We start from the raw sequence: 143,464 nt of genomic DNA on the forward strand, positions 1-143,464 counted from the left end.
GTACTAACCTTATGGAGTGGTTGCAAAAATCAAATGAGATATATTTATAACTTGCTGAGAACAGTTGTAGGTATAGAGTGAAAGGTTGATAAATGCTGGCTATGTGCTTTCACGGGTGTGGGCAGGGATGGTGTAGGGCTGTGCCAGTGTTCTTTCTTCAGCTCTGGCCCCACGGGCAGCAAGGGCAGATTCTCCGGCTTTCCCTCCAGGAGGCACCTGGAGTGAGTGAAGACTGGCACTTCGCCATGACTGCCGTCCACAGCACGCTTTACCGCCCGTGGCGATGTCGTCAGAGGGCATTGCGTCCCGGGTGTGAGCTGCAACACCACTTCTCTGGCAGCCCACCCTAAAGAATCAGCAGCCGGATTTAGGTGTCCTTCATCCAGTTTAGGTTCCCTTTGGCCTAAACAAAGCTGCTGTTTGTCCTAGCTGCAAGGTGAACGTGGGCAAGCTTGTGGAGGATTGAGGACTATGACCCGAGGTAGCCCCCAAACAGGAACGAAGCCCAGTCTCACATGGTGAAACTGGACTCAAACTGTTTGACAGGACATTGAAAAGAAATGTGACCTTCCTTTGTATACCTTAGCTGGAGTGAGGTGGCTCCTAGCAGATATGTGTTTGTGTGTGTGTGTGTGTGTGTATACATATATATATATATACACACACACACACATATATATTTTGAGACAGGGTCTTGTCCTGTCACCCAGGCTACAGTGCAGTGGTATGATCACAGCTCAATGCAACCTAGAACTCCTGGGCTCAAGTGATCCTCCTGCCTCAGCCTCCTGAATAGCTGGGACTACAGACATGTGCCACAATGCCTGGCTGATTTTTCTATTTTTACTAGAGATGGGGTCTTGTTATGTTGCTCAGGCTGGTCTCGAACTCCTGACCTCAAGTGATCCTCCTGCCTCGGCCTCACAAAGTACTAGGATCACAGGTGTGAGCCACCATGCCCAACCCAGTTACTTTTAATTCCTCCTACTGTAGTGGTTCTCAAAGTGTGGTCCTAGACCAACAGCATTAGAATTACCTGGTCACCAGTTAGAAATGCTAAATCTCACACCCTACTTCAGACCCCCTAAATTAGAAATTCTGGGGTGCAGCAATCTCTGTTTTAATAAGCTCTTAGGGGTGATTTTGGTGCTCCTGAGAGTTGGAGAACTGTTGTTCTTTAGTACTCCTGCCAAATGGTTCTCTGTCCAACCTTTGCTTGTCCTCTTGTGATGGGGAGCTCACTACCTCTGAGAAGGCCCTTTAAACATGTCTTGACCAAATCAAATTCCTTGTCCTTTCCTCTCATTCGTTCCAATTCTACCATATAATTGAGTCACTTTGGGGAGTTTAAAAAAACAACCACTGAGTACCAGGTAACATACTTTGTCTACATTATATTTAGTTAATATTTGGATGTGCATTAAGTTGTGTTATTTGGATTCTATATTCCCACTGACATATAATCTGCATAATTTCTAGATCTTGAATAGTAGTGGAAGCAAATACTTTAAGGTTCCTCTATCCAGATTTTTTGTCAAATATTTATTGTTTAAAGAAATATTTATATATATATAGATAAATAAAATTATTATATTTAAAGAAAGCAAATTGTAATGTGAAAGGAGGCTTGGAATAGAGGGAAGAACTCTGATCTAGCAGTAATAAGACCTGAGTTCTGGTCCTAGATCTGGTATTGGTTAGCTCTGTGTTAACTGGGCTATTATTTGGGATTCCATGAGATTTACTTTGGGAGGCAACTTCTATGAATACATTTTCATGACGGATCTGTGTTGACTAGAAACAATACATAATGTTCATTAAGAAAATTTATACCAAAAAGCACAGGCCTGGTTCTTTAATTGGCAATTGTGTCCTACTTTAGAATCTGAGTCCTGATTTATTTATTTTTTGCTTTGGAAATGAACAAGGTAGGTTGGCAGAAGAGAGAACAGGTGCAGAGGGAGCTAACAGGGGCTTTGTTGAAACAACAGACTTGCTTTCCTGAAATAAGCTTCAGCCTTTAGCCAAATGCCTTGTGTAGATTTCCATAAATAAAAACCTGATGGTAAATATAGATTCTTTAAAGGATCCTAAAATAAGAGGGAGGCTGGGGCTGCAGGCTTGGGCAGGGGACACGATGCAACTTTCCTCTTCTACCTTTTCCTTCTTTGTCTTCACTCACCCATGAGCTTGTATCTGAAAAGCAGAGAGTAGAGGTGTCAGAATTCTTTGTTTACAAATACGTGATTGGCTAATTTAGTTCAAAAAATATTTATTTTTCAAGTGATGGAAATCTGGGCGTCAACAGATTTAAAAGAACAACTGAGTCCAGGGACCAGGCTGCCCTGACCTCAGCAGGGCACCTGGGGAGCTTTTCTGTGTGGTGCTGCTGTGGGATGGCCCAGCTCCAAGTACCCTCTGTATTCATGTCCCAGCTCAAAATTCAGAATTGCCAACCTGGGCACAGTGGCTCACACCTATAATCCTAGCACTCTGGAGGCTGAGGCGGGAGGATCACCTGAGGTCAGGAGTTCCAGACCAGCCTGAGGAAGAGTAAGACTCTCATCTCTACCAAAAGGAAAGAAAGAAAGAAAAAAAAAAAAAAAACTCAGCCGAGTGTTGCAGTGTGCACCTGTAGTCCCAGCTACCTAGGAGGCTGAGGCAGGAGGATCACTTGAGCCCAGGAGTTGGAGGTTGCTGTGAGCTACAGTGACCCCACTGCACTCTAGCCCGGGCAACAGAGGGAGACTGTCTCAACATCATATAAAATAAAAAAATTAAAAAAAATTCAAATTCCCCAAAAAGAGATTCTGGTGGCCCAGCTGAGGACCTATGTCCACCCTGTGGTCAGGGGAGTGGTCCTGTGATTAATAGCCTCACCAGAAGAACATGGGTTGAAATGAGGCAGATCCCTAAAAGTGTGTATGGTGGGTGTGGGGCTTAGTGGCTGCTACCAGAAGGAAAGGGCTGATGAGAAAACACCAGTGTCCAAGCCTCTAGAACTTCTCAGGGAGAGCTGCAAGCAACAGCTACATCAGATGCCAACAAGGTGCTTCCAGGGCACAACTAGGTGATCTCAGGAGCTTTGAGAGAAGGCTGACATCCAGTGGCTGGTTTATAGCATAAAGGTTGTAGCCAACTTTTCTCCTCCTTTTCCGTCTCCTTCCTTACCTTGTAAATGGTTGGCATTCAGTGATATTCACTGACTGACTGACTGAATGAGTGACACAGCTCTTACATGGGTTAAGGCAGGACTTCTGCTCTACATTAGCCTGAGCGGAATTAGTTTAGCAATTGTTTAATGATGATTGAAGCCCACTTGAGCTACCTTTAGCAAAAGATGGCCCTTGTTGGGGTACTGTTTTTGGCAGGCGGGGACAGACATGAACCGGGGCCTGAATGCCAGGGAGCTTCTGCCTCTTGCTTCCATTCCTTTCTGAATCTCTGCATTCTTCCTCCTACTGTAGTTTGACATTCTTTAATTTCCAGCCCACCTTGTCAGAAAACAGCTCTCTATGCTTTCTATGCCTCCAGGATTTGTGTCCCGTCTACTCAAGAGTCCAGAGTAACTGAGACTGAGTTACCCTCCTTCCCGTTCCAAATCCAGAGCAGGGACTATAGGGGTCTGCACTGGCTCAGTCAACCAAAATGGCCAAAATGGCACCTGGGGAGGGGGACACCACTGTTATCATAAGGATTTGGCTATAGGAGCAGTTCTTGGGAAAAATAGGGAGATTTGGGCAGAAAACCCAATTGGTATCTCCCACAGAAGCCAAATAATAACATACTATTTGCTTGGATTTGCATAGTACTTTAAGAACACTTGATATCCATGATCTCATTTGATTCTTGGCACAACCCTATGAAGTAGGCAAAGCAGGTATTAATATTCTTACTTCCATGTCTACTCTACTTCACTCTGCTATGGGGTCTATAGATATTTTTTAATTCCTATCTCTTCTGTTTGGCTTTACAGAAGGGCAGAGACTGTTATATTTTATCTATGCTCTGGGCTCTGTACATGGTGGGCATTTAGTTGATATTTCTTAAACTGAACTCCTGTTTTCTAGATGAGAAAACTTAGGTCCACAGTGCTCATAGTTCACTTCAGGACACACAACCAGAGGGACAAGAACCTGATGAGTTGCAACCCAGTCCTTTCCTCCGTGTATCCTGTAGATGGTTCTTTTTTTTTTTTTTTTTTTGAGACAGTCTCACTCTGTTGCCCGGGCTAGAGTGCCGTGGCTTCAGCCTAGCTCAGAGCAACCTCAAACTCCTGGGCTCAAGCGATCCTCCTGCCTCAGCCTCCTGAGTAGCTGGGACTACAGGCATGCGCCACCATGCCCGACTAATTTTTCTATATATTTTCAGTTGGCCAGATCATTTCTTTCTATTTTTAGTAGAGACAGGGTCTCGCTCTTGCTCAGGCTGGTCTCGAACTCCTGAGCTCAAACAATCCACCCGTCTCGGCCTCCCAGAGTGCTAGGATTACAGGTGTGAGCCACCGCGCCCGGCCTGTGAATGATTCTTAACCACACACACAGGCCTTTGGAGCCCCAGTTATAGGGTGGCTGATGCTAGGCTCTCAGCTGAAAGGGGAGGTCTCCAACAACTCGGAAAGTTCATGCTTTAAGGCATAGAGCCCAGGCTCCCACGTTAGAAGCCTGCAGTCTGGTGGCCTCCAGGAAAACAATCTCAGCTCTCCAAGAAGGGTCCTTGCCAGAGGAGGAAGGCAGGTTATTAAGACCTGACTTTTCTCAGGAGTCGACTCAGCTGTCTTAGCTGCCTGATGTTTGAGCCTGATGGGAGAGAAAGGAGAAAGAAGTTGCGGTAGATCCTGCCTTTGCAGGAATCTTCCCACTGCATGGCAGGAGGCAGTCGGGGACACCTGCCAGCTGGAGTTTATGGTCTTGGAATTGGGCTGGATCATCCAGTTCTGCCGCTGAATCCACTAACAGTCAAGGAGGCTTCTCTTCTTGTCTGTGGAGTCTCCAGCGCCCCACTCCCACCTGTACCCATTCTGTTTGTTTCCTCCCTGCCTCAGCTTCTTTCCTTTGTTCTTTCTTTTTTTTCAGAGACAGGTTTTGCCATGTTGCCCAGGCTGGTCTCAAACTCCTGGACTCAAGGGATCACCCTGCCTCTGCCTCCCATGAAGCTGGGATTACAGGCACGAGCCACCAATACCTGGTGAGCTTCTTTCCTTTTTATATGATAACTTGCTGCCAGGAAAGGACTTAAGACGTGAAGTATAAATAAATAATATCTCAAGTGTTCCTTGAAATGGGGATTTGAAACTTAAAAGGAACCAAAGAAAAGAAGCATCTTGACAGAGGAGAACAAGGAGAACTCTAGGAGAAGCAGCCCTGGGTGCTCTGTCCAGGGACCAGCTGCAGCTTCCCTGGCCACAGTGGGCAACACGGGGCTGCCAATCCAGCTACTGTGGTGCAGAGGACCACGCCAGGGCGTACTCAAGGTCTCTTTCTGGCTCTGAAGAAACAGAGGTGGAACCCACGCTACCAGCAAGCCAGGGAAGAGGAATCTTGAGAGCCTATGATTTCAAAGAGGCTTCTTGGTTGGTGCCTCTGAAATCAGCCTGCCAAGTGTGGCCTCTGCAGTGTGAACATAAAGAGTCCAACAAGGTCTGACCGTAGGGCCATCACCCTCAGCGCTTTCATAATCCCATCTCCTCATAGTCACCCTGTCATAATTCCACCACTTGCTACAAACGCTTCATCTGCCCGGTGATCTCCTACCTTTATGATCTAGCTCTGAACTTCCGCAACCTGGGGACCCTTTCCTGATTACCCTGAAGACACAGGGGAAGCTTCCTCCCTGGGCTCCCATAGGACTGACCCCCACTTAGATCCCTCCCTGCCCTCCCCTCCCTTGGCTGTCAGTCTTTGAGGAAAGGGACTTTGCCTTCTTCATCTTTGCCTGGCACAATGTTGTCTGTCCTACTTTGAATGGGGAGAGGTGATGATACATATATAAAGATATACCACTTACATTTTGTCATTTAGCCCTCACACAACCCTGAGAGGATGAACACAGAGAGGTGAAGTGACAGGAGGGACAGGGGAGTGGGCAAGCGAGGGGGCAATGCAGGGTGGAGAGGAAGGGGACCCTACAGGCAGACCCACCCAGCTGCAGCCCACGATCGGCACGGATTGCCCAGCCTGCCCATGAGATCCGTGGCAGGCGCCAGGAACAGAGGATCCCTGGTGAAGTAACAGGGGGCAGCAGGCAAGTGTGCCGACTGTGGGATAAAGAGGCACTAGGACATTGACAACAGGTGGCTTAAATTAAGGTCAGAACAGTCACACTTAGCCACATCCAAGCCCCCACAAAAGACACCTGAAGTGTGCAAAGTGAGCATCCCAAACCCAGCTCACCCAGTTTAGCAGGCATGCAGCCTTAGGTAGTAGTAGCAAGATCTCTGGAGCCTGCTCAACTGTGTGTGGCAATTCTGTTCCTGGGGTGCAGCAAAACTGAGTGCACTACTCCCTTGGAAGGAAGGAAGGAAGGAAGGAAGGAAGGAAGGAAGGAAGGAAGGAAGGAAGGAAGGAAGGAAGGAAGGAAGGGAAGGAGGGAGGAAGGGAGGGAGGAAGGGAGGGAGGGAGGAAGGGAGGGAGGGAGGGAGGGAGGGACGGGGGGAGGGAGAGAGAATGTGTCTGTGTGTGTGTATGAGAGAGAGAGAGAGATACCAGGTTGTTCATGTCTAAACCTAAGTTCAGCGACCTTCTCAGAGGTTTTGTATTCTCCCTCCCACGTCCAGCCTCATGTCTGAATAGGGAAATTGTTCCATTTAACTGTGAGAAACTACTTACTACATTCCGGAGGCGCAGAAGTGGAGCACGGAGATTTAAATGTCAAGAGGCCATGAATAGAGCGGTGTGGTGGCTCAGCCTGTAATCCTAGCATTCTGGGAGGCACAGGCAGGAGGATCGCTTGAGCTCAGGAGTTCCAGACCAGCCTGAGGAAGAGCGAGACCCCGTCTCTACCAAAAGTAGAAAAAATTAGCTGGGTGCAGTGGCACACACCTGTAGTCCCAGCCACTTGGGAGGCTGAGGCAGGAGGATCACTTGAGCCCAGGAGTTTGAGGTTCCTGTGAGCTATGAAGATGCCACTGCACTCTAACCCGGGCTACAGAGTGAGACTCTGTGGGAGTGTGTGGGGGGGGTGGTGGTGGCGGGGTGGGGAGGGGGGAGACAATGAATAAAAGCAGGCTTCCAACCCTGCCGCCGGAAGGTGGCGCGGAGGGCGAGGGCGCAGGTGTGGCCGTGTGGCACCGCTGATCCGAGCGTGGGGAGCTCCTCAGACCTGGCTTCCTCTGCAGCTGGGACGCTGGGACAGAACCTCCGCCCTGGGGATTCTCCAAGGCAGGAGTGTGGAGCGGGGGACCCGGAGCCGCCCAGCCTCTGAGTTCCGGAGGGAATGAGGGAAGGGGCGGCCTTCCCCAGGTGGCCCCACTGGGCCCCTCCCGGTTGGCCAGGGTAGTGCAGGGCGTCAGGCGATCTGCCTCCCCCATCCGTACCGTGAATTTTGCACGAGGCCAAGGTGCTCCTGGTGGAAGTCTTCCTGTGCGTAAACTAAACGGGGGGACCCTGATTGGAGAAAGCTGAGCCTGGATTCTGGCTCCAACACATACCACTCCTGTTACTTCATGCTCAGCGCCCCAGTCTTTATGCAAAGGAGTTATTAAAAGTACCCAACACGTAGGGTTTTGGTGCAGATTTAACGGGAAAGGCATGTGAAGCCCTTGGCACGGGCCTGGCACCCTGACTGGTGTGCCCAAAGAAGGTTAGTTATTTCTGCTGTTATTCCCTCCTGTCCCAGCGTGTCATTTCACAAAGACAAAGCCAGTGGATTCCAGGAGACCTCGTGAGAAAGTCTGGCTCCTTGAACGCAAAACCAGTATTCTCCGAGGAAATGGATCCTAAGTGGGGAAAGCTTTGGAGCCAGAAGCAGGTGTCCCGGATTGGTTGTGCTTCTGCTACTTACTACCATCCTAGCCACGTTGAATAACCTCTCTGAGCCTCAGTTTCTTTATTAGTAAAATCGGTTAAAAAGAATAAGTTTTACCTTATAGGACTTTTTGAGGGCCCAGAGAGGTGATGCAATCACTTCTGCCTTTAATGAAGGCTCACTATGTTCCAGGCAGTGTTCCTAGTGCTGCTAACGTATTACCTCACTTAATCCCTAAAACCACTTTAGGAGGTAGGTATGATTTTTTTTCTTTGTCTTCCTTTCTTTTCTTTTCCTTCGTTTCTTCATTCCTTCCTTCCTTCCTTTTTTTGAGACAGGGTTCTAGTCTGTTGCCTGTGCTAGAGTGCAGTGGTGCAATCACAGATCACTGAAGCCTCCAAATCCTGGGCTCAAGTGATCCTCCTGCCTCAGCCTCCCAAGTAGCTGGGACTACAGTCGTCAGCCACCATCCCCAGCTAATTTTTCTATTTTTTGTTGAGACAGGGTCTTGCTATGTTGCTCAGGCTGGTCTCAAACTTCTGGCCTCAAGCCATCCTTCTACCTCAGCTTCCCAATGTGCTAGGATTACAGGTGTGAGCTACGGTACTCAGCTAGTTATGATTTTCTAATCCCCATTTTGCACTTGAAGAAACTGAGGTTAACAGAGAGGTTAAGTAAATTGTCCTAGACCACATAGCAAGTCATCGGAGAACTGGGATTCAAACCCAGACAGTCTGGTTCTAGAGTGTCCACATCAGTACAACAGCACCTGTCTGTAAAAGTGCCTTCTGAACTCTAAAATACTATTTCAGTGTTGGTTGTTACTGTAATGAGTGGTACAGTTAGTAGGTTGGTGGCTTCGTCTTTATATACTAATTGAAGGTATGTGTTCAGCACCTAACCTACTGTCTGGTACTCAATAAGGTGTCAGTCACTCTGCCATCTCTTGCCCTTGTCCTGAAGAGACAGAGTGCTGGTGCAAAACAATGTCAATTCCATCCTGTACAGAGCTTTGGGTGGGGGTAAGGGCAGGTGATAAAATCATAGAGACAGATCATGCAGCCGCAAGCAATTGCACTGTGCATCAACAAAACCCAAGGAAGCAAAGAAGGGAAGTCTTCAGATTGGAATCTCCTTCACCTTTAGTAAGACACGAAGCATGAGAGAACTTTCCTGATATTCCACTGGCCCAACAGGCTGCCCTCTAGGGCTCCCACTGACTTCACAGGGCTCCATCCCAGTAACCCAGAGAACAGGCACACATCCTAAAACCAGCGCCAGGAGACTTCTGTCTCATGTCTGTGAGCAAGAGATTAACAACCTTCAACTAGGTGAGGCAGAGTCATTCAAGAAGGTTTCTTTGGACAGAAATCTGAAAACCTGTATGCTAAAATAGAAAGTATCTTATCCTTTCAGTCTGAATATTTTCTAATCATGATTGTACCCTTAGTCATTTTATGGGGTTGAGGTTTTCAACGACTAGACTGTTACTACTTAACAGTTCTTGGCTGAGCTCCAGACCTTATAATCAACTGTCTACCTGACATCTCTTGAGTATAAAACTTAGCATGTCTAACATTAAACTCCTGAGATTCTCTCCCAAACCAGCTTCTCCCCCAATCTCCACTAATGGCACTGCTAGGCTACCAGTTGCTGTAACCAAAAACCTTGGTGTCATCTTCGTTTCTTCTCTTTCTCTTACCCCTTTTCCTCAATTCTTTCAGGTCTTTATTCAAAAGTCACCTTGTCAAGGAGGCCTTCTTTGGCCCCTTTGAAATGTAACCCCTTCTAACATTTCATAGCCCCCTTCTCCATTTTTTTCTTCTTTGCATTTATACCTCTCTAATATATTATGTATTTTATTACTTATCCTGTTTCTCTGCCTTCCTATTAGAACATGAACTATAATGAGGGGATTTTTATCTATTTTGTTCACTACTTTGCCTCTAGTGCCTTGAGCAGTGCCTGACACAGAGCAGACGTGTGAATAACTGATTGAGTAGCATAAAAAATGAGGAACCCCAAATTAGCTGTGGACCCTTTAGCAAGTCATTTATCCTTGCTAGGCTTCAGTTTCCTTGGATGTGAAATTGAGTGTTTGCACTAGATAGCAGTTTGCACTAGTGTGCAGACATCCCTGCATTAACTCAAAAAGCTGGGAGCAGCTGTGGAGCGAGAAAGGGTCTGAAAATGTGGGTTCAAGTCCCAGTAATCTTACTTAGGTCTTAGTTTCCACACCCATAAATTGAAAGGGCTCCACCCAGTGACCGCTCAGGTTACTTCCAGCTCTTAAAAAGTAAACTAGAAAATAAGTAATTAAAAAAAGAAAAAAGGTGTCATACTTCTTAGTACCACACGGTGGCGGGGTTGCCCACCACTGACTCTAGGAGGGTATTGCTGTTCCGAGTCCATAAACAGCCCCGGGTTGCTGGGCAATAAATATGTTGTTCACACACAACTGTGATGGTTGCTCAATCCTCAGATCTTATTGGTTTGTTGAACAAATAACAAAAATCTTTAAATTGATATTGTTTCAGATAAGAAGGTGTACATCTCAAAACCAAAACAGTGAGCTGAAGTTTGAGCTCAGTCTTTGTTAGCAACATGAATTAAAAGCCCAGGTTTGAAAAGCGGAAGAGTCACAGGAAGAAGCCTGTGTCAGTGTCAGGTGAGTGAGGCCACAGCTTAATCCGTCCACACATCTGCCTGCAAATAACCGAGAACGTTCCCTCCGTGCGGTAGGCGGGATAGGGAACAAATGGGCTGCTTGGATTCCAGAACCTTTTTGTTTGCTTGGAAGAGCCGTGAAAGCCTCTGATAAGTAAAAAAGACTTATCATTATTAATTATTAGCAGCTATTATCATTATTGTTACTATTAGTGTCATCCTCAGGTTCTGAGTTTTCTCTCCTCTACCATCTTTCCAACTAACAATAATGCTTTCAGTTTGAAATTTGTATCATTATTACAAAAAATAAAAGTGCTTTTGTAGTTCTTTATTCCAATTACAAAAGTATTACATGATTATTTTAGCTATATGGTAAATAAAGTAAAATGAAGGCAATAGAAATTACCCGTGCTCTATCACTTAACTAAGAAATACCTCTTATGCTTTTGATACTGTCCCCCCCACCGCATTTGTGATCATATTGTATCAAGGATTTTTTTCACTGCTTTTTCATTTATCATTATATTGTTCACATTTCTACATCATTACAATCTTTTTATAATCGTCATTACTAATAACATACTTTTTTGGTGGCTTTTTATTTTTTTAATTGACAAATGAAAAGCGTATATATTTATGGTGTACTACATGATGTTTTGACATACGTATACATCGTGGAATGGTGAAATCAAGCTAATTAACATATGCTTTGCCTCACATATATTTTTTTTTTTGTGGTGAGAACACTTAAAATCTACTCTCAGTAATTTTAAAGTATGAAATATATTGTGATAAACTATATTCACCGTGATGTACAATAGATCTCTTGAACTTATTCCTTTTTTTCTAACTGGTAACCACTATTTTACTTTGTTTCTATGAGTGCAACTTTTTTAGATTCTACATGTAAGTGAGAACACGTGATATTTGTCTTTCTGTGGCTCACATATTTTTCTAATTAGAAAAATCAGTACATTTTAGTCATAGAAAAAACTACATAATATAGGAAAAACAAAAAAAAATCACTCCTAATCCCATCGTCTGGATTGAAGATAATTGCTGTCCACATTTTGACATATTTCTTTCAATGATATTAATGCATTTTTCATAAAATTAGGAATATATTATATATCTAGTTTTTCTCTTAATTTTTCAAATTTATTCAAAAATCATTTTAAAAGTATAACGGATAGATTTCCTTTTTTTTTCTCTTTATATGATCATTTTTACAATCATTACATGTTGTTCAAAAACCCCCAAAACCCCAATTGTAGGGATAATTTTATCATTAATGGAATCACTCTTCTTTTGACTGGACCTATTTGGGGCCCTTGGCTGAAAGGCTGAAATGTAGTCCTTGCAGACCCAACATGGTCATAAGCAGTGTAACTTCACAGAGAGCTGTCCCATGGGCTCACTCTGTGACCAGGCTGGATGAAGCAGACCTTCTATTTGACCTTCACTCCTTAATTAAAGGCTCTGGTCATGTTAAAATGCAAATAGCTCTAGAGATGTGATATTCTAATCAGCCCCCCATAACCTATTCCTTTTCTCAACTGAGGTTTTCAAAGGAGATAGAAGGGAGAAGAAGAAAGGAGGGAAGATTTCTTACCATTTTGATGTTTCAAGCTGAATGAACTCACAGAAGACACAAATTAAAATGCTATCCATTGCAATGACAACATTTACAATTAATATATTAAGCACCTATTATGTATTTAATATTAGGCACTGCCAGAAGGACCCTCACTTCATCTGACCCTCGAAACAACCTCATTTTACACAATCTCATTTTACCAATGATGAAACGGAGGTTCAGAGAGGCCAAGTGCCTCATCCAGAGTCGTGACTAGTTGATCAGGAACCTGAACTCGTCTGTTTGACTCCAAAGCTTCAGTTCCCTCAGCTCCAGCACACACCTTTCCCAACCAGTTGCTTAAAATCACATTTAATGCAAATGGAGTTTATGAATCAGGAACTTGGGCTCCTTTACTGAAAGCATGTAACAGGACAGGTGAGGGGGCGGGCTGGCTCCTTTAGAAAAGGTCAACAGCTGCTTGAGGAATTTTAGCATCAAAATACTAATTTGAAATATTTCCTAAAAGAACCAAGGAGAGGTTGACATTCATTTACTAAGTCATATTTTAGGCTCAAATAATAATAACAGTAACCACATGCTAGATTCTGTGCTAAGCACATTACAACATTGTGTCATTTAGTCATTCCAGGAGGCCAGGGAGATAGATATTATTACCCCTAATTTGTGGATGAGGGTCTAGAGCACACAGTAAGCATAGATTCAAATTCAGTCAGGGCCTAAGACCCCAGCTCTTCATTAATCTATGATACTTTACCTTTTCTTTCTTTACTTCCTTCCCTCCCCTCCCTGTTTTTCTGTTTCTCTTTCTTTCTTTTTCTTCCTCCTTCTTTTCCCTCCCTCTCTATCTTCCTTCCTTTCTTTCTACCTTCCTTTTTCCCCCCTTTTCCTCTCCTTTTTGTTCCTTTTTCCTTTCTTGCTTTTCTCTCTCTCTCGTCTCTCTCTTTTTTAAGGGAAAAACCCTAGATCCAACTTCCAATCAAGAGGCCTCTACCATTTTCTAGGGTGCAATTAAAGGGTGTTTCTGAGAGTAATGGGCAAATGAAAGAAGGAAATAAACATGTTGAATATTTACTGGGTGTGAGCAGCGTGCTAAGAGCTTTTGTATGTCTTGCCTCATGTAACCCTATAAACATCCATTAAAAATCAGGTTTTATCATTACGCCTCTTTAAAAATGAGGAAACTGAGGTTCAAACAGGTATCTTGCCCAAAGTGACATGGTTTTTAAAGGGCAGTGCGAGGATAAACTATGATCTGTTGATTTAAGTCTAATGCCAACTTGCATTACTGATTGCTGTTATTTTCTCCCTGCTGTATGCTATACTTTTCAGTGTGGTAGAGAAAATGTCCCCCCTTTTGGGTGACATTTGTCAACACCCTGCTCAAAACCTAATAGTGGCAAAATCTTGGTAATTCTACATGGCTTTCAAAGTCTTTTACAATCGTCCATCCTTTCATTTGGTCAATTTTATTTCCCATCACTCCCTTTTTGCACTCTCCCCTCTTCTCTGGTTGGGATTTTTATTATTGCTACCCATTACATTAATTTCTATTTCCATACCTTCTATTTTCTACTAATCAAGTTGCATACATCCTTCAATGCCCAGTGTAAGCATCTTCTCATCCATTCTTTATCCATTCTAGTTCTCCGTGAAGGAAATATTTGATCACCTTGCAGCCCTACTCAAAACCTTTCATTTATAAACCTTTTTATCTGCTAAACAAAACCGAGGCTTCTTAGCCTGGTATTCAAGTCAGCCATCCAGTTGCAAATATTTACTGAGAATCAATTATGTGCTAAGCACTCTCTAGGTGCTGGGAGAACCAGACAGACTGGTCTCCACCCTTATGGTGAACACATTGGACATTAAATAATTACAAATAATCAATTACATAATTACTAGTGTGAATCAAGAAATTACAAGCCCTCTACAATGTGGTCTCAACTTATCTTTTCAGAGTTCTTTCTCATCCTTCTATTCCATCCAAATGGGCCCACCTTTCCACGTTTTCCTACCTCTGTGGCTGTGCCCACCCTCTCCCTCCTTTTCTGAACAGACTCTTACCTGCTTTACCCACTACTCCTGCAGGGCCAGTTTTGGTTCACCTTCTTCCTTGACGCCCTTCCAGACAACTTTGCTCTGAAGGATCCCCTCATTTGAATTCCTAGCACTTATGCATTCAACAGATTCTTCCTGAGTGACTTGCTGAAATGTTTGATGAATGACTCTTCATGAGATCTTAAACATATGCTATGGTATTAAAGATTTAGTTTACAGAGAATTAGAGTTTTCCCACTGAGAGGGATCAAGGATTTCCCCCCACCACCTTTCCCTCTCCCAGGGAGGGGAGGGAATTCACAAAACTATATATAGTAGAACAACAAAATTACAGATAAGAAAATGACAATAAAAATTACCCACTTTCTCATAATCCTACTACATAAAGAGACCCACCACTGACATTTTTCTCTTTCTAGTATTTTTTCCTCTTTCTGTTTTTCTCTGTGTGTCTACACCCAGGTCATAAAACTTCCCCTCCCCACGTTAAAACATTCTCTCCTCTCTCTCTCTCTCTTTTTTTTTTTTCAAGACAAGGTCTTGCTCGGTTGCTCAGGCTAGAGTGCAGTGGTGCCATCATAGCTCACTGCAACCTCCACCTGCTGGGCTCAAGGGATCTCCTGTCTCAGCCTCCTGAGTAGCTGCGACTACAGACACACACCACCATGTGTAGCTAGTTTTTGTATTTTTTTGTAGAGACCAGGTCTTGCTCTTGAGCTAGTTTTTCTATTTTTTGTAGAGACTGGGTCTCGCTGGTCTAAAACTCCTGACCTCAAGTGAACCTCCCACTGTGGCCTCCCAGAGTGCTAGGATTACAGGCATGAGCCAGGATGCCCGACCATCTCCCCTCTCTTCTGTAAGACCTCAAATGTGTGGGATTCCTAGGTATACAGTGTATCTATATTTGTGTGCAAACCACAGAATGCGCAGGCTATGAGAACAGAGATCTTCCAGTTCACTGCCCTCATTTTAAGGATGAGCAGACTACAATACAGTGTTAAGCACTTTCCCAGGGGCATGCGGCTGTCTGGTAATTTTTCCAAATTGCCCCATCTGTCTTGAGTTTGTCTAATAATAAGCCCCAAAGTAAAATTAAGCAAAAGCACCAACTCTTGCTAAATAAATCATGTCTATTCCTACTACTGAAGGGGAAAGAATAACAAAGTTTGGTAGAGATTGGGATAGATCCATCAGCACTGGCTTGTTTTGAAATACCAGAGAACCTTTCTTACTGGAAGTCAACATTGCTATGATGGGATTACAGCACAGAAGAAACACGACAGGCCACCTATGTCATTCTTTCTTAGTGTGTAACAAAGGCGTGTAGAAGAGGTCGGCCGTTGCTCAAGAACTACAGCATCGTTTTGTATATATATTCTGTTTTGATTCTTCTTTATCTGATCTCTGTAGACGTCACCATGATCCGAAGTGCAATTCACAAGGCAAAAGAAACTCAAGGACTGTAGAAAAGTTGAGTCTTTTCAGAGACCAAGCCTATTTCAGGACAGCGCTCCCAGTCTCAGTTTGAAGCACCAATAAGGTGGTCCCTTCCCTTTCTAAATTCTAATAAAATGATGGCATTGGAATTTCTTCTTACAGAACCCAGGAAAGGGCGAGCTGTGTGCAGTCTTCAGAGGGGAGAACTGTGGTTTTCAGAGCTCTTCTAATGAACATTCTCGCGGTGAGCCCGAGTCTTACAGAGGCGGTGAACGGTTTCGGGGTGGGAGTGTGCGTGTGAGGAGCGGGCAGCGGAAGCTGATCCACCGGGTTGGCTGGGGCAGAGCCAGATCCTGGAGCGGGGAGAATCCAGCTGCAACCCGGAGCTGGGGAAGAAAGCGTTCCCAGGAGGTGCCACCCAGCTCGCTCCCCCTCTGCTCCCTTTCAGAAGCCCCTTTGGGATGAAGATCACGGGTGCTGCCCAGTTGAGCCCCTGCCCATCCGCGGCAAACAAAGGGAGAGGCCTCCGCTCCAGCCTTTTCAGGCAGAATGAAGGCTCGGCCTTACCTTTCAGGGACACCCTTCCCTCCCGACGCATCCAATGAGGCCCGAGCCTCCTCCTGCGAGGAGGTGTAGAACTGTCCGGGTAAACGGACAGGTACCGCGGACCAATGGCTGGAGCCGCGGCGGGCCAATGGGAGAGAGAAATGGGTCGAGCTGGGTTTGAGAATGAGGGAGCCCGCAAAGGGGGCGGTGCGCCGGAGGGGCGGTGGGCGGAGAGGGACCCGCGGGGTGGCCGCTGGGTGGCTGGCCCGGTGCTCCAACCGCGGCGAGGGGAACCTGTGCACGGGCCGGCCGCGGCCAATGGGAAGGCGGACTGCGCGGGGGGCGGGCGGGGCGCCGGGCGGCCGCGCCCCTTCGGGTCCGCGGGGCTGGGGCGGAGCCAGGCCCCCGTCAGGTGGCCCCGGCCGGCGGGCGGCGCTGGGGGCGGGGCGGCGCGGCGCGAGGCGGGGCGGGGAGCGGCGGCCGGCGGGCGGCGCGGGCACCGGCTGCGCGAGCAGGTACCGGAGGCGGAGGTGGCGAGGCCGCCCCGGGGGTGCGAGCGGGCAGGCGGGGACTCCGGCCCGCCGCGCCACTATGCTGCAGTGAGCGCTCGCGCTCGGCGCACTTGACGCCCCGCCAGCCCCGCGAGCCGCCTCTCGCAGCCCCGCCAGCCCGGGCCCTACCTGCGGCCACCGTCGCGGGAGGGGGGTCCTCCCAGCTCCGCGGAGCCGCATGAACAATAGGCAGCGGCGGCTCCTGCGGGCGGCGGCAGCCCCGCACCCTATGGATCGGCCGCTCCATGGAGCCCTCCAGAGCGCTTCTCGGCTGCCTGGCGAGTGCCGCCGCTGCCGCCCCGCCGGGGGAGGACGGAGCGGGCGCCGGGGCCGAGGAGGAGGAGGAAGAGGAGGAGGAGGCGGCGGCGGCGGTCCCCGGAGAGCTGGGCTCCGACGCGCAGCTGCCCTACTGGACGGCGGTGTTCGAGTACGAGGCGGCTGGAGAGGACGAGCTGACCCTGCGGCTGGGCGACGTGGTGGAAGTGCTGTCCAAGGACTCGCAGGTGTCCGGCGACGAGGGCTGGTGGACCGGGCAGCTGAACCAGCGAGTGGGCATCTTCCCCAGCAACTACGTGACCCCGCGCAGCGCCTTCTCCAGCCGCTGCCAGCCCGGCGGCGAGGACCCCAGTTGCTACCCGCCCATTCAGTGTAAGGCGAAGGCGGGGCCGGGAGCCTGGCGGGGAGGGGAAGGAGGGAGGCCTAGGGCTGGCCGGGAGGGAGGGGAGCCCTCGCCAGGGTTAGGTTAGGGGTCGGGGGCTGCGGTGGGGAGGTGCCTGACCTGGGTGTGGGTGGGTGCGCGCGCGCTGGGGCTGCAGGGGCTTTAGTTGGTGCAGTGGGTAAGCTAGAGGCGCCGCAGGCCCTGCCTGGAACCTCGGGCGACTGGGCTTCCTAACCTTCCTACGACTGCCTCAACAGCGGCTTCTGATTTTCACATCCTGAAGCCGGAGCAGGAGGATCTCCCCGTCTCCCACTCCCTTCATCTCCTCCCTGCCCCCTCCCAAGTCTGGAAGGATTTCTGGCAAGCTTGGTGGTTACTGTCCTAACCTTAGTCCTCAAATCGGGGACCTAGCCAACCTCTTCTATCACCTGTCTCCGCCCCTTAAAGGCATTGCTTTGAAAGAGGTGGGGGTGTCTCCTGCTGGGCTGGGCTGATCCTGAAGTCCGGGAAACGTGTGAACTCCAGGCTGAAGTGCCTTTGAAAGGTGTTGATTTCTTGGATCCTGAATCTGAGAAGTTGTGCTAAGAAGGGTGTATGTGTTGGGAGTGAGGGAAACAAGTGATGGATGGACACATGATTAAAGAGGGAAAAGTATGTCGTTCCCCCATGAGAGATCAGGAGTACAAGGTACGTTGGCGAAATCCCAGTCCCTTGCCGCCTGGCTGTTCAGGCAATACATTTTCTCCTTTCTTCTCACCCTAGATCCTTGCCTATATTTGGAACTGGCCAAATCTCAGGGGGTCCGTGCCCAGGGGTCCCTCCCAGGCCCTTTCTCCCAGTGTCCTCATTTTCCTCAGTTTCCCAGGAGGCCCCTATTCCACACCCTGTAATGAAATTTCTTTTGTTTTCTTCAAAGAAGTTAAATTGCCGTTAGATCCCTTAATCAATTTTACTAGGTCGTTTCAGAAGAAAGATGTAAATATCTACTAGTGCTGTTTACACTATTTTTTGTACTTGAGAATTTGCACTATTTTCCATGTTAAAAAGATATTGTTAATATATATTTATTAGTTTATGCCTTATTTTGTATACTTGGTATCTTAATTGATTCTTTTTAAAAAATTCGTTACTAAGGACCAACTTTAAATATTTAGTTTTTTAAAATTTCATTTTAACAGTTGTCTTTCTGGCCCTGTAACTTATTTTCATCTGAACAATTGTGTTACTTTAAGATGGTTTTTACGTACCAGCATTTCATATCAAAATCATAACCTCTTTAACTTGTTTTTCTGATCTTCTTTTTCTATTGGTGTTTTGACTGTCAAATTGATGTTCAAATCTTTAGTTCCCTTTTTTTCCTCCTTCTCATTCAATTTAAAACCTCACATTTCTGCATTTTGATCTTTATAATGCCTGGAGGTAACACATTATTTTAGATTGTTTCCAGGTACTCCATCATTTTGATGCTGGTTCTGGTGAGATGAAGGGTAAGGGTCCTGGCATAGTGTTTTGAAATAGTATTGAAAATGAACTTCGTCATATATTGGAAGAAATATGAATAGTCTGGCATGTTAGAAAACATTGTGCAGTTTTAAACATAAGTCTGATTTTGAGGTTGTTTGTGGGTGAAGTTTTGTGATTTTGTTTTTAGGGATAGCTGGTGTCAGAGTAGAAGAGCTATGTGAGGTTAGTGAACAGAAACTCAGTTTCTTTAATGTCTGTGCTCCTGCTGTCAGAGCAGTCAGGAGTGAATATGACTTAGGCTGAGAGAACCTATCTGCAGAGAGCCAGGCATGGCAACACCTTCTTCATTAGGTGGCTAGGACTTATCTGTATTGTAACAAAAGTTAACAAAAAGTTGAATAGAGTGGATTCCTAAATCTGGAACCCAGATGATGAGAAAGAAGGAAGTACCTTGTGCTTTTTGAAAGAATTGACTTGAAGAGTATGACATTTGAAAGCCTGGTAAGTTTTTTTATTTGGTCTCACCAGAAGTTCTGATCTTGACTGGAATGAATTCTTGATAATTCAGAAAATTTAATTCTGGTCAAAAACTAATTATTGAGTACCTAATGAATGATAAATACTGTACTGTGTTAAATACCAGGGGATAAAGAAGTGGTAAGATAAGGAGGTGCTCATAAGTCACATAAGGGAGATTGGTAATGTAAATATAAAATTTCAGTCCAGTGCTTTGATAAAGATGCACATAGGCAATGCTGACAGGTGCATCTCTGATCTGGATGCACTGTCTACCTGTTCAGTTAGTATCACTCAGAAAATAAAAGTGATTGACAAACCTGGTCTCCAGAGACTTGGAATAAAGTTGAACCACTGATAGCTCTTTCCCGGAGTTACCTTTTGAACTTCCCCTCTGGGCATGCATTGTGACACATTGTGGATCGTAAACAGAAGACACTAAGTTAAGCAATAGTGTTAAGTTTTAGTTTCATATTATTGCTTTTTGAAGTGAAAATTTTGTTTCAAAATTTATTCAAAACAGAAGGGGAAATTATTAAATTTTGTGACAAAGAAAACATGTCATAGTGGTATTATAAACCATCTTACATTTATATAGTGCTTTTGTCTCCTCCAATGTAGATATATATTAGAGTTTAGCTCTCTGTGGATGACAAATATAAATAACCCAGGGGCTCACTTGTCTCTTTATTTTAGCGAAAGATGAAAACTGTAGGTTCCAAATTTATCGCCTTGGGAGACATAATTCTAGATGTTAAAAAAAGTTTATCTTATAAGAGAGTTGTATCTGTTTTCAAACAGGGCATACATTAAGGTTATTATTAATTCATACTTCTCTTTCCTACATCTACTAGAAATAGAAGGATGTATTTTCAGATGTACATAAGATTTTTAAGTGAGTGAGATGTATACCATTCACTTGCCCCAAATCCACCAGAATGTGCTTATACATTCATTCAGTTTCCAAGCGTACAATTGGGAAAGAATCACATCTAGACTCCAAAAATACAAGGAATATGGTTTTGTTCCTGATATTTGTGGAAATATCCTTCCACAGAAACTGAAAAATGTGCTGAATGCAACTCGACCTGATTCTTACTTAAAACCAGGTCTTGACTGGAGCAGGGAAAGGGAGGAGAGCCGAACATACTGTGCTGCAACTGAAGGTCTAGTCTCCTAGTTTCTATCCAAAAGGACTTAGTAGAGAAGGAAAAAGAAATCCCCCTTCCCTCTTCTCTTCCTGAGTTTTATCTATTTGAAAGTTGTGTTCTATATGTTTCTTGGAGGCTAGTCATAGTATTTCTTTAACTAAATAGCAAGAACCTGAGATTTTATGTTCCACCCAGAGAGACGTTATTGCTTTCCCTTCCCCACGGAGGTTTTCTGTCTTCTGTGAAATAAATGCCCTGGAGGAGCTGTCCTTTCAGCACTCTAGCACTGAATTCTATCTTTTAAACACTCCTACATTTAAATAAATATTTAACACCTACTGTGTGTTCACCACTATGCTTTAGACCAGAGAGAAAAAGGGAAGAGTACAAGAGAAAATACAATAGTTAATTCTCTTAAGAACAATTTAAATACTCAGTTGAGGAAATAAGATAACAAATACAAATTTTTAAATAGTCGCCCATCTTTTCATCAATGTAAAAGCTGGTGGAAAAAAAACGACTGTTTCTTCCTTCCATAACCAAGGGGACTCTTCACTTATACATTTCTCTGAGAGGGTTATTCTAATTTTCATTTTTTTTTTTTTTTCTTTTGAGATGGGTCTCAATCTGTTGCTCAGGCTGGTCTTGAACTCCTGGCCTCAAATGATCCTCCTGTCTCAGCCTCCTGACTAGCGGCACTAAAGGCACATGCCACCATGGCCAGCCTCCAAGACAGTTTCTAATCTCTCTTTAACATAGACATATTTTTCTCATTCATACAGATGACATCAGGCAAAATTAGTAATCAGTCGGGATTCACTTTAGGACTCAGAAACACTCAAGCTATTTTAAGCAAGAAAGGGATTTAGCACAGGAAATTAGGTACTTACAGAGTCATTGGTGGGGCTGGGAGAAGGGGCTCTCAGCTGGACCTACACAGACAACTCCCAGAACATCAGAACTGGCCTACCAGCAAGCTGCTGCTTCCCTGATGGGGAATGTCCAGCATCAGGAGCTGCTGTTGAAGCTATTGGCTTCAAGAACACCCTATTGTATCTGCAGCCCAGAGATTAGGCAATCACTCGGCCATGAAACATTCTTCTCCACATCCACGGAGCTAGTGATTGGACACTGACATAGTGTTGTAGAAAAATCCCCCTCCTCTACAGCCTTGCTTGCCAGGAGAAGCATCAAAAAGACGGTTGTCATCTCACTTCTGCCTTTCAAATCTTGTGCATCTCATTGGCAGAACTTAATTTGCATTCGGAACTCTAGCTGTAAAGGAGGCTGGGAAATGTAGTTTCTAGCTTTCGGACCTCTGTAGTACTGAAAGACATGCTGGAGGGATTTTGGGATGGAGGCTGATTGCTAGTCTGCAATATCTGCCACACCACTTATTCTTCAGGAAGACTCCTAGATGAGACAATAACCTTTGAATGATTGGAACTTTTGGGGTCAAGATGAACTCTGCTTTTTGTATACCTAAAGAGTGACCACTTAACTTTTCCTAATAGTCTCCTTTGTGCAGACTGCCAGTTGCATAATGAAATACAAATGAATATTAACCCCATATAGGATAGAAGTGCTATAATTAAGCAAGGACAGATTTTTAGCACCACCAGCATCTGAGTGGAGAATGGAGGCGTCATGGGGCTGGCCAAGTAAGGAGGGAACAGCTAGCAGTGGGCAGTTCCTCTTTTGGTCTTGCCAAAAGTTCAGAAATATATCTTTGTTTTCTTAGTTTTTTAGTAAAGTGTGATCAGTCTCTATATTTGTTTCAGAAAGTCCAAAAGTCCAATTCAATTTTTTTTTCCAGATCTGAATTTGGTTTGTTTCCTACTGAGGTAGATTTTTTTCTTTTCATTTTATTTCAACAATCTATTGGTCCCCAAATGTTTGGCGTGGCTAGTACAGTGGTGAATAGGCAGAGGGAATCTCTGCCTTTGTGGATCGTGCAATCTAGCAGGACGACAGGCATTGAACAAGTAATTAATTATAACCTTGAGGAATCTTGCAAAATAGAAACTGCCACAGAAGTGTTTGAAGGGGACCTGAGCTCATTTGGTCTTGGGGTTAGGAAAAGTTCCTCTGTGAAATTGATATTCAAGTTGAGCCCTGAGGGGTGAGTATGAATTAGCCAGGTAAAGACAAAAGAGACTGAAAAGATAGGGAACAGGGTTTCAGGAGAGAAACTTAAAATTCACTTTGCTCGTATATGACTTAACACCAACCACATGTAGCCCCAGTTATGATCACTGGTAGCTACTATTATCTGTCCATGGAAGCCTTTCCACATAGAGCTAAATATATAATCAAGTGCCTTAGGTTCCAACGCTAGATTTGGGAAGGAGAATGAGTGGCTGAGTTCTCGATGTGATACTGAGAACATCAGCGATTGAACTGGGGTGCAGATGACTGCTGGAGTGAGATGTCTGCAAGAAGGCTTCTTTCCTGTATATCTCTGTCACCAGGTCCTGGTTGAATCAAGTTCTGAAAGTCTCCCAAGTTGACCCCCTACTCCCTGTATTTGTTGCTGCTGAGGTTTAGACTTCAATGCTGTAGTGGCCTCCTTTTGCTGCAAGCTTTCTGTCCTCCAGGTTATATTCTACATGGCTGCCAGTATTGGTTTCCTTTCTGAAATACAGGTCTGACAACACTCCCCTTCTGAAAGATGCATGCCTCCTATTGTTTACAATGTGAAGTTCAAGACCCTCAGAATGGCTTAAAAGATATTTCACGACCTGGCCACCCCCAACAAGGCTTTGGGCCTCGTCTCCTATCCTGATGCATATAACCCAGCTGCACTGGACTCCCTGGAGTTCCTAGTGTACCATACACTCTCATGCTCCATGTTCATGCTCTTTTTCTTCCCTCTGCCTGGATTGTCCTTTTTCTCCACCTTTGTTTCCTTTATTGCCTGATGAGATCCCTCCCCCCATTCTTTAGGGCTCATGTCAAATGCTGCCTTCCCTGAGAATCCTCTCCCTACTAACCCTCTCAGTCCTCTGTTCTGCTGTGGAGTTGGTGATTTTCCTAAGCCTCTGGTCATACTTCTGCAGAAGCTCTTCTCACGCTGTGGTTTGCTTGTCATGTGTCTGCCTTGGCACTGGACTGTGTGCTTTGCACGCTGAGTGCACAGTAAAGCTGAGTAAGTCTCACAAAAAGGATCTCCCCCAGTGTTCCCTTTAGTTAAAGTGGTTGGTCTTGGTCCAGGATTCTGCATGATTTTTCAAGTGGGATTTATTTAATGAATATTTATTGAATATTCTTAGTGATGATGTGCTAGTCACTAAGGAAAATGCAAATGAAAATAATTTAATCACAGTTCCTGCCCTTATGGAGTTTACCTTACAATGGGGAGACAGAAAGGCCCAGTGAACAGACAACTTGCTATGCTTACCATCCAGGTAAATGGGCGGTTCAGTTGTGTTGTCAGGATGTTTTTGACGTTCTTCTTTTTTTCTTTCCTTTCCCAGTGTTAGAGATTGATTTTGCGGAGCTAACCCTGGAAGAGATTATTGGCATTGGGGGCTTTGGGAAGGTCTATCGTGCTTTCTGGATAGGGGATGAGGTGGCCGTGAAAGCAGCTCGCCATGACCCCGATGAGGACATCAGCCAGACCATAGAGAATGTTCGCCAAGAGGCCAAGCTCTTCGCCATGCTGAAGCACCCCAACATCATTGCCCTCAGGGGGGTGTGTCTGAAGGAACCCAACCTCTGCTTGGTCATGGAGTTTGCTCGTGGAGGGCCTCTGAATAGAGTGTTATCTGGGAAAAGGATTCCCCCGGACATCCTGGTGAACTGGGCTGTGCAGATTGCCAGAGGGATGAACTACTTACACGATGAGGCCATTGTCCCCATCATCCACCGTGACCTTAAGTCCAGCAACAGTGAGTATGAAGAGACAGGCTAGAAGGGGCTAAGAGCAGGTGCAGACTCAGTCTGTGGCATCAGTGGGAGTGGATTCCTAGTGGAACCTTAGTGGGCAGTGAAACTCCTTGCTTAAGCACATTCCATCCTTGAGTTGAGATGTTGGGGGGTGAGGATGGGTGCCAGGAGAGATTTGTTTAGGAAGAGAGGAATGAGGTACCTGGGGGATTTGATGTACTTTTGAGTTCATATCAGCAAGTAAAATTGGCAATGTGTAATTCTGATATTCTGTGCAAAAAATGTATAGATTTATTTTTCCACTTGAGGGAAGTATATATGTAATCGTAAGAGGGATTTTCCTCTTTGTGGAACAACAGGTAAAGCAAACCTACACCACCTGTTTGAATTTCTCCCTAAACACCTCAATTTGAGATACCAGTCACAGAAGGGACTATAAGAGGAGGAGCATTGTTTGAACTATCAGCCAATTTGGTGGCAATGTCCATTTGGACACCATGAACTGGCTGGTAGCGTTACAGACCTCCTGGTAGCCCGGGGGTGGTATTAATTAATTACCATAACTACCTAATGTTTACTGGCAGTGAACTGAGAAGTAACTGTTTATTAAACATCCAGAACCCATAAACTGGACTGTGAAGCAAGTGTTAGATATAATTAAATGGTGAGCTGGTAGAAGCTACAGACTTTCACATTGGCTGAATCAGCAGGAGTAGGAATATGCTTCTCTTCTGGGACAGTGTGTGCTCACTCTTGCCTTAACTGAGTGGTAGAGAGGATGCCTAATGCTATGTGCTTACAATCACTTTGAGCATCCCGTCCCAGAGAGGAGGGCATTTGAGTTGAAGGGCTCTGGGGGTGGCAAGGGCCCCAGGGACTTCACTCTCTCTGCATCCTTCAGCTCTGAGGCTAGAAATCCTTCAGACTTTGTTTTTTTCCAAGCTATTCTGTGTGTGCCTTTTCTGTTGATGCTATTGTGAATCTGTTTACTTTAAAAAATAGATTTTAAAATTATGTAAGCAGTGCAGATAAAAAGAGAAAGTTAACCCATGTTTTCCCTTAGAACAACTATTACATTTGGCATATCCTTCTAGACATTTTTAAAGCATAGATGGTTTATAAATATATGAATATACTGTTCAATTTACTTTAAAATAGCCTTTATTATCTTTATCTGTTCTACTTGTGCCTTTCTCCCTCTTAATAATAGAAAAATTCCTCCTCACGAGAGTATGGAACATTAGATGCGTATTTTAGATGTGATGCATGTGAAGGATTTAAGTTACATAAAATAAAATCTGGTTTCACTTTTTCCCTTTGGCATTTTCCTATCTCTTTATCATATGGTTATTTTCATCCCTCCTCCAAAATTCTATTCTTTAAGTGTATTAAATAAATTAAAACTTTTGGTGATGTCATTTCAAATAATTTCTGCCTAGAGATTGCTTTGGATGATGGAGTAAAAAGCAAATGTGTTAGTGGAAAGTGTGAAAGAGATGCTGAATTTTCTTTATTTTATTTTTTCTTATATCGTATCATGCTGGGAGGCAAAGTGCTGTAATGTTATATAATCGAGCCCATTTAGAAAGTTGGGCTAGGATAATAGAATTGTAAAAGCTAACACTTCGTTGATGAAGTTTTGAATTTGAGTATAATCTCAAGCTACGCATACAAGGTTTTACCTCTTAGGAGATTTGTGTTTGGGAGTCTAAGCTCTTGTGAAGAAGGAAAACTACCTTGCCAAAGTTCTGCTGTTTGTAGGAGAGGGCAAGAGACCTGAATGTCATTCTGCAATCCAGGAGACAAAACTCTGGCCCTTTCTTTGTCCTTAAGTGAGTTGTAGGATTGCCAAGGGGGAGCCTTCAGGTGGGTTGCGGCAGGAGTTGGACTTACACATAGAGCAGTGTTTTAAAGGACCTTGTCAAGACAATTAATGCCCAGAAAATTGCATGATTGGTGCTGCTGTTGATGTTTGCTGTCAGTCTCACATGGGAGTTGGGGTAGCACCTTGAAATTTGTCTGCAGTTGGATGTTTGCCTGGGATCGTACATATCCAATAGGAGCCTTGGTGACACCATCGTTCTTATTCCATTATGGTGTGTGCATGACTTGAAAATCGTTTTAGAAACGTTATGCCACTTCTTTGGCCAATGCCTCCAGCCTGGGAGTCATAACTTCTTTGTGTTTTGTAGAATTAGGAACACTGGCCCGTTTCCCTTGTTTTATTAGGGGTTTCAGAGAATTGGATTTTGGTCATTGTCATGTGAGGGCAGAATACTAGGAATTATTTGTGTTAGTTGACTTTGAACCAAGAGAGAAGAGTTATATCTTTGTGGGAAAGAGAAAGTAGTTGATGGTAAACGTATTGCCGTTATAAAGGTTCAGTAAAAAGTGATTTATTAAAATGTTTTATTATCCTGGTCACCTACTTTAAAAAGTCTTTTGCAGTTCACTGGCAGTGAACTGTGTATGGCATATGGTATCCTATGTTGATACATAATCTGCGTTGAGTTTAGGTTTGACTGTATGTAACTTAAAAAACAACACAAAAGAACTGTCTAAACCAAGGTATGTATTTATTTGTCTTTGAAAATAAGTCTGGAGGATTTTAGGGCAGCTCTGCAGTGCCATCGGGACCCAGGCTCCTAGTTTTTACCCCATCATCCCAGACCATGGCTTGCGTCCTCAGGATGGCTGCTGGAGTCCCAGTTGTGTGGTCCAAGTCACAGGCCTGAAGGAGGAGGAGATGCAGAAGCACAGGGAAAGGGGCCCCACGTAGCTGAGTCGGCTCCCATTAATTTTCCAGAAGTCCAGCACAACACAAGTGCTTGCATTAATTGGCCACCACGTGGTCACCTGGCCGTGGCTAGCTGCATAGGAGTCTGAGTTTGAAATGGAGGCCTTTATGCTGGGTGACAGTGGGCCCGGCTGAAAATCAGGGTCTGTTACGGACGAGTCACACTGCTGTTGGGGGGAGCAGCTAGCAGTGTGACCAGGGACTCTTAATGCAGGACGAGCTCTGGGAAGAGCTGTTACCACAGGTATTTAGTGTCCTGCAGCCAAACAGGTTTACCCAGGCCCTGGGACTTGTGGCTCAGACCCCTGGTTTAACTGCTGGTTTATATTGCTTCACCACATCACATCATTAACTGAAGCATCACATCCTCAAACTACTTATTAAAAGCCTCTGGCTATAAAAATGGATTTATGTGTCTCTGCTCCATCACATCAGGGAAGACCGGTTCCTTGATTGTTAGCAAAGGCACTGGTGGAAGATGGTCTTTGGGTGGAAAGATTGTTCTTTTGGGGGTAGGTAGATGGATCTCAGGATTTTGTGTGACAGGTGGGTAGCTTGGCCTGAAGGCATTTGACAGAAGACTAGTTTAATAGTGGCCATTAGAAGTTAAATAAGTAAAAGATGAGGCATTATGAAAAAGCTTTGGAAAATGTAAAGATTTACCCAAAGTGAAGGTAGTCTTATTACTTTTATTTTATTATTAAATAACTTCTTTGCTTCCCTTAGAAAACACAGAAGTAAAGACAGTGTGTCTTTTTCCAGTTTTTCTGTGCATTTATACATGTTTGTTTTTATCCCTAGATAGTATCCTAATAAATATATTCATTGTAGCAGGATTTTCTCCCTCCTCTTGTCAGCATATTGTCAGCCTGTGTCCCTAATCAGTACGTTTTCACCTGCACGCTCCTGTTGGACAGCTGGGGTATTTCACCGTGTTATTTTGTGTGGCCCTGTAGTGCTTTAGTTTCATATAATTGGGAATAATGTCAGTCTGCTCACAGGGCCATAGCATCCACATTTCATTAAGCTTTGATTTTTCTCCTGCCTATACCTTCCTTAGGTTTTAAGCAACTCATTCTTAATTTTATGGCTGAAAGGGCAGAGGTGAGTGGTGCACTGTATTTGGTTTGGGACTAGCCACACCTGCCTTACTCTCTTCAGATGTCAGCTTAAAGCTCTTACGAGGTCTTTGCCACTTTATCTCCCTCTTCTCTTCTAGAGGCACTTTCCCCTCAAGCCAAGCTGGTCTCCCCTCTCCTCCAGGAATATACTCTGTACTTCCAAAGGCTCACGTCACACTCACCCTTGCTCCGGGGTTAACCTTGCTTGCAGGGGTGCCCTCGCCTCAGCTCTCTGCCTGTCCACTCCTTACCCAGTTTTCTGTACTCCACTCAAACGTGGCTGCCTTTCCTTCTGGTAACCCAGCACGTCCTTGCTGTGGTCAGTGCTAAGTAGTCACCTGCTAAACGTGCATTACCTGGTAGTACATAAAAGACTACTAGAGTGACAAGGGACTAGAGCTGCTAGTCCAGCGGTTGCAAGCTCAAATGCCTTCCAGCCAGGGTAAGGAAATTTGTGAAGCAGCTGGTAGGCGACCATAGGTCATAACAAGACAGAACACTGTGCTGGCCTGAAGGCCAAGCTAAGTTGCATTCTCTGGCCGCCTCTTTTGGTTGGCTGTGATTTCAGGAGCATCCCTTATGTCTCCAAGTAGATTTTGTGTCTTTAGCTCCCAGTGCAGTCCCAGATGCATAGTAGGGCCCTCAATAAATGTATAGATAGAAGGAATTAATGAATAAATGAGTGAATAAAGTATCACTTAAACTGGTTTACTTATAGGATCTCAAAACATAAAGCCTCCCTTCCTCTTATCCAAGGCCATCATACACACTTCACTTGCATGGAATTTGCTCTTTATCCTCATTAGAATCCCCTGGCCCTTGATCCATCCTAATCGTCTGAGTCCAACAACCTGTTTTGGATGACCAGGTGTGGCATTTTGATGATGCATTTGTTACCAACTTTGAACACCTCTGCCGCCTCCTCTCTCTGCACCCTTTTGGTCACAGTGCTGGCTAACTCTCTGGCTGATGTCTCTGCTGCGACTGTTGCCAGCTGCCAGAAGCTGCTGGAGCAGGCTGCTGCACCACGCTGCCTGGATCCACCCCAGTCTGTTCTGTGCAACCTCAGCACTCCTTTTGTTCCCATTTGGGCACTGCCCACCATGCTCCTCACAGTGCCCGTCCTGGTTTTGTTGACTTGTTTGATTGGCTGCTCCTTTTGCAACTGGAGGCCCGTGTAGCATCCGCTTTCTGAATTCTGTATCACACGTGCTTCACGTTATTCTCCAACCTGCTCTTGAAGTTTACAAGGCAGGACGCTGAAGGTGTGTGTTCATCAGTGTGAGGACAACAGAGCTTCCATCTTCCCCTGGGCCTCAGGCCGGCTGGCTCTGACATTATAAGCCCTGCAGTGTTCCTGGACCAGACACTGGCCAAAGTCCCTGGGTGAGATTTCTCATGGCTGAGAGTTTGCTGGCTGCCAGACTTGGGGTTCCCTGTGACCCGCCAGATTCACGGGGGGTCTTTTAGTGCTCTTGTTCCTGCACATGTGGTAAAGCACATTCCACCTCATGGATGATGCCACTAAGGTACAGGCACCCCAGCCAGGGACAATATGGCATGAGACTTGCCTAGAAAAGAATGAGGAATAGCCATAAAAGCAGATTTTCCTACAGGAGAATAAAATAAGAAACCATAAAACGTTCCCAGAGTGGATCTGGGTGGCAGGGAAGCATCAGCTGGAGAACCCAATTCCTGGTCCTTTTCGAGAGGTAAATAAATGACTCATGACTGCATCCACGAATGAGATATTTCCGGTGGTGCCTGGCTCAGGTCCTTCTGAATCTCTCTCCCCGTTATCCTCCTCATTGGGGTTCTTTGCTACAAGTTCCTTCTTTTAGAGAGTTGGAAGATGACGGATGTGTTTTGAGGATTTTTGCAGGCAAAAGTGTATAAATCAAGAATTGGATTTATCCTTTGGTTGCAGGAGGCTACACCTCAGGTTAGCTAGCAGCTGTCAGGCATGTTCCAGAGTATCATTTTCAGTTGACGGATAGCATTTTCTATGAACACAGAGACAAGTTCCGTAAGCCAAAATGCACACATAAGTGAATAAAGCAGAAATGAAGCCAATCACCAGCCACATGAACAGGACTCAGCGGAAGAAACCACCGTGGCCAGAGGGCTGACTTGCAAGTCTCGTTGCATCTCTTGGTTCTTGAACTTGGCCTGGGAACCTTGGACTTTTGTGGCTATCTCCTGAGCAAAGATGACTTTCTCTTATGGGCCATTCTGAGTGCTTGGTGTTAGAAATACAGCAGTCAGCAAAAACAGACACAGGCCCTGACCTCAAGGAGCTCCCTGTGGGGTCAGGGAGATGGACCTTGATCAAAATAAAGTAACAGAAAAATGTAAAGTCAAGACTGTGGTGAGTATCATGAAAATGACTAATAAAGAGACATGCCTGGACAGGGGTGTTGGAGGAGGGTTTCCTGAGGACGTTTTGTTTCAAGTGTGATCTGAAGGAGGGAAGAAGAGTTGATTAGACTGTGGAGGAGACAGGTGGGGTGAGAAGGTTCCAGGTAGTGAGACGGGCAGGCCCAAGTGCCCAGAAGAGCCTGGCCTCCCGGGAGGCAGAAGGCATCCTTGGCAATCCTTTTGGATTCTTTTACCTCCCTCCTTTCCAGTGGTTGGTGGAGCAGAGGGACCACTGAGGAGGCTTCATGGGGGACATTGGTCTTGTTGTGGGCTGTGTGCCTTCATTTCCCCAGGGTTTGCTCTGGAGTCCTGCCTCCCTTTGCTTCCTGTTTGTCACATCAGGGGCTTCTCTGCAGCTTACTGAGTGAGGCAGGAAGTAGCTCGGGACCCTGGGCAACACTTAGGCACGCACGGAGCTTGTGTTGGAGCCAGCGTGGAAGATGATGCCGCGTGGAGGGTCTTGGTCGGGATTTCTGGACAATGAGCTCTTAGTTGCAGAAACTGGCCTCGGCGAGGAGTTGAGCTCAGGGCAAGGTGGGCTTCAAAAGGTGTGTGGGCTCTGATTTCCCAAAGAATATTTAGCCTCTTTCCCTTTGCCTCTGTTTCCTCTGATTTGTGCCATTATTGCCTTGACAATTTAATAAATTGTTGCCTTCCCTTCTCCACATCCCTCCCCAAGCAAACGTGGTAGCAACTAAGTAGTGACCACCTCTTACAGGTGGCCTGTGGCACTGCCATTGCTCAGGGTCAAGAACTGCGCTTCTGGATCTTTAAGGAGATAAGAGTCTGCCCATCTCTCCTTTCCTCCACGTCTCTTGGCAAACTTTCCATTCCTTAACCTGGTGCTTCAGGTATGTAGGTAGCCAGGGTCACTTCTGGATAGGACACAAAGCAGTGATGTCAGTGGTCTGGTTGAGCCAAGAAAAAAACAGAGCTGCTTCCCCAGGTCCAAGGAGCCCAGCTCTTTACTGTGGAGTCCCTGTCACTACCCCTGACAGCCTGTCATAGAACCACGCTATGTTCCTCTTATAAAGTAAGGACTGTTAGCACAGGGCCTGTGAACCCCCTGGAACCTATGCAAAATGTGCTTAGGTTCATTCTGGGGGAAAAGGGTCATAGGGTTTTATTAAACCAAGGCTCAGAGAAGGTTGAACTTAACTGGGCATCTGTGTAAGAGGCGTTCTGGTGCAGTGGAAGGAATGTGGGCCCCAGGGCCGTCCTTGACACTGACTGGCTGGGTGGCCTTGGGCGCATCTTGTGATCTTTCTGGACTTCAAATTCCTCATCTGTAAAACGAGAGGTTTGGACGAAATGGTCTCTGAGGTCCTGCCTAGGACGTAAAGCGTGAATGTCTGTGTGTTCGGGAGCAGGTGCTGATTGCATGGTGTGTCTGCGTCTGCCTGTCCGGCTGCAGTGGGCTCACATTCCTCCGCTCTCGGCTGCTTCTGGCAAGGGCTGGATCTCCAGAATGGGTGTCTCCACCGCGTGGTTTAGTGGAGGAAACAGCTGACAGGAGCCCCCAGGTGCTCCCCTTCCCCGTTGCTGCCCAGGGCACAACAGATGGCCTTGCTGAGAGAAGATGCTCCGGTCACATGAATCACGTTGTGGCTTCACAGCAAACCGAGGACAGTCCTTGTCTGGAAGCAGGACGCAGTTAGGTGAATGCCCCTTCTGTCCTTGGAGCTGAGCAAGGGGTGTGATGGTGTCTCTGATCTTTGCTGCTGCTTTGGCTTACACTTGCTTCCTGCCCACTTTTCTGACATGACACAGGACTTTTCCAGACGGGGCTTGGGATTGTTCAGGTGGTTTTTGCTGTGTGCCTCTGTGTCCCCATCCACCAGCAGAATCACAGGAAGACCCTGTCCCCCGTGCAGTCCGCTTTGCTCGAAGTGTGAGACACAGAAATTAGACATATTAAAAGCGATGGACTGCACGTCCTTTCCCTCCTGACTTCCACAGGGTTTTTGCTCATTGTGGGAAGCTTGGCAGTTTTGATCTGAGAAGAAAGCATTCTTCCCCTTAAGGTTGACTTTGGGAACTGGTGTGATCTAGTGGGAGGAGCCCTGATTTGGGAGTCAGCCAGCCTCGGATTGAAGCCACTTCTCAAGGACCTGACGCTGGGCGTGTGGTTAGCCTCTTGGAGCTCCAGGAAGCTCATCTGTAAAGTGTGGACACTATAGAAAAGAGCAGTGTTGTTTTAAAATGGTACAAAATAATATGGGCTGGGTGCGGTGGCTCACGCCTGTAATCCTAGCACTCTGGGAGGCTGAGGCGGGCGGATTGTTTGAGCTCAGGAGTTCGAGACCAGCCTGAGCAAGAGCGAGACCCTGTCTCTACTAAAAATAGAAAGAAATTATATGGACAGCTGAAAATATATAGAGAAAAATTAGCCGGGCATGGTGGTGCATGCCTGTAGTCCCAGCTACTCGGGAGGCTGAGGCAGGAGGATCGCTTAAGCCCAGGAGTCTGAGGTTGCTATGAGCAAGGCTGACGCCACAGCACTCTAGCCCGGGCAACAGAGTGAGACTCTGTCTCAAAAAAAAAAAAAAATAATAATAATAATATGCGCCAAGCATCACGCAGGCACTGCACTCAGTGAATGGTGCTGTGCTTTTTCCCTCTTTCCACGGAGCAGGAGAAACTTCCTTCCATTCCTTGTTATGTAGTCGTACACAGGATAGGGCTGGATTTCCCTTCTTAGCGGCGTGAGGGTTTTAGGCAGCCCTGCACGGCCTTCGCAGCCAACCAGGCATCGTTTTACCCATCCCGCTGAAACGAGTGGATTTATTTCGGCTGAAGCCACTGAAAGGGATTAATCCCCAGTAGCCCTTCTAACTGTGCCAGCCTGTGCCTCTTGCTCCCTCTGGACCTGGCCTTAACTCGAAGTGCTCAGCCCCCTGGAAAATGCTGCCTTGTCCTGTCTGTTACCGCCTTTGGCCTGATTGAATGGGACAGCTGGCCAGCTTTATGGCTCTGCTGGACTCTCAGTTGATAATTAAAATGCTTTCGCCCCAGGAGGAAGGCAATGTATTTGTCTCCCTCACTTCTCTGCTGCATCGGTTCTGCTTTTTTCACATCCCCTCCTGACTTCCCCTCGTCAGCGTGGCATGTGTCTTTGAAGATGCTGAAATATTCAGGGCGGGCCAAAGAGATCTTATTTTGAGTTTTGTGGTCTTATTTTGGAAGGTGAATGGAGTGCATATGCCCCCCCCTTTCTATCTCTGTGTAACAGCTTTATTTCCTGCAGCTACTCCCCCAAATCTGGTTGTGCCCAGCACTTAGGAGGTTCTCAAGAAATGTTTGTGGTTCTGATCATCATGGATTCCAGCACTGTGTCTTCTCCTATGCATATCCCTTTTCCCTACAGACACTCTCCAAACAACACCAAACCTCTTCCCCTTTAGTGCCCACTTTTAATGATGTGAACCTTGCTTTCCATTGAGATGAGCTCACGGGAGCTGTGGGTGAGGCTGGGTTTGAGTCCTGCTTGGCCCTGTTACTTGCTAGCTGGGGACCTTGAGCAAATGACATACTCTCTGTGCCTTAGCTTCTGCAGATGTTAAGTGGGAATAATTATATCACCCGTCTTATCTTACAGGGTAAAAGTGAGGATTAAATAAAATAATCTAGGTGAAGTTCTTAGCAGGGGCTGGCACGTAATAAGCGCTCAATATATTCACCATTTTTGTTGTAATTCCAGCCGCTACCCTTGTTCCTTCAGTATTTAGATCACAATTTAAGAAAAGTCAGTCTCCTTCCCACCCTAAACCCCAAGCGTACTTCTTAGAAGCAAATGAAATTAAGTTTTTTTTTTGTTTCCTTTGATAACTTATTTTTGTGAAAACATGGAAATCCCAATAGGATTCTTGACAGCAGAGGTGTTACTGTTTTTCTTCCTTTCATCTTCCCCTGCTCCCGTGTCCCCCTCCCCTCTCCCCTCCTCCCTCATATCTTGCATAATACAGCAGTGCAGGTGTTCGGCACCAATTCCAATTTGCTAAGAAATCTTTCATTTTTCTGTCCCTAGTTCTTTTCTGGATGGACCGAAACTCCTTTACTGAATGAGGTGCATTTGCTCTCTTCAAGCCCTTGCCTTTATAGATCTATTTCACAAGCTTTTTCAGGCGCCTGGGTCCCTAGAGGAAGGTGTTCCTTGGAGTAGCTTGTGAAGCCAGAAGCCTGATGTTGGCCTCCGGAATTGTCCAGCTGGAGGCTCTGAGTATCCCTCCGTCCCTTGCAGCAGGGTTGGGGGTAGGGCCGTTGCAGCACCAGTGGGAGGGACAGCAGGGCCCTGGCAGTGACTGATCTCATAGCTAAGACCTTTCTTTGCAAATCCTTGTGACTGCAAGCGGTTGTACCTGATAAGAAGGTGATGTAACAGGCAAAAGTATCACTGAAAAAAGAAAAAAAAAAATCTCAGATTCAAGTGTGCAAACACAACTGTTTTCTTCTTTATATTTGGCTTTCCTATTCTTGTCTATATTCCTCATCTCTTCCTGCCATTTTAGTCATGGTGTATGTGATGTCTGGACACTTGCATTTTTTTTTTTGTTTCTGTATTCTTTTTTTTTTTTTTTTGGAGATAGAGTCTCACTCTGTCACCTGGACTAGAGTGCAGTGGCCTCATCATAGCTCCCTGCAACCTCAAACTCCTGGGTTCAAGTGATCTTCCTACCTTAGCCTCCTGAGTAGCTGGGACTACAGGTGCGCAACATCACACCCAGCTAATTTTTTTTTTCTGCTTTCTGTAGAGATGGGGTCTCGCTCGTGCTCAGGCTGGTGTTTCTGCATTCTGTTAACCTTCAGAATCCAAGAGGAATGAGGAAAGGACTATGGTCAGACAAAATTGTGGTAGTCTTTAATTTTCAGTCATTCTTAACTTTCTTTTGTGCTTATTGATGAGGTTTGCACTGACAGGTACCTACAGCTGTGACCCAGAGAAGTTGAGTGACTTGCCTAAGGCCATGCTGATGGCATTCCTGAGTCTGATGCTCTTTCTTTCAGCCACCCCATCCCCTGACAGTGGAGCCCCTTACTCCGCCGGGCTCTCCAGCTAGGTCCAGAGTATTGCGGGCAATCGTGGGATGAGCATCGGTGCTCCCTCTGAGGAATCGGGGGATGACTTGCTCATAAGGCCCCGAAGTCAAGGTTTGGGAGTGAAGTCTGAGTTTTGCTGGTTACTAATGTGAACACAGTCATCTTTATTGTGTTTTATAGAGAGATAACAGAGTTCCTTGTTCTTCTAGGTGGTATAATTTTCAGGAAGAAAGGAACAGTAAAAACATTTTTTATTTCTCAAGCACTGGACTCCTGGCTACTGGTGCTTAGGGACAGGAATCCCGAGGTGGGTCAATAATGATCTCTTTGCTGTTGGCACAGTTGTGCAGAGGGTTGTTTTCCCCTCTCCTCTGCCATGGGAGACTGACCCTTCCTAATTATTTGGATTAAGTTGATAATAAAATGGGCTTGCGTTTCCCAACTGCATGGCAGCCGGTGACAAGGAGAGATGCCTCATCAGATCCCATAGATGACAATGGGCAATCAACTAAGAACTTAAATTTTCTGCACATAAGCTTCTCTCATATGATTTAAAATTATTAGTATAATGTGATGTTATCCAGTTTTTTCCCCTTAGCTTATTACTCATGGTGACAATAATAAATGGTCCTCATTGCCCCCCAACCCAATAGAAATAGGATGAAGAATATAGCAGTTCCCCCCACCTTACCTTCAGTCTTGCTTTCCATGGTTTCAGTTACTCATGGTCAACTGTGGTCTGAAAATATTAAATGGAAAATTCTAGAGACAAACCATTCATAAGTGTTAAGTTATGCGCCATTCCGAGTAGCATCGTGAAATCACACACCTTCCTGCTCCATCCTGCCCAGGATGTGAGTCATCCCCTGCCCGGTGTAGCCATGCTGTATACACTACCCACCCGTTAGTCATCCACATCACCTGCTCCTGACACCTAGCCATCAACATTGTCATGGCTCGATGATCCAGGATCACCCCAAACAGGTGATCTGACTGTACGTCAGAAGGTCAACAGTACCTAACGCTATGTCACTACGTGACTGTGCCTGCATCATTCACTCATTTCATCTCATCCTGTAGGTATGTTACCATTTCACATCATCACAAGAAGGGTAAGTACAGTATAATAAGATATTTTGAGAGAGAGACCACATTCACATAACATTTATTATAGTTTATTATTATAATTGTTCTACTTTATTATTAGTTATTATTAATCTTTTACTGTGCATAATTTATAAGTTGAACTTTATCATAGTTATGCATGTATAGGAGAAAACATACTATATATAGGGTTCCATCTGCAGTTTTGGGCATTGCTGGGAGTCTTAGAACCTATCCCCTATGGATATGTTTTGTATTTGGTGGTTCAGAATTTTATTTGAAACTATCTATTTGAAGTACTCCAGGCAGAGTTGGTGATATCCCCATTTTATGGCAGAGGAAACTGAGGCTCAGAGAGGATTAGTGCATTGCCCAAGAACAAATAGCTAAGGAATGGGAGAGCCTGAACTTGAATTCCAAGCTCTCGAGTGCTTGTGTGGTGCTCTTTCTGCTTTGCTCTTTGGAAACAGACTGCAGTAGGAGACCCTCCTCTAGCCCCTTGTTCTGCAGGACAGACCTATTGGGTGCAGTAGAACTAGACCTGGCCATTAAACCTGGTCTTGGGGGCCTCAGAGTAGATCATCCTCACATCTGGAATTGCAGGTAGGGGATCCTTCACTGCTTCAACCTGGGGCCTCTGGCACCTCTAGACCGGATAACCCTAAAATGCACAAGATCTGGGAGCTAGTTTCTCATTTCCCTTTCCCCCAGGGCCCCTCCAAAAGCACCATGTGAACCTCAGCCATAGTTCTGTCACCTCAGCTTCGCTTCTTGTTAGCGTTTGTCCTGAACCAAAATTGTGCTTATGTATAACTGTCGAAAAGTTGGGCCATCACAGAAATTTCTACCTTATTAGGCTTTTGTTTTTACTTGTATCTGTGTTGTGGTTTTGTTTTTGTTTAAGCAAAAGAAGTATATGTAGATGTCAGGTACGTTCATAGATGATTGTTTATGGAATTTAAAAATTTTTAACCAGAAAAGTAATATAAACATTCAAAAAGGGTTCAGGGACATTTGTTAATGGCAGAGTCCTATGTGGTTGGTTATTCGGATGCCACAACATTCAACTCTGGGTCCTCTTGGAGTCCCCTCCTGGGGCACTGGCCTTTGCAGCTGAGTTTGTGGCCACATGGGCCGTGTCTGGCCAGCATGGCAATTCCAGTCCCCAGAGAGCTGGGCTTGCTTTGTGGTGCCCGCTTACATATTTAGATTAAACCAAGAGAGAGAAATTTGACTTCACTGTTCATTCCTTAGTGCTCCAATCTGGGTTGATGGCCTCCTATCTATTTCCTAGAGTGGAGCCTCCTGTCTATTTCCTCCTCCTGCCTCACAAAGAGAATTTTGACTTTGCTGCTACTGGAATTTTTGAACTTTATGGTGGGAGAAAAGGGGAGGGGCCAAAAGTTGGAAACCTTCAGACACTCTTTTAAAAAAGAGGAATTTTGAGCCTGAAATTTGGGCACTTCTTTGGAAGGACGGTGCATGGGATTAAAAAGGGGTTTGAAGAAGGGTTGCCATGGCCCATATGAATCCTCTGGATGCTGGAGAGAAGAGTTGGACTAATTTTAATTTACTTTGGGACATTATCTTCCTTCCTGCCTTCCCCTTAATTGGACACATTGCTGCCCTGGGATTCTAACATGTGAGTCTTTGGCTTTATATGCATAACTGTAGGTTGCATGGGCCAAGAGTCTGGCCAATTTTAGGTTTTTCATAAACTTTTTGATGTTTGATTTGCTATGTAGTATATTGGAGGAGAAGCTGATGGGAAGGGCATTGACAATGACCTTTAGGAAAAGTCGGAATATTCCTATCCACCCCAAAGGAGATATTCTAAGATCTTTTCTCACACGGGCATTCACCAAAGGCAGGGAATTGGCATTTGAGCAATTTCCCAGCAGTTTCTGGGGGTGCCTGTTTAGCCTGCCTGCCCAGGTAGCAGGGAAGGAAGGAAAAGACTGGCTTCCCCCTAGACACTGTGGTGTGGTGTCTCGGGAATTTGCAGTTTTGAGTCTGCCCAACCACAGTGAGATCCTCAGCTCTGTCCCACGGGGAGTTGGATTTGTAATCTTTGGAGGCTGGCTGGCAAGGTGCAGGCGCAGGCCTCATCTTCCCCATCCCAATGGACGTGGAGATGGGAGGAGGGAACCAGAAAAGGTGTCTGTAGCATAGACTGAAAGACAATGAGTCAGGGCAAAGCTAGTCTTGGCCTGAGGAGGGCGTTGAGGTTGGTCCCTCCCTGCTCTTAGATGGAGAGGTTGAGGAGTGATTCATAGGAAACTGTAATCTGTGTTTCGTAGGTTTCCAGGGCCATTAAGGGCTTGTGGTTCGACATGGCAGCTCACAGCGTTCTGGGCCTTTGTGATCGGGGCTTCCTTGCCGCAGGGGGTGGGGGGAAGGCGGTGTCTGTGGTGAGTGGTGCTGCTTCCTTCCCTGCCCTTGGACTCTTTTTCCTCTGTGATACCCTGGGTGAAATGTGGGTCACAGAGCCTGGAGTGCTTGCCTTGTGTGTGGATTATGATTCACAACCAATTTAGTCACCCAGCAGATCCTCCTGAGAAACTGATGTGCCTGCTCTTGTATGGATGCCGTGGGAAATACGATACATTGATTGTACACGTAAAATAGACGTCTCTTCCACTGCCTTTCTCCCATCCTCAGGAGCCATACTATGTAAACACACCCCAAACAACCATGACAGTGTGACGCAGGGTGAAATAGTGTGCCAAGGGGACATGAGGTGGGGTCTGGAGAAGACAGAATTCACCAGAAGGCCTTGATAGTGGAATTAGACCTTAAAGAATGGGTAGGATCAGGAGGAGTTGGTAATGGGGTGGGTAGGCCCCAGCTGTGACTGTCCAGGAAGGGGGCCTGCCCCAGCTCTGACAGCCAAGTGCTTGTCAGTGCTGTATCCCATCACCTGGGTTCTTCAGGCAATTCCCACACTTGGAATGTTGAACTAGAAAACCATGTTCCCAGTCTCCCACATAGAAATAGCTCCTCTCTCCAAGTAGCCAGAGTGCGTAGGCCAGTACAGTGTTGTGGGCTCTGAATCAGGCAGACCTGGCTTTGGGCAAAGTCCTTGACCTCTGAGCCCATTTCTTCTTCTGTAAAATGGGGATAATTCTAGTATTTACTCAAAAGCATTGCAATAAGGATTAATTGAAGTTATGCGTGTAAGCCCTTAGCATAACCAACCCACAAAGTAAATGGTCAGTAAAAGGTAGCTTTTCCTTTTTAAAAACTTCTCTTTCCAAGAGCAGCTGCTTATCTGGTAGCGCAGATATGAGACTAGACTCACAGAATGTCACCCACTATCTCCATTACTATTGGTTTGGAACAAACCACCCCAAACAAGAACCACCTTTTAAAAATTTATCTATCCATCTCTTTCTCTCTCTCTCTCTCTCTCTCTCTCTCTCTCTCTCTCTAGTAGAGATCGTCTCTCAATATGTTGCCCAGGCTGGTCATGAACTCCTGGCCTCAAATGATCCTCCCACCTCGGCCTCCCAAAGTGCTGGGATAGGCGTGAGCCACCGTGCCCAGCTAAGAACCATCTTATTCAGCTCATGGAGACTTTGGGTCAGGATTTTGTAAAGGGCCCAGTAGAGAAAGCTTGTCTCTGCTTCTCAATGTCTGGGGCCTCAGCTGGGAAGACTCAAAGGCTTAGGGTGAGGCCGCAGCTGGAGGCAGGAGTCATGTGAAGGTTGTTCAACCCCATATCCAGTGCCTGGGCCCAGAGGACTTGGAGGCTGGGACTGCTGATGGGTGCCCACGTGCATTCCCTCCCTGAGTGTGGCTGTCTCAGGGCTCTTGGCCCTAGTTGGTGGCTCAAGGCTTCAAGCACAAGTGATCCAGTGAACAAGGTGGAAGCTGTATCATCTTTTCTGATCTAGCTCAGAAGTCATGCAATGTCATTTCTATTCTGTTAGCTAACGTGAGTCTCAAGCGCACCCAGATACAAGCGGAGGGGACAGGGACCACCCCCTCCGTGGGAGAAGTGTCAGGATCACGCTGGGGAAAAGGACGGCAGCTGGGAGATGTTGTACCATTCTGAACATACAGTCTTCCCTGCCCGCCAAGGCAGCTCTGCCGGCACAGCTTGGGGACACAAGGCCTCGGAGAGCCTGTGTAGCCCATGGCCACATGCCAAGAAGGAACTGCTTTCTGTTGACAAAACTGTCGAGCATCTGATGTGCTTCCCCTTTTTTGATTATTTTTATCCAGTGTGTCGCTGGGTTTTTCTGAGGCATGACAGAGATCTGGCAGCTCTTCTCGGTCAGTTTGAGCTGGGATGGTGAGAAAATGCAGGGCCAGTAGGTTTTGAGGAGATGTTCTTTAGTAAGGAAAGTGGCTGCACAAAAGCTCTGCCTCTGGCTTTTCTGTTTCCTGCTGGTGACATCTGTGTCTGCACAAGCCCAGGGCTGGAGTCCCAGCTGTGTTATCTGGGCTTAATTTGCACAAGATAGCAGCCGCTGCAGGTGTCCAGGTTGACGCCTTTTGAAGTAGTCATATTTTAGGATGTTAGAGAGAGCAGGATGTCCTGCAAACACACGCTGGGAGGCTTGGTCAGGGAGATGGCAGCTGGTTTTCTGCTCTAATCACAAGAAGCTTTTACTCAGCAGCATGAGAGGTGTGGGAAGGAGGTATTGCTTCCAAGGAAGAGATGAAAGTGAAGTTCCCATGGCAAGCTGGGGCCAGTTAAAGAAGTTATTTTTCAAGGCTGATGAATTGTGCTGTGTCTGCTTGAGGCCTATAAATACATTAGTTCCCTATCATGTCCCCTTCTATCCTCCGGCCCAGCAAGGCCACAGAAATCCACACCGCATGCTGTTAAATCACGTGGCAGGCACAGGCGTGGGCACATTTTGAAGAAGCTTGGTGCTTCGAGGTGTGTTTCCAGCGCTGGTCCCCATGTATGCATCTGATTTTCCCCCTTATTCCTCAGGGCGTGCATCCACGACATGGCCAGCCAGAGTTGGGAGTGGCCTGGAACCCTGGACACTCTCTGGGCTTTGAACTGTGGCCACAGTATCCCAGTTCTGTTAACTAACAGCCTGTCTGAACACCGTATGTAAGGCCCAGGTCCTGTCTGAAGGCTGGTCTAGAGGGTGAGGCATTAGCCAGCCCTGGGAAGTTCATCTGTCAGTTCTTCAATTCTGTCCCCTCCAGCCTCATTCTTAGCCTTTGCCATTTCCTGAGCTCCCTGCTGCATGCTCTTGATGGACACTGTGAAGTGCAGTGCTCTAATGTTTGGGAGCCTGCCAGATGTTCCAGATGAATGCAGAACTGAGCTGCTTTGGCAAACAGTGTCTGTTCTCAGCATGCCAGAGCTATGGAGCTGCCTCTGGTCCAGCTAGTGGCAGTCAGTGAGTTGGTGAGTTGTGAGTTGGTGCCTACAACTGAAAATGAAGGAACCGTGTTCCTAGGTGGTTGTGAAGGGGCTGGAGGGGCATGAGGAGCTTCAGTCCCTGTTGGAAGGGAAGGGTGGGTGGGTGGATGTTAGCCCAGAGGTAGGGGGAGTGGGACCCCTAAAACCCCCTGAACTCACTAAATGCTAGTACCTTTCTCTAAGATTGGGGACATACAGACAGACACCCAGTGAGCACAAATAGGTGATGCGATGCCAGAGAGATTTTGCAGCACTTCTTGGCCACTCTTTCTCCCTATATGTGAAATTAATTACTCTGTCCAGTTGTCCCATCATCCCCAGCCCCAGTTCCTTAGTTTGGCCTTCACCGTCTTCCCCTGGACCATTGTAATGAGTTACTTACTGTGCCCTTGTTGGCAAGCTATCGCTTTTCCAGGTGAATTTGTCTTACTGCAACCATGGTTGCTTTGCTGAAATAAAATCTGGTCACACCACATCCCTGCTTGTGACTGTGACTCCAGGGTTGCCTGCAAGCTCCTCGGCAGGTCTGTAGCCTTCCAGTCCCGCCGCAGCCTTCACTTCAGCTCCTTCTCCCTTTCCTCTTCATGAAAGTTCTGCTCCGGCTACAAGGGACTGTTTCCTGCACATGTCAAGTCCCACCTGCCCTCTTCGGCCTGGAATCATGTTGTTCCCTCTGCTGAGAGTGGCTTCTCCTGATTCTCCCCCCTGGAACAAACCCTGTCCTTTCTTTATAGCCCAAAGAGCAGCTGTATGTTCTGTGAGCCCATTCCAAGGAGCTCCTTCCTCTACACATCTGTGGTTTCCAGCATCCTCCAGTAGGTGTTCGACAAGATGGGCAGGTGGGGTAGAGTCACTAGGAGCACGGCAGCTGAAGTCAGTGGTCTTTGCTTTACCATCCACTGGCTGTGTAGCTTAGAGGAATATCCTCACTTTGTTCAACCACAATTTCTTCATCTTAAATAGATTAAAACAGTACCTATCTCATGAGATTTTTACCTGAGACAATGCATATCAAATGTAAAATGCTTATTAGCACAGTGCCTGGCATGTAGTAAGTGCTCAGTAAATGCTAGCAATGATGATGATCGTGTTATAGGTACAGACTTATGGCCAGAATAAGTTGTGAGAATGAGGGATGCTCCATTCTGTTTCCCTTATAGGATCATCTATTCGTTCATCCCTCTCTCTTCCTCTCCTTTTGCCTATGTAGGTGACTGCTGACCTTTTCCAGTAACCAAAGCAGTTGGTATCTTTTACCAACTTTTGCCAAAGTCAGTAGATTCTCAGGCAGGGAAGAGTCTTAATTTCTTGGAGTAACAACCTGGGTATAATTCTGACCGTGGATGCTGATTGTATCAATATTTTAGAGGCTTTGGCTAAGCCCGGATCTCTTTCTACCCACGGTGGTTGTGCCCCCTCCCCAGGGAACCGGGTGGATGCTGCGTGAGTCAGGTGGGGCCCCGTGGTCCTGATGGGATCTCTTCATGGCCAGGCCTAGTATCTCAAAGGTTGACTTGCTGGGGCGTGTGACCCTCTGGCGACCAGCCAGTCCTTATGCTTCAGGACTCCACCCAGTATACCCTGACCACTTTTAGTGGAACCAGATTGGTCTGATAGGAGTGACTTTCTGAACCCCAGGCTGTGATGGAGTAAGGAGACCCTCCTTCTGTAAAATGACCTTTCCCTCTGTTTTTGAGTGTGAAGAATGTCCTTCCTGGGGTGAGTGAGCAATGAGTGACGTTTCTCCCGTGGGTGACCGTGGCTGTTGGTGTACAGTGGAGCGAGGTCCAGAGGTTTTAGGGTCAACACTTATTCTTTGCCTTTCTGATAGAGGAGCCTCAGCCTTGCTGACCCTCTCTAGAGGCCCTTTCTAATTTTCTGGGGATGAGTCCCTGGGTAGGGCACACATTTTAGAAAATAAAAAAGATAAGTGGATTGTGACTTGGTATGGATGGGGGCAGGAAGTGGAGATTCCCCTGAGCATTGGGCCAAGCAGCAGGGCTCTAGAGATGGGTAGAAAGTGGGAGACCAGTCAGTCCAGGAGTTTCATGGTTCCTACAGCCTGGTGTCTGAAGGGCTGAGGGGAGAGGACTCTGTAAACCCAAGTGGAGGTCCTGGATTGTGAATGCTGTGTTTTGGGGCCCACTGAACAGCTGTGTTGGGCCTACCTGCTACTGCTAGCACCAAATGCACACTTGTCTTGAGGGTGAGGCACTAGTGAAGACAACAGAGCTTCAGCGTCCTAGGGATTCCTCTCCTTTATTAGTTCTTTTCTTCACATGTTTGAACATTTACATTTTTGGTTCCTAGCTCTCCCAGTGACCTTACTAATGATTTTCTTGGATGCATAACATAGAGTGGATATAGGACATAGAGGATGTTACTTAAGGATGCTGAGTTTGCAGAGTCTAGCCTGTATTACTCAAAAATCCCCCTCAAAACTTCTAAAATGGTTTCAGACCTGGTGTGGGAGGATTTCTTGTCTTGCCCATCAGCACCCTCCTCCCCAAGCCCCAAGCTAATATATGTTCTCAGCCCTGTGCTTTAGCACGTATTTGGCCTAAATTATACCTCGGGAGATGCTACCTGCTAGCAAGCTCTTGCCACCACACCTTGCCAGAGCTGTCCCCGTTTGATCCTGAGTGTCTGTGAGCTTCCCAAATATTTACAGTCTTAACTTCCGAGGCACTCTCATTTATATATAAAAGGCTAGTTCCCTTCCTTAGAAGGATATGGAACAGTACTCAGGGGGGTTGGTTTTAGTCTAAGACCCCCCTGGGTTCTAGTGGAAAGGGCAGTTGACTTAGGGGTGGAATTAGGTTTGACTCCTCGCTTTGGTGGCCTCTCTGCCAGTTCTTCTTTGTTCTAAACACAGATTTCCTTCCTTGTCCCTGCCAGTGAGGAGTAGCTGTCAACTTGACAGTGCTGTGTAGAACACCACTCCTAGTGGTGGCTCTGTGTTCAGCAGTGGTGTGGGCATTGGTCCATTCAGGACATAGGATTAGGTGAGTTTCTTGCCAATTAATTTATAATATGAGACTGTCCCAAGCGAAATAAAATGAAGATGTGAGTCATAACTGTGGCATATGAGAGACCAATATTGTAGAGATGTAACTTCTCAACATCTGACCCCTAAGCAGCATGGTCTAATAGAAGCAGCATGAGCTTAGAAGCCAGAGTAGTATTCAAATCCTGACTCTTTCTCTTCCTAGATGTGGAAGAGTTACTTAATCTTTGAGCCCCAGCTTTCTCAGCTATAAAATGAGGATGCTACCCAACTTGCAGGGTTGCCATGAGAACTGAATGAGGTGATGGGTATGTGAAGTTCCTAGTATTGCCCCTGCACTTGGGACATGGTGGGCATGCAAGAAATAGTAGCCGCTGCTGCTGTTATTAGTATTATCAAATGACTTAATTTTTGATTGTAACAAAAATACATGTTTATTATAGATGACTTCAACAAATAGATGAGTGTAAAAAAAAAAAACTTGTCATCCATAATCCCATTACCCAGAGAGATAACCACTGTTGTTAGCATTTTGGTATATATCCTTCAGGTTATTTTTCTATGCAATTGAGAGCATATCCTTAAAATAAAGAAATGGGACCAAACTATGAATTTTTGCATACTGTTTCATTATAATATAGTCACATATATTATTAAACTGCCTACTATCTTTTTGATATAAATTTTTTGAAGCAACATGTGTATATAATCTTTTAAAAAGACAAAGTATTTTACAAGGCCTATAATAAATAACAAAAGTCTCCTGCTCTGTCCTTTCTTACTCTCTAACTCTTCTTCCTGGCTAGTTAGTGATCTTGAGGGGAGATATGGTTTAATTTATATAGTAGTTGAACACCCCGTGCTTGGCACAGTGCCTGTTACATATGGGCTTTCAGTACATGTGGGTTTTATGTTTTTGAAAGGTTTTAGTCAGCGCTTATTATATTAATAGAATGTGACATACTATTTAAAAAATATGCAGCTGAAACCCACCTTTTAGGTTGATTCATTTTGTAGCAGCTTGGAGAGGCTGTCCAAATCTTTGACTGTATATTGCACTGAGATTCTATTCCCTGGAATGTTGCTTTTGGTTTAGATTTGCAATTTTAGCATGTCTACTTCTGTCTTGCTGTAAAGCGATTTTGTAGTAGTGGAATTGAATTCTGGATTGGTTAGATTAGGTTATCCATGAGAAACAGCCCCCTGGGGTAACAGTGGCTGCAGTAAGAAAGAAGTCTGTTTCTCTTGCATGTAAACGTCTGGTGGGCGACAGCCTGTGGTTGGCGTGACATCTCTTTCCATGAGTCTTACGCTCCTTCCTGTCCACAGCCCTGCCAGCTTTCAGGGCATGGTCCTACCCTCATGGTCCAAGGTGGTAACTAGACCTCCAGTTATCACATTCCTTTTCCAGGCAGCACAATATGTAGGAAGGGGTGAAGAAGAACAAAGGCCAAAGGCCCTGAGCTGGGATCTTTTGAGACAGGTTGCAGGAAGCAGCCACGTGACACTTCTTAGTTACCTGGCTACACCTTGGAACAAGGAGACCAGGATATGTAGTTGATGTTATGAGTGGCCAGGTGCCCATCTTGAAATTGTGGATTCTATTTCCATGAGAAGAGGGGAGAATAAGCACTGAAGGGCGACTGGCAGTCTGGGTCACAGATTTCAGGCTCTTTTCCTATCATTAATCCCTTGTTAGCTCTTCCTATATGCTGCCAGGATTGCTAATGTAGCAATCCCTTTCTGCTGTGTTTTCAATTTGTTTTCTCTCTCTGCTGCTGACTGTGTCCTTCTGCTTTAACCCTTACTTGGAGATTTCTCTCCCCTTCACTCCTCTGGAGTTGTGGGCCTTGAGACACCCGCTAAGTTGTGAGATGGCAGCAGACAGAGGGATCCCTTCCTCGGGGCAATGACCTTCTGCTTTCTGCGTAACGTGCTTCTGGTTGCAGGATTAAATGCAGTGGTTCCCTTGGGAGGGGACTACTGAATGGTGTCTTTGAATCTAACAGTGTTTGCATAAAGTTTAAATTTTTAAACTTCTGTTTTTCAGATGTGCCTAGGTGCTGTTATGTTGATAGAATTCAGATTTACCTAAAAGCATTTTCTTACGGGGTGTTTAATATAGCATTGGGGTCTGGGTGGAGCCCTGACTGATTTCATTCAAACCTGGGTTTTGTCCTGGCTCTGCCTTTTAGCACCTTTGGACTAACCTGTCTGAATTTCAGTCTCCACATCTGAGAGTGGGTATAGTAATAGTATGTACCTTCCAGAATTGTTGAGAGGATTAAATAAGATTATGGATATAAATCACTCAGCCCAGTACCTGGCACATGCTAAGGATCCTATAAAACATTAGCTGTGGTTATTGTTTTCTTCTTAATCAACACACACTAAAAGTACAACTAGCATTCTAATGGCATTTTTTTAAGCTGGAAGAACATGTTTTGCAAGGTTGGAAATTGTTACTGTAGCTTCTCGGGGAAGTCTGATGTAGCTACCCTTTAAACAGGTATTTGGGGACCAGTGCTTAAACTGATATAATCAGAGACCTTTTGGGATGATTTGCATTCATTTCAGACAAATGGTTATTGAGCACCTATTATGCCTCTTCAGGTCACAGATGTAGAAAGGGAGGCCATTGCAGTTCGGCTTTGCTCTAGCTCTGGGACATGGGAAAAGGTCACTGCACTGAATGCTCTCTGACTTTGCCAAGAGTGCTCTGCACACATCTATTCACTTTGGTTTCCTCTTCCATACCAAGAGGGGGTGAATCCTAAATCCCCAAGGACCTGATTCTTTCTACTTTTCCATAGTTCTTTCAACAAGGGCTTCTGGCTGCCTTTGCCTGAGTGCCTGTTGGGAAACACGGCTTTGCTGGTTGTGCCGGTGGGACTTGGTGCAGCCCTGCTGACGATGCGGAAGCCGGCTGGGGCCTTGGCAACGGCTGGCATCTCCCTGCTGTCTCTAGGCAGCACCACACCTCTGCTGAGGCCGAGAGTCAGGGAGTCTAGGTGGTGAATCACTTGCCTTGGTAAGCAAGTCTGGCCTCTTTTGGCCTTGCCTGGAGGGACAGAGTGGGCAGAGGGCCAGGGGCTGGGAGAGGCAGGGGATGCACACTGTCCGAGCTCTTGCTGCCTGCCGGGTGGTAGTCCGTGAGTCAGGCTCTCTTCTGTGGCTCTTGCTGCGTCAGCACGACAGAGAGCCTGGTCTGTGCTGGGTCTGAGATCATCTTCCTTCCTCCATTGGAAGCATCGTGCTGTAGGAAGCAAAGGGCTCAAGTGCTGAGTGCCAACCCAGTGCCCTAAGGGCTGGCCGTGTCTAGTGCATGGGGCTTTTCTCTGGAGTGGAATCACCTTGCCTAACATCTCTTTGCCCCTGGGTTTAGCTGTTCCTCAGCTCAGATGGGTGATGGAGTTTGGCTGGCCCCAGGGAAAGACTGACACTGCTTTTAGGGAATTACAGACTCCCAGAATGTCAGAGTTGGGGAAATGGGGGTGTGGTGAAGATCATACAGTGGTGGAACCAGAACCTGGATGTCCTGGGTCTTCATCTGTTGCCTTTTTTTTTTTTCCTGCCTTGCTGCAGCTCAGAGATTGTTCCTGTTAAGGTGAGGGAGGATGCTGTGACATAGATCTGGTGTTTCAACTCTGGGCTTTGGCAGGAACAAGCAGGAGTGCACATGTGCCTTCCTCTATGACACTCTCCCAGGACAGAGTTTGCATATTGGGAGAGATGGAAGAACCGAGCTAAGGAAAGCTAGAAATCTGTGCAGGGTTCCTTTGGAAATTGAAGGCAGAGTTCCATGCTCGGGTGGCAGATTGAACACATCAGATGCCACGTGTACTTCTGTTCCCTCCTGAAACCTGCAAAAACTATAGCAAACCCATAAGGTGAACAGGAGAAGAGGCAATGGCAACTAAGTTTCAGAAGCTGGAAAACAGGTGGATGAGTGGTAACAGATTTAGGACATTTGAGAAAGATAATTCTAAGCTGACAGTAGGGAAAGCAACACAACCAATCACTTTGTACCACAGAATCCTAAGAAGAGTAGGAACTGGCAGTGCTGGGTGTCTCTGCAATTGGGGTGGCGAGGGGTGCTAAAATAGAGGATTGGGTGGAGATTGTATGAAATACAACTGGGTCCCCTGGATCTCCTTCTCCTCTGCTTTATGCAGCTACCTGACTGCCTTTTCTTCTGGAAGGGGTAAAACAAGTTTCTGGACTGGAGATACCAAGCACAGATAAAAAATACACCTTCTATGCATTCTTTCTAAGGAGCTCCTGGAGAATGCAAGCCGCCAAAGCAAGAGAGGAACCCACTCAAGAGGGGAAGTGGGGCACGAGACTCAGGAATTAACATAGGAGAGAGGCATGGGGAACCCCTGAGGACTGTGTGCCAGGCACAGAGGATGGGCAGCTCAGACCTGAGCAGTGTGACTCAGGCTGTCGTCATCAGCTTACCTGCTGTCCGTGTGCCATTGATTTAACTAGAGGACTGACAACCTGGGGAAGCCTGGTCCAGATCATTATCTGTACTTGGCTGCCTTGCTCCTGTGCTGATAAAGCTCCTGCCCGCCCCTCCTTGCCCTGCTGACCGGATAGACTCATTTCACCCTAACAGAAGTGTTTTCTTTGCCCAACCCTGAGCACTAGAAGTAGGCTAGAGTGAATTTAGAAGCCGTAAATACAGAGGAGCCCACTCCTCCAATCATATCACTGATGGATATCCAGTGTCTGCCCCCCTCCCCTATTACCAGATGCCCCCACTATGGTTTAACCTACCTGGTTTCCCAGGACTCATTCATGATCTTGCCTGCTGACTTTCCCAGAAGGGGCTCTTGTCAATTCTATGGGGCCATGGCTGGAGACTCTGTTTAGCTTATTCCCTTCTGGGAGGCTTCATCTAGCAAAGGCAATATCTTTACTGTGGGTAGAGTACTGTCCCTCCCTGCAGAAAATATGTTGAAGTCCTAACCTGTGAAATTTAGAGATGGGGTCTTTGCAGAGGTAGTCAAGCTAAAACGAGGTCACACTGGATTAGGATGAGTCCTAATTCAATAACTGGTGTCCTCGTAAGAAGACACAGGCAAACAGAGGAGAACGCTACGTGGAGATGCAGAGACAGACACATGGAGGGAAGATGACCAAGTGAAGATGGAGGCAGAGACTGGAGTTTTGCCAGACCAAGGGATGCCAGGAACTACTGGCAGCCAACAGAAACTAGAAGAGTCAAAGAACCTGGAACCTTTGGAGAGCATGGCCCTGCTGACACCTTGATTATGGCTTCTAGCCTCTAAAACTGTGAGGGAATCATTTCTGTCGTTTGAAGCCATGAAATTTGTGTTAATTTGTAGTGGCAGCCCTAGGAAAACTAGCACACACCGCTTCATTATTGCTTTCCACTCACTTTTTCAGAATTCGACATTATCTTATTTAGGGAGGTATACATAGGCGGTAAAATCATAAAGAGAAGTAAAGGCATGAATAACGAAGCCAAGACTGCAATGTCTGAGAGAAAGGGATGTGATAGAGACATAGAACTTCTAAAGGGACTGGATGGGGTTACATGGGTTTTCATCTTATTTTCTTTAAACCCTATATACATTTTTAATGTACTCTTCTACATGTATAATATACTTAACAACAAACTTTTTAAAAATAGATCAAACCAAATAAAACACAGCCCTAAAACGGAGTTAGACCAGTTGCTAAATCTAGTAGAGATGGCACTGAAACATCTAAGCCACGTGAAGGCCTGGGTACATGAGCATTTAGCAAATCGGAGCCCCTTGTGCTAATGGAGATGAATAATAAATAAGAATCTCAAAATGATAAATCATCAACCAAGGCTCTTTTTACCATTAGGACCTAATGGGAGAGTCTGCTGTTGTGCCAAGTTTTGAGAGCCCAGCCTCCAGCTAAATGATATTAGGTCAGACTCACAAAGCCCTTCCTGCCCTCCCTGTCCCCCAGCCGGTTTTTCCCTCTGATCCCCTAGGAGGGGATGGCCTTGAGGCTATTTTAAGTGGTCTGCATTAAATGACATTGAATCCCATAGAAGGTCATTCAACCTCTTTATATAGATAGAGGTTTAGTATTCATTTTGGTGCTACTTTGCCTTTAATTTCTCTCTAACACTTCTAGTCTTTCTAATGGAGAAAGCAGGTCTTAGGCTCAGAACTTAGACCAGGATCTACTAAAACTTTGCATTTCCTTTTGATTTCATTTTGTTCGTTTATACAGGCTACTTACTATTTGGCTTTCCAATTTATAATAGTGATGTAACATTTCTTCTTTCAGCAATTTAAAAAAATTTAAAGAAAAATATTAAGTAAATGGTATATAGATCATGTCCTGATCAGGAAACACTCAAGAATAATGTCCTTGGATTATGGATGTTTGGAGAGCTGTGATTGTCTTCATGATTCTAGCAAAATGTCAGCCCTTGTTAATGCACACTTTGTCTTGACCTCATAATCACTTTTGTCCTGTATCTTTCCTTATAGAGGAGGAAGCCGTTGAGGGCAGACTCTCCAGCTTACCCTTCCTTGTGTGTGCCACCCCCCCACCTGGCACCTGGTGGATGTGCTAGTCACTGGTGAGCCCCTGGCTGAGCCATTACTCTTTCTCGAGTGTCCCCCAAATGGTACCCCCCCCAACCCGTACCTGGCAGCAATAGGATGGGAAAGTAGATAGTTTGAGAGGAGGCACTGATATCCCTTCAGTCAAATAAGTGACTAGTGAGGCCAGAGTTCTCTCAGAGAGCCTGGTACTGTGCTTGCTTCCTGGAGAGGGCATGGCATGGGTTCCAGAAGAAAGAGAATGAGGTTTTTGCCCTCTAGGAGTCATATTCTACCACATTTTAGAGGAAACAATGAGAGATACATGTGTGCAGCAGTTGGGAATGATTAGAAGAAGTGTATGTGAGGTTAAATTGTGTGGTATGGGTCTTGGATGCTGAAGGAAGAATTCAGAAAGAGGGAGAGCAGTGAAGACTAGTTAATGATGGCTTTAGGGACCAGGCAGAAATGGAGGTAGGCCGTAAAGGCACGTAGGATTCCTTTCTGGCCTCTGTGTGGCCCGGCACAGAGGTGGATGACGTGACTCTGAAGTCAGAGAGGTCAGGATTCAGTTCCCATCCTCATCCCTCATTGACTGTGGGCAGCTGACTTAACCTGGCTGCATCTGGTTTGGAGGAAATAAAATGGGAGCAATAATTACGCCTACTTCATAGGGTTGATGTAAGGATTAGTGAAGGTGACGTAGGTAAGCAGCATCATGCCGCTACATAGTAAGTGATCAACAATGAGTAGCTATCATTATTAATCAACCATTCCATTTATACAGAAAAAAATTTATTGCATGGTTATTATGTGTCAGGGACTGCCAGGCTTTCCACATCAATACCTTGAGTTCCTTGATTTCCACTTATGTACAAGACACCTAATCATAATGATAATAGCTGTAGTGTTCTGAGTTTCTATTTATTTACACGCACTCCACTAGAAACTTTATTACTGCATTACTTTTCATCTTTATTCTCATTTTGTAGAAGTAGTAATTGACGTACAGAATTTAAGAAATTTGTCCCGGGTCACATAGAAAGTATCAAGTTTGGGATTGAAATTGCTCTTTTTTCTTGTTCCATAGAATGTACTTACAAAAACCTAGATGGTATAGCCTAGTATAGCCTACCACACACCTACGCTATATGGTATAGCCTATTGCTCCTAGGCTACAAACCTGTGCTGTAGTCACTGTACTGAATACTGCAGGCAGTTGTAATATGATGGTAAATATTTGTATATCTAAACATAGAAAAGAGACAGTCAAAACATGATATAAAAGATAAAAATGGTATACCTGCTGCATAGGGCACTTACCTTGACTGGAGCTTGCAGGACTGGAAGTTGCTCTGGGTGAGTCAGTGAGTGAGTGGTGAGTGAATGTGAAGGCCTAGGACATTACTATACACTGCTATAGAATTTACAAACACTGTACACTTAAGCTACACTAAATTTATTAAAACATTTTTCTTCAGTAATAAGTTAATTTTAGCTTACTATAACCTTTTTACTTTATAAACTTTTAAATTTTTTTAACTTCTTGACTCTTTGTAATAACATAGTTTAAAACACAAACATGTACAGCTATGCAAAAATATCTTTTTCTTGATATCCTTAAGCTTTTTTCTGTTTTTAGAATTTTTTTTTTTTATGTTTTAAAATTTTGTTGAAAACTAAGACACAAACACACACATTAGCCTAGGTTTATACAGGGTCAGGATCGTCAATATCACTGTCTTCCACCTCCCCATCTTGTCCCACTGGAAGGTCTTCAAGGGCAGTAACACACACGGAGCTATCATTTCCTGTGATAACAATGTCTTCTTCTTCACTTGACTAGTCTTAAAAACAAAAAAACAAATGCCTTCTCCTGTAATGCCTCCTGAAGGACCTGCCTGAGGCTGTTTTATAGTCAATTTTTTTTACAAGTAGGAGTACATTCTAAAATTATGATAAAAAGTATAGTATAATAAATATATAAACCAGTAACATAGTTGCTTATTATCATTATCAAGTATTATGTACCATACATAATCATATGTGCTATATTTTATACAACTGGCAGCACAATAGGTTTGTTTACACCAGCATCACGATCATATATGCAGCCCATTGTTGACTGAAATGTCATCATGCAGCACATGACTATTTTCTCCATTGCCCTGCACATGAGAGGTAAGGTTAATTCAATGCACTGTCAGGGACTTCACCAGATTTTGATAAAACATTCTTAAATTTTCTAAGATGTGAAAGCACAATAATTTATTGCCACAGCTGTTTGTAAGTGGTAGAAGATTACAGGGGGCTCACTGCAGTGGTACAAATACATAAGCTCCTGCGAGTATAACCTTTCTGTCCCACTCAGGAGAGCATGTTGAGAGAGAGCTGCATTCTGCTCTGTTTGTTTTAAAGCTTTCTTCATCAACAAATGGTGCTTGGACAACTGGATAGCCACATCCAAAAGAATGAAGTTAGACCCCTATCTCATACAACGTACGAAAGTCAAAATTGGATGAGTAACCTAAATGTAAGAGCTGAAACTATAAAATTCTTAGAAGGAAATATAGAGCTAAATCTTCATGAATTTGGGTTTGGCAATGGATTCTTAGATATTACGCCAAAAGCATGAGCAATAAAAGGAAAAATAGATAAAGTGGAATCCATCTAAACTAAAACCATTTATGTATCTAAGGAGTTTATCAAGTAAGTGAAGAAACAGCCTACAGAACGGGCAAAAATATTTGCAAATCATATATATCTGATAAGGGTCTAGTATCCAGAATATATAAAGAGTTTTTATAATTCAACAATAAAAAGATTAAACCACCCACTTAAAAAATGGGCAAAGAATTGAATAGACGTTTCTCCAAAGAAGATACATAAATGATCAACAAGTACATGAGAAGATGTTCAACGTCATTACTCATTAGGGAAATGCAAACTCAAACCACAGTGAGATACCACTTCAGATGCATTAGGTTGGCACTAATAATACTATAAATGAAAAGGAAGATAAGTGTTAGTGAGGATGCAAAGAAATTGGGACACTCATACTCTGCTGGCATAAATGTAAAATGGTTCAGCTGCTGTAGAGAACAGTTTGGTGGTTCCTCAAAAAATGAAACATAGAATTACCATATGACCTAGCAAATCCACTCCTAGGTATATAACCCCCAAATTGAAAACAGGTATACAAATATATGTCTGCACATGTTCATAGCAGGACTCTTCACAGTAGCCAAAAAGTAAAAACAACCCAAATGTCTGTCAATGGACAAATGGGTAAACACATTGTAGCATGGGCATACAATGGGATATTATTCAGCCATAAAAAAGAATGAAGTGCTGATATAAGCTATAATGTGGACCAACCTTGAAAACATTATGTTAGGTGAAATAAGCCAGATGTGTCACCTATTCCATTTATATGAAATACTAAGAATAGATAAATCCATAAAGACAAAGCAGATTGGTGGTTGCTAGGAGTTGGGAAGAGGAGAATGGGGAGTAATTGCTTAATGGGTACAAGATTTCCTTTTGGGGTGCTGAAATATTTTGGAACTAGATAGTGGTCGTGGTTGTACAACATTGTGAATGTACTAAAGACCACTGACTTGTTCACTGTAAAATGGTTAATTTTACATTATGTAGATTTCATCTTAATAAAAATAAAGTCTACCAAAAAAAAGAAAAAAGAAAAAGAGTAAAGTGCTAGGCGTGGCCCACACCTGTAATTCCAGCTATTTAGAAGGCTGAGACAGGAAGAGCGCTTGAGCCCCGGAGTTCTAGACCAGCCTGTGCAACATAGTGAGACCTTGTCTCTCTTAAAAAGAAATAAAAAAGCAAAGCGTTCACAAACTTTGGACTTTAATTATTACTAGTAATAGATGCTTGGTAGATACCAGGATTTCAGAACACTATTATTGTAGATCACCAGCTGGGACCACTGGCCAGGATGGCTAGGTGGTATCTGATTAGATGAGGGGAGGACCCCTGGCCAGGAATTCTTCAGTCAGATGTCTTTGGGGCTTGTCTGGGTAAATGTTTGAGGCCAGCAGGGTGGTGGGCAGGAGGGAGTGCTGGGGATTCGGTGGAACTGGGCTGTACCTGTGCGTTTAAAGTCATTCTCATTCAGGCAGATTGTCCCCGCACTGATTCTTACCCCATCCCCATCCTTCTGCCATCCCTTTAAGCCATCTGACAGACTATGATTATAAAATTTTATCCTCCTCTCTGTGGCACCCTATCCCGGCCACCTGGAGGTCTGGGGTGACAGGACTGAACCCCACTGAATATGTAAGGGGAAGGACTCACTCTGAATCTTCTCTTTATGAGCCGCTCAGAGAAATGGTCAGCAGCTGGCGGCCGCCTCGATGGAGGGAATGGTGGGTTTCCTTAGTGTCACTTGCCCAGCAATTTGAATGCCCATTTGTCTGTTGTCTCTGCCAGAGGAGAGGGGCAGCGAGGCACAGAAGAGTCTGGAAAGCTTTCTGTTAATAAATGAGATGGAGAAGGTTTTTTTATTTTTTAATCTGCCCGAGCATTCAGAGGCCTGTGCCTGCTCGGGAAGGAGGCGGGTGGGGAGAGGGAGTGGAGGAAGGAGGCCTGGTCCATTAGATATAGGGAGTGGCTGGTGCTGGTTTCTTTTGTGCCTCCAGCTCTATGCTGCTAATAATCCCTCTTTACTGCTGGTTTTCTGAGAAGCACACGGGACACAGAGATCTTTGGCTCACGTCCTTTCATTACGTAACAATTCAGTGGACATTTGTGGGGGGCAGGCAAAAAAGTATAGCTGTGTGGATTGAAGGACCTGCCCTAAAATGTCCACCTCCCAAAAGGAAGACCCTCTCGGTACCCAAAGTACCACCATCATAGATTCCTTCTTTAGATACTGGGAGAGTTTGAGCTCTCAGGAGAGTCTTCTGATGCTGTGGGGTACCGCAGTGCACACCGTGCTGAGAACCAATCTGCACATTTTCACTGTTTGCTGGAACCAAGTCAGCGTTTTTTCTAGTTGTCATTCTGTCTTTAGTAGATTCCTTTGCCTACACTCCCCAGTCGGACTTGAGTGGCAGGGATGAGGAGGGAATCTTTCTTCTCTGAACTCCTGCGTTCAAAGCTCTGAATTCCAAGTGACTCAGTGTCTGGCCCACAAGAGGTTGTGCTTGCATAGGGCCTTTGGAACCATCCCACTTGTGAAAATGGCGGCGTGGCTTCCACATATCCAGGGAACACCCTCGCTGCCCTCTCAGGCAGAGTTCCTTGGCTTTACTTACAGCACATTAGTTAGTGTTTTTGCTCTTTTTGGCAAGATTGGTTCCCACAGGGCACATTGATCTCTGGGACCATCATGGAGGTGAGGTGACTGCCTCAGCTGCTGCCCGAGAGGAGCCAGGGTGGCTCCCACACTGCAATGCTTTGAGTTAGAACTTGGGAGACAGGGCCACAGTGTAACTGCTCCAGTACACTAGTTTCTTCTTCCTGGGGCATGTTCAGAGAGAACATCATAGGCGTGAACGTGTATGTGCTCTCTGACCTCTCCACCTGGTCTGCCAGTTCTCATAGGTGGGGTGAGTTCCTGGATTAAGTGGAAATCTCGTTGCCCAAAAGACATCCTTCCTTAAGAGTTTAGGTAAAGTAACCTGGACAGGTTCATGCCGACTGTCCACACACTGCTTATAAAGTACGCGGCACAAAAGTGGGTGCCTTGTAGATATTTAAGAAATGATGGCTGTTGCTGTCAATCCATGGCAGCTGAACACCAGAGCCTGCAGGGGAAGCCAGGAAGATGGCAGGAGGGTTCTGTATTCAGTGGTTTCCCCGTGATTAATGCAGACTCTGGTTTCTTCTGTATTCCTTTCCTTGCCCAGTATTGATCCTCCAGAAGGTGGAGAATGGAGACCTGAGCAACAAGATTCTGAAGATCACTGATTTTGGCCTGGCTCGGGAATGGCACCGAACCACCAAGATGAGTGCGGCAGGGACGTATGCTTGGATGGCACCTGAGGTCATTCGTGCCTCCATGTTTTCCAAAGGCAGCGACGTGTGGAGGTAAGGTCCAGAGGGGCAGGGGCAGTGTTCCCCAGGTCTCTCTTGGCTGCACACATGCTTCAGGACTTGGAAGACTGAGGTTCCCAGACACCCCTAAGTAGGTCTAAGTGACCCCCTCAGAGCAATCTGTGCTAATTTCCACATTACGGGGGATAGTTTCATCTACCAAAAAATCCCTGCAGCGCTGTGGCAAGTACTACCTCTGTGCAGGTCCCTTTGTGTCAGCGACTGCTCCCTAGGAAAGGCTGGCAGATTCCAGGGGCATCTTCCATCTCTGACCTGTAGGGTGGTAAGGGCACCTTCCCCAGGATCAGCCTCGCTTGCTCAGCAACAGTGCTGGGATTGTGTGGCTGTGACTGCTGGACTTGGGATGGAGGTTAACCCAATGTCCTCACTGAAAGTTCCTGAGCCAATGAGTATTCTTTGCTGTCTCTTCTTTCTTGGTGGCCTAGAAACTATTCTTTCCAGTTACCTAGTTAATCTTTTAGTCAAGGCTTTGTTAGATGCTGATCTAGAAATGGGAAAAGATGGGTCCTAAGCATGCAGCAAGAAGTGCAGAGCCACAGACTAGAAATGACCAACTATCCTCCTAGTAAGTGTCATCCCAGGAGGTCACAAGGACATGGATCTAAAAAATCTTGTCCCCACTGAGCGAGGAGGAGCGACTATGGAGTATGCATCCTCATGGCTGTGTGTCAGTAACATCACCTTGGTATACAAAAGAAAGGGCTGTAGGTTATCACTGTGCGTCAGCCTATGAAGTTACTGCTTCCTGATGTGTTGTAAAGTGAGCTTCTGTGTCTATGTATGTGTGTGTATATATATTTTTTAAAAAATAACTTTATTGAGGTGTTACATACTATAACGTTTACCCTTTATATACTTTGAAGTATATAAATCAATGGTTTTAGTATATTTACAAAGTTGTTCATTGATCACCGTTGTCATTATTAATAGTTTTCTAAGGCTGTTATAACAATTTACCACAAACCTAGTGGCTTCAAACAACAGAAATGTATTCTTTCATAGTTTGGGAGGCCAGAAGTCTGAAATTAGTGTCAGCAAGGCCACACCCTCTGGAGACCCTAGGGGAAATTCTATTCCCAGTAAGGATTCTGGAAATTAGGGCATGAACATATATTTTTAGGGCCACCATTCAACCTGCTACAATGACTATCTACTTCCAGAATAGTTTTATCACCCAAAAAGGAAACCCCATACCTATTGGCAGTCATTTCCCAACCCCTCCTCCCCATATTCCCTCGCAACCAATAATTTGTTTTCTGTCTCTATGGATCTGCCTATTTTGGACATTTTATATAAATGGAATTGTATAATATGCCATCTTTTGTGAGTGTCTTCTTTCATTTAGTGTAATGTTTTCATGGTTCATTAATGTTGTAGCCTATATCAGAACTTCATTCCTTTTTATGGCTTAATATTCCCTTGTATGGATAGATCACATTTGTTTATCCATTCATCCATTGATGAACATTTGGGTTGTTTTCACTTTTTGGCTATTATGAGCAATGCTGCTGTGGACATTTGTGTACAGGCATTTGTGTAAAGAGGTGTTTTCAGCTCTCTTGGGTCTCTATCTGGGAGTAGAATTGCTGAGTCACATGGTAATTCTATGTTGAACTTTTTGAGGAACCACCAAACTTTCTCATTATGGTTACACCATTTTACATTCCCATTAGCAATGTATGAGGGTTTCAATTTCTTCATATCCTTTCAACACTTGTTATTGTCTGTTTTGTCTTTTTTTTTTTAAAAATTATAGCCATCCTAGCAGGTGTGAAGTGGTATCTCATTATGGTTTTCATTTGCACATTCCTAAATGACTGATGATGTTGAATGTCTTTTCATGTACTTATTGGCCATTTGTATATCTTCTCTAGAGAAATGTCTACTTAGATTCTTTGCCAATTTAAAAATGCGGTAAAAACTTTTTATTTTTATTGTTGAGTTGAAAGAGTTCTTTATATGTTTTGGATACAAGTCTCTTATCAGATATATGATTTGAAAATATTTTTTCCATTTCATAGATTATTTTTTCACATTCTTGATGGTGTTCTTTGAAACATAAATGATTTTCATTTTGATGAAGTCCAATTTATCTATTTTTTTCTTTTGTGGATTGTGCTTTTTTGGTCATATCTAAAAAACCATTGCCTAATGCAAGGTCATGAAGATTTACACCTATGTTTTCTTAAAGAGTTTTATAATCTGAGCTATTACATTTAGGTCTCTGATCCATTTTAGCTTAATTTTTGCATGTGGTATGACGTGGGGGTCCAACTTTATTCTTTCTCATGTGGCCATCAGTTATCTCAAAACCATTTATTGAAAAGACTAATTTTTCCCATTGCATTTGTCTTATCACCATCATCAAAAGTGCATTTACTAGAAATGTAAAGGTTTATTTCTGGATTCTCAGTTTTGCTCCATTCATCTATATGTCTGTCCTTATGCCAGTACCACTCTTAATTAGTATAGCTTTGTTGTGAGTTTTGACATTAGGAAGTATGAGTTCCCCAATTTTGTTCTTTTTGAAGATTATTTTGGCCATTGTGAGTCCCTTGCATTTCCTTATGAATCTTAGGATGATTTTGTTAATTTCTGCAAAATAGACAGCTGGGATTTTGATAGGAATTACATAAAATCAGTAGTTACTTTGCAGGCTATTGACATCTTTTTTTTTGTTGTTGTTGAGACAGAGTCTCACTTTGTTGCCCTGGCTAGAGTGAGTGCCGTGGCATCAGCCTAGCTCACAGCAACCTCAAACTCCTGGGCTTAAGCGATCCTACTGCCTCAGCCTCCTGAGTAGCTGGGACTACAGACATGCGCCACCATGCCCAGCTAATTTTTTTCTATATGTATATTTTAGTAGGCCAGATAATTTCTTTCTATTTTTTTAGTAGAGACGGGGTCTCGCTCTTGCTGAGGCTGGTCTCGAACTCCTGACCTCGAGCAATCCACCCGCCTCGGCCTCCCAGAGTGCTAGGATTACAGGCGTGAGCCACCGCGCCCGGCCCATTGACATCTTAATAAATCTTCCAATCCATGAATAGGGGCCATCTTTCCATTTATTTAGACCTCCTTTAATTTCTTTCAGTGATGGTTTGTAGCTTCTGTGTGTTGAATCTTATTTTATCACATATTAATTACAAGGTGAAATTAGCTAATGAGAAGAAATGAGTTTTGCTTTCCTTAGTATATATGACCTGATCCCATTATGTTGAAGTGTACTTATATACTGGTATTCAACTGTTTTTGATCTATAAAAACAGCAGTTTCATGTTTCAATTGAACACTTTCATTACTTTACCATATGCTTATGAGATTAATGAATATATTAATTAAGCTAAGCTGCTATTTCAAAGAAAGCTACAGATAAGGAGGCTTAAATGAGACAGAAGTGTATGTCTCTTTCAAAGAGTAGTCCGGACAGTCTGGGCTGGCAGGGCAGCAGAAATGCCCCATGAAATCATTCAGGAGCCCGGGTTCTTTCAGCCTCCCTCAGTGCACTGTCTTTGTCTGAATGGTGACATTTGAGTGACTGTTACTTTGGTATCACAGTCTTCAAAAAGGGGAAAGATAGCTTATCCATGGCAAGCAGTTTATCTTTAATTTGGAGACAAACCTGAAGTCGTGCACATCTCCATCTGCAAAAACCCCATTGCCTGCACTTGGCTATGTGAGTACATCTGGCTCCAAGGGAGGCAGAAAAAGTAGGCTCTGGCTGGACAACTGTGTGCCCAGCTAAAACTCTTACCATGGAGGAAGGGGAGAGTAGATTTGGGGGGCAGTGAGCCACTTGTCACATTCAACTTTCTCTTATCTTTCTTCATGGGACACTGTGACTTCTCGTTAACATGATTGTTTCCTGGTTCCAGTATTCCTGCTAGGTTTCTTCTCCCTGTTGGACCCTGAAATTACTCAGGTTTATTATGATGCACTCTAAGGGTTTCTGCTGGTGATGATTTGGACAGAGTTGTGTCAAGTATGCAGGCACATTGTTAATGGGAAGGGAAAGCACAGCTGCCTAACGTAGGGTCTTGTGGTGACAGAAATGGTAGGTAGGAAAGTACAAGACCCTTGCAGGGTTTTGTGCTCCATGGAAGGAACAAGGGCAGGACCTTTCAACTTTTACCCAGAGTATCTACCCTTGTTTTAAGACTAAGCTCCAGGTCTTGCCCTTCACCCACAGATCCTGAAAGTAGGTATGTAAGGGCCTCTGGTGAGAGGAATCTAATGAAATTGTTCTGTTCTCTAAAAAGGGTAGCTTGGAGATAAACCTCTAATCAATAGCACGTTCGGTGAAGTATCTTGGATGTTGTCATGTGATCTGCCAGTGGGTCTCTAGTGTAGAACTGTTTCCAGGACTTAAGCTGCCTGACAGTTTGGTTGACGCATGTGATTTGAAAACATCATTTACCCTGCTCCCTTCCAGCTTTCTTAGCTTCCCTGCTGCATGATTTCCTTCAAGACACAATTTATAACCCATTAAGTAGGTCTTTAATCCCTCACTCCTCAAGCCCCTAAGTGGCCCCAAATGATCTCTCACTTTTACCAGAGCAAACTGTGTACCCATTGCTATACGTATAGCAATACTTGTACACACTGGCAGCAATAATGTTACATGTAAGAATGCTAATGGGCTAGGCTCTATGCTAAATGCTGCACATCTTTTATCTCATTTATAATCCCCAAAGTAGGTATTGTTATTTCCATTTTATAGGTGCAGCTCAGACAGTTTGAGTCAAGTCATGTGCCTAAGTTCACCTAGGTGGTAGATGGGAAGTGGTGATTAGAGCTGGATATGTGTCTCAAGTCTTAAAAGTCTGTGCTTGTAGCCATGTTACCATCTATATGTTCTTGTTCCTCTTCCAGGGTGACTGACCCAACATGCCTAGGGCCTAGTAGGAGGTCCCATAGAGGGCCAAAGCATGCCTAGGAACTTGGTACGAAGCTGGTTCCCAAATGGATTTGTAATTCATTTACTCATCTAAGAAATATTTGTTCAATACTTACTCTGTGCTAGGTACCTGCTAAGTCTGAGGCCCCCTCCTCTCCTCCCCTCCTGGAACTCATGCAGGGCCCGGGCCTCTGCGCCTCTGCTACTGCCCGGTGCTCAGGGCAACTGAGTTTGTCTTTCATCCTGACCTTCGCGTGTGCTTATGAGGGTCTCCTCCACGTGCTGTGATGCAGGGTGAGGTGATAATGGTCCGGATCCTCAACTGTGTAAGTTTCCCATCTGCTTAGATTGGGGACTGCCTCCTCAAGAGTCCGGGCGGAAATCTTTCCCTGTGGCTGTGCTGTGCAGGGGGGGCCGTGGTCATGGTCAGAGGGCATCATCCCACAGGGACTCCTTGCCTCTTATATGTGGGATGAGGAGGAGGCATTTTCTTACTCATTTTAAGTTTTTAAAATTATAATAGTAAAACATGTTCCCTATAGAAAAAAATTAGAAAATAGAGATAAACAAAAAAGGAAAGAGAAGAAAAGAGAATCACCCTAAACCCACCTATATTAATAGAGATAATCTACTTAATATATTGATTTTTTGTGTGTTTACTCCTATTCATGGGCTCATCTACCTATCCTTTAAAATGGGATCAGTCTTCTGTTTTGTAAACTGCTTTTTGAATGTAATATAGCATGAACATACTACCACGTTAATGAATATGTTGTTATGGTTATGTCAAGGGTTATATTAATGTATATATTACATATATGTTAATAAATATAACCTCATTTTGAATGCGGGACCAGTTAACAACAACCAGAATAATTGTATGTTATTTTACAATTTGCAAAGTGTTTTCACACATATTAGGTCAGTTATCTTTGCCAAAGGTTATTAAGCAGTTCACGCGGTTCCTGGAATGTGGGGTCACAGATGATTTACCAAGTGCAAGAGATTCCCCGGCCCGGCCCAGCCAAGGGAGACCGAGCCTCTCCTTTCCGAGCATGGGTCCTGAGCTCCACAGCCTGAGAGACGGTGCAGGTTAATAAGAAAAAGAGCTCTGAGCGAATTCTCCGAGGGTTGGGTTAGGCAGCTCTGTGGGAGCTGGTGGTTCTGTGTTGGGGGAAGGACTCAGAGGCAGTGACTGTGCTGAGCTGGCCCTTCCAGGCTGCTTGTAATGGTCTTAAAGGGACCTCTTGACCTTTTCGTCCTGGGCGGGTGACAAAGTAGACTAAACCTGATATTAAGTCACTTTGCCTTCTACTGCCCACCTATCCCTGGGGCTCAGATTTGTGTAACTTATATTTCTCCCATTTCTTTCTTGGACTCTATTCCTGCCAAAGGAATACCAAGTCTTCATTTATGTCACCCACCTTCCATTGTAAAACATGAAGGTGGACAGAGGAAAACTGACTGGTTTAGTCAGCGCCAGAAAGGCTGCTGCTTTGAATGCTGGTGTCCCTCAGCAGGGCTCTCACCAGACGTTGTAGGCTTTGCGGAACCCTCTTCAGACATGTTCTTGTTTCAGGCCCTTTCTGAGGAGAAAGCACACGTGTTTACTACCCATAGGTGGTAATTTCTGGGTGGGTAGTAGCTGTGGGTGTTACAAGTAGCCTCTCCTTGTAGCTATTCCGAGAGGTAGGCATCGCTTTGTCGTATGGATGAGGAAACTGAGGTTTGGAGAGATGAACTTGCTTCCCCAAGGGCACGTAGCTGGTAAATGATAAAGTAGGCATTTGACTCAAGTCTATCTAAATCTTTCTTAGGTAGCATTCTTCCTACTTGATCAGCAGTTCTCACATTTCTCTTAGCTGTAGAAGCCTTGAAACGGGATAGGATGCAGATGAACAAAGAAACAAGCCAGGTAAGAGCAGAGGTGCCCTCACTGAAGCTAAGAAGGGTAGGTCCCGGGCTCCTCCCTCTTCCAGGTGGCCTGAGGCATCTCCACAGGACACAGAGTGCACAGAAGGGATGTAAGGACACAAACAGGACACGTTGGGATCCTTGAAACACTCTACTGTCTTTCCCAGTAGTTAGGGCTCAGACACCAATTGTCTTTGCCTGAGTGGAAGAAACGGTTCTGTGGGACCTTTGGTTTTTGTTTTCCAGGGTGGAGGTGGCATTAATGCCAAGAGCAGAGATGGCTTTAGCCCAGGAATCTGGTCGGCAGTGCTGAGGGTTCTTAGAGGTCACTTGGTAGCAGCTGCCCAGCATGACCAATGTCTAGATGGGTCATATTAAAGGTTTGTCAGGAAGTGCAATCGTGTAATTCTTGATGGTGTTCGAGGTTTACTCAGACACTTGCAGGATCATCTGACCATGCCCTCCCCCCCAGCTCACTCACTTATCTATGAGTGCCTACTGTGTACCAGAGCCTAGGCTGGGCCCTGAGGATGCAAACATTAAAAACTGCCGTCTCTGCTATTTAGGAGCCGTGGGCTGGTAAACAAACAGCTGAGATACGTAGCAGCCCAGACAAGGGCCGAGGACCATCTGGGGATGTCAGGGAAGGCTTCCTACAGTGTCCAACATTGTCCCCTTCAGCCTCTAACTAAAATCCAACTCCTTGGTCTAGACAAGTCAAGACCTGCAATTTTCTACTAGGCTTTTTTCCTGTCAAGACACATAAAGAAGATGATAGTATTTGGAGGCCTCACTAGGGTAAAGCCATCACCGAGGGAGACTGGCCAGGCTGTGCTGAGGGTCCCTCCGTAGCCCCCGCTGCACTGACACATTGGTTAGCACGTTGCTTTTCTCTGGAGCCGTGCCAGACCCCTGGGATTCTCTGCGGGCCAGTGCATGCTCTTGATCGCCTCTCTGCACATGCTGGTCCCTGCCTTTGGAGCGCTGACCTTCAGTTGGCCATCACAGTTTAGCTCAGGGGCTGTCTCCTGCTCCCTCCCTGGTCTGGCTCCGTGGCCTTCCTTTGTGCCCTTGTGGTATTCTGGTTGTCCGCTCTTCTCTCCCACTCACTCATCGCTTTGTGGATAAGATCTGCGTCTTTTATCCTGGATCCCAGGGCCTGGCATTGAGCTCGATGCAGAGTAAATATTTAGCCAATGTTTAAAATGAATGAATAAATGATGGGACGTTTGAGTTGGATCTTGAGAGTTGATTAGAGTTTATCAAGCTGAGAAATGGTAGAAAGTCATTCTAGAGAGAAAGACCTGAAAGTTGGTCCGGGATCCACCAGGATATGCTCCATGTACGCCCCTCACCTGTGCTACTAAACCTATCTAAATGTTACTTTCCTCACCTGCAAAATGGGGATAATACTTACCTCTCAGGCTTGTTATAGGGATTCGAGGTGATGTTCGGAAAATACCTGAGCACTCTACATGTACAAGGTATCATGATAAATAGATACTGGCTTTATTATTATTTTTAAATTAATAGACCTTTATTGCTGGTTGCAAACTATTGATGAATATCACAAGAAATTCGAGGTTGATGTTGAAAACCTCAGGAGAACCATTCTTCTGATTGTTCATAGCCTTACATTTTCTTGTCCTGACTTATTCTTGGAAGGATTGAATGCTGCATGATTTTGCCTGGTTCTAATTGTGAATTTGTAGAATAATTCTTCCACTAAGCTTTGTACTCTGCATTGTGTGACTCACAGGATGTGAGAAAAGAAATTCTTCATGTGCACTTGAAAGGTAGGGAGGGCACACCGAAGTTCTCCCAGCTGACACACTGCTCTGCCCCACCGATGCGGGCTACCCTTATGAAACTTTTCCCTTTGAGTTAGACAGAGGTCTCTGTTAAGGACCCACTCACGCTGATCCAAGGGCAGGAATCTATTCAGCCTAGTGGGCATTTAAAGAAATCTTTTACAGAAGCAAAATCTGTTTTGAGTGGTTGGCTCTCTGCTTTTGTAAAGCTAAAAAAAGTATCTGTGACAAAAGCCGAAGTTTTCTTAAAATGGAAAAGAAGTTAAGCTTGGGAGGCTGCCTCTTCTCCCAGTTTATTTCATTAACAGTCACAGAATAGCTGTGGCTATTGAGCACTTATTTAAACTCTGTAGTAACTCATTTAATTTCATGCCAGCCTCATGAGACTGGTAATGTTATTTGTACTTTACAGACGAGGAATCAGAGGCTTAGAGAGATATAGGAACTTGCACAAGGTTACATAGCTGGGCAATTATGGAACAAGACTTTGAAACCAAGTGTGCTTGGTTTTTTTTTTTTTGCTTTTAGCAAGTAGGCTTTATGGCTTCCCTTTTGTATTGCATTAGTATTTCTATTTCGTTAGTTTCTCTGTGTGTTGGGGAGAATGTGGGATGCTCAGAAAAGCTCCGTGAGCTATTTCAGTGAAGTTATACCTGTGGTTTATTAAATGGCTTCTGTCTCGTTCCTCTCCCTAGCTATGGGGTGCTGCTTTGGGAGCTGCTGACGGGCGAGGTGCCTTTCCGTGGCATCGATGGCTTAGCAGTAGCTTATGGAGTGGCCATGAACAAACTCGCCCTTCCTATTCCTTCTACATGCCCGGAACCTTTTGCCAAACTCATGGAAGGTAAGTCGCCCCTGGCCTGAACAAAATTGGAGACAGTTTACCTTCTTATAAGCACTTGGTAGATTTTGGCCAATTCTGTAAGATCAGTTACTAAAAGGGGAGATAAAGTATTAGTCACCCAAGGAGGCATCCTGTGGGCAGCTGGAAGAGCTACCTCAAGATGATGTCAGCATCCTACTGTCGCAGGTCCCTGCCCTCCATCTCCAGGGGCTGTAGAATTAACTTAGTAACTAAAGCCTGCTATCCAGTGCTTCAGCATGGTGTCACTTAATACAAAATAAGAAGGTATAGCAGCTTTTATTTCAGGACCTCTGAGTGTCTTACATACAGAAATGAAGAACATCTAAGAAGAAAGGAACTCTAAGTCATCTAGTCCAACCCCACAATTTTGTAAGTGAGACATCCAGAGCTGAGGGAGGTCGAGTGACCAGTGGCCGCTCCCTGCTGGGTAGCGGCTGGGCTGGGATTAGGTAGAATTCACTTTGCCTGACTCCCGCCCTGATGCTTTTTAACCTTGCCTCCCCATTCCATGGGGTGGGAGAAGAGTAGCTCCTTTATTTACGGGAAATTAAGGCCCAGGGTGTAGTTAACCGTTGTCCGGACTTGAGTCATATAGTAACATGGTAAATTGTGGTAGTGGTATTTTATTCAAGGAAATTCTTTGGGCTTGCTTTTAAAAAAAATACTTATTTAACAGAATGGGACGGGTACAGAACTGCTGCACTTTCTTTCCAGTTTCATTCTTTACGGATGTTATGGTGGGCAGCTTGTTTAACTTCCTGAGCCCCATGTGAGATTTCGTAAATTCCAATCTCTGTTTCCAGAAGGAGAAATGAGAGATAGTTTTCTGGTAAGTGAGGTCACGTCACATCCTCAGTCTTACGTTGGCCTCTTGTCTGTTCACGGTTTCTGTTTCCTCGCACGCCCCCCGCAGACTGCTGGAATCCCGACCCCCACTCACGACCGTCTTTCACCAACATCCTGGACCAGCTCACTACCATAGAGGAGTCTGGTTTCTTTGAAATGCCCAAGGACTCCTTCCACTGCCTGCAGGATGACTGGAAACATGAGATTCAGGAGATGTTTGACCAACTCAGGGCCAAAGAAAAGGTAAAATTTAAAAAATGAAGAGAGAAAAACGTCATGCATTGAATTAATGGACCTTCTCCACTGGGGCCTCTGGACTGAGTCTGACTGCCCACCCTGATTCTGACACAACCACCTGCCCGCTTGGTATCTACTTAGTTGTCCAAACCAGAGAAGTGCACAAGTGGGCCGTTACCCGCTGGGTTTCTCACCCTGCCAGCTGAAAATGTGAGAGGGCTCTGGAAAGGTTTCTTGATTGTACAGTGGACTTACAGAGGAAGGTTAACTTGATATAGGATATTGCAACATTGAGACTAGTCATCAGAACATCCTGCCAGTGTCTTTTGACATCAGAATCAGAAACAATATGGGCTAGGGATAGGGTCTGAAAGTGTGTGGCATTTTTCGTGTTTTCATTAAAAGTATTCCAAGCCCCTACCAACCAGGGAGTTCAGAGACTCCTTGCCTACTAGAGATCTGCCCTTCTGTTTCTGTGGCCATTCCCTAAATGGCCCTTCTCTGCTCCCTTGGTGTGTCACCAGCAGTCAGTGTGCACACGGGTGAAACCAGTTACACGCAGTTATGTTGCTTGTACTGTAGTGGCAGGACTGAACCTAAGTGGTATAGCTCAGGCAAAAGGGATGTTCATATAGACTTTGTTCATTTCTTTTTTCTTTTCTCACTTTGCACTATGGGAATTTGGGAAGATAATAGGAATATGATAATAATAGCAGGCAAAATTGTGTATGGCTTTAGGTTTCCCAGTTTTTTCACTTGAAAGGTTTGATGAGACCTTTTTATCTGTTTTGTCCAGGGGTCCTAGGGCCCCTGCCACCAGTGTGTAGGGCAGGTGTTATCATTTCCATCTCAGACCTGAGGGTCAGTGATTTGCCTGAAGTCACGGAGCTAGTATGTGGGGAAGCCGAACCTTGAACCTGGATCTTCTGATTCCCAAACCTACATTCTTCCTAATGTCATCGTTGTTCCCCTATACATGTTACTTAAAATAATTTCTGGAGCTGATTTGAAGAGATTAAACTCTTTTTATGGAACACAGCATTCCTAAACACAGTGCAACTGTTGAGTCCGTGAGCATTCTGTGGAAGAGTGGAGTGAGCTTCTGACGAATTTTTAGGGACCCTGGTGGGTGGACCCACACTGACTGTTGAACAGAATGATTATAAGAGCCTGTTCCTGTTCTGCCTGGAAGAACCTCCAGAGTTGCTGGCCTTTTGGTTTTTTTTTTTTTTTTTTTTGATTGCTGAATCACTGACTGTTTGTTACCTTTCTTTAGATTGATGGAATTATAAGGGTACCAGTCAGTAAGACAAATGAAAGTGGGATTTTGTCAGTAAGTAGTTGCTAGGAAATGTCAAATCCAGTCTCATAATAGCTAACGTTTGTAGAGCATGCACTATGTGCCATGCTTTCTTCTAGTTTTTATGAATTGTTTTATGTAATAAGATAATCATTGTCTTATGTCTATGGTGTCAGTGCTATTAATTCCCTATTACATGTGGTGCCCATGTCAACTTGCCCAAGGCCACACCATTAATGACAGTAAAGCTGGGACCTGAATTTCAGGCACCTTGTTCCAGAGTCCTTGCTCCTAACTACCATGCCATGAAGGCTCTCTGTTATGAGGCTTATTGTTTGGTAGATGAAAGTAAGATATATAAGGAGTTTTCCTTCTGGAGTGACTCTTTTTGTGTGGAAGATCCAATTTGCCTACTGTGCAACACAAATAGGTATTTCACAAATAGGGGATTTGCCATGTTTGAGGGTCTTTCAGGTGTTTGGTGTCGTAGGCATATACTCCACAAATACCCTGGTTTACCATACAATTCAGCTTATTCTTCAGATTGACTCAACCTACTGCTTCTAGGTATTATGAAGATGGATTGTCTCTAGTTTGAGATTTGAATTCCTTTAAAGGAAGGGGCTGAGACCCAAACCATCCCTTAGACAAGAGCATGCAGGAGACAAGCACTTAAAAGGTTGAAATTAGCTTGAACTTTTAAACTTTTCCATTTAGCAGCAAAATCAACCCAGCAGGAATAATCTTCTTGCATCTCTCATGTTATTTTGTTCTCCTGGTAGTGGGGCAGGAGAAACAAAGATTGGAGGGTGCACAACAGTCAGTTTGCGGCTGATTTCGTCAGAGAAGGAGAAGTTCAAAAGTTCAAGTTCAGCTCTCAGGAACTTATGGTGAATCTAGGTTCCCGTAAAGAAGGACGCATTTATAAAATTGTCTTTTATTTCCTTATTATTTCTCACTCATTTATTTATTGACTCCATAGTTACTCAACCACTGAGCACCTACCCTGCACAGAGACTTTTCAATGTGCTAATTCTCTTGTCTTTTCTCTCCTTTTTATCATTTTTTTTTGATCCCTGGTATTCCAATCCTTTCTATCATTTTTATGGCTACTTTGATATTATCTTGGGAGATGGAACACAAGTTGAACGACAAGTTTATAAAATCAGAGTATTTCATTCATATCTGGTCTCTGTCCTCTTTTCTGCTCTCTACCTGCTGCTCACTTCCCCAATATGTGTTGACATGCTTTTTTTCTAGCTCTAGATTCCCCAGATAGGTTTGCCTATTTAGTTTTAGTTCAGAATGGCTTCTTATAGTGGTGTATTTCATTGAGAAATCAAGTTTTGAGCGCGGAAGTATTGCTATGGCTGCTTTATTGAAGAAATGGCATGCTTTTTAGAGTGGTTCTCTTAGATTATTGACATTAAGACTTGCTAAATTTTAGTCTTTTCACTCCCAAGCACCCCACTTTAATCCCAGGCCCGGGGTAACCAGTGTTAACAGTTTAGATTCTAGATTTTAAAATGTTTATACATGGGCTTTGTTTTCATTCCTGTTTTCTCTCCGATTTCCTGATTCTCTGTTCCCCACCCTCTTCTCAGGAACTTAATGCTGGGCTCACTTATAAAGTCATGCAGAACAAAAAGGAGGAGCAAGGAAGAGATTTTGCTCACCTGATGTGGCTCCTACCTCTATTCTCAAAGGAGGACAAAAGGGACTGTTTTCGGGTCCCAAGATGGGATTCCAGATGGTACTTTGTCCCAGTTCTGCCCTCTAGCTTTCTGGCTCCAACTCTCCCCTTAGCAGTGAGACTGGCTGTCCTTGTCCTTGAGGTGCTGCAGAGGCACAGCCTGCACTGGGGTGACATCTTCTGTGCCCATTGAATGGTTACTTTCAGGGGTGTGTGATAGAACAGCGGGCGAGTTTGCTTCTAGAGTGAGTGCCTGGCAAAGACCTCAGGAAATGTTTTCTCTTCTCCTTGCTGTGCTTTTGTGATCCTTCCATAGCAAATTGTCCTTAAAGGTAAGGTGAGAGTTGAAACCGCACACCCCAGTGGATTCATTCACTAAGTGAACACAAAGATTTAGATGACATGTCTCATATACCTTTTGAACAGCCACCTTGGAAATATATTTCTTTTTATATGACTATTAGGTGATGCCTGGAGGATGATTCATTTACAATGGGTTCATTTTAAGCTAAATTACTGTAAGTTAGCTCTGGTTTTAAAAAAATATTTTTTGTAATAGGAAAAATTAAAATAGAATCAAGTGTCAAATTGAAATACATTATTATATTTTCTATCCACACTCCCATTTCTTTTTCAACCACGGGCAGTTTTGATCAAGAATGAAGGAGCAGGCCGGGCGCGGTGGCTCACGCCTGTAATCCTAGCACTCTGGGAGGCCGAAGCAGGTGGATTGCTCGAGGTCAGGAGTTCGAGACCAGCCTCAGCAAGAGTGAGACCCCGTCTCTACTAAAAATAGAAAGAAATTATCTGGCCAACTAAAATATATATATAGAAAAAATTAGCCGGGCATGGTGGCGCATGCCTGTAGTCCCAGCTACTGGGGAGGCTGAGGCAGCAGGATTGCTTAAGCCCAGGAGTTTGAGGTTGCTGTGAGCTAGGCTGACGCCACGGCACTCACTCTAGCCCAGGCAACACAGCGAGACTCTGTCTCAAAAAAAAAAAAAAAAAAGAATGAAGGAGCAACTAGAAACTCCCAGCCTTCACCTCTAGGGCTTGGCCCATGGCTTTAGCTTCTCTGGCTGTGTCCTCATGATGGCTGTTCCACCATTCAAGGTGGTCGGGTGTTCCTTTGCCAGCTGACTAGTGAGCCCCCTCTCCGCCAAGCATCATAGGAGAGTTCTCCAGGCTGCTGCAAACCCTCTGGGAGTTCTCAGGCCTCCCCCCAGAGCCCCTGTGCACTGAGTGCCCCACTCTTCTCTCTGATGGTTCTGCCCGTCCTGCAGGAGCTTCGTACCTGGGAGGAGGAGCTGACTCGGGCTGCGCTCCAGCAGAAGAACCAGGAGGAACTGCTGCGGCGTCGGGAGCAGGAGCTGGCCGAGCGGGAGATCGACATCCTGGAACGGGAGCTTAACATCATCATCCACCAGCTGTGCCAGGAGAAGCCCCGGGTGAAGAAACGCAAGGGCAAGTTCAGGAAGAGCCGGCTGAAGCTCAAGGATGGCAATCGCATCAGCCTCCCCTCTGGTCAGTGGCCAGGGACCTGCTGGGCAGCAAAGAGCTGGTATGGCAGAGGGTTTCAGGAGTTGGGGACTGAGCTTGGAAACACAAGGCCCCAGGCCTCAACGTGGAGGCTGTTTAAAATGGGCCGTTGTGTTTGGTGGAGAGACTGGCTTGCTGAAAATCTACCCCACTCCAGGGCAATTGTCGAGCGTGAGTGAGCACAGAATATGAAGTGAGGACAGACCGGTGAGGTCCAGGCTGCTAAATCCTGCCAGCTCACACAGGTGCATCGTACTTCAGGCAGGCCTGGAGAAGGAAGCGTGTAATTGGGGGAAAACAATTCCAGGGTGTGCATGTGTGAGACAAGAGAAATCTTTGGCTCTGCAAAATAATTCGTCTCAAGGTTTCTTTAAAGAATTCGTTCTCTGGGTACAGTCAAGAGTAGGTTAATAATGTATATAATGTATTATATAATAATTTACATGATAAGATTTACCCATAGCCTTTCAGAAACACGCATCAGCTGAATACAGGTACATTTATGATATTACAGCCTTGGGGAAAATGTAAAGAGATACGAAATTATGAATTAGAATCTTTGTGGTGTGTAGTGTACCCATGGAGGGAGGTGAGTGTCAAGTGTGTGTTTATGTAGATAAAAACGTTCATAGTGTTCTGAGTTGATAAGGCCCTGGGAAGCAGGCTTATTAGAAGTGTAAGGAACCAAGGAAAAATGGCATCATAGGAGCAGTACTGGATGATTTTAAGCACTAGGATGGTGGCTTAAGTACAGACGAGGGAATTCATTCAATGAAACGGAGTATTGAGTGTCTTCGTTGGACATGTTTACCGGTTTCCTGTTTGCACATTTTTCTTTTCTTTTTGGACCGCATGGAGTCTTTAAGCACCTCTCAAGCATTTAGGTGCCAGCGTCCTGTTGCGTGCTGGGGTTGCAGATATAAAAGCTATAGTTCCCACCTGTAGGGAGGTCACAGTCTAGTGGGAAGACCTAGGTGCAAGTGAGCAGTTATTTATTACACCTCTTTGATAGACTGAAGCTCAGGAATTCAGAGCTGCAAGCTTTACGTTCTTTGTGCTGTACACAACCGCCTTGGACTGTGTCAGAGTTGGAGCCATCTGCCCCATCCCCTACGTCCCTGATTCCCCCCAAGGGCTGGTTCTTAGCATCCTGCTCTGCCTGCCCGTAGTGAGAAGCATCAGTCTCCGTACTTTGGTCCCTGAGAAAAGAAGGCCAAATCTATCTAATAATAGATTATGTGAAACCAAGAATTTTGAGTTAAATTTCCTGCAATAATCAACACGATCTCATGAGCTAAAAGCTATTCTGAATATATAATTGTTCCACCCATATACATTATATAGACAGCCTTATGAAGACTGTCTAATGAAGTTCACTTGGATAGTGAATTTTTCATCTTTTCATACTTTTATCCTGCCCTGTCCCTTGGGAAAAATAGATGGTTCTGAAAGAGAACATTTCCCAGGTGAACAAAGAGCTTTTCAGGAAACTAGGGCCTGTCCCTCAGGCCTGCCAGGAAATGTCAGATTTATTATGTGAATTTGATTATGGGAAGATTTTAATGCATATGCATGTGTTTGTCTTTCCTCAAGCAGATTTCCAGCACAAGTTCACGGTGCAGGCCTCCCCCACCATGGATAAAAGGAAGAGTCTTATCAACAGCCGCTCCAGTCCTCCTGCAAGCCCCACCATCATCCCTCGCCTTCGCGCCATCCAGTGTGAGACTGTTTCCCAAACTAGTTGGGGCCAGAACACACCAAGGGCACCTGTCCCCTGCTCTGTCCAGCCACCAACTGGCCCAGGCTTGCTCCATCCATACCTTCTGCCACTCTTCTCGCCATGTGTATATACATGCACATATGTATGCACACCCTTGGCCTCCCCCTTGCTTCTCTCCATTAACTTTGCTGCTGCTTCCTCTCCCTTGTACTCTTAGTCAGATAGCAGCAGGGGGGTTTCTGGGTCCTGAAGGGGTCTAGGGAATTACAAAGCCATGGGGAAACTGGGGTGTGATATAGATACAGGATGGTACCTGGCCTGGGGACCTAGCACACTCTCTGCCATATTTGGGGCATCATTGTTTTTGTTTCGTCCATGCTTCCCAAGGAAGGATTTTTCTAAAGTATAGGTCCTAAGGAAACTTGCCAAATACTTTATAATTGGCCAAATCTGGACCAATTTTATTTTTGCTGCCATATTTGCTGAAAAAAAATGCACACGTGTGTGTGTGTGTGTATATATATGTGTGTGTGTATATATATATATATACACACACACGAATGAATTCATTTCCCTGTTTTAAAGATAGATCTCAGTTAAAAATCCTGAATTTCTGGATTACCTTAAAATTAAACCAGGGGGCTCCCTTTTCTATTGGCCACAGCTGGCTGGAACTAATAGCAAATCCATATGCTCCATGTTTTGCCACAGTCCCCTCGACTCCCTGATTTTTGGTAACTGGTCCACTTTGCTCATTTATGATGGAAGCCTGGTCCCTGGGGCATTTGGGTCTCCACCCTGCTCTGAGGTGTCAGTGTCAGGAGAATGCTCCTCTTCTACCTATGATCTTTCTCTAGGCCTGCTCCTTCCCCACTCCTACTCCTGACTTCCTTCTCCACAGTCTCGAGCTCCTCACGTTCCTCCCTTCCAGCCCTTTCCTCCCAGAATGTCTGCACTTCCATACCTTCCTCGCCCCTTGTCTCTTGGCTCCTTCCTGCCTCCTCATTCCCCCTCTATCTATTTCCACCCAACAAGATAAGTTCCTTAATTCAGATCTGTTTGGAACTCTGGCATCTGGCTGGCCTGAGCTCTAGCTTTCCGTCGGACTTGTGAAAATTTGGGAAGTTTTCCCAAAATTTAGTACTTTGAGAGAGCTGTCTGATTAGTGGCTGAGAGCCCCATTACCTTCCTGGAAGGGTCCACGTGGGCTCAGAGTTTTTGATGAGGTCCAACTTCCCTGCCACTCCAAATGTGTGTGTGTGTGTGTGTGTGTGTGTGTGTGTGTGTGTGTCTATAGCAGTGTAGAGGCTAGTTTTGGGGTGCTCTGTCTGTCCATTTTCTAGATCCTACCCAACCTTCATTATTCACAGTGACACCAGGCGAAAGCAGCAAAACCTGGGGCAGGAGCTCGGTCATCCCGAAGGAGGAGGCGGAGGAAGAGGAGAAGAGGGCCTCAAAGAAGAAGGGACGGACGTGGGGGCCAGGGACACTTGGTCAGAAGGAGCTTGCCTCGGGAGATGAAGGGTAAGAGCAAACTGAAGTGAAATTCTTTCTCTGTTAAAGACAGGTACACTGTTTTAAAACATGTGAAAGATCTTTTTTCCCTGTCGTATGTTTCATTGCTTTCTGAGAAATTATAAGCTTCTTGATCTTTACAATAGAATTTTTCACTCTCCTTGTTCCCCAGAACCTCCTAGGACAGGAATTGGCAAACCCTTCCCATAAGGCGCCAGATAATGAATATTTTGGGCTGTGTGATCCTTCTGGCTCTGTTGTAGCTGTTCAACTGCACCGCTGGGGCGCAGATGCTGCCGGGGACAACATTTAAATGAATGAGTGTGGCTGTGCTCTGCCAGACCTTTATAAAGAGTCAACCCACCACGTAGAATTTGCCGACCCCTGGGGGTGTCATACTCAGAGTAGCAAGCAGCCCAAGCGTTAACCAAATGTAAGAAGTTCTGTCAGAGTGTTCTACTTATACCTGGCTCTTCCCCCTTAAAACATCCATTGAGAAGAAAGAGAAGAGAGAGCAGAGGCTAACAGGACTCTCTAGACTAGAGGCCCACCCTGAGGCAGGGGCAGGCAGAATAACCCAGCCCTGGTAGTGCAGGTGGATATAACTCCAGGGCCACTGGCATTTCTTTCAGGCCTCACCCCGTAGCCGCACTGACATGTAGGAGGGCCTGCTTTAGGCAAAGCGCAAGGGGCCCAAGTGCCTTGAATGTGCTTCTGTTCTCACTTGTGGGGTCAAGGCCTAAGGGTCAGCTTCACTCCTGAGTCCTTAAGCTATTCACAGGCCAGGGCACTCGTAGTGTGGGAATGAAGAGCTTGGATTCTGGCACCAGACAGCCTGGGTGTGAATCCTGGCTCCACCACGCCACGCCTAGCTGTGTGGCCATAATGTTTTCTCATCTGTAAAATGAGGATAATATTAGCACCCATCTCTTGGAACTGATGTGAGGGTTAATTAAGTAAATTCATCTTTGTAAAGTGCGTAGAGCATTGGCTGCCTCGTGGTAAGCGTATGTAAGTATTAGCTACCAGGATTCTTCCTGGCTTCTCATGCAATTCTGTTTCATATTTGAAGAATGGACAGAACAATGTATACATATTCCTGGTGTTAGAATCTAGAATAGTGTTTTTTGATTTCCCTAAGTGCGAGCATAACCAGCAGTCCCCTTCACCTTTTTTAGAGACTTTCCAAAGAGCTTCTCAGGTTGAATATTGGCTTATAGGGGGCCAGAACCTATAACGGGCCTTGGTAATCCTTCAAATACTAAAATTTCATGTCTAAGATCTATTATTTCTCCATGTCAGATCTGAGGTAAAGGTGAAAATAACAGTTCATAAAAGAATGACTCTCTAAAGCTAGGCTTCAAAAGTCACTAGATACTTTTAAATAGAAAATCTAGATATGTAGGGCAAAGTAGCTAAGCTGTGTAAGAATTCAGCAATTGAATCCTTGCAGGGTGGTGAATTGCTCTCGTCTACCAAGTCCTGTAGGAGCAAGAGCTCTCCAGTTTGTCCTTTGAGCCCTGGGTTAGAGTAGGATTGAGCTGGGGCCAAGAAACTCAGTCACTCCGAGTCTTTTGATATTTCTTGACATTAATGTGATTCCAGGTAGAGTTTACCAGGCTTGCTATGGATTCCAGTAATTTCTATGATTCTGCTTCATTTAGAGATATTTTTTGTCTTGGTAGTAAATTAACATTTATTTCACATTACAAAATATTAGCTTTGGGATTTTCTTCCTCCTTCCATAGATTTGCCTTCACAAACTTTTGAAGCAATTCAAAATATATGACTTAATTTTTCATGATCCACAGTTCCTATTGAAGAAAGAAAAGTTAATTTCATCCAGTCTCAAATACAGACCTCTTTAATGTCACAAGTGTTTGAGAACCTCTAAATTATAATATTTCTAAATTTCATACCATTGACCAAAGAAAATATGTAATGACCAAAAGCTATCTTGAGTTCAGTGATGTTAAATAAATCTGCATTTTCATCCTTTTGAAAAATAGTGCATATCTGTCTGCAACATACGCACTTGTGTGTAGACAGCTTTGGGGATCCGTGGATTTCCAGGCTGCCCAGGGATATTTGTCCTACAGATCGGGAGGTTCTGGGCCTGTAGCAGTTTAAGCAGGGTCATCTGGTTAAGATTCTTTCAAAGCATGGGCTTTGCCGACTGGGCCAGGGGAAGGCAGCTGGCAACGTATTAATAGCTCGAGTCCAGCCTTGAGTCCGTGTTTTGATGCAGGGGAGCTGATGTGCCCTCCATTGCCTGCTACTGATTCTCTTTATTTGTTGAAGATCCCCTCAGAGGCGTGAGAAAGCTAATGGTTTAAGTACCCCTTCAGAATCTCCACCTTTCTACTTGGGGTGAGTCTAATCGTCACCCTTTCACCAACTGTGCTGGCAACAATCCCCCTTCCATTTCCTCATTCTCACAGCACACCCCATAGAACCAAGCCTCGTTATTGCCAGGGCCGAACTGACTTTGATTTCATTTTTGTTTTACGCGGTACCATCGTGCACCTTGGGGAGATTCCTGTGCTGATCTGACTTTACCTTATCCTTCACTCCACTGACCACTCCAATTAATTCTTGGCATATTCCTCCCACCCTTAGCTTTAGGGAGAAGAAAACATGATTTTCTATCGTTTGGTCTTGAGCGCTGGTTTTGACTTTGTTAATTTGGATTTTCTTGGATCCAGAGCTGAAAGTGAGGTGATAAGATTATGATTTGGAAGTCCCAGGCTGTGGGTTTAGTGGTAGGCTTATCTCTGGCTCTGTATTTTGGATGAAACCAAGGGTGGCTGGAATGTACTTTAATTCATTAGTGTTTCTGATAGCACTTGAAACAAAGTTCTGAGGTCAGGGGAAAAGTTGATCCTTCCCGCTCCTTAAGATAGGCTGGGACTCTGGGGAGAGGGGGCTTTTAGTTGAACATTTCTTTCTAGTGTTAAGAAAGGAGCCACCTCCGGTCATAATTCCGATATCTCCAAGGCAACCACAGCCCACAGATTCCTCGGTCCTCCCTTCACTGTCCTCTGAGGAAAAGACAGTGCTCCTGGGCCTCTGATCCCCCCATGCTGCAAGGGGGTCGGCAGGGTGCCCAGGCTGTATCTGCGGGGAGTTACTGGCTCGTCACATGAGCTGATGACAGGGATTTGAAAGTGAGCTCCTCTCCTCTTTCTCTCGACCCCCAGACAAACCGAGGGCTCTGGGTCAGCACTGTGTATCACCCCACATAGGTCTGTCCCAAAGTGCACTGGGTTGGCGCAGCTTTGTTAGTTGACTTTTCTTTTTGAAAAGTGGATGGCTTTGAAAGTTGCCTAAGCATGCCATAAGCTTGGACGGAGAGTGAGAAATGGTGTGAGTGGAGTGGCTGGGCCCACCTCTGCTAGCCCTGCTGCCCGGTGCTCGCCTGGCTCTGCAGGTCTTTGCATTGCAGCATTCTTGACGTCATGAGTGCATTTTGTTCAGTGTCTGTGCACTGAGTGGATGGATCCAGGCAAGACCCCTACCAGCTGGGCAGTCCTTATCCTTTCCATCTTTTTGTACCAGCCTGCCCACCAGATCTTTCTACAATCCCATGGCAGCATGTCGGGGGGTGCGTCCTGTCACTGCTTTGCCTTCCCTGGAGCATGTGCACTTCTGTCTGTGAAGCAGGTGGGCTCAGTAAGAGTTGTTCCTGTCCCCCAAGTCTCTGCATTGCAATAAAGCAGATGGGGAGAGACATTGCCACAGGCCCATGGAGCTGAGGTCGAGCAAGGGAAGTAGCCAGTTCTGACAGTGTCCTCTGTCCTCTTATTCAGCCTCAAGTCCCTGGTAGATGGATACAAACAGTGGTCCTCCAGTGCCCCCAACCTGGGGAAGGGCCCAAGGAGCAGCCCGGCCCTGCCTGGGTTCACCAGCCTTATGGAGATAGGTAAGCATTGCTCTTGTCTCTGTTCTCTCCCTGCTCCCTCGGGGAACCCTTGCCCAAGCTTCTAGGGCTGTTTAGGGACCCCTGGGACTCCCAGGGGGGTTGTCTCCTCTTTCTCTCAACTCCTGGCCCCCACCCTATCCCTTCTTAGTTTGCTCTACTCCCATTTCATTGAGTCCTCCCAAATCCCCATGTATTCCTACAGCTACCGTGGGGCTTGCCCTTGGAATTCTATCCCCAGGGGCCAGTAATAGTCCTCTTGGGGCAGTGCAGAAGGGTGAGGCCTCGCACCAGGCATTTCCCTTTGCTGGGTCTGTTTCCTCATATCATAATGTGGGGAGTCCACACAGTGGAGGATGGTGGTAGAGACACTGCAGCCTCCCTCCCAGGGAGCTTTCCCAGTGTTGCCAGTGACTACTGCATGGGGAAGGACTTCTCCAGGCTCTGTTAGGTAGTGGTATCTCTAGATCCCTAAGGTGGTGATGCGTCAATCCACACAGTAGATTGGCATTCTCTGTAGGAGATTCTAACCCTTCACAGCAGACTGGTCTTAAGACAAGTTGCTAAGCCATCATTCTAGAAACCCAGAGGCCCTTCTCATTTTAAGGTACAAAAACATTAGGAATGTTCCTGTTCTATCCAGTATTCTAGAAACTCGTACTGGACTTTGTGTTGAGGATCCCTTATAAAAAAAATAGCAAGTTACCAGATGCCCCTTTCTACAAATAGGGAATTGGGCTCCGGAATGGAGAGTGATGTCCTCACGTTGGTCACAGTTGAATGTGGGAGGATGAAGCCCTAATGTCCAATTCCACATCCTGTTCGTCAGACCATTTGAACTTTGTGTCCCTGACACTGAGCCAAGAGGCCTGGCATTGGGGGAAAGGACCACATTCTTATTCTTGCTGCTTCCTCCCCTTTTCCTGTCTCCCTTCCATTCTCATCTTCGCAGAGGATGAGGACAGCGAAGGCCCAAGGAGTGGAGAGAGTCGTCTACAGCATTCACCCAACCAGTCCTACCTCTGTATCCCATTTCCTCGCGGAGAGGATGGGGAGGGCCCCTCCAGTGATGGAGCCCACGAGGAGCCTACCCCAGTCAACTCAGCCACCAGTACCCCTCAGCTGACACCAACCAACAGCCTCAAGCGGGGCGGTCCTCACCACCGCCGCTGCGAGGTGGCTCTGCTTGGCTGCGGGGCTGTTCTCGCAGCCACAGGCCTAGGGTTTGACTTGCTGGAAGCTGGCAAGTGCCAGCTGCTTCCCCTGGAGGAGCCTGAGCCACCAGCCCGGGAGGAGAAGAAGAGGCGTGAGGGTCTTTTTCAGAGGGCCAGCCGTCCTCGTCGGAGTACCAGCCCCCCATCCCGAAAGCTCTTCAAGAAGGAAGAGCCCATGCTGTTGCTAGGAGACCCCTCCGCCTCCCTCACGCTGCTCTCTCTCTCCTCCATCTCCGAGTGCAACTCCACCCGCTCGCTGCTGCGCTCCGACAGCGACGAGATCGTGGTGTATGAGATGCCAGTCAGCCCAGTGGAGGCCCCGCCCTTGACCCTGTGCACCCACAACCCCCTGGTCAATGTCCGAGTGGAGCGCTTCAAACGAGACCCGAACCAGTCTCTGACTCCCACCCATGTCACGCTCACGGCCCCCACGCAGCCGAGTGGTCACCGGCGGACTCCTTCTGACGGGGCCCTCAAGCCGGCGGCTCTCCTGGCCAGCAGGAGCCCCTCCAGCAATGGCCTGAGCCCCAGTCCTGGAGCAGGTGGGTCTTGTCCTCTTCCTTGCTTCACTTTCCTTTCTTTGTGCCTCCCCAGGGAGTGACGACATTGGCAGGTGCCTTGTTTCCTTTTTTCACGTCTGGATTTGCGTGAACTCCGTTCTTCCTCTTAGTCGAGAAATACTGATCTGGGGTCAGGGGGTGGCCAGGGGTGGCTGACTTCTTTCTGCTATGTGCCCTGAGGAGTGAAAGAAGATGGGCAGGTTCTAGGAAGAAACAGACCTGGGTCTCCTGTGGGATGTTCAGACCCTGGGCCTTTGGGGTAGGGCTGTGCTTTCACAGTACCGGAAGGGCAGGAGTGTAGCTTCTGGTTACCCCCTGAGGGGGATGCTGCAGTTACCTGCAAGGAAGCCTTCGCTGCACGTAGGAGGGGTATTTTCTGCCACATAGCTGGGCTCTTGCCTGTCATTATAGCATTAGTTCACACACACTGCCAAGGCAGGCTTGCGCCCATTCATCACACCCTCCAGCACTCACCCTTACTCATGCCTGCCTCTTCAGACAGGACATGTGTCCAGGGAAATTGCTGTCCCTGGGCACGTGCTTGCCCTCCTCAACTGATGTCTGAAGTGCTTGTCACACACTCATCTTGGGTCTTCCCTGCCACCATCCCTTGCTCCCTAGAAGATCTAAGTCCAACTTGGAAACAGCCGTTAGTCCAGTAGGGAAAGAGGGGGCGGCAGTACCCTTTCAGTGAGATGTGAGTGTCAGTGACAATTGTGTTTAACCAGTTGGCTTGACCTTCCCTCCTGTAGATATTTTTGTTACACTCAGGTATGTGACCTCTTTGGGAATAGAGACCCTATTAAACTTCTGTTATCTAGCTCTGGTCCCCTCATGTGTTTATTAAGTGGATGAACAGTGATTGGACGGACATTCCCTTAAGTCAGGGGTCAGCAAACTCGTTTTGGTCAAGGGCAAGATGGTAAATATTTTAGGCTCTGTGGGTTATACATTTTCCGTAATAACTACTCAGCTATGTTGCTGGAGTGGAAAAGTAGACTTTGGATGTGGCTGCATTCCAGTAAAACTTTGTTTACAAACACAGGTGGCTGGCTTGCGGATCATTTGCCGATACCTGCCTTAAGTTCTTTCATTGCAGATGTGACTCCCATGTGTCCTGTTATTATTACCAGATACAGGGACTGTGGCCTTCTAGGTCACTGTTGTTTCCCCAGTGGCCCCCCAGCACACTGCATGGCATGTGGGTGCTCCATGCCTGTTTGTTAATTCGTATTATCCCAAGTGCATCGGAATGTGGCAGGTGGGGAGGGAGCAGTGTAAATCTGGCCCAGAAATCTGGTACCCTCATCTCATGCCTCTCCCTTTGTCTCCTGACCAGGAATGCTGAAAACCCCCAGTCCCAGCCGAGACCCAGGTGAATTCCCTCGTCTCCCCGACCCCAACGTGGTCTTTCCCCCAACCCCAAGGCGCTGGAACACACAGCAGGACTCTACCTTGGAGAGACCCAAGACGCTGGAGTTTCTGCCTCGGCCTCGGCCTTCTGCCAACCGGCAACGCCTGGACCCTTGGTGGTTCGTGTCCCCCAGCCATGCCCGCAGCACCTCCCCCGCCAACAGCTCCAGCACAGAGACGCCCAGCAACGTGGACTCCTGCTTCGCCAGCAGCAGCAGCACTGTGGAGGAGCGGCCCGGACTGCCGGCCCTGCTCCCGTTCCAGGCGGGGCCGCTGCCCCCCGCCGAGCGGACGCTTCTGGACTTGGATGCAGAGGGGCAGAGCCAGGACAGCACCGTGCCGCTGTGCAGAGCCGAACTGAACACACACAGGCCCACTCCTTATGAGATCCAGCAAGAGTTCTGGTCTTAGCATGGGAAGTGTTGGGGCGGGCAAGGGGGAAGTGGAAGGAGGTGGGGGGAGCTGGCTGGTACAGCCCTTTCTCAGAGTTGGACCCCCCTGAGATCCAGCCCTACTTCTTGCACTGATAATGCACTTTGAAGATGGAAGGGATGGGAAGAGGGCCACTTCGGAGGGTCTCCTGCCCTGCAGGGCCCCTCTACTCCTGTCCACTAAGGGGATTGTGGCCATCAGCTCTGGCTGTGTAGGGGAGGGAGGGGTGCGTGCATGTCCCCCACCCTCCAGTCTTCCTCGCCTTTCAGGTGACCCTGCAGAGTCACTCAGCCAAATCTGTCTGCTGCTCCCTGTCCTACGCCAGTTGGGTATGCCCAGAGCTATCCTGGGTTCCTCTGTCAGCCCTGAGTTCAGCCTCCCAATGTCAGTATTGGAGGTTCTAGGATTGGTTTTGCTCCTTCTCCATTCTCCCCCAACACCCATGAATTGGAATCTCATTTGATGTGAGATCTGAGCTTTTCTGTGCCCTAAGCCCTCACATGCCAGCTGGAAGACTGAAGGCAAGGTGGCCCGGGGTGGGGACATAGGGTTCATGGGCCTGGCACTACCTATCTGCACTTACTCATTTGAGCCCACAGGTGGAAAAGGGAACTGCCTCAGAGAGAACTGGTGGGCAGGGGGTGTTAGGAAAAATACAGTCATGTTGCAGTGAGGAGGGTGACAGAGTCTGTCCTTGTTCCTTTTGGAAACACTCAAAGAAGGGCAGAAACCAGCACCTGTTGAAGGTATCCATCTACCTACCTGGAGGCAGGACGTGGTTAGACCAGGTTCTGATACAAACATTTGCTCATCCTAGGAATAGTTTCTTAGGAGACTCACTCATTGGTGCCAGTTCTGAAGTCAGAGAAAAAGTTCTGCTGTTTGTTCCTTTTCTTGTCCGAACTTTATGTTATTCCCTTCCCTGGGTCTTCCTTCCAGTCCCTGGACTCCGTGGGCTTTAGGGTATGTGCTTGGTTAGTATATATCTCTGCAACGCATCAGACAGCACATGGTGGTGGGTCGTGGACGCTGGGAGTTGGGGATCCCTTGTCAGCCAGGCCATGCATTTTGTGATGCCCTTGAAGTAAAACGGAGCCATTGGTAGTAACTTCTGTAAATGGAAGCGATAAAGTGATGCTGTTTTTAAGGTGCCCAGTGAGCCACTGATGTACATCAGCCTTCAGGTCCAAGCACTGGAAGGTGACCAGGTCCTCCTTTGTCTCTGTGCACAGGTAGCCTAGTGCTGGGTAGGAAGGACAACAGAGGCCAACCCTGACTTCCCTGGAATCTGTTTCCTTAACTTGAATGTTGAGCTACTTCTGCTTCTAAAGCTTTCTCATGTACATCTTCACTGCTCCATTCCTCTGAGGCCTCCTGTGCGGTGTGTGAAGTTGTCTTTATGTGGGAATAACAACTCAACTGGAAGTAGAGTCCTTAGGTCATGCTCCTCACCCCTCAAGACTCTAAATGTTGCTTCGCTGTCTTTTATCTTCGAATATTTCCCTGGTGACACTGAAGGTTGGTCTGCAGGTTCCTCGCGTTTGCTGCCTGGATGCCGGAGTGGGGAGAGCGGTGCAGGCAGCACCAGTGGGGAATTGGGTCACTGCTCTTCCTCTGTAACCATGATAGAAGTCCCGTCCTGGGGATCACTAAAGAGTGACCTTGGTCTTCACATTGTTCCTTGCTTTAGGAGCCCATGAGCACTGTGGTTCGAGTCTTGGGTGGGGAGGCACTGCTGGTTATGTTGTCCAGGGTTTTGTTATTGTATCTCATCTCTCTTCTTCTCTTTGTCCAGCAAAGCCAATATGTAAGAGATTAATTTCGCCCCATACCTCTACTCCTCAGTTAGGAGGGAAAAAAATGTGACTCCTGTTAGCAGTTCCAGCCAACCAAGTGACTCCTCCTCATTGTTGATGGGGGGAAGAACACAGAATAGTCTGTCCTGGGCCCTCCATGGCCCCATCCCCTAAGCCGTGAACACACCTGTCTATCCTTGGTGCCACTAAATGGTCCTCATGTAGGGTGCAGCCTATAGCGAAATCTAAACCACGCTGGCTCTAGACAGTGCTCTGTGGTGTGAGGCAGGGATTTTCCCTTTGTTCATTTTTTTCTTTTTGCCATTTTGTTAGGTTGCAGCCATCTTTTTCGGAAAGGTGTCGAGTCACTGGTGTGGTGTAGTGTACACTGAATGCAGCCATCTGCCATATGAGTTCGAACCCAGTTCTTACTCATCCATCCAGGGGCAAGACAAGCGAAGGCTGGGTCTTTGCTAAGGAAATAATTGTCCCTGAAAAGCAAAAGCAGGGTTATTCTGAAGGTACTGCTGTGGGCCCCGTGAAGATGGAGGAGTTATGTCTCCCAGCCCCTCCAAACCCGTGTCTGGGGGGCCCCTGCCTGCCTCACCCCCTCTGGGAGCAGGGTGGTGGTGGGCCGAGGGCCTGTGGAGTCGCAGGTCTGAGTGAGTGGCTTTCTGTCCACTGGGGTTCCCTCACCCTGTGGCACGGTGGGGAGCAGGCCCTGGGGCTGTGGACAGGGCACTGATGCTGCAGTCGCCTGCTGTCCTTTCCCCTCCCTTCCCTTCCCTTCCCTCTGCTCTTGGCAGGTTTTCCCCATGTGGAAGATGTGATAGGAGCAGATACTGCTTTCTGCCCCCACCCCAGAGATGCTTCAGCAACTACTGCTGATTCGGATTATCCTCTGTCCACCCCCTTGGGGACCCAGCCTGCTGCCAGGAGGCTGAGTAGATTTCTCAGTTATCCTTATGTTATTTAAAGAGGCTTTGGTGGTACTCTTAGCTTGGCATCCGCGGAATCTGGTAGTAGTAATAATAACCATTATGATGTCCTCCATTTGGACAACTCAGAAGACCGCCGAGTTGTCCTCCTGACCTTTACAAAATGACACCATTTTCCTTTCATATTTAATATGCTTGCCAGTAGAAAGGGGGGGTGGTGCTTCAAGATGAAGATTCAAGTGCAGAGAGATTAAAAAGCTATTTGGACTAATTGCTGAGTTGGGCTGCCAGGCTCTGAGACCTGAGCAAGTTGGTTCTGTTCCCCATTCTGCTGTGACTGTGTGACCTTAGGGTTGTCTCTTAGCCTCTCTCCAATTGCCTTCCTTTCAAAGCTATCATCACGTGCTTCCCAAGGGCAACGGGAATGTGTACCACAGAAGGTCAGTGGAGCATGGTGGCACCTTGCCAGCTCCTAGCGGAAGCTTCCTTCATTGCTACAGGATGACTTGCTGGAGCTGGCTATGTTTCTCACTATCTTATGGTGAGGGAGCATGCCTTTTATTTCGTGCTTTGGCTTCGGGGAGAGGAGTGATTTGGCATTGGCTTAGCATGACTCGTGCGGGCCATGGTCAGGCACATGCTCTTCTGCAACATTTGTCCTCACTATTTGGGTCTTACGGAGGAGGAAATGCAGACGGGGAGGTTGGTGGCAGCATCAGAATGACAGTGTCTCTGATTTCTTGGGGTCATCCCCAGACTCTGATTTGTTTAGAGCCTGGAATTAGGCCAATTCCTGGAATAATCTTTGGCAAAGGGTCCCCTTGCCCTTGGGACATGTGTCACGGTGTAGGGTTCCTCACAAAGCCCCTTTGCCTCAGCCCACTGTTGCCCAGGGACACAAGGAGACACCCCTAGGACATCTGGACCTGGCTTTTGGTTATCACTCTTGTCTTCACAGTCCCCACATTGGAGTCCCCTTCCCTCCTCCTTCCCCACGCCCATGACGGAGACACCTCCTGAGTGTTCTTGCTCATCTGGCTCACTTTTAACACAGCAAAGAGCGCTGCGTGGTTGTGGATGGTTCACCTCAAGGTTGAAATATCTGTCCTGCAGGCTCCTCTGTGGCTGCAGACCCTTGACCTTTCACACGTGTTTGTTGAAGCCTGTGCCTTTGAGTCAGCCGTGTGAGGGCCGAACCAGGCAGGTCAGAAACACTCACTGGCTCGGGAAGGATTTGGAGGAAGAAGCAGGTGCTGCCATTTCTGTAGTTTCAGGCTTTTCCTGAGGGCTCTGCCAGAGACTGTCGACTTGGGTCGGAGGTGGGAGCCGGAGGTGGGAGTGGCCCTCGGCGCCCTGTAGTCGGAAGGAAACATGGTGGCAGGAGCCTGGGGAGCTGAGTTTCCACTTCCTGGCCTTGTGAGTTGGCACAAATCGTCCCCCCTCTCTGGACCTCAGAAACCCAGCTGGGAATGTTGCTACCCACCTTCCCTACCTGAAACCCTTTTAACTTCAAAGTGTGTGGTCCTGGAGCCCCGGTCCCGCACTGATAAGCCTCACCTTGCTAGATCATCGCCCTTTGTGAGGACAAGTGTGTGTGTAAATATATGTATGGGCGTAGGTCAGAAACACTCAGCTATTTCATATGGTTTGACCTAACACACCACCTGCCTCTCTCCTTGGCTTCAGGTCTGAGAATGGCTTCCCCCTGGGAAGGTACGGTCATTGTTCCCAAATGCCTCTCTTCTTTCAAACAGATCGGTGTTTTCCTAGATCAGGAATTCAACTGAATGAAAACCCATATATGAAAAAAAAAAAACCAAACCCAAAATCCTACTTCTGCTTCTGGAGAGGACCTCAGCCCCAGGCTTTTCCCTGGCATTGCTTCCTGGGCGCTCACCACCCCAGGTGCTGGGGTTGGAAGGCAGGCTGTAGAAGCTGAAATCCTGGCTGATTAAGGCTGATTAACAGGACCTAGGTACCTAATTAGCCTGACCCAGTCCTGGACTTCTGGTTGGCTGTGCAGGCCAGGTGAGTCTCTCATTGACTTCCTCTCTGTTGACTATTTGTCATGTGTCCTGGTGAGGTATTGACAGCCAGGCCCTACCCCTTGGGTCGTCCATTTCCGGTCTTGGGGCCTGGAAGCCGGGACAGTACCCTGGCCTCCCTGGGCTGCTCGGGGAGCCCTGGCACGTGCTCTTCAGAATGTTAGACTCACTCCTTGATCTGGAGCCGGTAGGACTCGTCCTTCCTGATTTTTACTGCTGTGGTTCCCGTGTTCCCTGCATCCCCTGCAGGAAGCCTGCTCTCGTACCTCTCTTTGTTAACCATTGCAGACAGACCCTGCTGTCCCCGGACCTGTCTTCCCTCCTGGTGGTCTGACCTGGTCTCCCTGGCAAGAGCCCACCACCTGGTTTTACTAGACTGATTGGCAGGTGTGGATGTGACAACTAGATAGGTGTCTTAGGATGGCACATTGGAATACAATTCCAGGGGTTCAAAGACAGGCCTTTCCTACGGGGACGTGTGGAGTGGTCATCTGGGAATGTTGAACTCAGAGGTCAGAATGGTCGTAAGAGGAGTCCTGGTGAGTGACGGCCCCTCGGACATGGTGTTGCTTGCTCTGCGCCCACTGAAGTCCAAGGCCAGCTTTCAGAAGTAACATGTAGCCACGTTCCTGAAATCCTTCATGCCTAGCTAGACACCTGCCCAGACAGAACCGGGCTTTACTTGACATTTTGATACTGTATTCATCGTGGATTTTTTTCATTAATTCTGATTTTTAAAAATATTACATTGAACTATGATTTTTCTTGATGACTGAGTTTTTTGGTGCCCCCTCGAATTTTGCATCCAAGGCGAATGCCTCACTCACCTCACCCTAGTCCCAGCCCTGCCGGCCCCTCACCTGGACCTGTGAAGGGGGCTTGGGTACCACTGTGAAGTCGGTCTTATGTCTTTTTCTAATTACCCTCCCCCTCCAGTCCTGAGTGTGGTGGCAGTTCTCTGAGAGCGTCTGCATTTAATAGGAGTGTGTCAGCTTATAACAGTGAAACATCTAGGAGCGTTTAACTTTGGATCTGTAACTGGGGGTGACTTTTCCTTGGCTATCTTTCAGGCCCTCTGCAACCCCAAGGCCACTTATGGGTGTGTCTGTGTTCTGAGGGGGAGAGAAGTGATAATGGCAGAGAGGATCCTTTATTTTTAAATAAAGGGGATCCTTTTTATTTTTAAAATTTTTTCTCAGAATGCCCCCACCCCCTATTAGATTCTCATCTTAAACCTCTTTGGGACATCTTTGAATTCCAGGAGAAGTGAATAAACTTCACTCATTCTCTCTTCCAGCTATCAGAAGGGACTGCCGTGAGTGGAGGTTTCTCACTCCCTTGCATGCCAAGGGCAGCGTCCCCTGGCACTGTGCCTGCCCAGTGAGTCTTACAATGTCACCCGTCACATCTTCCACCAGTGTCGTTTCTGCTACCATCGTTATTCTCTGTTGTCTTTATTTCATTCTCATCACTTGTCTCCACCTCCAGTTTTAGAAGCCGTGCTGGCTAGAGCTGCTTTCATCGTCACTGTCAGAGTGGGGCATGGATGGATCCTGGCCTAGGGTGGGGACTAATAAATTACAAGAAACCATTAAATTCCTTCCATATGGGGGTGCTGTCCTAGAGGTTTACACGCAGAAATGTTTTGATTCCTTACAACAATCCTGGGAGGTGGGTGTTACCCCCGTTTTAGGATGTGGAAGCCGAGGCTCAGAGCGTTCTGTAACTTTCCCAGGGTCACGCAGCTAGGAAGCAAGTTGCTGATCTGCCTGGTTCCAAAGGCATCTCTGTCCTCTGAGCGCATTTCTAGGCCCCTGCTTAAAAGCCCTGGGGTAGAACTGGCCTAGCTCGGGTCCACCTGGGCTTTGAGATTTGCCCGAGGAGGAGCTGTGTCCCCTGGCTTACCTGTCCTCAGCCTGTGTGACCGGACTGACCACCTCCCCACTGCTCAGCTGACCTGCTCTGTGCTGCTGGCTGCTTTCTGCTCACAGTCCCCCCTCCATGACTCTTCAGGGATTCTAGCACACAGGTTGTGCATGTTAATTCGGTAGTTCTTCTCCTAGCACCACGGAAGGCTCTGGGCCTCTCTCTCCTCTGTGTCCAGCCCCACCATCCCCCCCGTTCTTGCTCTATGTTCCAGCTTCACCCTACTTTTCTTCCATTCTCTTGAGCTTGGAAGCCTTATTGTAGCTCATGCCTCCTCCTTGGGAACTTGAAATTAGGGCTTTTGCCTTTTTGTCATTGAGCCACATGCCCTTGGTACCCAGTGGTAGCAAAGGAGGGAGATGATGGACTTGTTGACCTTCGTCTCCGCTTTCCCTCACTGCTCTTCCCCGCCATTCACCTACAGGCACACCCCCTTCCCGATATATTAGAGTCCAAGACTGTATTTTTTAAAGCATTAAGGAAAGAAGTTGGAGAGGGGTTTTACTTAGTTCACAGAAAAGCTTTCTTTGGAATTTTCCTCCCCCTTAGGGCCCTTGAGTCTAGGTAAAGTGACAGTTCATATGTGTTCGTTTTGTTCCCCTATAATTAGCTACTAGTTTCCCCCCTAGTCCTCTGCTCCAGTGTCCTGTCCGTGTTTCCTGACCCTGTGTCATTGAATTCCCACGTTGCTTTGGGATTTAAGTTATTGTATGTTGTCGACAATATTTAAAGATGAAAAAGTCCTGAAGGAAACTCACCAGGTTCTTTCCTGTGGCTTTTGTTTTTTTTTTCTTTCGAGGTACTGTAAATTGTTCACTAGGGGTGCCAAGCAGGCTTGGTTCAATGGCTAAACCTCTCACCGTATTACAGTGTAATGCTGATGTCAGCCTGGTCTCCACCAGAGTACACAGAGACTTGAATAAAACCGTTATAACGATGACTTCTGGTTTGTCGTGGTTCTTTGTCAACTTGTCCTTTCCTCCCTTTTCTCTTAAATTTAACTAGATGTTACTGGGCTGGTTCCAGGGAATTTCCATATGGAGGAAAAAAATAACTGTGGCGGGAGATGGAAATGCCGCAGGAAGGAGGAGGTGGGCGAGAAGCCTCCGTGAGGGCCTGACAGCCCCTAGCTGGACCTCGTGAGCCTTTGTGAGTGATGGTGCTGAGCGTCGCCTGCCCACGCCATACAGTCTCTTCTCGCGGTTGGTCTTCACCAAGGTCTTGGGTATTTTGGCTTTCAGAGCCACTTGTGTGCTGTCTTCTCCCATCATTATCGGCGCTAACACTTGCCTCTTGCGAATGGTGCTGTGAGGACAAATACGAAGGGAGTTGTAGATGTGTAGATAAGATTGGCCAGCTGTGAATTATGGATTCCTGGTGGCTCTGATACGCTCAATGGCAGTTGTCAGCTGTGTGGCCCTGGGCAAGCCACTTAACCTCTCTGGGCCTCTTCTGGAGCAAGCTGATCACAAAGCAGCCTTCGTGCTCTCCCTTTCCGTGATGTTGTGTTGGGTGGGAGTGAAGATAGAAGCAGGTGGGGTGCATCTTGTTTGGGGCCATTCTTCACCACGTGAGTCCCCAGTTTCGTCCTTCGGCTACGTGTAGAAAAATGGAGTCTGAAGGTACATGTTACAACACTTCATGCTTTAATGCTGCGACCTTTCATTTCACTCTTGACACCTCTGTCTTTTCCGCTGGCCCCTGGGGAAGGGTGACTCCAAGGTGAGGTTTTGTGCTGATGCTTGGCCTGTGAGGGGAAGGCTGACCTTTTGCTGAGCCTCCAGGTAAGTTTGATCAGGGTCCAGATAACCTTGGTAAAGCAGACTGGGCACAAATGCCAAGCTGACCAAGCTCCTTGCTGGTGCCATACGGGAAGGTGCTGTCAGCACGTGTACAAATGGCTGCATGTTTCTGAACAGCAGTTTGGCCATGTGGTATTAAGAACTAGAACACAGCCCCAGTAATTCCAGAAACGAGCACAACGTGCCAAGCCTTGCACTGAGACCCGACCTACATTACCTCGTTTACAGAGTGTCAACATCCCTAAGAGCAAGTGCCATTATTATCATCCATTATGTGAAGAAAGTGTCGGAGAGTAGAGTAACATGCCCAAGACCCACAACTGGCAGCTAGCAGAGCTGGGATTTGATTCTAACATCTGCACTTGTATCATAAGAATGAATGGGATGCAGACAAAGATTTATTTCCAAGTCATCCCAACATTATTTACAAGAGCATCCAAGTGGCTAAAAATGTCCCAAACAGGATTTTTGGGGTCTACCTCCACCCTCTTCCTCACCCGGCAGTACAGAATCTGAGAAAGGGAGAGCAAGAAGGCCCTCTTTACCAATTAGAAACAGCCTAAATGCCTGACTCCAGGCTGTTGCCTGAACTCTGCTGTTTGCAGGGCATTTATAGAGTACCTGCTATGTGGTGGGTACCAGCTGGATGTTGGAGATTCCAGCTCAGACAGGTTCTCAAAGACCTTGTAGTCTGGTGGGAGAAACCAAAATATAAAGAAATCTGTTTAATACAATGTGGCCAGTGCTCGGGCTGCGTGCTGAGGGAGCTCTGTGGGCTGGGCTTAGCCTGCGCTGGGGCTTCCAGAACACTCCATGGAGGAGATGACCCCTGAGTTGAGTCCCAAAGGACGGCAGGGCACAAAGGCATGAACGGTTGAATTGCTCCCTCTGCTTGCAGGCAGCACACCTCTGTCTCCTCCTTTTTAAAAAGTGAACCCTTGTGATACCTCAGCCTAGGTTCCTATCTCTGTTTTTATCATCAACTATATGAGACATTATGTTGCCATTAAAATTAGATTATTGAAGAATAATTAAGGAAATAGGAAGATGTTCATAACAAGATAAAAAGCAGTATGTAAAAACCTTCAAAAACAATTTGATCCTAATTACACACAGAAAATATATTTCCATCTTTAAAAAAATACACATTTGATAGGCATAGGGAAAAAATTAGAAGAAATTCAGTTATCTTTGCGGAAAGGTATCATGATTTAAAAATGCTCTTTTGGCATCTTTAAAACTCTTTTACAATGAATATAGGTTACTTTTATATTCAGCAAAACAATAGCAAATAAAATAGTTTGGAGGATACTTTTCCCATGATACCAGGTTTCCCCATAGATGTTCCAGGGACCCAGGCCACTTGCTATAAGGCTGTCCCCTGCCCTGAGCAATTTACCAAGGTAACTCCAGAAGTCCTGCACTTGGAAGGTAGAATTGGGGCCAGGGCCAGCTAATGGGATCTCCCCCTTACCCCTTCTTCATCCGTTTCCTCCAATGCAGAGATGGTGCTGGAATGGTGAGTCACCTGCAGACTGCAAGTGGAAGCTAGTGAGGGCACACGGACAGAGAAAGTTCTAAGACAGGAGGTGCCGTGGAGGTCTCCTAGAGGGCACAGCTGGTTAGGAACGGCAGGTCCTGGCGGGACAGACAGGATGCTCCTGCAACACAAGCACACGCCCCTCCGTGGAAGGAGCAGGGCTGGGCCTAGGTACACCACACCCCGTTTACTTGACTATGGAATGTGCTGCATTCAAGGCCAGGGCTGATGGCCTAATACCCTGGGCTCTCCTGTCCCCACCCGATCTAGTCCAACCAGCTCAGGTTGGAGAACATGTTTTGGCATAAGGGGTGGGGTGGCGATAGGGGTGGGGGTCTGCTGCTCTTCCCCCACACCGATCGCACTCGCATGTTGCCATTGGCTCAGGAGGGGTGTTGTGCAGTCTCAGCGGGAGGTACTGCTCACTTCCTTGTGTTGAAAAGGGAGAGGGCCGGACAGAAGCTCAGCCCTAGGAAATGTGCTCAGGGAACATGGGTCTGATCACCCCACACCCAGTGTCTGTAGGAAAGGGTCCACATTCCTGGCCATGGCCTTGAGGGCCCTACAAGATCTGGTCCCACTGTACCTTCCTAGACGCCTGTCACAATTCTGCTGCCTCCAGCCCTTCCCCACCTCTAAGGCTGTACACTTCTCTGCTTCCTGTGAGGCATAATTTCCCAGGAATGGGGTCTCCTGCTTGAGAGCTGAGCTGACTTTCTGTCTACCTACCCAGCTGTCTAAGCAGACTGTAACCTAATTAAGCGGTCACCAGATTAAGTGGCCAGATTTAGGGGAAGGAGGGAGATTTAGCCCAAGGGAGAGTTGGGCAAGAGAAAGAGGGGAAGAGAAGAAAGGAATAGAGACCAGATTCTGCCCTCTAGAAGATGATAGTCTTCCTGCAGGACCAAGTATGCTGGAACGCAATGAAGTTTACCAGACACCACGGGACACCTGCAGATGGAAGGACGTCCTAAGGGCCATGGTTGGTGGGGGTGGCCAGTGAAGCAGCACTGATTCCCATCTAGTTTTGTGCCTTACCCAACCTGAAAAGACTCATCCCTTCCATCTTCTAGCAAATATTTATCGAGGGCCTACTCTGGTCTGAGAGGCAGTGCGACTGGCAAATCCCAATTCTGTCTGGGGCCGGACGGGTCACAAGGGAGGCAGGCACTCTCATGACAATCAGATGCTATGGGGTAATGGAGAGGCAGGCCCCATCCAGAAAGCGTTCGCTTAAACTAACACTCAAACACATCACCTCTGTGTTTCAAAACCTGTGAGAGTGAATGGGACAGAAAGTGACTACCACCTTTTGGGAGTTTGCTGTTTAAGTGGGGAAAGTCAGGTAAGGCAACAATTAAGGCACTATGGGAATCTATATCTCAGTATCTGTATCTGTATCTACCTACGTCTATATTATCTACGTGGGGGTGGGGAGAGAGAGAAATAGACACAGGTGGGAAGTGATGTCAAAGTTGAGATGTGAATGATGAGTAAGACCTACCTGGTCCCTGGGTGGTGGTGGCAATGGGAATTCCAAGTATTGGCAGCAGCCCACGTAAAGGGGATTTTTATCCTCTGCCAGTTTGCTTATCTTGCATTCCCCACCTCACAGAGAACTTTGCTTTTGAAGTCTTTTCTTTATCATAAGGATTAGGGTTAGGCAGTAACTGGGAGAGAAAAAGACAAGATAAATTTTTGCATAGAGGGAGATGTAGTCCAGGTGGGTTCCGCCTGTGCTATTTAGTCTGCCCTGGGTGGGGAAAAACTGTGTCTCTAAGGAGACTTTCTATGGGGAGTTGCAATAGGGAATGGAAAATAACATAGGGGGTGTGAGGTTTAGGAGGTGGGTTTCAGGCACAGGAGGTCTTTTCCTTGATCCTATCTCTGAGCAAATGATATTAAAGTCAGAATATAATAGCTCCTCCCTCCTTCCTCCTGCAACCTATCATGGGAGGTTTGTGCCAGGAGTGTAAGTTTTCAAAGTTTGGCCCATTGATCCCTGGGGATGTGTGAGATCAAGACTATTTTCACAATAACCTGAAACTTGTTTACCTTTTCCACCGTGTTGATATTTGCACCAAGGGTTGAGCATGGCAGGTAAAAACCCCTGGCACCTTAGCACATGGCAGGGTGGTAACACCACCCTGGACAGCACTCTTGGCATTCTCCACCACTGGGCACTTGAAGTGATGGAAATGCCAACTTCATTTAAGAATGTCCTTGATAAAGCAGTAATTACTTAGGAACATTACCAAGTTAATGAAGTCTCGACCCTTGAGTACTTCTTTTTAACATTCTTGGAGATGAAGTGTGAAGTTCATATCAAGTATGTCTGCTGAGTGTTGAAATACAAGGTTGCCTGGAGGAAAAGCACATATGTGACTGAGTTGCGAGCTGAACTAGCTGCCTTCTTTCTCCCGCCATGGAACACCATTTTTACTTGAATGAATGCTTGTCAAGCAAACTATGGTTATTCGGGCTTGAGTATTTGGTAGATATTGTCTTGTGAATGAATGAAGTAAATCTGTCACTTCAAGGAAAACAACTGTTTTTGTTGCTAATGATGAAGCTTTCAAGTGAAAATTAGAATTTTGGAAAATTTGTGTCTATCATGAGCTTGACCATTTCTTGATGCTTAAAGATTTTTTGATGTGATTAGCAACAATGTTATTGAATGTGATTTTTTATGTCATATAATGAAATGTGTCAACATTAAAGATCTGCATAACTCAATGAACTAATATTTTCCAAATGATAACAGATGAAATTTCAAAATCATGCATTCAAATATCCAATCAAAGTCTAAGACCGGTAGATTTTAATATAACCTAGTACAAAAAGTTCATGGAAATGGTTTCAGATTCCACATTCCAGCTACCCTTTAAGAAACCGTAGCTTGTAAGTTTTGGTACAGTGTTAAAGAAGAATACCCACATTATCTGAAAAGGCTACTAAAATGCCTCTCCCTTTGCCAACTTCATGCCTTGTGAGAGGCCAAGATTTCCTTCATATGTTTCAACCAAAAGAAGATATTGGAACAGATGGAATGCAGAAGCAGATATGAAAATTTAGTGTATTCCATTAAGCTAGACATTAAAGAGATGTGTGAAATAATGCCACTCTTTCATAAAATTTGTTTTGGAAAATATGGTTATTTTTTCATTAAATTATGTTAAAAATTTAATGGGTTTATTATTGTTATTTAAAAATGAATCAATAAATATTTTTGAAATATTTATTGAGCCTCTTTCTCAGGCACTTGGTTTTATTTTCAAGTAGGATAGATAAATATAATAGATCTAACACACATGCACAGGCGCTTTTAGGGATTTTCAATGTTTTTTAACAGAACCTGAACATTTGAACCACCACCAGATGGCGCTGATGAGAATAGAGAGCAGATTGTGTGTGAGTGTGAAGGGGGTCGGGGGAGGGTGAGAATATAAAAGTGGGGTTTGTAGTAGTGAGTTTTCCTAATAGTAACGATATTTGTAGATTCTATAGGAACAAAAGTGACAAGCCTGGGATTTAATCAGTAGATTCCCACAATCTAAATTAGATAGGCAGATTTATGTCAAATAATATGTTGGGCTTTTTTTTTTTTTAACTTCCTATAACAAAAGCTAAGCACATTCTTTGGAGAAGCTCCCTGCAGCCTCGGAAACTAAGCAGATTAAACTGAAAGAGCTGGGTCTTTTCCATTCTGTGTTGCTAATAAGATAACATTAATCTCTGGGGTTTAAAAGTGAAATTTAGGCAGAGTCATTCCAGTCAGGAGTGCATCATAGAAACCTCACAGGCTGCAGCTTGTTCCCATAGGTTCTTGGCAGCCCTGACTGGGGAGGATGTAGCTGGGGCAGGGGCCGTTGGCCTGGGGATGGGAGAGGTTACCTTTGGGAGAGTTAGCCGGGCCTCCGGGTGACAAAATAGCATAAATGTGCTTTGTGTGAGGAACTATAAACAGGTGTTGGGAAAATTTGAAGCCAAATTTATTTTTCCCTTCCAGGGCAGGGTGGAATAGTTGACAAAGGATGGAATTCTTTTCCAGAGATGAAATTTTTATTGGCAGTGCTCTTTTAGGGGCCACCAATAAAGGGAGTGAGAGCCTAACCTGGGGCTGACTCAGTAAGTGAGTTTATGAGCTGCTGCAAAAGTGGGTGCAAGGTGGTATGAACCCTTCCCCCCAAGACTGGGAGTTATGCGTGTTGTCCTCTGGGATATTCATTCACAAACACTTCTCAGGATCCTACTATTCTCTGTGCTAGGTGCTATGAAGGCCCTGGGGCTACAGTGGAGATAGAAATAGACATGGTCCTTACCCTCATGTGGACTTGTTTGAAAAAAACAGACTCAATACTGAAGAAATCTAGATACTTTCATGCCACACCCCCCAACAGATTTTTAAAGTGTTTTACAGTTCGCTCGGCTCATTTTCTAGTGAAACATTCTCAGTGCAGTAGGCCAAGTTGAATGGCAGATTTTCCGCATGAAGATGAAGGTGAGCATGTTACTCAGAAGAGTGGGTAGAGGTGCTGCCTAACCTTCACCGCCTAACCTTCACCACCTGCTCTCCTTCCCTTTCCCCCTTCCTACCTGTCCTCCTTCCCACAAATATTTATTGAGCATCCGCTGAGCAGTAGGCGCCGAGGCAACAAAGCTAAACAAGACGTACTTTGTCTCTAGCCCGGTAGGTGGAGCTTACAACAAGTATGTAAACAACAACAAAAACATAATTGTACATCATGGTTCAAGAGAGGAAGAACATGGGGGATGAGAATCAACTTGAGATAAAGACAGGCAGAAAACGTCACTCTGGGGAAGTGAATTTAAGCCAGGATTTCTCAACCTTGGCACTATTGACATTTGGGGCCAGGCAATTCTTTGTTGTTGGGGGCTGTCCTGTGCATTGCAGAGTGTTTCACAGCAACTCTGGCCTCTTCCCACTAGATACCAGTAGCACTGCCTACTCCCATTTGTGACAACAAAAAACACCTACTGACATTGCCAAGTGTTCCTTGTGGTGCAAAATTGCCCCTGATTGAGAACCACAGATTTAAGCTGAGACCTGATGGATGAGGAGCCCTTCAAGAGAGGATTGTACTGAGGGTCTTGTAGGCCATGGTAAGGAGTTTGGGTTTTAGTCTAAGTAGAAAACTGTCAACATTTTTCAACTGGGGTGACATTATCTACTGTGAATTTTGAAAAGATTATTAAGGCTATCGAGTGGAAGATGGATTAGCTTGGGTAATAGAGAAAATGATAGTAGTCATAGGAGGCTGTGGCAGTTATCTACCAGACACCCAAGAAATGATGGTGGTCTGGGTGGGGTATTATCGCTGGTGAAGAAGAGAAGAAGATGAACGTTCAATATTTTTGGAGTAGAACACCCAGGTCTTGCTGGTGGAGTTGATGTGGAGATCCCTTCCCTAACCATACCCCACGTGTCTCATTTGCTCCCTGGTGAGGTGCTAACATTTGCTCGGGGGTTAAACATCAAGCTGGCCCCCATATCTGCTTGCTAGTAGCTCTCACTAGAATATGCAGTTGGCGCTAATGTTTGGTTTGAGAGGATGTATAGAAGTGCGTGCTTTGGGTTCAGGGTTCTCTTTCTGCCATGCTTCTGGCTGATCGCAAAAGTCACTGAAGCAGTCATTTCTGCTCATGAACCTGGAAAGGCAGAGAAAGCAGCACTGACCGATGAGTGAAGGCTAATTGTGGCTGGATGCTGATGCTTCACTTTCAACCTGCAAAGCCACTCATGATGCAAAACCCACCAGCATCCCCAACTCAGTCCAGGAATCTTTTGTTCCTAAAGAGGGAATAATGGAGGTATAGTTACCTGGAAGCTCAGGGTGGGAAGCTGTTGGTTTACAGGGCACCTGACCAAAGGCCAATTGACCAAAGGCTGGAGGGTGATGGACAGGCATTTGGGAACTGGGTGCTGGGGTTCTTTGGAGAAAAGCAAAGTGTTACCAGGGAAGTGGGTGAGCATTAGGGACAAACTCTAATAAAATATTAGGGGCACAAGTAAGGCCGGTTTGTTTGTTTTTAATTGCATAGAACACAGTTGTCAGGATTTTAAATTGTAGTGCTCTGAGCATGTAATTAAGCGAGAGGGCTTAGTTGGCGTTGGAGTACCAAGTTGTTGATGCAGCTTATGATAATGATCTTCTGATATTAAAATTCCAGGCTGAGTGTGTGTGTGTTCCTAGTGCTATTTGCATGTTTTTGCTCTGGGCCTCCAAGCTCCAAGTAAAAATAACCAGCCCCACTTAAGTGTGCTTTTTGTCATCTATGTGAAAATCCTTCTCTAGGTCTCAATCTGGCCGGTGGCAACAACTTCAGGGGAAGGGGTTTCTGGATCTGAAACAATGATCAATATTCCAGCCCAGTCATTACAAAGGCTCCATGCAATCTCCTCTACTGCTTAAAATCATGCAAGTTTAGAGCTGAATGTGAATTTAGCAATTACCCTCTCATTTTCTACATGAGAAATCTGAGGGCCAGCATCATGAAGTGACTTGCTCAAGGCCACTCAGCAGATTGGTGGCTTTAGGAAATGACTAGCCCTGGTGCTCAGGCACAGAGTCCTTTCTGGTCCAACCCTGAGGCCCCTCACTTAGCTCCAGAGCAATCTCTTCTCCACCCTCCTCCTCTACCTCCTTCCACGTGAATTTGCACCCTCTTCCACATCTGGGCGGCTGTGTTTTCCCAGTCTTTCTGCCAGAATACGGCGACCCTGCTGCAGAGGTTTCATGGAGAGAAAAGAGGAACATCACAGTCCAGGTAACCAAAATGCTTTGTGAAATGGGAAAAGATAGTTCACTTTCAAGTCACAAGGGAACCATTTCCACCTTGGCAAAGGCAACTTACTTAGTGGACTGTAATGGCCTGGAAGAGTTCCTGCCCCTCCCCAAAATGAGCAATTTCCTCTGCTCAGCTCTGCCTGCACTGGCCCATTACATCATCAAGACACTGTGTGTTTACCTAGCAATTATCTACAGTGGGAGCCAGCCCTTTCAAGAGGTTCTCTTTGATCCTTCCCAGCCATATCTTCAGAGCTGGGTGGGCAGATGGAGGGCCACTTGCTACAGGAGGGAAGGAGGGGACACAGAGGCTCCCAGGAGTGTCCAGGAGTCAGGACCAGGGCTCTGCCCCCCAACCCCCGCATTCTGCCCACTTGGATTTTGCTGCTGCCCTGGCAGGTAGAGGATTTTGAAGAATCCCAGCTTCCCCTTCCCCAGGCCAGTGAGGGAGGTGCATCTTATTAGAGGTGGATAAAGAAAATACCTGAGGATCTTTGGGATGGAAAAGCGTTTGTGCTTGTTTGAGGTCCTGGATCTCTTGGATGCCCTGATTTCAAATATTCTGTCCTGCTCTCTTATAAGTTCATGTACTTATTGCAACTCGTATTCTAATTTTTGGTGTTGAAGATAGAAATATTACACTTATTTGGAAGTGGAATTCTTCACCCCCTTTCTGGCACCTGACTTTGAGTCACAGGAAACTCTCTCTGGGAAGAATAGAGTCACCCCACCCACTCACACCAGCCTGTCATCCAGGGAGCCTGTGATGGGGCCAAGCAGGGGTTTGGGAACCAGTTCTGAGTTTAAATCTCAGCTCCCAGCACCATAATTGATGGTGTTTTCTAGCTCCACCTCCTCTGGCTCCTCCCTGCACTCCTCCATTCCAGAGCAAGAGCCTCCAGTCTATCCCTCTAACACCAGGCGCTTGTCTCAGGGCCTTTGCACCTGTGCTTGCTCCCCTTTCTCTGGAATGCTGTTCCTTCACAGAGCCACATGCCTCCACCCTTGCCTTTTTCAGGCCTTTGCTCACTGTCAGCGCGTGCAGGCCTTCTGTGAGTACTCTCTCTAAAATAGCGAGCCTCCCCCCCCCACTCCATCCCTCCCTTGCTTCATGTTTCTCCATAGCACTTATCGCCCTTCAGCATTTCACATAATTCACTTAAATTATTGTTTATTGTCTATCTTCCCAGCTACAATGTAAGCTCCATGAGGGCTAGGATTTTTGTTGGCTTTATTCATTGCCATATCCCCAGAGTCCAGAACAGTATCTGGCCCCTTAGTAGGAGCTTAACAAATATGAATGAATAGGCTGGGTGTAGTGGCTCACCCCTGTAATCCCAGCACTTTGGGGGGTCGAGGTGGGAGGATTGCTTGAGGCCAGGAGTTCAAGATCAGCTTGGGCAATAGTGAAACTATGTCTCTACAAAAAATAAGGAAAATTAGCCGGGCATGGTGGTACACACCTGTATAGTCCCAGCTACTCGGGAGGCTGAGGCAGGAGGATCACTTTAGCCCAGGAGTTTGAGGTTGCAGTGAGCTATGATTACACCACTGCATGCTAACCCAGGCAAAAGAGAGACCTTATCGCAAAAAAAGAGAATACATAAATTTGAGCAAGTAACTTATCTTGCTGAGCTCATATCCTGCCTCTCTCTTTTTTTTTTTTTTTTTTTTTGAGACAGAGTCTCACTTTGTTGCCCGGGCTACAGTGAGTGCCGTGGCGTCAGCCTAGCTCACAGCAACCTCAAACTCCTGGGCTTAAGCGATCCTACTGCCTCAGCCTCCCGAGCAGCTGGGACTACAGGCATGCGCCACCATGCCCGGCTAATATTTTCTATATATATTTTTAGTTGTTCAGATAATTTTTATTTCTATTTTTAGTAGAGATGGGGTCTCACTCTTGCTCAGGCTGGTCTCGAACTCCTGACCTCGAGTGATCCACCCGCCTCGGCCTCCCAGAGGGCTAGGATTACAGGCATGAGCCACCTCGCCTGGCCCATATCCTGCCTCTTGTAAAAGGAGAGTGTGAGAATTAAATAGGACAATTGCTGCAGATAACAATACTAGCCAACCTATACTGAGTGCTTTTTCAGTGCCAGTTTTTAAATGTGCTAAATTCTTTACACAGATCACCATATTTAATCCCCACAAAAATCCTAGGTGGTGAGCATTCTTCCTATCTTCACTTTACAGGTGAGGAAACCAAGGCTTAGGGAAGTTAAGTCACCGATTCCATTCAGGGTCACACAAAATTCAGATCCATGTTTGTCTGAGCTCAGAGCCAGTGCTCTTAACCTCGATTACATATTGCCCGGGCCTGGTGTGGAGCCATAGCAAGTCACACAGAGGAGCAGACCTGTGTGGTCTGTCTGCCCCTTTCCTTTCGTGGGCCTGTCCTTCCCACTGAGACCTGGCACCCTGGAAGCATCCCCCATGCTCAGGAGGCAGTGTGGTGTGGCAATGAGTTGCCACGTCTGTTAGCTGGGAGACCTAGGTTCTGGCATTCTCTTTCCCCTTAACTCTCTGTAGGATCTTGGGGAATTGCTTCCCCTCTGTGGGCCCTGGGTTCTTCTGGTGTAATGAGCACTGAGGGCTCTCCCAGCTGGAACAGCTCTGGGACTATCGGAGGATACCACAGGGTCGTGTGATGTGTGAATCATCTCGGAGGATCCTGCCCCCAACCATGGCCTTGGCCCAGCGGCTCTGTCGCTAATGTAGTCTCTCCTGCTGGGCTCTCCCCTCCCACACCTCTTGAGCTTGAATTTCAGGCTGCAGGATTTGAGTGGGAGGATGGAAGAGGCAACCATCCAGTGATTTTCTAATCCCTTCTCTAGGGGCGAGACCAAGAGAAAGAAAAGGAAGGTAAGAGAGCCCTTCCCACCCTACCTGCACAGAGTCACTGCAGGAAATGCACATCCTGGCACACCTCAGGGACTTCCTGTATGAAAGGGCATCTGCCCAATAGCCTTGTCTGATTCCCTAGATGCACCTCCTGCCAAAAGAGCCCCAAGGGTCCTCTTCTTTGCTGACCCTAAAACTGTCACACTTCGGTTCCAAGTTCTATGTTGAGAAATCTTTTCCCTCCTTGTGAAATGGAGATTGAATAAACCAAGCTAGCCAAAGCCTTGGGTTATTTTCCTCAATTCATTGGTTCATCCATTTTTCCAACATTTACGTGCTAGACCCTGACAGGGACTAAAAGAAAATTAGTCAGGTCTTGGCAAACTTAAATTGGGTAATTGGTAATTTGAGGAGAGTTTAATAAAGGGACTATTTTCAATGGTGAAGGGAGAGTGTAGGAGAATAAGGGATAATGCAGTGTCCTGGAGCTAGTACCATTAGGAAGATATTATCAACCCTAGGCTGAAAGGATAAGGGGGGAGGAAGTTCCCAGAATCCAGTTCTAGAGACTGGAAGTCCCAGATCTAGGTCTCGCAGGGTCAGTTCCTGGTGAGAGCTCTCTTCCTCACTTGCAGATGGCTGCCTTCTTTCTATGCCCTCACAGGGTGGACGGAAAGTGAATGAGCAAGCACTTTGGTGTCTCTTCTTATAAGGATGCTGATCCTGTGAGAGCAGGGCCTCACCTTCGTGATCTCATCTAAGCTTAATTCTCTCCCCAAAGCCCCATCTCCAAATAGCACCAACATGTGAGTATTGAGGGTGGGGACACAGTCGGTACATAACATCGCCCAATATCTATTCTCTCTCATCCACAGTCATAGAAGGTTTAGCTGGGCACTTTGAGACCTAACCAAAGATATTTCCCCAGCCTCTTTTGCAGTTAGGTGTGATCATGTGACTAGGTTCTGGCCAACAGAATGTGAGTGGAAGTGATGTGCGCAACACCTCGGTGGTATCCCTGGGAGGAAAGAGGCATATCCTCCCCTTTCACCCTTCCTTCCCTCTTGCCGGTTGGAAGTGCAGACATGTGGTGGCAGGAGCTGGAACAGCCATCTTAGACCACAAGATGGAAGCCTTGTGTTGAAGATGGCAGAACAACAAGCTAGAAAGAACCACCCTGTGGGCCCCATATCAGCCATGGACTGCTTTTACTTGGACTATTGTTTGAGAGAGAAACTCCTACCTTGTTTAATCCACTATTATTTTGTCGATAACAGGTAAATAGCAGATAAATAGATATTCTAACTCATGCATTGAGGATGGGGCTAAATTGTGGTGGAATCTCTCATTTATACTGCACACAATGGTAGCTACTAATGTCCTTTGGATGAAAGAATGAAAATTAAGGAAAAGAGCAGATATTTACTGAGTGCTTATCATATGCTAGGTATTATGCTAGGTATGTGTTATGTGTTAGAATATTTTATTTAATTCTCACAATGGCTCTGTAAGGTAGGCATTATTCGCCCTATGTTAATGTTGAGGAAACTAGGGTTCAGAGAGGTTACCCAAGGGAACACTGTTAGTAGGTGACAGAGTCAGGATTTGAATCTAGGTCAGTAGTTCTTAACCAGAGGCAATTTTGTTCCCAGGAGACATTTGGCAATGCCTGGAGAAATTTCTGTTTGTCATGGTGGGGGTGGGGGAGAGATGCACTCCTGGATAGCAGGAACACTGCTGAACACCCAAATATTCACAGGACAGCTCCCACAATAATGACCCAGCCCCAAATGTCGATAGTGCTGAGGTTGAGAACCCCTGAGGTCTAGTCTATGGAAAGCTCATACTCCTTCCATTACACCAAATTGGGAGGTGGGAGTTAAAGAAGGAGTTATGAAAAATGATATAGTAAGAGAATAATGTCATGAAAAATTATTTTAGGAAGCTAAATGTAGAGTGGCGAGAAGGATGAGCTGGAAATGGGAGAAAGTAAGGGTAAGAAGACTATTGGAAGCCACAGACATGGTCCAGGTGAGAGGCAGGAAGGACCTGGAGGGGTAGCTGGCGGGGCTCCATAGGGGAAGAGAATTTAAGTGCCAATGGCAAGAATTCGACCAAGAGCACATAGAGAATAGGAGAGGCAGGGAGAAGTGAAGACAGACAAGTTAATGGTGATGATTCCACTTCTCCACCTGCTTCCCCTCCTCCCCTGCACCTCCCCTTCCCCTCCCCCTCCTCCCGGCCTCCTCCTCCTTCCTTTCCCATCTCCCCCTCTTCCTTCTTTTCCCTATAGCCACCCCCCAACCCTATCTGCCTCTGCTTCTTTTTGTCTTTCTTCCTGCTGTCTCCTTTCTCTAATGAATGTGCTGTCTGCCTCTGACCCTCAGTTCTAGGCTGTGGGTCCCAGCTTCCACCCTCATCAACTGCAACAAGGAAATATCTGTGTTTCCTCGGCTTTGTCTGCCCTGACAAGAACCAGTAAGTTCCCACAGTGCCAGCAACAGCCTCTGACGCATCTTTTCAATCTTGCTTCACTTTCCATTTCCTGTTTATAGGGTGGCTTAACAACTTTGACCAGTGTCTAGGATTGTTGTAAAGACAGACCCGTGTCTCCTTAAAGAAACTCGAGGGAATTCTGACAAGTGGGAGGAGGAAGGAAATCCTTTGTCTCACTTCTGCTGTTTTCTCTGGAGTGTTTTCCAAAGGACACTGGCCTGTTGACAAGGCATCCCGAGGGCCTTGGGGGTGGGGTGGCCTTCCTCCCTTTCCTTGCCGCTGGCCTGTGTCCTGGCAGCCTGCTGTCTGCTTCAGGGCTGGGCACTGGGCTGCCAGGCAAGCTCTGAGCCCTGCTGGCAGAAGCATTCGTGTTTGGTCTTTCTGCTTCCTACCCGTCTCTTCCTCAGGACCTGGCTAGACCTGTTGAGAGGCTACTGGAGTCTCATGCCTTTGGAAAAATCTGGTCAAGAAGGCAGCTGCAATGATGAGCTGATTGCTTCAGGGCTTACAGCTGCAGTCTGTGCCAGCCTGGGTCCGCCTGCACCAGCCATGCAGAGGAGGGGTGAGCACCTTCAGGCCAGTGCTGGTGCCCCAGCTCCTCTGATCAGCTTTGGGGAGGTGCTGTGTCCATTTCTCCTCTTCTCACCCTTCAGTCTGTGTGCATTCCTCTCCTCTGGACCCCACTGCTCATCTACTCTCTTTCCATCTCTTTCATGTCCTGTTCTCACTCCCACCCCATGCCCTCCCCAGTGAGAGCCAGGTTTTGGAGAATGGAGGCAAGTCCATTCTCTTTGGCTTTAGCTCCAGTGTCCCCTTTCTGCTTTCTGTGTCCTTTGCCCTCTCTCTTTCTGGTATTTGCCTCGTCTACACTTCTCCACCTCTTATGTCACCATCTGTTCTTAGGAAAGGTTGAGTGTCAGTCCTGCGTACCTTTGGCAGCCTCATGGCTCCATGTTTTGAAACATACATGCACTCACGAGTTTAATAGCTTGGGCTGGGATCCTGGCCCTGTTCCTTAAGGGCAACGTTCGGTATGTTAACAAACTTCTCTCAGGCTCAAGTTTCCTTAGTCCATAAATTGGGGCTCACAATAGTATATACCTCACCGAGGTTGTGAGGATTAAATGAGGAATGCATGTAAACACTCTGGACAGTGTCTGCACTTGAGCGAGCAGTTTTACAAAAAATAGGTATTATTAATATTGTCCATATGAATGTAAATTGATGTGCTATAGCTGAATAAGGAGTTCTTCTGCAGTAGGAGAAGGATTTGCCATGGCAAGCTGAACCAAGGGCCATCGTGGGGTGAGCAGGCTATGGGGATGGCCAGATCAATGTCTGCTGCCATCAGAGTGGCCAGATGAATGTTGGTGATGACCGTGCAAGGCCGATCCAAAAGCCCAAATCAACACAGCCAGCTTGAGTCTTGGGAGCCACCGTGGTGCCAGGGAGCCCAGTTGAGACAGGAATGGAAGGCAGGTTCTGCATAGGCAGGGGTGGTATTGTTGCCACAGTCACTGGACTGCAGAGTGAGCATCAGGCCCACGGCACAGGAGGACAGACAGCGTGTGCTGCCGTGAGAGGAGGGCGAGAATGGCCAGAATGGAAGACATGGGTGCTCCCCTGCAAACCTGTTAGAGCATGGGCAGGCGGGACTGCTGCCTGTGGAGGGCTGACTGCCATTGAAGACCATTTAGTTGTCACCCCCTCCTGTACACGATCTCATCCTGTGGCCTTGTTCAGGTCCTCAATGCAATTCATGGACTCTTCTTTCCCCTCTCAGGGTAGGTCCCTTGGAAAAGCTTCTGCCAGCAGCCTCACCTGAGGGTGCGTGAGTTACGGTCTGGTGTGTGTCTTCTCTGCTTTCTCCATTAAGGAGGGATGGAAAGCTCTGATTTTCATTAAGGAAACATTATCTGCACCCCGCAGAAGGGTATATGTTTGTGGTCCAGGGCCTCCTTCCTGATGCTCCCCGGCTCAGTGGTGGGGCTGTCCTCCCATAGCAGGAGCAGCAGGTGGCACATAGGACCCCGCACTCAAGACTTCGGGGGCACCGTTCATCCTGGGGCATCACTCAAGTCTGTGGTCCCAGGAGCTGCCCAGGGTGCAGAGTTTCCCATGGACCCTGCTTCATCAGGGACTCTGCCTGGACATCCTTTCCTCCCTGTTCTTGCCTCTCTTTTGTGAAGGGCTGTGGGTCGGGGGAGGTGACTGTGGGGGGTGAGAACAATCAAGTTGAAATGCAGGGCTTAGAGAGGCCACTGCTTGGGGCAGGAAGAGAAAAACTGTAGCAGAGGAGAATGTCCCACACTCCTTCCCTGGTCTCACCTCATACTTCAAGGGGAGCTGCACTGCTTTGTAGGAGATGTACCAACGCAGCCAGCTCTCCACTGGTTCACTGGGAAGACAAATGCCTGAGCGAAAGCTGCCAAGAACCAACCCTTTGTCTGGCACCTTCCACAGCATTGCCAAGCTAATGAAGGGATGGAGGATATCTGATGCTGGGAGCAACAGGAAAATAGGGAACCCACAAGGCATGCAGTCAGGTGTGTGCTCCTAGTGCGGTGGCAGTGCCCGCCGAAGCCCTGAGATAGACCCTTGTGGTCTCCCTGGGCTCAGGAAGGAGCCACCCTCCCAAATACCACAGTCACGTGGCTGGGCAGGGCCACAGCCCCAATGACTCAGCAGGAAGAGAGTTGCCCGCAAGGATCTACCCTGAGGAATGTCTGAGGCCAGAGTGTAGTGGTTGGTCTGTTTCTTTGCTTTTTCACTCTGCAACCGCCTCTCCCATTCATTGGTACAATTGTGGTGTTTTCCAATCTTAAGCAAAATGTTATGCAAAAGTATTCTTAAGCTGAATCCCCTAGACCCAGGGGTGATTTTCAAAATAGTGCCAGACAATAATCCTTTTATGCTAGGACAACAAGGAGGTCCTACAGTCCAGGGGAAGGGGCCTTGGGTGGCTCAGGGTAGTGCTGTTTACAAGCCCAGAAGAAAAGCTCTTTAATATTTTTAACGACATGTATGTATACACATGTGTTGGTTGAATGTCAGTCCTGCCTAGCCCCCACCCCAAACTGAAGCTTTATTGCATAAGAATTCTGGAACTTACCCAGAATTGTTAAAGAAATGTTAAAGAAATCCCATTTCTCATCTCCAAATCCTTCTTATGGTTCTTTCCCCAGTGTGAGTTTCAGGAGAACCTTGGAGTGTGAGAAATCTCTCGGCTTTGACCAGATTTTGGGCAAGGCCTCGATCATCGATACAGGTGTGTCACTTCCTTTCCAGCTCAGTCCCAACTGTTTCCCTTCACACATCACATACTGTCCAAATGGCACTTCTCGCTGTTTCTTTTCAAGCACACCCTAAGCATTCCTGTGCAAGCCTTTGCTTGTGCTGTTTCCTGTACATGGGATTTCTTTTTCTCTTTTCTCACTGTGCCCAACTCACACCCATCCTTTAAAGCCTATGCAAATGCCACCTTTTCCATGAAGGTCTCCAGCTATTCCTCTGCTCAGAAATGATCTCTCTCTCTCTCTGTCCTCTAACATCCTAAAACAATTTTTTAAAACTTCAGCACAGCACTTATAATTTCATCATTATCACTATCGTCATCATCGTCATCCTTTGGTTGTATTTATTGAGAATCTACTGTGTGCCATGAAAATATTCTGTGCTTTACATTCTCATTTGCTTTCCTCTCTTGTAAAATAGTTATTTATGCATGTTTTCTTTCTTTCTAGGTTATGATAATAAAGCAAACAGGGTTTGGAATCAAACAGGCTTGAGCTTGGACCCTAGTTCCGTTATTGGCTACAGGACTTTGGGCAAACGACTTATAGGCTCCCCTAAGCCTCAGCTTTCTTGTTGATAAAACACAGATGATAATACTTACCTCCTATGGGGTAACTGTATTACATAAAATAATAATAATTGCCAGCATTTGTTGAATTCATATTATGTGCTGGGCAATGCTCCAAGTACCTTTTCTGTATGCTCTTATTTAATAATTTAAATCCTCACAACAGCCTTATGAGGTAATTAATAGTACGCTGACCTTATGGAGGGATGATCTAAGGCAATAAGTGGAATGGCCAGAATAAGAACTTGGACAGTAGAATCCTTACTCTTAGTCACTACCAACAGCTGCCTGTGTAGGGGGATAACGTCCCGCAAGGGCTGGTTAATGCCTGTACGATACTCAGCCCAGTGTCTGGCAAGCATTTCACAAGGGGCAGCTTTAATTCTTCTTCCCATTCTTATTGTTCAGGGCTGGGGTCTGTCTTATGCATCTTTGTTTCTCTACAGCACCTCGTAATAGTAACAGCTGCATTTATTAAGCATTTTCCATGTGCTGGGGATTGTGCTACGTCTCCAGCCCTAGCAAATGAATACATGAGTGATTGAATGAATGAATGAACAAAAAGAGGGGCCAAAAGCTATCGAACAATGGGCAACAGCTGAGAAGAGGATTCATCCCTTCCAGGTTGTTAGCCAGGGAGGAAGAGGATGGGGTGGAGGGGAGGCTGCCCAGGCACCTAACTCACTCCCAGCATTCATCAGTGTTTTCATTAATGACTCGGAGGATGGAGTGCAGAGTGTGCTAATCAGATTGGTGAAGCCTGCGAGGCGGAACAGAAGCTGAGCACTTAGGAGGCAAGCTGGAGCTTGCAGACAGTACTTGACAAATTAGAGAAATAAACAGAGTCAATAAACAGACCTTCAGGAGCTGCAGACGTCAAGTGGCTCCAAGGGAGCAGCTGCCACTAATGGATTTGTCCAGAGAAGACTTTGACCCACTTTTCTTTGGGGTGTCACCTGGCTCGATGGCATCTTTGGAGCTAGCCTGGGCGAGAGGGGCTCAGTTTCCTTGAGGAGAGAACTGATTTGGGCCTGGAAGCCTCATGGACGAAGTCCCCACTCCAAAGGCTAAGCTGTCCCCACACTCCTTCCTGGCCTCTCCCGTCCTCATCTTACCCATCTGCCTAGCTGCGTCTCTGTGGAGAGAAGGGGATGGCTGCACCTGCTCCCCCACGGACTCAGGGTTCAGTAAAAACATAAACTTACCCCATGACGCCCCATCCCTCCCCATGGAAATGGTGCTGTCCTTTTCTCCTTCCTACGCATTCTTGCCATTAACTTCTTTTCCCATTTGAGACTGCCCTGGAGCCCTGGAGGTTATTCTGACTTTGGTTTTCCTTGGGAAAGGAAGGAAAACAAGACAGTGGGATCTGGTGGGGAAGCCCCACATCTGCCCTGACAGCCTCTAGGAAGAAGACAGAGTCTGCGGTTTGGCGGTTACAGGAATGTGCGGGCTTTGGAGCCCCAGCTCCAGCCTTCTTAAGCTGTGTGGTGTCAGGTAAGTTACTTAACTTCTCTGAGTCAAGCTCCTTTGATTACAAATAATCGAAAGCCATTTGGTTTATCTTAATCAAAACAAAGTATTTAGTTGTAAGAATGAGAGGGGGTCTCAATCAACCTGGGAGCTGGACATTCAGCTAGGCCTTAAGGGACAAGTTCCAAGGAGGGATGAGCCACTGTGAACCAAGGCATGGCCTCGTTCTTTCTCATTCACTTTCTCTGGAGTTTTCCTGCTCTTCTCAGCTCATCTGATTCTTCTTTCTTGATTGGCCATCAGGGTGCACATGACCACACACTGATGATGTTCTAGTCCTACCTTTCATGACCACACATTGATGTTCTAGTCCTACCTTTCATGACCACACATTGATGTTCTAGTCCTACCTTTATGAAGAGCCCAACAGTGAGGACAAATGTCTCTATATCTGATCTACATTTCTGGGCAAAAGAAAGTGACTGGTTCCACTGGAATCTGTTTCTACCTTGGCTGAATCTGCCAGGGCTGGCCCGAGGAGTGGAGGGTGGTATTGTGGCTTCCAACATGCCAGCCAAGAGCCCATCTTTGTTAGTAGGCAAAGGGTTCTCAAGAGAAAAGAAAATTACCCAGGTAGGTGCTCAATGCAATCTTTACACTTCAATTTTCTCATGCGAAAATGGGGATAATATTACTTATTTCTCACAAGGATTAAATAAAGTACTCGTGTAAAGTGCTTAGTATAGTGGTTGAATGAAGTGATGGAGCTAGCCATGTTACCTGGGTGGCAAGAGAATTCCAGATAAAGGGAATAGCCAGTGCAAAGGCCCTGAGGTGGGAGGCTGCTTGGCACCAGTAAGGAATCACAGAGAGGCCAGTTATCACTGGAGCAGGTGGAGAGAGCAGGTGATGAAGTCAGAGTATTATAGGACCAGATCATGTTGGACCCTGCAGTTCACAGTAAGGACTTCAGCTTTTACTCTGAGTGAGAAAGAAGACATTGGAGGGTTTTAAGCAGAGCAGTGACATGATCTGGATCAAATTTTATTAATAACGGGGATCGCTTTAGAATAGACTGCAGGTAGGGCTCAAGGACAGAAGAAGTGAGTCTACTTAGAGGGTTTTGCTAGGGAAGCTAGAGTTCGTGTCTCGGACTAGGTGGTAACAGTAGGAGTGATAGACGTGGTCAGTTTATAAACATATTTTGAAGGTAGAACTGGCAAAATTTGCTCAATTACTGCTTTGGCCTGCTAGCAGTGACATAAATTCCAATTCCAGGCCCCTAAGACATAACTTGGCACATGATTCTTCTTCCTGCCAACTAATCCTTCCAAAGCATGTCCCTGTCAAACACGCTCAGAGGCCACTCCCTTTTCGTGGAGATCTGTTGTAGAGGATTGCTTGGGGTCACAGCTATGGCACGAGAGGCAGGAAGCTCTGAAGCCAAGTTCTCAAAGAAGAAGCATGAGAGATTTTTATTATGGCTGCAGCTTTCTTTTAATTTAGTGACCTGACAGTGAAGCTCACAAGTTACTTCTTCTTTTCCTTCTTAGTTTTGAGGTATAAATTTAGGGGTCCCAGGATTGAGTTGCTGGCCCATAAGGGCGTGGAAGAACCAGGACAATTAATAAGTAATAAACTCAGAGTCCCAAAGGACTGAGTCTGAGTCCCAACCCTGCCACCGTGGGCCCTGATCTCTTTATAAGGGACTCCAATGAGATGAGCTCCTTTCAAGTTCTAAAGGTCTGTGAAGTTTGGCCAATAAAATGTTTTGTTATCCGAGATATTTATGAATCTGCACTTTGGTTCTTTCTGAGTCCTCATTCTTTTAAATAGAGCCTACTATAAATCAAGAGAGGTAGGTGAATTGCATTTTTACAAAGTGGCAGGATGACAGAGAGGCTGTCTTTGAGCTAAAGCACCAGGCCAGGGCTTGGAAAACTCACGACTCTCCCCTGTGGATGGGCCTCGCTTCCAATCCTGAGCTTGGATGCTCATCTCTGAGGCAAGAAAGAGTGAGTCAGCAGAAATGAAGGGTGAGGGAAGGTGACACCTGCGAGTTTGGTTTCCTTGTTCCTAGTTGCCTTTATTCTCATGTTTCTTGTGAGTTGTCTTTTCAGAAAGCAAATGAAATTTCTCTGTCAACTCCAGGGCTACATGCGTGACAAAGGCAAGGCTGAGGTTCACTTGGGAAGAAGTGGGGCCTGTTTATATTTTGGGTGTCGCCAGGTTATACTTTCACTAGCTCTTTTTAGGGCATGAACCTGATGGGAGGAGCTGGAGAGAAGGAATTTGGGTGCTCCTAGCTTTGGGAATCTCTGTTTTGTGACAACACAGGGCCTGCCAGCCATCCTGAAGCCAGCTGGGGAGCTGCTCCTTCAAACCAATGATGTGAATGCCCAAATTCTCCCTGCAATACTCCTGAGCTGGTCATCATGGCCCTAAGACCATACTTCCTGAATGGCCTCTTAACAAGTGACATCGGTTTGCTGGTTACTCCCTATGAGGTTATTGGAGGAAGAGTTACACACTATATAATTTTTTTTCCAATTGAGATTTGGTAAACAAACTGTGGTCAGAATTATAGCTCATTTAGGGATTTTTGCTTTTGGGTGCAACTGTGATGCTTAGACAATAATGAGATAAGTGAAATACAAAATAAGAGTAGCAGAGGCTGAGGAAAGGCTGGGTTTTCGTTAGGGCAACTTCAGGGCACAGATATGCCTTCCCCTTAAGCTTTGTACAGAAGTAGGTGATACAGCTCTAGCTATTCAACTTTTCCTTACCCTTGATCTTTATTGTGAACTCTTTCCCTTGTTATTAACTGTTGAGAGGCTAGTGGGTTATGGGTACTATTCTATCCTATCAGCAAGGATGCAAAAGTAAGCAAGACACATGGTCTCTGCTTTTAAACTTCTGTCTAATGGGGGAAACAAACATGTAAACTATTAACTAGATGCTCAACCCTTTACTGAATAGCTGGAGATTACTTATAAAAAATTCAAAGTGGCTGTTCTTAGAATAAGCTAGTTCTTATCCAGGTCACTGCCCATACATTTTGTGGATGAGAACCTTTCCTTTGTTTTTCTAACAAGATGCTATACTATATTAAAAGACTTGGTTTAAATATTTACCATACTCTTATCCTACACTTGCGCATGTAAAAGCTCAAAAATTTCCTTCCGGATGTCCATGCTAACACCTCCATCTTGCTCCTGTTCTTATAAGTTAGGCCCTTATCAGTCAAGTGGTTCTGGTTCCCACCTCGAGATCATGGGATGTTTCAGTGGATGATGAGGAACTACTTGCTTGGGCTCTCATTCCTTGGCCTGTACATTGACCATCGTTTCCCAGTGCATTAAGTGTTCCCAGTCCTCAGTCTTCTATGTTCTATTCTATTCTGTCCTGGTCTGGTCTGGTCTGGTCTAAATTAATACACTTCTATTCAGAGGTTCAAAGCCATCTGGCAACTCTAGACCCCTCAAGCTGCTTGAAATTCACCCCAAAGCTGATTTTGCTACTGTCTTTTTGCTTGTTCTCTCATACAAGAGCAACCGTAGCTCCCCATAACTCAGACAAGTAAAGGGGTTGGAGAGTGAGGCAAGAACAATGAGCTGCACAAAGACAATGGGTGGAGCTGCCACGTCATGCACTGGGTCCACGAACAACCTTCCCAGCAAAGCTCTAGGCTCTGGTCCCCATTCCTTACAGAGCTGCAGAGGTCAGAGGCCAGACCCCAAGGACTATGCAGCAATTGCAGAAGAAACTGTGGAGAGGCCTGAACAGCCAAGTGAGCCAGTGAGAGGGTAAAGGAGGCAACTCCAACTTTTTCCCTAATAGCAAGTGCCTTCTGGTTGAAAGCCATAGATTTCCTCTTCTTTAATTGGTACCTGGTAGAATTATTTTATTTACTTTTAGAATAATTAATTAAAAGAAAAATCAACCCATATGGCCATGAGAGGCAAGAAAACACTCCACATTATGTTTCTTTTTTTTTTATCTAACTCTCTTAGTGGTGGATAAAAGGCAGGAAGGGAAGCCAGGGCTTTTGCAGAGAGAGTTGCAGGTCCCCAGGGGGGGGACCCCTTTCTTTTCATTGCTTCATCAGCAAACATTTATTAAGCAACTCTGATATGCAAGAATAGGTCCTCCTGCCCGGAATATCCTCCCTTCTCCCCCTTTCCTTTCCAGCCTGGGCCTAATCAACAACCATTTATCCTTCAGATCTCAGCTCCCTGAGACTTTTCTCGCTTGAATAGTGATAAGGCTCAAAATGCAAACTGCCTAAAAAACCTCATGCATATGGAGGCACTGATAAGTGTTTTCAGATCTTTTCCTGAAAGCCACTTTGGATGTGGAAAGGAAGCAGGGTAGAGGACAAAGGAAGACAGGGGCTCCTGATGTGAGTGGAGGAGGGGGCTGTAAGGTGGTCCCATGGAGGATGGCAGGGAGGTTTAGGAGTCTCAGAGGTTAGTTTGGCCAACTTCTCAAGTGCCGAGGATGCTCAAAGTTTAAGTCAGACTCTTATCCTGGACATTCGAGACCCAGTGCAGTTTCATTCCAGGCTAAGGAAAGATAGATGAAAGTGGCCAGAGAGGCTTAGGGCCAGATACAATTTAGGCTGAGAAGGGGATGTGAAAGTCCTTGACATCTCAGGAGGAAGGGATTGCTCACCATCCCAGGACACCGTGTCCCCCCCCCACAGTGGGCCAATAACTTGGGCTTAGAGTAGGACAGCCTGGGTTCACATCTTGGTATTTCCACTTATTGGTTGCATGACTTGGGCAATTTATTTGATCCTTCTGAGTCTCAAATCCCTCATCCCTAAAATGGATGTTAAAATAATAACTGACTCACAAAGTGATGTTTACAAACCCAGTAAGGATAGAAAAAACCAGTTCTGGTACATAGTAGTCAATAGACATTTCGTATTGTAGGATTGGATTATTCTGCAGGAAGGAAGATGAAGTAAATGGCAGGGTTGGGGCCATGGATGATAATATAAGGGATGGATTGGGGTTGTGCAGAGAAGGACTTAGAGATTAGTAGGAGGGGTTGGAGGTTGAGGTGGTGTGTGGAGTTCTCACCCTGGTTCCCACGATTTTTGGAATCGTGAAATACCCCAGAGTCTTAGTAACGCTTAAGAATACTGTGATTTATTTATAAATAACACATGGCTAGATGAAGAAATGGTCAAAGGGAGCATCTGGATACAGGGCCGGGGTTTAGCTGACTCTGCAGGCTGTCTGCCTCTGCTCAGGAGCCAGGCTCCTCTCTGCCCTCCCACTCAGAGTGTGGTCTGCAGACCAGCTGCATGAGCGTCACCTGGGATTTTGTTAGGCAGAATCTTGGGCCCTACTCCAGACCTACTGAATCAGAATCTGCATTACAACAAGATCCCCAGGTGATTCATGGGCACATTTAAGCTAGGAGGAGATTTGTGAGCTGCTAGGATTTTAAAACTCTTTATACCAGGACAGAATGCCATCGGGTGGTGTTAAGACCTGATTACATTCTAATTTTAAACTCTCATCTTTGAATAAAGTCTTTGTATTGGGACCAATAGCAGGATAGAACCATAGCACCAACATGCCTTTGACATATTGGCCCTCCTTGGCCTTGGCAGGAGTGCATGTGTACACGTGCGCGCGTGCGCGGGCACACACAAACACACACACACACACACACACACACACACACATGCAATTACACCAGCAATATTCAAGCATGAGTTTTGATTACCAGACATAATCCCTGTATTAGTGGATTCATTAGACGTTCCCTAATGCATAATTTCCATTAATAGTCTTATTAAAAATTCCTCTATTGCCACCTGCCAGGGGGGGTGGAGGAAATCAATTCAAGCAACCTTCAGCAGTCCTGAAGGGAGAATTTAAGGTCTGTGTGCAGAGAATCCCAGAAGGACTGAAAGCCGGTTAACGTGGCTCTCGCTGTGTCCATCATGGTTCTTTGGACACATCACTGCTCAGTTTATCATCTGAAAGTGAGCAACATGATTGACAAAGAGGGTTTTACTTATTGAACAGACTTTCTGCTCCCTTTCTCTTCCTCTTTTCTCCTTACTTTCTCTAGGTTCTAAAGAGACCTCAGCTTCTTTTAACTAGATGCTTGTGCCAACCTGGGAAGGTGTAGGGTTAGACCCAGGCTAGGGCAGTGGGGCTTAGTGGCTCAAAAGGGGGCTGCAGTTGCAGGGAGTGGAAGGGGAATGGAAGAAGGTAAAGAATTTAGCCTTCTGCAAGCTCAGTGACAGCTCTGGTAGTACCTGGGAGCCCTAAGTTACCTTACGCTCACAGGTTGCACAATTCAGCCCACTGTGGAGGAGGAGTCAGTACCTTGCTCACACTGAATTATGTGCCAAATGGGCCACTGGACTGCTTCTTTAATCTCTTCATTTCCTTATCATAGAAGTTTCCATAACATATGCTAGTCTACTGTGGACCTGCAAAGAGGACCGATGGTCAGATACTCCATCCCCATTGGTTTTTTATCTCCATTCCTTCATCTTCTCTTAAGCTCCTCTGCATGGATGAGGAAGAGTCAATTCTGTTGGGGTTAGCTAGATATCCTACCACATATTTATAGAATACTAGAACTGTAAAAGGCCTTACAGTAGTTCAGTGATCCACAAATATCAGTCTATGAACCAGTATTGGAATTTTGGCTTCTAAAAAAAAACAGTCTCCTAGACCCCACACCATCTGTATTTTTTAAATGCTGGCTGAGTGATTCTGATACCTCAACTCACTGTCCCCCATTTATAGATGCGGGTGGGGTAAATGAGGCCTGCCGTGGGCTAAAGGTCCCACAGCCAGAGACGGCACATCCAGGGTCAGGTTTCCTCAGTCACAGGTTGTGTCCTTACCTGTATTTCTAAGCCCACATATGTGTCAAAGAAGCAGAAGCCCTATAATGCTAAATCAAAAGTAATCAAAAAGTAAAAATTTAAGAAATATTTTGATAAGGTGAACTTTGCTTTCGGAGTTCTCCTCCGAAAGGTTGGAAGAACCAACATATTCAAAATGACCTTTCCCCGATCCCCCTCCTACCCCCAAACTGCACTCGGCCTGGACCCAAAGCCTCACTGCTCTGAGGTTGGGGGAGTGAGGGAAGGGACTAAGTGCTCTCCGTGATTGTGCAATTTCAGTAGCTTCTAAATCTAGAAAAATAATTTTCCTTATAGTCTGCCAGGCTCCATTTAGGACTTACCAAAACAAACAAGACAAAACATAAAACCAGACCAAACCAGAGCTTTAGCGCAAGACTCCTCAGATGACCTTGGAAACCTTCATGTCCCTCTCCTGTGGGTGACTGACCCAGATCTCAGTTCTCTCCCTTGGGACCTCTCTTCCTCCCTCCACATCACTGCTCATTTCTATGCAAGTGTAGAATCAAGACCAAAATGCTCACAACAAACTATGAGAAAAGACTGAAACCAATATGGGTACATGTAATAGGAATAAAATTGTATTAAGATAAAAAGTTATAACGCAATGTTATTCCATTTATATGGATTCCATTGATGTGAATTTCAAAAACAATTGTTTTTGCAAAACTAATCTATGGGGCTAGAAATCAGAATTGTCATTGCTCTAGGAGTTCAGAGAGGAGATGAACTGGAATGAGGCATGAGAGAACTTGCTAGGGTGATGGGATGTTCCGTATTATGATTGTTGTGTTGGTGGAGGAGTGTATTCATTGGCTAGGACTTATCAGGTAACATCTGAGATCTTTGCATTTTATACTGCACAGTTTTAACTCAATAATACAATATAACATTTAAAAAGTTGATGGTACAAGTAGAAGATGGGGCCACAAGCATACTACAATCCAACTGTTAAAGGATCTGACAAGAAAGGTGGGCTCTTTGCAGTCCAGATGTAGGGAAATGATGATGCTGTGCTGGACAGTATGGCTGTGTGTGTCACATTTTAAGAGGGACAGTAGCCGGGCATGGTGGCTCACGCCTGTAATCCTAGCACTCTGGGAGGCCGAGGCAGGAGGATTGCTAGAGGTCAGGAGTTCGAGACCAGCCTGAGCAAGAGCGAGACCCTGTCTCTACTAAAAATAGAAATTATCTGGCCAACTAAAAATATATATAGAAAAAATTAGCCAGGCATGGTGGCACATGCCTGTAGTCCCAGCTACTCGGGAGGCTGAGGTAGTAGGATCGCTTGAGCCCAGGAGTTTGAGGTTGCTGTTAGCTGGGCTGATGCCACAACATTCACTCTAGCCCAGGCAACAGAGCGAGACTCTGTCTCAAAAAAAAAAAAGAGACAGTCATAGACCATAAATGTGAGGGTTTATTTGGGGGGTTCTTATTTCTATTCCATTGATCTATTTATTGTCTCTCTTTATCCCAATACCACACTGTCTTGATATACTATAGCTTTGTAGTAACTTTTGAAATCAGGGAATGTGGGCCCCCCAACTTTGTTCTTTTTCTAGATTGTTTCAGCTATTCTGGGTCCTTTGAATTTCTACATGATGTTTAGGATCAGTTTGTCAATTTCTGCAAAGGAATCAGTTAGAATTTTGATAGAGACTATGTTAAATTTGTAGATTGATTTGAGAAGTGTTGCTATCTTAGTAACATTAAGTGTTCCAGTTCATAAACATGGGATATCTTTCCATTCATTTAGGTTTCTTTTAGTTTCTTTCAACAATCTTCTGTAGTCTTCACAATATTCATTTTGCACTTCTTTTACTAAATTTATTCCTGAATATTTTATTCTCTTTGGTTGTTTTCTTAATTTTATTTTTGCTTTGAATATATTATTAAAAACAATTTTCCCTGTTTCTTTTTACTTTTTAAAATGTGACTCTTAGAAATTTAAAATTACATCAGTGATTCACACATTTCTAATGGACAGTGCTGCTCTAGAATAAAGAGGCTGAGATTACACAAAACAAAGGAACATACAACAATAGGATACATAAAACAATGATGCTTCTGGGGCTACCTTTGTGAAACTTGCTCTAGAATTTTTCCGTATTATGGTAATCACAAATCTTGAAGTGCTCTGATTGCATTTATTGAAAACATGTCTAGCCACTTGTTCTTGTTCTACACGGAGGGGATTTGATCAGATATGACCTGCAGGGTCTTCTGTGACTTCGCAGCCCTTGGGCCTACAAAGGTAGTAAAAGTGACATTGCTTGAGCTCAGGCAATAAAAACCAGGAAAAAGGCAAGAAGACAGCTTGCGACGATTCAAATCTTTCCACGTCATACCATGGAAAAGGAGCAAGAGAGTATTGCCACTGACCTTGGTTTGAAGCTTGCTGTCTTGTCACTCCTGTTCCACCCACTCGGCATCACCTGAGGAACATGTCCCCAGGCCCTCCCGAACTGGTATAGATGCCCCTTCTGTGTGTTCCCATGATGTTTCTTTTTCTATATAACACTTCCCACACAGAGCTGGCACTGCCTGTTCACTTTCTTCCTTCCCTGGAGACGTAAGCCTGGGAAACAGAGACAGTAACCACTAAACCACCTACTACGGTGACTAGAATGATAAATACTGAGTGAGCGAATGAGTACCGCGTTCCTTATTTCTTTAGAAGAGAATAATTTTACAGCATTGAATATATATACATATATATTTTAAGACATAGGTGCTTTTGTGCGTGTGTTTTACTTTAGTGGAAAGAGTATTAAGTTTGCTGTCAGGAAACTGAGCTGAGTCCCAGTTCTGGCTTTGCTACTTAGTGTGACTGAATAAATCACTTAACCTTCTCTGGACTGGATCCCTCATCTGTAAGAGGGTTGAACTATTGAGCTTTGAGCTCCTGTCGAGCCCTAATAAGGTAAGTCTGGGTTTCAGATGTAGGCTCCCTTCCACACAGGCAATGCAGCGGAGCAGTGAGATCCCAGCCTTTTTCGAGGGCCTCCGCCTCCTCTCCCTCCTCCATGTCTTAGCGAATATTAATAGTCAAGGGCCTCGCTGAGTGTGGTTTTTAATAGAATCCAATTGCAGTCCATTTAGAGCGGGACTTTTCATGCTGACTCGGTAATTTGAACTATGCCACGCTTGATGGACTGAATGCATTTTCCCTGCCTTCGCTGCCCACCCTGGGCTGGTGGGGAGAGACAGTGCAGGCATTAGGGACAGGGAGTGGGGCCTCTTAATGAAGGCATCTGCAGAGCAGCTATGTAACCAGTCTTGTCTTTCCTGCTCTGAGGCAAGTGCTGGGGAGACCAAGGGCATTGGAAGGAGAGCAGGCGGTGGCCATTCTATTTCCTGACAATTGCCTTCTCCTCGCAGCTCAGAAGCTGCTGGCCTCTGGGTGGATTGTCAGGAAGAAAACTGTGTTAATCTTTGGATGTGACTTGAAGACGGTTGGTTCTGAGGACCATCAGAATTAGTCCAGTTGATTGCTGTGGAGTCGCCGATATGCCTGGAGAGGGCATGGGGTGAAGTATGAAGCTTTCTCTGTCTCCCTACACTCCCATGCCCCGCAAGCACTTGTCCTGTTTGGTCAAGAGTAACCCAAGGGCCTGTTGGAAGGCTCTGTTCCTTCTGGAGTGCAGAGAGTGGGATTGTGGAAGGTATTAGCAGCCACACTGTAAATGAGGAAACTGAGGCTGAGGAGGGTCAGGGGAAGGAAATGACTGTTTCCTCTGTGCTTACCCTCTACCACTCAGCACCCTTTTAAGGGATATAACATTATCTCCATGCATAGATGAGGAAAATGAGGGTCCGAAAAGCTAAGCAACTGCCCCAGGGTCACACAGCTAGTAGATGTCATGGCTGGTATTCAAACGAAGCTCTCACTAGTCACTCTAAAAGGTCACGCAGTTTGAAATGGTGGAGCCAGGCACTCTGAAGTCTGTCTGCTGGTTGACCTCACAGTGGCCCCTTAACCTGGCTGTTCAGAAACACCTCAGGATGTTCACAAACTAGAGTGCCCTGAGCATTGTCCCCATCAGTGGGTCTAAAGCAGAGCCTGAGATTATGTATTTTTAAAAAGCTCTTCCAAGTGATTCTGATGTCTTGGAAAGCTCAGGGCTAGTACATGCGGCTTCTCTTCTGACCTAAGTCTCCAAGGACGTCTTCATGTCTCAGAAGCACAGATCTAGTCCGGCCCTGCATTTACCTCGAGTAACATTTGCCACTGAGTCCATTAAATCATTCATTCTAGACTCAATGCTCAACATTTTCTGAGTACCTACAATGAGCCAGGCATTGTGTTAGACATTCTGGCTACAAAGGTGAATAAACTACAGTGCCTGCCTTGAGGAACATCCAGAGTGGGATAGATAAAAGTAAACCGGAAATTCCAATTTGTTGTAGCAAATGCTAGGCAGAGGTAGGCTTGTGTTGCTTTAAGAATCCAGACCAGGGAAGGCTCTCTAGCAGTGATCCCAGGTCAAGGCCTATAGGAGTTGGCAAGGTCCAGAGAGAGAGGGTTGAAGGGGTGAGGAATGGCCAATGAGGCAGAGGGAATAGCATAGAAAGGCCCAGAGAGACCCAGCACAATGGTTCAGGGCGTCACAAGAAGCTGTGCAGCAGTGGAATGTAGGATACCTTGGGCAAAGGGCCAGTAGGTGAGCCTGGAAAAAACCGCTGGAGAAGATACACGAAAGACCTTGCGTGTTATGTTAAGGAATCTGGTCTTTATCCTAAAAGTGGCTGGAATGACATGATCAGATTGTGTTTTAGAAGGGGCATTATGACAGAAATGAGAGGATGAACTAAGAAGCTGGCAACAGAGGAGCAAATGAATTGCAGAATTAAGAATTTATGTATGTCAAAAAGCACCATAAACAAAATTTGAAAGCAAAGCACTTGGAAAGCATATTTGCAGCATTTCTTGACAAAAATAATATTCTTAACAAAATTACAAATTGATAATAAAGATAAACATACCAATATCAAATAAATAGAAAATTCACAAGGAAGAAAGTTCAAATGGTCAATAAGCGTATGAAAATGTTATTCATTAATAATCCAGGACAGTTAAAATAACAAGTTAAAGTAACATTAACATACTATTATTTTGACTATCAAATTGGTAAAGATCTGATAAGTGATAATACCCAGTGTTACGCAGGGTGCAGGGAACATGGCACCCTCAAGGATCCAAATAAGGAGAGTGTTTTGATACAAATTTTCTGGAGGGAGGTTGGCAACATGTATCAAAATTCTTAAAAATAGCCAAGCAATTCCTTCTTGGATTTTACCCTAAGGAAATAGTCATAGATGTGTGCAAAATTTAGCTACAAGAATGTCTTTTGCAACGTTATTTACAGTAAAGATTGTGAACAAATGAAATAATCATTATTTGGGGAATGACTACAAAATGAGGGTCCACCCATATAATGAAGATGCTGCTGGAAAAGTTTGAGAGATGTGTAGAAAATGTTCATGCTATATTAAGTGAAGAAACAGAAAGAGCAAAAAAAGTGTCCAATATGCTACCATTTGTGTGTGATAAAAGAATATATCTACATACATTTGAAAATGTGTAAGCATCTCCAGAAGGACATGTGAGAAATTAGAAGGAAACTAGATGCTAGCAGACAGGTGGGAAGGAGATTTACTTCTGACTAGAGAACATTTTGTACTTTTTGAATTTTTCATCTGTGTATGTATTACATATTCTAAAATATAAATACACATTTTGAAAAGTAAGTTATTAAAGACTATATACAGCAATGATCCAGTTTTTGTTTTAAAAAAAACCCACAACTGTGCATGTGCATGTGTACATTTATGCCAAAAAGAACTAAAAAGTGTATTCAAAAGGAAAAACATGTTTGCCTTGGATGGTAGGACTATGGATGGAATTGGATTGAATTTTGTCCTTTTTTTTTTTCTTCTTTTTATCTGAAATTTCTACAACACACATGTGATGCTTTCATAAACAAAAAGTTAAGTTTTTCCCCAAAGAGTCTATCACAAAAGTCCAGGCAGGAGATGACAATGCAGGTTGGATAGATCCATGTTAGTACTCGTCTATATAGAGTTCAGCAGTGACATCCACAAAATGTGTAAGTAAATCACAGTCCTTGTTTTGAGGAGGGGTGGGGAGAAGGAAGCCAAAGACTTGGTAAGGTGAATGGACCTCATTTTCCTTAAGAGCTCTCTGAAGTCTGTTGGACAAATGCACAGAAAATTCCGCTCTGCCACCCCACACAGCAACCAATACCCCAGGTAGCTTTTTTCTTTGGGATCATTTAACTTCAGATCATAGTGAATGGAGTTTTAATAAGCATGTGTGTCTAAGTCACCAGACAAGCAGATGGCCTGTACGCTTGTTCTATGAGATTCCTAGAGGTTGTCCTCACCTAGCTTTGTTTTTCAGCCTTTTTCTTGGGATGGCAACAGTTTTGTCCCCAGCTGTCCAGCCTGCCCCAACACACTCATTTAGGCAAGACCGCTCTCCTGCCTCCATCTTGGGAATAAGTACTCTGAGTCCTTCCTGATTCATGAAGACCAAAGAAAGATCCTGTCAGTTTGAACTGGTTCTGCAGGCCACCTCTGACCTCATCTTCATCTTCAGATGAAAATTGTCAACTCACAAACCTTCTGAGCTAGAGGCTTGGAAATGGGAGAGTTTTGCACATATGCCTATGACGGACCTCAGCGGAGCTTTGGGTTAGGGTCAAGTGAGGCCATTTTGGAGGCAGAGGGCAGAGGGATATGGTAGCAGTGAAGAAGAACGTGGCAGCCAAAACAGCTTTTTCCTTTTCTTCTTCTCCAGAGGGTGAGCAACTGTGGACCCCTGAATATCTCTAGCACTTTTCCTGCAGCACCTGTTGCAAGCCTTTGGGGAACTGTGTGAATATAAACTGTGCTGCTGGCTTCTGGGCCCCTCGACAGTGATTGGATCTGTGGTGGTGGAGCCTCTGCTTAAACAAATAACCCATAATTAACTCTGTGTTTCCTTTCAGTCTCTACCTATAATTGTGATCCTTCCCGAATGCCAGAGATGGGGTGAGGAATGTTAGGTGAGTTGTTAGGATATGTGCGGGCTCCATCAGCAAGTAGAATGAACCATGCACAGAAATTGGGTCTCAGTTATCTTTTCCTGGCTGGTCACTGCTCTGACCACGAGGGATTCTAGTCTCTGGTTCTTTTTTGGCCTTGAGTAAATACAAGAGGAGGCCCATGCAGCACCACTGACATGGTGAGCACTTTTCAAGTTAATGCGTATTGTCCTGCTCTCGAACGGTTGTTAAGTGCCCAGTATAATACAGAGAGGCAAGTAAGCATAGAATAGTTAGTAGCTGGAGGTCTGGAGCCAGACAGAGCTGGTTCAAATCCTAGCTATGCCACTTAGGGCCATGCAACCTTGGCATAGTTAATTTTTCTGGTTTTCCATTTTCTTGTCCATCACATGGGACTAGTATCTCACAGAGTAATGTCATGAAAGAAATGAGATTATACATGTAAAGATCTGAACATAGTGCATTTAATAAATCCTAACTATTAACATTATTGCATCTGTATATATTTTAATTTTGTACAATGTTGTCTTTTCCACTAATCACACGAAAAATACATGAAAGTGCTTTGAAAATTTTAAAGCATCATATAAATTAAAGGTGTCATTGGTAATAATCTCATCTGCATTTCTCGACTCTTCCATCTCCTCAAAGACCGGGACTACATCCTGTGTCCCACAGTGTATTGCACAAGGATGGGCAAACGAGAAGCCCTCTTGTTTGGACTGAAGCAATATGGCATAGCATAAAGAGCGTAGATACCAGGAGACTAGGCTGGGATGAAATTAGTTTAAGGCAAGAGAGCCAGTCTGCAGTCATAACTTATTCATTCAACAAATATTTGTTGAACATATTCAATGCGCTAAATATTGAGTCCAGATAATTTCATCAAAAAAAGGTTGTACAAATTCCCACCAAGCCAAGCCCTTGGGCAGTCTCCACAATCCCAGCCCACTCTTAAAAGCACAAAGGCTGCAGCCCACATTGTGTGCCACTGGACAAGTGGCCAATTGCTTTGGGGGAAGCCCCCTCCTGCCTGGCTATAAGAAGCTCTGATTGAGGGCTGGGGAGAGAGTACGAGTGAGGGTGTGGGCTGCTTCCTACAGAAATCACAGGAACTGCTGCCTGTTAATGTATCTTTATTTACACTTAATTAGTCCACAGTTCAATCCCCCAGCCTACACAATGCTCTTTCCCCTGGGTGTCATCTCTCCCTGCCCTGTTACCTGCGCGGCTGCCCTGCTCCAAAACTTGGCCCACTTTGCCCTGTCCTTCTGCAGTCACAGCTGCCTGCTGGGTGGGAGGATGGGGAATGGTATGTGTGGTCACCGGAGGGCACTGAGCGTGGGCTTCAGTGGCATGTGAATCCTGGCAGTCTCGGATCTCCTAGGAGGCGAGAAGAAAGCACAAGCCAAGACAGTAAGGGCGGGAGGGAGGCAGGGCCAAGGTGACTGGGGGCGTGGGGGACTCCAGTGTACAAATTCACGGTCTCTGTGTTGGCTGCACCGTTGCTTCTGGTGTTTGTCTCATCCCTGGATTTGTAATAGTTGCCTTGAGATGCTCTGGTCTGTCAGGCAGGTGTGGAAGGGTCCAGACCCTGGGCTCTGTGCCTGCTGGCTCTGGGATGATACACCTGCAGGCTCGGCCTCCATCAGAAGCACTGGCCAAAGTCAAAGCCACGGCATTCCCAGCCTGCGAGACCCTCTGCAGCTGTCCCAGCAGAAGTTAGGCCCCTCTCAGTTGCCGAATTGCTAGAGAAGAGGATGTTTCCATTGTCTGGGCAACCCGCCAGATTCCAAATTTGCATTTCTCCTTCCTTTCACACTGGGAAAGAGTTGGGGTGCGACAGGAAGAAAAACGGGGAGCTGTAAGAAGTGGGGAAAAAGGGACAGAACCCAGGGAGGGGCTCTCCAGCAGGGCTGCCTGGATGTCCCCGGTCAGCAGTGGGTGCAGCTCTGGAGAGGCTTCCTAGTTACATGGCTTCTTTCTCTCTCTGGGAGCATCTGCTGAGCTTCATCTCCGTCAGCTGGATATACCGAATCACGTTGGTGTCTGTGAGGAGAGAAACACACCTTAGGGAGCACCTGCTCAGGGCAACTCTTGCGTCTACACAGAATTGGGCACAAGCTGGGTCTGCAGGTAATGGACAGGCCAGGCTCATTCAGCCAAGGTCCCTTCTGCCTCTCTGTGGTGGCTGAGACGGCAGCCAGACGCCGGGCCTCTCCTTCACTGCCTCCCCTTAGCAAATGTGGACAGGTCGCCATGATCCAGGGGACAGATGGGAGGGAGAGGAGAGAGAATTTCTCCTCTTATTTCTATGCAGCAGAACCCAGTGGTCCCCAACTCAGCACGGTTAGCTGAGACTCTGTTTTGAGTTTATCCTCAGGCAAGTCACCGACTTCTTCCAGGCTCCTGTCTCATTTGCAAGAAACAACCTCCATTTTTGAATGCCTACTTTGTGCTAGGTTTTTAATCTTCACTACCTTATTTAGTCCTCACTACAATCCTGCAAGGTATGTGTCCTCAACCTCACTGTGACAAGAGGGAAGACTGGGACATGGGGAGTTAAGTGAGATGCCCAGGGAGACACACAGTAAGTGGTGTGTCCGACTCCGTAGCCCGCCTCTCCTGGGGAACACAACACCCTCCTCCTAAAATTACTGGGAGGATGAGAATAGATAAGTCTAAAGTGCTTAATACAATGATCAGGAAATACTAATTAAATGTAATTTGTTTAAACTTTAAGAGTTTAAAACGGCTTTGCTTTCAGTGTCTTATTTTTGTCCTTATGAGTAGGGTCAGGTGACCACCTCACCAAAAACTGGATATTTCCCCCCAATTCCTGTTTCTAAATTGGTGAGGAGGGCAACACGTGGAACAATTGCTTTGCACTGCACACACCAGAACGTAAGAATTGCAGGGCTGTTCTGAATATTACTTCCAGCAGTAGAAATGAATACTGCATCAAGCTCGAAATGCCAGGCATGGCATCCGGAACAGTGCTGGCATACAGTGGGCGCTCGAGAAATTCTGGTGAATGACTCCAGTTCTTAGTCTTCAAGTTGCTTGCAATACGTTTTGGTGGAACACAATTTATACACAGAAAACAAACCAACAACACATAAAAATAGATATTGGTGTTCTTAAAAAAGATTAAATAGATAGTTGGACATTTGCACATTGATCCTAAAGTTCTTTAGACTTCTTGGAAGGAGGATTGAATTAAAGAAAATTAACAATATGAACAACAATGATGGCAACATCAAGTCGAAGTCATTATTTAAATGTTCCTTCCTCAGAGAGGCTCTTTCTGAACACCTGGTCTAAAATACCAATCCCTTTACACTTGATCCTTTTACTCTGCTTCATTTTCTTCATAGCACTCACTACTGCTAAACACTACATCAGTTTGCTGTCCATTTGTTGGCTTGCTGGTGACTTCCAGGCAACCCCTGGTGGAGAGCCCCTTCCTGGGTTCTGCTCCTGTCTCCCCACTTTCTTCCCACTTGCATTATCACAGACACTAAACCATTATAATATAAGATCTTGGAAGGCAGCAACTTTCTATTGTTCACTACTGTGTACCCAGCTCCGTTGTGCCCCCTCAATAAATATCTGTGGAATGAATGAATGAATGATTGGGTGAGCGAGGTTGTATGATCTAAGTTAATGGTACAGAAGACACATGCTTCCAGGAATAGCACCAGACTGGAGAAGTCAGAGCTTGCTTCCTGAAAGATGCTGGGCTTAGCATCAAAATTGCCTGCTTGTATTCTGTCTTGCCAACCAGATGTGAGCTCCTCATCGGTGGGGACTGTGCCTTCTCATTGACATCCCTGGTGCCCAGCATACGTCCTGGCACATAGTAAGAATTCTGTAGGTATTGATTGAATAAGTGAAGCGAGCTAGATTCTGAGGTGGAAAAGATGAAGAATTCTGTACTCTAGTTGAAGAGAAGAGGTGCTCATTCCCCCTGGAACTCAGACCCCAGGCAAATGCATGGACTGTGTGCTCTTCTTACTCCAGGTCCTAGCACACACCTGACCCCTAACTTGCCATCTCTGTCCTGCCCGGCCCTGCCAGCCATGAAAGGTGTCTGCTGCAATAAAGCCCCAGGAGCTGCCGGAGAGGGAGGACAGTAAGAAAGCAGCAGTTGCTGCCTTACCTGTGGGTTGTCGGGTCCTTGCTTCTTTCAGGTAGTAGAGTGCTTTGTCATAGTCCCCAAGGTGATAGAAAGCCACACCAGACCGGTAAAGGGCCTTGAAGTTCTCCCCTTCCTTCTTCAGGACTTTGAGGCAATATTCCTTGACTCGTTCATAGTTTACCAGCTCAGCCTGGAGCAGGCAGGCTATGGTAGAAGGGAGAGAAAAGGGAAGTTGCCATCAACACAACAGTGGCTGGCTCTCCATGTTTCTCTTTGGTTCCTTCTCCCCATAGAAGGCTTAGCAGTGTTGGGGCTTTCCACTGGGGTTTACGCCATGGGATTTGTCATCAAATTATCTTGGGCTCCAGGACCAATTTCATCACTAACAAGCTCTGTGACCTTGAGCAAATAACTTAACCTTGTGTTAGGAGTTGAATTATGTCCCCCCAAAAAGACACTTTGGAGTCCTAACTCCCAGTACCCAAGAATGTGACCTTATTTGGAGATAAAGTCTTTACACAGGTGATTAAGATGAGGTCATTAGAATAGGGCCTAAACCAATATGACTGGTGTCCTTATAAAAAGGGGAAATTTGGACACAAAGTCAGACACACACATAGTAAAGACGTGGTGATGAGACACAGGGAGAAGAGAGCCATCTGCAAAGCCAAGAAGCGCCTGAGGCTACCAGAACCTAGGACAGAGGTGTGGAATAGATCACCCCTGACAGCCTTCAGAAGGAACCAACCCACTAACACCTTGATCTTGGACTCCCAGCCTCCAGAATTGTCAGCTGATAAATTTCTGTTATTTTTGAGCCACTCAGTTTGTGGGACATGGTTACAGCAACCCTAAGGAATAAGCTACCAGGGACAACAACAGCAATAATAATCACGGCCAGTATTTGTTGAATGCTTGAGCCAGGTGCTGGTCTCATTGTTTTACACGTATTACCTAATATAATCCTCAGAGTACCATGGCATGGGTACCATTATTATTCTCATTTTATAGGTAAGGAAGCTGAGCCCCAGAAAGCTTAAGAAATTTCCCAAGGTTACATAATGTGAAAGAGGCAAGCATGAGATTTAAAGCAAGGCTGTCTGGCTCTAGAGTCCAAGTTCTTCCTTACCGAGTTGTTGGGGGATTATATAAAATAATGGCCATAAAGTACGGGACACAGGAATTGGCACACAGTGAGCACTCAAAAAATGTTAGTTAACATTATTATTTATTATTATAATTCCTTACAGCCTTGTACCAGTGACCTCTGCCCCTGATGTCCCTCAAGTTCCCTTTCTTACATGTTTGTCTGTGCAGTTCCTGAGAGCACAGGCCCTCTGATGGGCTGCTGACCAGCTCATACAGGGCACATCTCCGGACGGGGCAGACCTGGGAGTTCCAGGCAAGAGGAAGGTAAGGCGGCAGGTGCCCATGGAGGGGACCCCTCCTCATTCTATAAACAGCCGTCTTTGAGTAAACCATCTCGCCTTGAAGATTTCTCTCACAGCTCTGAGCCACAGGGCTGGGACCAGGATGAGGACGTCCTTGGAGGGTGACTAGATGACCATGTAGAGTGACTGACATTTTGTGCCCTAATCCCAGCCCTGCTGAGCTACCTCTGCTCCATTCAACCACTCAAATATTTAGTAGGCATTGACTAAGTGCAAAGAAGTGTGTTATACACTTTGGGGGAATTACGACAACCAAAAAAAAAAAAAAAAAGGAGGAAAAAGGCACCTGTCTATTTTTCCAAAGTGAATAAAAACAGAGGCTTAGGAGGCAAAACTGCTGCCTCCTGCCAAGGCCTGGCTGGGCAAGGTGGGGGATGCTGATGCTCTGCTCCTCTGTGCTCGGGTTGTTCCCACATTGAACGAAGTGTCCTCGGGATAGAGACAAGTCACAGATTTTCATCTTAAGGGGTCTAACTTCAGTTGTTTTGATTCCTTAAATAATTTCCCAGGTATCAGAATCTCTGAGCTTCGTTTTAAGAGACCAGACCTTTTATTGTGCATTTTGGACCCAAACAACCCATTTGTTTGCAATCTGCAGAGGAGGTGAACCACACAGACTCTCAAGTTGAAGGTATGAGAAGCAGGAAGTGAAAGAGAATCGGCCCAGCTCTAGAAACTGACCTGTCAGGTTTCACTGGCCGCAGGGCAGAAAGCCGAGTCAACAGGAGCAGCAGGCTGCTGACCCTTCCCTGAGCACTGCAACCTGCTGGCGCTCCAGGGGGCCCCTCCCCATAAGCTGGTGCTCCAAGCTCCCCTCTCTTCCCTCAGCTGGGGGGTCCCGGCCCCCTCCCCATCCCCTGTGCTGGTGGGGCTTACGGAGCTCTGCAGACAGGAAGGGGCTTCTGCGAAAGTGTTCCTGGAAGTGAACCTCACTGACTGCTACCTGTGTGGGACTCGGCCCCAACATCTGCTCCCAGAGCCGAAGGATTTCCTGTCTGCAGCCTCCACGCGCCCCGCCCGACGTCCCCCCGACCCGGCCCAGCGGCCTCTTCCCGTCCGGCCCTCCCTCTTCAAACACACAGTTCTGTTTGCTGACCTGGGCAGTCTAGGAAAGTGGACCTTTGCTTCTTTTAAAAACAGTTTTTGAGTGCTTAAAATAGAAGGGAAGGGAAGGGGCAGAAAGGCCTGGAAATGGGAAAACCACCCGCCCCTCCCAGCCCCCAACCAAAGGGGAAAAGGAAATATAGCAATTAATTTCTGGGACTTATTTGGCAAAAATGTTTCTAATTCCCCTGCAGATCTGGTGGGAACTGGGATACCTGGCTGTGGACCAGAGTTCAGGCCTGGTGAGAGGCGGGGCCAGGCCGGTGACAGGGTGTGGAGCCCCTGCTGACACCAGAGGCAGGGCCAGGAGAGATGGGCTGGTGTCCAGCGAAGGGCTGGGCCAAGAGGTGGAAGCTGAGAGCTGGAATCCTGATAAGAAGCGGGGTGTCAGGCCAGGATGGGGGTGGCGGGGGTGGGAGACGGTCTGGAGGCTGCCCTCAGCCCTCCCCGCGGGGAGTCTGAGGCACCTTCCTGCTTTGGGTGGGGAGCGCTTGGTACTCATCACAAACCCACTGGGATAGGTACGACGGGATGTTTGCAGGCTCATTTGAGAGTTGAAGACGTTAAGAAGAGGTTGACTGGCTGCCTCCTGATTATTCTTCCCTGTCCCTGTGACTGCTAACCAGGGCGTGGGGGTCACAGTGGACCCTTGGAATAAGGGGCATTGTCCCACAGCACGTCCTCCTCACAGTTATTAATCCCTCACCCGTGTCAGAGCTGGTGCTAAATACCTCACATACACTCCGTCTTTCAATCTTCACAACAACTCTGTGAAACAGGCTCTATTTTTATGCTTCTCTTATAGATGAAGAAACTTAAGTTCTAGAGAAGATAAGTAACTTGCTGAAGGTCACTCAGCTAGAAGGTGGTAGAAATTGGATTTCGGCCCGCCTCTGTCAGGCTCCCAAGATGGTGCCCTTGACCCGGAGGGTGTCTGTGGGGCTGCATTCGAAGCCCTCCGAAACCCACGTGACCCTTGGGGGAAAAGACAGTTAGTTCATCTGTGGGAACTCTCTTCTTCTGTGTTCCGAGGTTGACAAGGCAAAAAGTGACGCCTGGCTGTGCTGGGCACCATGAGGGCAGTGGGACCAGGAGTTGAGCCAACCCTGCACCCCATCCTCCTGGGGCTGGCAGACTGGTGGGGAGGGCAGGCGTCCATCATGTCGTCTCACACAGGGGGAGTGCTGTGAAGGAGGGGGGCAGATTGGGAGGTTATGGGGGCGGCGGGTGGGGGTGCTGGAGGCTCATCCTAATCTAAACTACCATAGGAGGCCTTCTTGGGAGAAGTGGTGTTTTAGCTGGGATCTAAAGACTGAGGATTTCTCAACCTCAGCACATTAACATTTTGGGCTGGATAGTTTTCTGTGTTTTTTTATTTCAGCTTATTATGGGGGTACAAAAGTTCAGGTTATATATATTGCCCATGTCCCTGCTTGAAGTTCTGGTTTGTTACAAGAGGGTGTCTTGCATATTGTAGGATGTTTAACAGCTTCCCTGGCCTCTCCTCACTCCCTGCCAGGTGTGACAACCGCTAGTTGTGATAATAATTGCCAAGTATCTCCTGGAGGGGCGAAATTACCCGTTTGAGAACCACCGGCGTAAGTGGAATGGAGAAAAAGTTTTCTAGGCAGAGCTCAGAGAGAGAGCGAGACAGCACAAGCATAAGGCCTGAGAGCCCCTGACAGGCCGTGTTTGCCAGGCTGCAGCAGAGCCAGGGGGAAGAGTGAAAGATAGTGAAGCTGAAAAGAAAGACACCAGGACACACAGACCCTCCTGATCCGCGTTGAGGACTTTGTTCTGAGATAAGAGTGGATTTGGATGATGAAATGATGCTGACTAGGTTGACCAGAGTGGAGGCAGACAAGCAGGACACGTGGATCAATTTAAGTGGTGTCCAGGGGGTAGGAGTGACCAGCATTAGGGAAGCCCTGAGATATGTTCCCTCTGCTGTCCACATGTGCGAGGGAGAGCCCTTCACCCGAGAGATCTTTACTGCCATTTTGGATTTACTCATGACCAAGACACGTTCTTCCACGTTGCTGTGACCTGGAGTCTATTTGAATTAAGGCTTATCAGACAACAATCTCTGTACTCTGTTGCATGCTTTGCTTCAATATTTTAAAGAGTATTAGACTAGGAATCAGAAGAGCTGGATTCTACTCCCACTTTTGCCACTAACCAACATTATGAAAACCACTTTCCCTTTCTGGGCCTCGGTTTCCTAGCTGCAAAATGGGGGACCTATGCCTCACTAAATAACCTCTACCATCCCTTTGGATCTAATAGCCTATGGAGGCAAATGGTTGCCACTTAACAGAAGGACAGAATTGTTTCCATGAGTCTTCTTCAAATGGAGTTCTGTTCTTCCTATTAACTAAGGTGAGGTGTTTTCTGTTGGGGAAGACAATCAGAACTGGTCAGGCAGTGATCAGGAGGGCTTCTGTAAGACAATTCCTCTCCTGCTAGGTAGGCTTTTGTTTTTGTTTCTTTGTTTTTTATTTTTGCATGGAAATTGGCTTATGTTCTGATGTGGTCTTCCCAAGGCAAGGGAGTAAACTTCTCCCCGTCAGTCATCCTCAGCAGAGGAGGCTGTTGGGCTGAATGGAGAGGGAGCTTGTTTCTGGGAACAGGAGGGGGGGCTTGGCCTGGACTCTGAGGATGTGCTGGATTCAGAGATGCAGTCACTTGGTGGCAGGAGAGGTGCAGCGTGGCGGACACGGCCACAGCGGACACATGACCGTGGGCCTGGGCTTTCAGACAACCATATCTAGAAGCACTTTTGAAAGAAATATTATTAGCTGTCTGGCCCCTGAGTCTTCTGAAAAGTCTGAATAAATGCTGCTGCCCGGAATCAGCCAAGCTGTGAGATTAAGACAAGCCTCTATACATGCTTGGAAGAAGTGCTAGAAGAGAAACAGCCTTCCTGGAGCCTACCACGGCGATGGCAGAGGTGGCCAGTGCACATTATAAGAGAAAGGTAAATTTGGGGGACAAGAATAGGGGCTGTGACTCTCCAACCTCCCCTCCCAAGTGGAGATTCCTCTTCCACTGCCAATCTTGGGTGGTTGAGGTGTGATTTTATGAAAAGGGCTGGCAGGCTGTCTTAGCTCCACAAAGGGGTCTGTGGTCGGAAAAAGTTAGAGAATCAGTGCCTTAAGGAGCCCCAGTGTACACTCACACATGCGGACAGAGAGAATCGCCCGTTTGACATTCCCCACAGCAACCGCGACGAGACCTCAGGCTAAAGCATGTCGGGTTCTCCTAGCTCTGGCACCTGTCTTGTTTTTGTTTTCCCTGGCGCATGCAGGGCAAAATGCCACCCACTGGCATGAGATGAAGGGAAACCAGAGGAAGAACAAGTTCCCTGCTTTTCTTATTATAGCTGACTCACTATAGTTTGCTCTTACCTGGTGAACAGAAGGAAAACATGGGCTGGATGGGAAGGAAGGAAAAAGCCACCTGGGGTCAGGAGTGAGGAGAAGGAACCCACTAAGCCTCGCCGTTGTGGGTGGTGCTGTGTCTTCCTACCCCCAAAGGCGACGCTGAAGTCCTAACCCTGAGTACTGGAGAATGTGACCTTATTTGGGGATAGGGTCTTTACAGAGGTAATCATGTTAAAATGACATCATTAAATGAGGGCCCTAAAACGATATGACTACTGTCCTTATAAAAAGGAGAAATTTGGACGCAGGGACAGACACACACAAAGGAAAAACAACGTGAAGAGACACAGGGAGAAGACAGTCATCTAGAAAGCAGGGAGTGCCTGAAGCTATCCAAAGTGAGGAGAGAGGCATGGGACATGTTCCTCCCCACAGCCCGCAGAAGGAACCAAGCCTGCTGACCCCTTGATTTCGGACTTCAAGCCTCCAGAACAGCGAGCCTATAAATTTCTGTTATTTTAAGCCACACAGTTTGTGGTAATTTATTATAGCAGCCCTAGGAAATTAATATGCCTTTCTAGTCACTCCTTTGTGAGGTGGGCCCAGGAAGTGGCCATTGCATTACTGGGGGAAAATTTTCCCCAACCTTTGCCAAATTGTTTGATTTTCTTCCAAATTCACTTCAAGGAGCAGTGGCATCGTAGTAAAGCGGAAGGAGCTTGGGATCTGGACAGAGGTGACAGGCAGAATATTGAACGGCAGGTATAGATCACAAGAGGCGCACAGTGTTGGCCCAGCTGTGGGCCGCCCGGGCTGAAGATCACTGCTGGGTCTGGGTGCAGTCCTGAGCTGGAACCCAAGCTCTGCCACTTACCGGCACAGGCCCTGGGGCAAGTCACACAATCTCCCTGGGTGTCATTCTTCCCGTGTTAAATGAAGATAATAATACCTACTTTGTGGGAGCGCTTGTGAAGATGAAATGAGATAATTAATGTATGTTCTGTGCTTCACACAGTGCTGGGACAAAAATGGATTCTCATAAATACTAGTTCTTTAAAAAGCCATTTATGAAATATGGTTTGCCCAACAACGTGTACATGAATCGGAGAAAATTTCCCATGTGAGTCCTATACACAGTGTAAGATACATACACAAAGCTACAGCTTAACTTAAAGCAAATTTTCTAGAATAGGTCAAATATGCCAGGAAGGCTGGCTTAACATAAGTCATTTGGGAGGGAGGGTGACTTAAGGCTGCAGTACCAACTCCTGGGCTGTGGACTGGTACCAGGCTGTGGTCTGTTAGGAACTGGGCCACATAGTAGGAGGTGAGTGGCTGCTAGCGAGTGAGCAAGCAAAGCTTCATCTGTATTTACAGCCACTTCCCAATGCTCACATCACTGCATGAGCTCTGCCTCCTGTCAGATCAGCAGCGGCATTAGATTCCCATAGGAGCACGAACCCTACTGTAAACTGCGCATGCAAGGGATCTAGCTTGCAAGCTCCTTATGAGAAAGAATCTAATGCCTGATGATCTGAGGTGGAGCTGAGGTGGTGACGCTAGCGCTGGGAGTGGCTACAAATAGAGATGATCATTAGCAGAGAGGTTTGACTGCACAATAAATGTAATGCGCTTGAATCATCCTGAAACCACCCCGCCACACACCCTGGTCCATGGAAAAATTATCTTCCATGAAACCGGTCCCTGATGCCAAAAATGTTGGGGACTGCTGATTTAGAGGGCCCTGTTTTGGAGGACATGAGGTGTGTACAGTGAAATTTTTACTCCATGAGGTTCCATATCCAGGACTGCACTGACCTACCCAATTTTTGCATATACAAATGCTTGCATTCATGTTTCTTTTCCCATTTTTGTTTTATGGTCTAGGATGTGCATACACTTACACCTGCTCCCAATGTTGCCCAAGTCTAAGGACTGAAAGCTGTGATGACAGAAAGATGGCTGGTGCAGGGAGTAAGCCCCCTAGAAGTGGCTGCATCTTTGTTCATACCAATACCTGCTTTCCCTGCCTGACATCCAGGTAGAGAGTTCTCCCACTACTGCTGCCGCTACTCCACTGCCAGGACTCATTCAGCTTTATCTAATGGCCTAAAACTCTTCTGATTCCATTCACATTAATTTCTGACCTTCTACTTTTCCAGTCTAGCACATGGCTCGCACTAGATGAAAACAAACCTGTCAAGTGTTTCTTTTGTTTTGTTTTAGCAACGTCCTTGGAGATATCCCCTTTTTACCATTACCAACCTGCTCCTTGTTTTCCCACCCTCTGAATTCTTCACAGGGATGCCCCCAGCACTGGGGTCCCTTCCAGACCTGCCACTTTCCACTCGCCATCACTACACAATCTGGGCAGAGGCTCTTAGTTAAACTTACTCAGTAAGGATTCATTCATCACGGCTGGTGCTTCATAAGGGCTTCATAAGGAAAATGGAAAGCATTCAAAACATATTGATAGCTTCAAGGAGTTTATATTCTTCTTATCCACCCTCTGTTGGCAAATGTAGCTGTCAAAGTGGCAGGTGGAAGAGCTAAGGTGGAAAGCCAGTCTAAAATTCTGTAAGCTGAAGGCTTACACTGACAGTGCTTTAAGGAATATTGGAATCTGCTCAAGAAGTAGTAATGCCAAAGCCTGAGGTCAGTGGAGCCCTGTGGTGCCTACCCTGTGCCACTGTTTATGAGAAAAGACACCAATCTGGGTGCTATGGCAGCACACTTACAAGTTGTCCCATCCATGGCCCCTCACTCTCACCCCCAACCTTGATGCAGCAGACAGAGGGGAGAAGGTGCTAGTGGGAAGAAGGTAGACTAGAACTGTTGTCTGCTGGAGTTTTCATTAACACCCCTTCCTTGGTTTGGAAGTGGGACTTTGGAGTGGCCAGATTGGCCATTTGGAATGTGAGGATGAGTATATACTGTGAACTAAGATAAAATCTTTAGTCCCCCAGCAGACTGAATGGACCCCCTCTTGGCCAAGGGGACCCCAGAAATACCCTAAAGCTGAGTTGCTGGCCATGAAAAGGGAGGTCAGACATGCCTCGTCATGGCTTCCTCCCTTCTTGGAGATGTCCTTTGTAACTCATTACCAGGCTAAGGCTATGCAAGACAAAGCTTAAACCACACTTGCAAGTAGGTCCTCAACTCACCCAACAGATCTCAGGAGTCTGTGTCCGGTGACTTGTCTCTGATTAGCAGATTATCTTATCTTAACTTAAAACATTCCAACCCTTTCGACAAAGCTTCATTTCTTTAACCAGTTACAAATCAAAGAATCTTTAAACCCACCTATAACCTATAATCCCCATCCACCTTCAAGATGTCCCACCTTTTTGGGCCAAACCAGTGTATGCCTTCCAAGTACTGATTTATGTCTTTATGTGTAATTCCTGTCTCCCTAAAATGTATAAAACCAAACTGTAATCCAACCACAGCAAGTCCACTTGCTCACGGCTCAGAATAAACGTCTTTAAATTACACTACAGAGTTTGGGTTCTTTTCCATTGACCATACCCAGATATATTCAGAAGAAACCCATCATCCCGTATTATTTTTCTCTTGTCGGCTCTGGCCAAGCACACACATCATGCCCAGTGGCAGAAACCCTGAGCCAGGATGGCGGAAGATCTCAGAAGACAAAGTTCCATCCTGTTCTCTCTTTAAACATTAAAGAATGTCTCCCCCATTTTGATCACCTCTCCTGTCCTCTCTCTGTGACCACAGCAACATCTCCCCCATTCCTGTTGCCTCACCCACCATCCTCCCATCATGTCATCAGATGTGTGTGGGGGTAAGTTAGTTAACAGCCACATGTGCAGCAGAAAGAGCCTCTCTGTGTCAGCATTGTGGGTAATTATGGAGTGTTGGAAATAACCGAAAATATCCATCAGTAGGAGACTGGTTAAATAAATAATGGGACATTAGTGCAATGGAACACTACACAGCCATTACAATCATGCTGTAGAAAACTACTTAATGACACTGAAAAATGTTTTCAATGGAAAACATCAGTAGAAAAAAAATGAAGGTTGCAAAAGTTTGTGTGGTATTAACCTGAATGTTGTGAAAAATAAATGTGTGTATCATCAGGGTGAAGAATTTATAATAGCTGGTATCAGGTGTCCTCTGAGGGAAGAAATTATCTTTTTTTAGGGGACCATCAACTGCTTTAGGTGAGAAAGGTGAGGCTTAGAGGTCAATAGTAGGCAAATTAGGTAGAAGAAAAGATGGCCAAACTGCCTTGCACAGGAAATGAAAGGAATTTGAGAGTGGGGAACCTAAGAAATGGAGAGGGGCTGGAGGGGAATAAAGAGTCCAAGAAGCAGGGCAGGCAGCTGGAACCTGCCAAAAAAGGTAAATAAAAGGTAAGTGGTCGATAAAATTCCTGGTAGTCTGATGGCCAAATGAGTTTTAGGAGTAAGAATTTCTAATATTCAATTTTTGAGATGTAAACTCCTTCTGTATCCCATAACCTTCAGTAAAATCTAGTCTAACTACACAGCCCAGTGTGGTGGGACCATGGAACGTGAAAAGGAAGTAGCAGCAACAGAAGTAGAGCTGCCCCTTGGCTGACACCCAGGTGGAATGAACAGCATCTTGTGGGGGGGGGCGGAGGGAAGGAGACCAGGAGGTCCCCAAAGCGGTCCCAACACATGTGAGGCCAACCCCTTCTTTCCTACATAAACTGGAGAAAGGCTGACCTTGAAATGTTCTAGCTGACGTTTGTTTTACATATAAATGTTTGTATACACCCATGGAAGAAAGACTGGAGAGAAATAAATCAAAACAGGTAAGAGTTGTCATCTTGGGGTGGTGGATGACAAGAAGTTTTTATTTTCTTCTTTGTAATTTCTTACATTTTCAATAATGTCTACAGTTGCAATGCTTTACTTCTGTAATTAGGAACTATAAAGAGAAATCACTACTGACTGTTACCATCCCTTCAAAGTGAGTGGGGTAGAACTTGGGAAGAGAGGTGTGAAAAAGGGCTCTGAAGGGTTTTTTTTGAGTAGAAAGCCCTGTTCATGGGGCACTACCTTGGGGAAACCTAGGGTCATGAGAGGACCTTGGGCATTTTGGTGGAGGAGCACTTGTGAGGCAGCCCAAGAGACACACCTGCCAGTGCTCTCACTCCAAGACGCCCGATCAAGTCAGGGACTTTCTTCATCCTGCGCCAAGAAGGAAGCTCAGTTAGCTGGCACTGCGTGATGCACAAGAGGCCGGGTGGTGCAGGAGCAAGGTTGCAGCCTCATGGCTTCTCCCACAATGTCTCCTTCTCCCATGAGCCTCTGCCTTCCTCCATCTCCCTTTCCCATCAGTAAGCTCTGTTGCTTGTTAAGCTCTCCCAGTGATCCAAACCATCACAGCATGTATCTTCTCTTCCCGGCAAATCCTCATTCTCCACTGTCAGATCCGAACTGGTCTGACTTGTGAGAGAGCCTGGGGTTCTTTCCCTGCTGGCTCAGTTCAAAGAAAGGGTCAGGGGGAATCCCGAAAGAGAGTGTGGAAGGTGGCAGGGAACAGGAACTGTCTGAGCCTCATGTACTCGCACAACCTCAGGCTACAAGCCATGTCTGCCCAGAACCCAGGAGTTTCTAAGTGTTACCTGGAATGACACAAATCCTGAGATGCTGGAAGGGGGCACAGAGCCCTGACCCAAGGGCTCTTGGTCCTGGTGCAGCTCGGCTGCCTTTCAAGGAAGTCTAATGGGTTACTACTTGTTTGTTCAGACTCCCTGGCCCAGGAATGCACCAGGTGGGAAACACTCACACCAAAGGTTGCTGGTTCACTCACACCTTGCTCACTTCCCCTGCCCTGCAGTCACTTAGGAAGAAGGAACTCTTTCCTATCTCCTGTTTTGTCCTCATCTGTTTGCTCTCTTGCTTCTCATCTCCCATAGCCTCCTTTTTTCCTCCTGTATACTTCTCTGTCTTCATACATATTGGAGTAGGAGTTAGATTTACATATAACTACCGTTTACTAAGCATCTGTTATGTGCCAGGCACAGTGCTAGGCATGTGTGCATGTATCACTTAAATTAATCCCCACAACAATCCTGTGTGGTACATTATCGTTACTCCCATGCTATACTAGACACAGAAACTCATAGAGGTTGGGAGCTGTCCAAGGTGAATGGAAGAATAAGTGGGGAAGCCAGGATTCAAATCCAGAACCTCTTACACTAAAGAAAGATCTTTTTCCATTATGCCACGTTGCCCCTAAGGTCTAGATCTGCTGCCTGTCTTTTCCTCTGTGTTCTCTCTCTTCCTTTCCATCCTCATGTACACACACCAGGATATAGCCCTCCCTGAACAGGTATCAAGGAAGAGTTCACTCAGGTTTCCAGTGGCCGCGTGGTCCACACAACCTGGAGTGCAGGTCCATTAGACAAAGGAGCTCAGTTCTGACTTGGTGTGAGCAACAGGCCCAGAATCACATCCCAAAATGCTCAGATCTGGCCCAGACCCCCAGGGCTTTCCAGGCTTGAGCCAAAGGTGACAACTTTCTGAGATGCTAGCAACTGTTCCATGAAACTCTTGTCCTTGCCAGACTATTTCTAAAAAGCTTTTTATTCCCCCTTGCCACCAGGACCTCCTGGGCCTAATGTAGCCAGTATTGCCAGGTTTCTGATGCTGAATGACTGCTTGGTCAGAATCAGTCTGAATTTTGGAATAATCTGGGAGGATATAGCAGCAATGGGTAATGTTTTGTGTCATCAATTTAGATTCTGGGGCCCAGATTATGTTTTATACAGGCTTCAACCCCTACCCACATTTCTCTTAAAAACCCAATGTCCAACTCTATAATCCTGGGAGGCTTGGGGGTCCCTTATTTTGGTTTACCCCCAAATTTTCAAGAGTGGCCTTGAAAATCTCAGTTGAAATCTTTTAATAATCATTTGTCAGTACATACCAGTATACTCGAATAAAAGAGAGCTTGTCTCTTGTTTCCTTCCCCAAATCTGGCTGCTTTCAGAGAGAAAGGACAATGCAGGGAGCAGGGCTAGAAGGCCCTCAAAATCCTAGGTGGTTTAGTGCTTCTGAAAGAAAGCTTGGTGGACATCTGATCCAACCCTCAGTGTTCACATATGGGGAAACTGAGGCTCACTGTGATGTGGCTTGCCCAAAGATGAATGAGCGAGCTTCCTTCTGGGTGCCCCAGATGCTCTGTCTGAGCTGCCAACAGGCAGTATTTCTTAGACGAAGGGACTAAGGAGAATCTTGGACACTGGGCATCCATATCATCCCTTTCTCAACACCAGAGACACATCACGAATATTCAGGTCTGGTTTATATCAAAAGCTCTAACCAATTCTCTTCCTTGACCCATGAGCAGATTCAAACTGTCATTAACATGTGACAGTCTAGCAGGGTCATCTCCCTATCCTGTGGGGTACCCTGCTGCCAGGATCTAGCCCTGTGTGTGGATTGGGGTAGTGGGCACTGTAGAAAAGAGGATGAGTCCTATTATGGGATATTAAGAGAAAGTTTGAAGCTTGAGATAATTTTGTTTGACATCTTTGGTGTTACTGTCTGACAAGGATAGACAGGGCATAGGTAATATCCGGAATGGCATTAAACATTATGTTTATAGGCTAAGTTTTCTTCAGGAAAATAAAAGCTGGCAAAATTACTCATAATTTCTCTACACAGATAACCCGTGTCATCATTTGTCTTAAAAATAAAAGTAATCATCACATAGTTAGAAAAGTCAAATATAGAAAGATTTAAAATAAAAAGTTAGTCTCTCTCAATTCCTGGCCTCTCTTCTTGTGTCAAAGGCAACTGTTTAGTGCTTCACTGGTATGATTTTAGGTAATCTGCTTGCATGCAAATATGTTTATTCTCTCATTAACATTAAAATCATCTTAAACACTGTTCTGTACTCTGCCTTTTCATGTAATAACAGAGTTGGAGACTGGTCTCTATAAACACATATAGAACTCCAGTGCATGTAATGATCACACAGTTCAAAA

General features: G+C 46.1%; 2 protein-coding genes across 3 annotated transcripts in view; one reads left to right on the top strand and one right to left on the bottom strand.

The window, feature by feature from the left end:
- The first annotated feature begins 16,991 nt into the window (after positions 1-16,991).
- Positions 16,992-91,538, top strand: MAP3K9 (mitogen-activated protein kinase kinase kinase 9). Of its 2 annotated transcripts, none has more exons than XM_045564704.1 (11): positions 16,992-17,472; positions 24,090-24,503; positions 57,814-57,994; positions 67,336-67,484; positions 68,419-68,594; positions 72,865-73,105; positions 74,717-74,839; positions 76,211-76,364; positions 80,165-80,277; positions 81,227-82,030; positions 83,388-91,538. In XM_045564704.1, exons 1-11 carry the CDS (start codon positions 17,070-17,072, stop codon positions 83,870-83,872), a joined length of 3,243 nt encoding a protein of 1,080 aa, XP_045420660.1. In that variant the 5' UTR covers positions 16,992-17,069; the 3' UTR covers positions 83,873-91,538. The 2 variants fall into 2 exon arrangements, with proteins under 2 accessions (XP_045420660.1, XP_045420669.1); XM_045564713.1 differs by lacking the exon at positions 16,992-17,472 and adding an exon at positions 18,014-18,169.
- A 34,299-nt stretch (positions 91,539-125,837) lies between these two features.
- Positions 125,838-143,464, bottom strand: part of TTC9 (tetratricopeptide repeat domain 9) — a 26,423-nt gene continuing 8,796 nt past the window's right edge. Inside the window, exons 2-3 of the mRNA XM_045564724.1 lie at positions 129,558-129,740; positions 125,838-127,444 (exon numbers count right to left, since the gene is read on the bottom strand). Coding sequence (XP_045420680.1) covers positions 127,365-127,444; positions 129,558-129,740 — 263 coding nt within the window. The 3' untranslated portion in view covers positions 125,838-127,364. The remainder of the gene's footprint in view (positions 127,445-129,557; positions 129,741-143,464) is intronic.

This window comes from Lemur catta, chromosome 1 (assembly GCF_020740605.2).
Source record: "Lemur catta isolate mLemCat1 chromosome 1, mLemCat1.pri, whole genome shotgun sequence".
Classification (NCBI taxonomy): Eukaryota; Metazoa; Chordata; class Mammalia; order Primates; family Lemuridae; genus Lemur; species Lemur catta.

What these genes read in the sequence shown, in the direction of transcription:
- MAP3K9 (XM_045564704.1), top strand. Translation starts at nt 17,070, where the DNA reads ATGGAGCCCTCCAGAGCGCTTCTCGGCTGCCTGGCGAGTGCCGCCGCT. An exon ending in AAAGGCAGCGACGTGTGGAG is followed by an intron (nt 57,995 to 67,335) that starts GTAAGGTCCAGA and finishes TCCTCTCCCTAG; the next exon opens with CTATGGGGTGCTGCTTTGGG. An exon ending in TTTTGCCAAACTCATGGAAG is followed by an intron (nt 67,485 to 68,418) that starts GTAAGTCGCCCC and finishes CGCCCCCCGCAG; the next exon opens with ACTGCTGGAATCCCGACCCC.